The 122578-nt window shown below is 38.2% G+C and overlaps 2 protein-coding genes across 2 annotated transcripts; one reads left to right on the top strand and one right to left on the bottom strand.

The window, feature by feature from the left end:
- Positions 1-10694: 10694 nt before the first annotated feature.
- On the top strand, positions 10695-17931 carry LOC124856469 (parapinopsin-like). Its single transcript, XM_047346888.1, has 4 exons — positions 10695-11075; positions 11161-11489; positions 11785-12027; positions 17488-17931. The coding sequence occupies exons 1-4, from the start codon at positions 10745-10747 to the stop codon at positions 17605-17607; spliced, it is 1023 nt and encodes a 340-aa protein (XP_047202844.1). The 5' UTR covers positions 10695-10744; the 3' UTR covers positions 17608-17931.
- On the bottom strand, positions 17742-117943 carry cacna1da (calcium channel, voltage-dependent, L type, alpha 1D subunit, a). The gene is made up of 50 exons (XM_047346890.1): positions 117687-117943; positions 113591-114035; positions 111840-111945; positions 91270-91409; positions 87621-87793; positions 86935-87087; positions 84551-84747; positions 79738-79841; positions 77488-77657; positions 72941-73015; positions 70824-70911; positions 70655-70681; positions 70142-70302; positions 69124-69349; positions 68821-69028; positions 67981-68101; positions 67781-67868; positions 67655-67685; positions 67418-67575; positions 66899-67028; positions 63031-63090; positions 62893-62952; positions 61472-61578; positions 59876-59963; positions 59677-59784; positions 59534-59586; positions 59293-59439; positions 58998-59199; positions 57923-58081; positions 57621-57731; positions 55675-55758; positions 51663-51674; positions 43813-43845; positions 42838-42966; positions 42684-42749; positions 41554-41645; positions 41305-41464; positions 39492-39619; positions 39312-39408; positions 39104-39206; positions 38272-38373; positions 35818-35951; positions 33822-33938; positions 30843-31231; positions 27464-27490; positions 25004-25132; positions 24696-24835; positions 23558-23664; positions 23070-23387; positions 17742-22136 (listed from the first exon to the last, which is right to left on the bottom strand). Exons 2-50 carry the CDS (start codon positions 113887-113889, stop codon positions 21831-21833), a joined length of 6423 nt encoding a protein of 2140 aa, XP_047202846.1. The 5' UTR covers positions 113890-114035; positions 117687-117943; the 3' UTR covers positions 17742-21830.
- Between the last annotated feature and the right edge of the window lie 4635 nt (positions 117944-122578).

Genomic DNA, 122578 nt, shown 5'->3' with positions numbered 1-122578 from the left:
ACACAGACTTATGTATTCCAAGCATTCTTTTTTGTTACTTTTGATGATTATTTGGTTTACGGGAAGAGGAACGTTCGTTGTCCACAAAATCATCGGGAAGACTGACGGCTGTTCAGCAAACTGTCACTGACACCCTTTACAAAACATAACTGCTGAAGAAACTGGCTATTCTCAGTGTACCAGTTAGATGGAAGAAAAAGGTTTGGTTTAGAAATTGTGGACAAGCAACAACAATAACTGAAGCATTTGGTTAAGCTTCTGCTGAACCAGAGGCAATGTCAGAAGTGTCTTTCCTGGACACTAGAGAAACAGGTCTAGACTGTTGCTCTGTGGTCCAACCTCGGCTTTCTCAACACCTCAGCATTGCCTCAGGAAATGCCTCAATGCCATGCTGCATTGATGCTGAAGTTCATGCAAAAAGACCTTTAACCAAGTACTAATTGAATGTAGTATACAAAAAATATTTTTGAGTTTTTCAGTATTTTTCTTTTAAAACATTTTCATTACTGCTGTTTTGTAAAACATTTTTATGAGAAACTAAATTTGAGTTTTATGTAAACTATGGTCCAAATCAACAGAAATAAACATGTTAAAAAATGTGACACTGTGTTTAATCATTCTATATTATATATCGTTTCACATTTTTTAATAAATTACTGAAAGAAAGACATTTTTCAGTGATAATTTACTGAGACACAGCTGTAACTACAAAGAAGCAACTCGAATGGAATACAGATAAAGTCCCTTGTGAAAAAGGATGGAGATTTGCATTATCAATGTGCATTAGCCCATGATTGGTTGAAGTCCTAATTAATCACTTGGGCCCGCCTTGTCACCCAACAGCAACTTCTTCATGCAGATCTTGATGCTGCTGCTGCTGCTGGTGGACTGCAAAGTTATGGCTTCTCATGTATGAAAACAGTTTCAGCGCCCCATTATTCAATCATACCAGAAGATGTCCCAATTGTCCTGGACTGTAAACGTTGATTATAAGGCGATAATCACATTGTGACATCAGACGAGTTGATGCAGTGCCTCCTTTTCCTCCTTCCATATACAGAACACTGCCTTCACCCTCCACAGGAACCTTGTTTCCACTTGAGGCTTTTATTAGACTCGTAATTGCATCGTACATCAACGCTGTGAGGGGGCCCGTTGCTGCCTGGGACATGCCGATAAGGCACCTGCATGTTAGATGATGGACAATATCATCCAGTGTCTTCTCTGACAGGCGGCCTGGACACCACACTGAGTCCTAAAATGTTTTAATTAACCAAAACCGATCAAATAAAAACATCCGTCACAGAACTGAAGAGGGTGTACTGGTTTTATTGGACCTGCTGTAGATAAGACTGATTGGACAGTCATGCTGATGTGTCCTTGAGCAAACCAAGCCAATGACTTACTGGGGTTGCTGCTTTATTGTCTAGAGGCTTTTAATCGACACAAAATGGTGCAGACACACTTACTTTCTGAAATGTGCTTTTAGATTAGCTTTTTTTCAGAGCAGTTAAGTAAAAAGACATTTTTAAAATTACAGTTTAAATTCTAAACTCACTTTTCAAGGTAAACTAAACACATTCATTTGTTTAATTTGTGTTGCTGTCAGGTTTAACATCAACTGAGTTTAATGTGATCTGTATCGAGTTCAGGAAAAAGTAGGTACTGTCCATGGCACTGAACTTGGTTCCATTTCCCTGGCAATTCTCTATTAGCCCAAGCCTTTCCCACAGCTTTCAGTCACATAACCATGTCATTTCGGCATGGGGGCTATGTTAATTTTTAAGTAGTTCAGTGTGGGTTTTATAGTATGTTTGGATTTGGTCAAGTACCTCTATTTTCATCATCTGCTCTCTTTTTCCTAGCTGTAGAAAAAAACATATCTTGATTCATCCAACCCCATGCACAACAGTCAAAGAACAATGTTATTTTCCCTCATTTTTTGACCCTTTTTCCTCATAAATAAATTCATTTTATTTAACTCTAGCAAACGAGACTCCATCCATCCATCCATCCATCCATCCATCTTGTGTCTATATCCACTATATCCACCTGCAACCCTGCAAGATGGGCTGCTGGTGACTGTCTTTAGTGGGCATTGGGTGAGAAGTGGGGTACACCCTGGACAGATTGCCAGTCAGTTACAGGACACACCCATACAAACAGGACAAATGACTGTACTTACTCCTTAGGGAAATTTAGACACACCAAATAACTGAACAGTGGGAGAACTGTGGGAGGAGTACCAAGAGAGAACATGCAAACTCCATGCAGCAACACCCTTCACAGGTATCTACACTCACCGGCCACTTTATTAGGTACCCCTGTCCCACTGTTCGTTAACGCAAATTTCTAATCAGCCAATCACATAGCAACAACTTTAGGCATGTAGACATGGTCAAGACGATCTGCTGCAGTTCAAACCGAACATCAGAATGGGAAAGAAAGATGATTTAAGTGACTTTGAACGTGGCATGGTTGTTGGTGCCAGATGGGCTGGTCTGAGCATTTGAGAAACTGCTGATCTACTGGGATTTTCACTCACTACCACCTCTAGGGTATACAGAGAATAGTCTGAAAAAGAGAAAATATCCAGTGAGCAGCAGTTCTGTGGGCGCAAATGCCTTGTTGATGCCAGAGGTCAGAGGAGAATGGCCAGACTGGTTCGAGCTGATAGAAGAGCAACAGTAACTCAAACAACCACTTGTTACAACCAAGGCATGCAGAAGAGCATCTCTGAACGCACAACATGTCGAACCTTGAGGCAGATGGGCTACAGCAGCAGAAGACCACACCGGGTGCCAATCCCGTCAGCTAAGAACAGGAAACTGAGGCTACAATTCACACAGGCTCACCAAAATTGGACAATAGAAGATTGGAAAAACGTTGCTTGGTCTGATGAGTCTCGATTTCTGCTGCGACATTCGGATGGTAGGGTCAGAATTTGGTGTCAACAACATGAAAGCATGGATCCATCCTGCCTTGTATCAATGGTTCAGGCTGGTGGTGGTGTAATGGTGTGGGGGATATTTTCTTGGCACACTTTGGGTCCCTTAGAACCAATTGAGCATCGTGTCAACGCCATAGCCTACCTGAGTATTGTTGCTGACCATGTCCATCCCTATATGACCACAGTGTACCCATCTTCTGATGGTTTCTTCCAGCAGGAAAACGCGCCATGTCATAAAGCATGAATCATCTCAGACTGGTTTCTTGAACATGACAATGAGTTCACTGTACTCAAATGGCCTCCACAGTCACCAGGTCTCAATCCAATAGAGCACCTTTGGGATGTGGTAGAACGGGAGATTCACATCATGGATGTGCAGCCGACAAATCTGCAGCATCTGTGTGATGCTATCATGTCAATATGGACGAAACTCTCTGAGGAATGTTTCCAGTAGTCAAGTCAAGTCAAGTCAATTTTATTTATATAGCGCTTTTTAGCAACAAGGCACTCAAAGCGCTCTACATAAGGAAAAACATTACAATGATACAGAGAATCAAACACAGAAAAACAAACCAAGTGACACTAATAATACTTGGGAGTTTACTGGTAAGAGCTGGTTCTAATCCATTCTTTCTAATAGAAGTAATTAGCTCATTAAGTCCTCTGTGGTAAGGAATTCATCCGGTGCTAGAAGAAAAATGATATATTATTTCTTGAAGTTGCTGGTATGAGGCAGTTGTGGTCCCATCATTCAAATAAGCTGGGTCACTGATATAAAACAGTTTTAGTCCAAACGTTTTAAATACTTATAATGTTTGGCTGTCACTGGTATGATATAGTTGTAATACAATCCTTTTAAAAAATCTAAAATTCTCTGGTCCTTGGTGTAAAGACAGCTTTAGGCCAAATTTTCAAATGCTAATAATATTTGGCTTTCGCTGATAATCCTTCTGAGAAATCAAAAAATCTATGAAAAGCAATGAAATTACGCATTTAGGTAGATGAGAAAAGAGACAACATTAGGTAAGAAGAGGAAAAAAAAATCAGATTTCACACTTTATGCTTAGCAGGATACAGTTTGAGATTGCAAAAAAAACCTCAGCACAAAGAAGCAACATATATACAAAACATTATCATGCAGGGGATCCGGTGAAGGCGGTGTGAAGGGGTGCATATGTTTATCTTGAGCATGTGTGTGTGTGCAAACTAAGTCCATGAAGCACTGTCACAGAGGCTATTGTCCTTGATGGTACGTTGGAGTGTTCATCAACCGGCCACAAAGTTCTGAGCAGGTCCACAGATGTCCTCAGGGAAGGGAGGGGGCAGAGCGTCATGTTTACATAACTTCCAGGAGAAATTGAAGATAGCCGGCCATCAAGGCCGTGCAGGGGAGCCAAATAAAAAAAATATATATTATTTGGGTTAGGCGGACTCTGAATTTTCCATCAGCCTTGAGAGTCTCACTGGTGCTTCTCAATGGCGAACCCAAACAGCCAAATTCCAGGTCTTTTCCGCCAGATCTGGGCGAACAACGTTCTCCAAGATTTATCCCATTTCACCCCTGAGTCCAGGAACTGCAACCTGCCTGCAATCCTAAGGATCACATCCAGTCTGCGATTCAGCTCACGTAACATCTCAGTCTGAGTGTTGATCGCTCTGCAGATCCCATCGTACATGCCAGGCAGCCTCACAATGGCCAGAACAGCTGCTGAGGTTTTTCGAATTTCTCGATATGCCAGGTAACCGCCTACTCCAAAAAGCAGAAATCCTGTTATCAAGCATCCAATTGTGTACACATCTGCAACATCCTCTTCATAGTAATGGTAAACAGTTTATCAGAATACACAGAAATAAATTATTCCAAGTTTTAGGTAAGCATACAAGGCAACAAGAACTTGTTAGTTTTTTTCTATTTTGTGTTTAACCCAAGCTCAATTAAACAGTTCCTCAATCAAAGCCTGTCCTCTCTCCAAGTTGTTTCAAAGAACCATAATTGCAGCAATGTTCTGATCTTGTCCTGCCACAGAGCCGAGCAGAGGTTTTCTGTGGTGTGCTGATTTACTCCCGTAATTATCTCTCTCTCGTTCCTTCCCCTATAGGGTACGATAGGCAGGCATCATGGCTCATCAAGGGAGCATTCATAAGCTACCGGAGTCTCTAAAGGAAGCGTCAGATTGATATCTTGCCTGAGTGGTAATCAGACCTACTGACCTTGCCATGTAGCATTTGTTATTGTGATCTTGTTACTTACCCGAATTTCTCTGCTCTTCATCTCATTGTGATTACACCCTGAAGACCCAGATCCAGAGATATCCCGTCAGAAGCCTTGTACCCTAATCCGCAGTGAGTTAGAGCATTTAACTGTTTTTCCACTGAGAGCCTCCTCCAGCCTCCGGCAAACTTTTGCCTCGAGGAAGAAGCTCACCGTTCTTCCTGACCCCTGCCTTTCGCCTCCGTGCCTGTCCACCCTCCAACATTGCACACCATCACCTGGAACTGAGATCAAAGGAGAGCCGTCCTCTCAGCACAACCACCCCTCCTGTCCCCCTAAGACTCTGTGGCATTACTCACCTCCTCTGGACAAATCACACCTTCACCCGACAGAAAGCAACCATTGCATCAATTCAATTATCTCTTCCGCTCCTTTCTTTCCCTACTCACCAACTTCTCTTCCTCTGTGCCCCAACCTGTAGAAGCCAGATTCCTGGACCACATCTTTGAGTTAACCCTGTGTTTCAGTAAACCTTCATCCAGCCTCCGTAATTGTGGCTCGCTCTAGAGTCTCCTGTTCAGCTATCATGACAGATCTGTTCTTTCAGAAAAATTTGTTCATTTTTAAGGTCACAACTATAACTCCAGTGTCTCTGCTAACTATTTCCCACAAAGTAAAAGACCCTTTATGAAGGTGTTATCGATAGTATTGAATATTTAGAGTCTGAGAAGGGTGTTTCCAGAGGAACCATGTTGTTGCCTATCTAAGATGCCTTTTCTGTACTTAATTACTGCATGTTACTGTTAGTTAAAACAGAGGTTCTACATTTGCTGTTGCACAAAGGAGTCTTTTTTTGCACCTGTCCCAACTTTTTAAATTTGTTTTGAATCTATTTGTATGGTGGTAATCAACAAACTCATCTCGGGGGAGTTTACATGACAAATCCAATTTTTATCCTGTTAAATAGAATCCATTTCAATACCAGTGCATTTTTATTTAATCTAACTCATGTTACAATCAAACCAAACTGTCAAATTTCATGCAATTACATACAATTCGGTTAGAATAATCCAGTCAGTTGATAATTTAATGCCAATTGATAAAATATTATCTGTGAAGCTTAGCTGACTGCATCAAGTCCTTGACTTTCCTGCAGTTCTTCTCCCTAAGCAAGCATGTTGCGACAGTGGAGAGAAACCACTGTCTTTTATCAAGAAGAAACCTCCAGCAGAACCAGGACTGAGAGGACAGCAGGCAGACACAGAAAAACACACAAGCTCTAATCTCAATTACTTTACACTAAAAAGAAAAAAACAAGTCTATTGCTCAGTCAGTTGCTCTGTCCAGGAAGGACAATCACTTTCTATGGGATACAACTTTACTATGTTTATAATCAGATACAAACTGTACATTTTATTTAGGGTTTTTTAAATGATGATTAATTATTTGGGTTTAGTTTCAGTTTACATTAAACCATTTAGCAGTTTGGCTTCTTCAGGTGTATCCAACATAAAATTTGCAGGCTATCAATGTTTTTTGTTAAGATATTCCAGGTATCCAGATGAACCTTAATCCCCTTCCTTACTCTCTCTTCTGACAGTAGAATTACATCAGTCTAACTAAATTTGTCCTGTGATTAGGATGCACACTTTGACTCGGTTGGATCAGTAACTTAAACTATTAAACTAGTGATCTTCAATGTTTGAGACACACTTGTAGATAATTTTCACAAACAGAAAGTGAGGATGCCAATATTAATGACAGAAGGAATCACAGGAGGCATCTGAATTGATCATTTCCATAACTTGTGTGACAAAATAACTTTGTTTTGTATTTAAAGCTTTATAAATAGAAGCAGACAGGCTTCAGCCATTGGCCTGTTGAACCCTCAGTTATAATCTGCGTCTTGACTTAATTGAACATAAACCTCTTAGAAGGTGAAACTCCGAACACCTCTTGTCATGCTCTTTTTAAATCTGTGGGCTTAACTTCACCTCAATTCTTCAGTGGCTGTGGATTACTCCACCCAGACCACCTGCAGCATTCAGCCCACTGTGGATAACATGTTGGGCGCAAATGTGTCCCTTCCAATGTGCTGCAAATCCGGTACTAATGCACGGACGTGTAATGGCGACAGATCCTCAGAGATTTAAAATCTAAATATAATACAATGCAGCATCTTGTGAACTGTGTTTGGTAACTGGTTTGAGAAAGACTTATTTATAGAACAACCCTGTGGGCCTTAAGTAGCACATCACATTGTGTAAATAAACCCATAACCTGTTACTTCACCAGATCAGCATGTTTACTGGGGTCTCACAGCAGGAGCAGAAACATATGAGGATCTGCTTAAAAGAAAAACTTTAGGGTAAACACAAACAGTACAAGATAGATTCTGGATTACAGGTTTGATGTACATTTCAGGAATTTGATCATAGAAATTATTAATTGATGAAAACAATGTAGCTACTTCTGCATTGAAAAATACTTTCACTTTAATGCCATAAGATCACGTTCCACCCAGTTTCTTTCTTATCTACTTTATCTACTGTGATACTTCAAGTACAGTTCACTTTCTTCACCTGGTTTAATGTTGATCTACTGAAAGCATCTAAGAATGTATCCTTCAGCACTGCATGGAGAGCTGAATTTCAGGTGACAGGTGTGATTTACATCCATTTTGAGTTGTTAATCAATCTTTGACTCTAATGAAATCTTGTGTATACATAATAAACAGTATCACTTGTCGTAATAAGCATATGTAATGGCATTGTATAAAAGGATGTGCAGGAATTTTACTTTTAGAGGCGTTTTTGTTTTTGTCTTAAATTTTGACTTAAGTCAATGATCTGAGCGCTCATCCAGAAGATATAAATAAAACCCAAACTGTCGGGGTTTTGGGTTCAGTGTGTGTGTTTGTGTTTTGTCTGCACTTTTGTTTTCAGTTTCCAGATGGTGCTGGAGTTTCTCAGGTGTGCTGGGTGACAGGTGCAACTAATCTGCCTGCTGTGGTAACAAGCTCAGCCACTTCTAAGCTATGCTTCGTTCTTTGTCTCTAAGCTGATATTGTTTATGTTCTTTTGCAGGCAGAAACCTGAACCTTCTGATAATTCTTCGTTGAACTTTGACTTCGGTTCCAGAAGTTTCTGGACGATCAAGATTACCTATGTTTGGTGGATTTTGTTTAGATTTCGTTTCCAAGTACCAAGCTGGCAGCTTCCTGTTATCCTCCGTCTCCTGAACCAAGGCAGAAGCGTACCCTGTCCACCCTCCAACGCAAGTACCTGAACACTGAATTAACTCCTGAACTCACCAGAACTCACTCTACAGCTCAAGTAAAACCATCTGGATGCCTCCGCTTCGCACACCTGGGTCCCGACTCCCTCTACCGATGGCGACCTGACTACTCTCACTTAGTAAGCCGTTCAACTGTTAATCATAATTACTTCTCATTTATTCCGCAACATTATAGTTATTTTATTCACCAGTTCTCTTGCCCCTCTTTTCATATAGTTGGCGATTCTACCGTTCACGTTCCAGTTTCACGTCTTGTAAATAAAACACCTTTTACTGATTCAGTTGTTGTTCTGAGTGTTCTTCTGTATATGGGTCAGATCTATCTCGAAGAAAATTATACAAACCTATGAAAACATTCAATCTAGAGCTAATTTGGTGTCTTTCCAATTATACAGTTTTCAGCAATTTGGAATTTCTACAAAGTAAGATTTATAAGTTTTAACATTTAGTTAGAGTAGTGATTTACAAATGTTTCTGATTTCACCTGTTGCCATGTAAAAGGCTTTACAACATAATCTTTTATTGTAGTACTAATAAAAAAGCTAACTTTTAATTTCATAACATATATTCTGTAGGGGAAAAAATCCTCAATTCAAGTTTTGTTTTTTTTTTTTTTTTTTTTTACAAAATCACTGTTTCAACACCTGTTGGTATCTCTAGAAATTCCTATAAAATAAACATAACTAAAAAGAAAGCTTTACCTTTCTTTAAAAGTGTCCAGGATTTTGTAAATAGACGTGACTTTCTTCTCCCAGTGCTGTAAGTATGAGGTGACACATAAGTCAGTTTTTTGTGGCATCTCTTCCAGTTGGGAAGACAAGGTAACATGGCATTCAAGTAAAGCAGATGTGTGCTGATCATCATTGATCAAGAAATGGCTACAAGGAAACTGCTATTCACCTAAAACTACCCACATGTACAGTCAGAGTAATGAATACAATTTAAAACAAAACAGTGCATGATAAAACCAAAGTTTCTTACCACTAAGTACATTAAGGAGGATGGCTTGATGACAATCCAAGTCCCTTGATAAAATCCTCTCCAAAGCACTCTGTTAGAATTCTGGGACTAAGAGTGGCATCCTGGGGACGCCAGATCTCCAAAACTGTCATCAGACAAAACACGTCTTCTAATCACAAATATGCAGGGTTTGTTCAACTTTGCGATCTTAATCTGAAACTGTGTCCTTTGTTCTGATGAAACTAAGACTGAACTTGTTTCTCTTCTAAACGTTCTGGGAATCTTGTTAGACTTCATTACATTATGGAATCTGAAATACAAGCAAAATGTCATTAAATTAATGTTTCAAAGCACATGGCCAGATCAACACAAAACTGGTTTACTTGACAAAATGGGATCATCTAAATCACTTGATCTTAATCCAACACAGGTCATTCAAGAGAGACTGTGTAAGAGGAATGGTCAAACAGCCCTGTCCCTGTAGGCTCCAGTCTGGAACAATGGTATAGAAGTTGCCGAGCACCGTCCTATTACGTTGGAAACAATTTTATTACTAATAGTGCTAGTAAGTGTTGCAAAGGGAATTTTATGAAGTAACAAATGCCTCTGAATAAATTAACAGTTTTTGTGTGAAATTATGCTACTGCAATAAAAAAATTATTTTAAGGCTTTTTGTACATTAGGGATGCCACAAAGTGTGACGCTACACTGTAATATTAGTTTTTATAAATATATTTTGCTAACTTATTCAAATAGGCGTAGTTTAAGAGCAACTGCACAACAGCAACAACTAATAATCTTTCATACTTTGTTTTTACACTTCATTCCCAATGTAGTAATGTTAAGATTTTTAAGAAAGTCTATAAAGCATGTGATCCACAGACAAACTGACAAGATAGTATGCTTGATTAAACCTAAAACTGACTCTCAATGTGCATAAGTAGAGCAAACAGTGAAAGCTTTATATGGTGAGGAGGTACCAAACCTAACAAAAACAATCAGAAAAAGATGAAAATGATCAGACATCATATAGCTTGTAACAGGAGCAATAAGTGATATATTTCTGCAGCACAATGTGAGGGTTGAGTAGACTGCAGACTGTGTGACATTTCTATCCTGTTCTATCGTCTGCAATCAAGCAAAAGGTGAGGGATCAGGGATGATCATTTGGAGGATTTACTCTTCCTTAATTCCAGATCCTAAGGATTTATTCCCGGCATCTAATCTCAGTCGTCTCATTCAGGAAGAGAGTTATTGAAGATCTAGCAACTCCGACTTAAGAAGGAACCACATAACTGGATCCCCTTTATTCCTGATTTGCAGCAATGCAGCCCCCTGAGCTTTCAAAAAATGCTTCGTTCTACATGCGTCCACAGGAGGAGCCCCCTCTGTCACGAGCTGGCTTCATCACTCTCTCCATCATCATGGCTTTTTTTACCATTCCTGCCATCGTACTGAACGCTACGGTGATCATTGTGTCCCTCATGCACAAGCAGCTGAGGCAGCCGCTTAACTACGCTCTGATGAACATGGCTGTAGCCGACCTGGGCACAGCGATGACCGGGGGGGTGCTGTCGGTGGTGAACAATGCTCATGGGTACTTCTCCCTGGGCAGGACAGGCTGTGTGATGGAGGGCTTCGCAGTGTCCTTGTGTGGTGAGTCAAAAGAGTGGACTAGTTTAGGAACTGCTCAGTTTATTTGATTAGTTATTTCAACTTTTCTTTCTCTGCTTCTCTGCAGGCATCACATCCCTGTGCACAGTGGCTCTGATTGCAGTAGAGAGGATGTTTGTGGTGTGTAAGCCTTTGGGACAGATAACCTTCCAAAAGAAGCATGCTATTGGAGGTATAGCCTTGACCTGGCTGTGGTCTCTTGCCTGGAACATGCCCCCACTCTTTGGCTGGGGCAGGTACGAAATGGAGGGAGTCGGGACGAGCTGCGCACCAGACTGGCACAACACAGACCCAAACAATGTCTCCTACATCATTGCGTACTTTGCTGTGTGTTTTGCTTTTCCTTTCACTTTGATCCTGATCTCATATGGAAATCTTCTGAGGACGCTACACCAGGTGAGATGGTTTTAATTACCAAAGAACATTTTAAATATATTTGAGATTCAAAATGTGCCTCTTCTACTTCAGCACTTTGGAAGGAGTATACTGTGTCATATTTATATGAGAGGTGTAATAGAGAATAACTGCAGATAATCATCTTGCTCAGTAAAGTTTAATCTTTACTGAGCAAGTAACTGATTAAACTTATATGTGATATTATTAGAATAAAAACTGCAGTTCACAGTTCAGAGTTAGTGTTAGGTGGGCTTTCCTGTCAGTCACTGATCATTACTGGTATTCTTTGTTACAGGTTTCAAAGATGGCCTGTGTGGAAGGAGGAGCAGTAGCTAAAGGGGAGATGAAGGTGGCATTCATGGTGATTCTGATGGTGCTGTCATTCCTGGTCAGCTGGCTGCCATATGCAGGCCTGGCCATGTTTGTGGTCTGCAGACCTGATGCAAAGATTCCTCCATTGGTAGGCACAGTGCCGGTTTACCTGGCCAAGAGTAGCACTGCATACAATCCCATCATCTATATCTTCCTCAACAAACAGGTAATTTAAAAGCACACTTTACGTATTTTAAACAATTAGATTAGCGATTGTAAATCACTTTTAAAAAAAACCTGCTGTTTCTTGGGATGACATCAGCTCCATCTAGTGGTGATAGCCCACATCACAAAGACATCCTGTTAGATAAATTATGTTTCAGATCTACTACATGACTTCCGTAATTCTGAATAAATAAATAGCTTGCTTACTGTTACATCATAATCTCAACAGATAAATAGACCACTTTAACTGTTGGAAGCTTACCATACATTTAAAAGCAAAACTGTGTGATAATACACTGCTGTACAATTAGATAACAAGCAACTGTCTGATCATCTTAAATGTTAACTTATTTTGTACATTTGTTCTTCTACGGTGATAACTATTACATTTTTATCCACAATTAAACCTGCTACATATATTGAAAGTCAGAAGGCATGCACACACGCACACACACACACACAAACACACACACACACACACACACACACACACACACACACACGCACACACACACACACACTTACTTTTTATTGGTAAAGAAAAATAACAAGAAAAGACCAAGTTAATGGCAGCCTCACCATTAGTGGCTTTACCCAGGATAGAAAAATAGCTACTTATCGAATCACTGAGGCTTTTTAGAGGAACGAAAAACAAAGAATCTGCAAACAGTTAAAAGCAGCAACAGCTAGGGTAACGTCATTGTCCAAGAGAGAAACAAAGCTAAACGCAGAAGCCCTGAAAAGGACATGGGGTGCTGTTTGTGAAGTTGCACAGACAAAAACTGACAGCAGTAGTTATTTAGCCAATCATGAGGGGGAAAAAATTGAGTAAATTTAAAGTCAGATTTTCACAATGTCATTCATACATACTAAATATTTAATTAGCAATTTAAATATTTAGTTTACACAATAAATATTTAAATAGCAAGCTAAATATTTAACTAAATATTTAGCTCCAATTTAAATACTTAGTTAGCATCTAAAATATTTAGCTCCGAACTAAATATTTATTTAGCAAGCTAAATGTTTAGCTCCAAAGTGATTATTTAGTTAGCAAGCTAAATGTTTAACTCCAAATTAAGTATTTAGTTAGCCAATTCATTATTTAGTTTGTAAACAAAATATTTAACTTGCTAACTAAATATTTAGTTTTGAGCTTAATATTTAGCTTGCAACCTAAATATTTAAGTTGGAGCTAAATATTTAGTTTGGAACTGTGACATTTATAAATGTATGAATAACATGTAAAATGTTTAGCTCCAAAGTTAATATTTAGTTTACAAATTAAATATTTAGCTCTGATTTAAATATTTGGTTAGCAAGCTGAATGTTTACCTCCAAAGTAAATATTTAGTTAACAAACTAAATATTTAGTTAGCCAATTCATTATTTAGTTTGTAAACAAAATATTTAACTTGCTAACTAAATATTTAGTTTTGAGCTTAACATTTAGCTTGCAACGTAAATATTTAAGTTGGAGCTAAATATTTAGTTTGGAACTGTGACATTTATAAATGTATGAATAACATGTAAAATGTTTAGCTCCAAAGTTAATATTTAGTTTACAAATTAAATATTTAGCTCTGATTTAAATATTTGGTTAGCAAGCTGAATGTTTACCTCCAAAGTAAATATTTAGTTAACAAACTAAATATTTAGTTAGCAAATTCATTATTTAGTTTGTAAACAAAATATTTAACTTCTAACTAAATATTTATTTGTACTCGTACTCGTCGTCTTCTGCTTATCTGGGACCGGGTCGCAGGGGCAGCAGACTCAGCAGAGACACCCAGACACCTCCCCCAGCTCCTCGGGGGGAGCCCAAGGTGTTCCCAGGCCAGCTGAGAGACATAGTCCCTCCAGCGTGTCCCGGGCCGTCCCCTGGGCCTCCTCCAATGTTACTAAAGAGCAAAGAGGATAGCAAGGGGTTCAACCACCAGACTAAAAAGCAAAGAGGATAAAGGACATCCTTGCTATCTTAATCAAACAACTGGGAGGAGGCCCAGTGGGACGTGCCTTGGGAGGTGTTCCAGGCACGTCACCATGGGCCTCCTCCCAGTGGGACGTGCCTGGAACACCTCCTGAGGAAGGCGTCCAGGAGGCATCTGGTATAGATGCCCGAGCCACCTCAACTGGCTCCTCTCGATGTGGAGGAGCAGCGGCTCTACGCTCCTCACCCTATCTCTAAGGGAGTGCCCGGCCACCCTACGGAGGAAGTTCATTTCAGCCGCTTGTATCCAGGATCTCTTTCTTTCGGTCATGACCCAAAGTTCATGGCCATAGTTGAGGGTAGGAACGTAGACCGACCGGTAAATCGAGAGCTTCGCTTTTCGGCTCAGCTCTCGCTTCACCACAATGGACCGACACAGTGCCCCCATTACTGCGGCAGCCGCACCGATCCGTCTGTCGATCTCCCGCTCCATTCTTCCCTCACTCGTGAACAAGACCCCGAGATACTTGAACTCCTCCACTTGAGGAAGGAACTCGCCTCCAACCTGAAGAGGACAAGACAACCTTTTTCCGGTCGAGTACCATGGCCTCTGATGTGGAGGAGCTGATCCTCATCCCAGCCACTTCACACTCGGCTGCGAACGGCCACAGCGCATGCTGTAGGTCTTGGCTAGAGGGGACCAGCAGGACCACGTCATCTGCAAAAAGAAAAGACGAGATCCACTGGTCCCCAAACCAGACCCCCTCCGGCCCTTGGCTGCATCTAGAAATCCTATCCATAAAAGTTATGAACAGGACTGGTGACAAAGGGCAGCCCTGCCGGAGTCCAACATGCACTGGGAACAGGTCCGACTTAGTGCCGGCAATGTGGACCAAACTCCTGCTCCGTACAGGGACCTCGTACAGGGACCGGATGGCCCCTAATAAAGGGCCCCCGATTCCATACTCCTGGAGCAAACCCCACAAGGCATCACGAGGGACACAGTCGAATGCTTTCTCCAGGTCCACAAAACACATGTGGACCGGTTGGGCAAACTCCCATGAACCATCGAGTACCCTGTAGAGGGTATAGAGTTGGTCCAGTGTTCCACAGCCGGGACGAAAACCACACTGCTCCTCCTGAAGCCGAGGTTCGACTATCGGCCGGACTCTTCTCTCCAATACCCTGGCGTAGGCCTTACCAGGGAAGCTGAGTGTGATCCCCCTGTAGTTGGATTACACCCTCCGGTCACCCTCGTTATGAATGGGGACCACCACTCCAGTCTGCCAGTCCAGAGGCACTGTCCCCGACTACCACGCAATGTTGAAGAGGCGTGTCAACCAAGAAAGCCCCACAACATCCAGAGATTTGAGGTACTCAGGGCAAATCTCATCCAACCCCAAAGCCTTGCCACCGCTGAGCTTTTTAACCACCTCGGTGACTTGAGCCTGGGTGATGAAAGAGTCCAACCCCGAGTCCCCAGCCTCTGTTTCCACCAGGGAATCCTCGAAGTACTCCTTCCACCGCCCGATAATGTTCCCAGTTGAGGTCAGTAGCCTCCCAACCCCACTATAAACAGTGTTGGTGAAGCACTGCTTCCCCTTCCTGAGGCGCCGGAGGGTTTGCCAGAATCGCTTCGAGGCCAACCGGTAGTCCTTCTCCATGGACTCACCGAACCCCTCCCAGGCCCGAGTTTTTGCCTCTGCCTCTGCCACAGCCAGGGACGCGGCACGCTTGACCTCACCCGTCAGCCATCTCAGGAGTCCCACAAGCCAGCCACAGCTGATAGGACTTCTTCTTCAGCTTGACAGCATCCCTTACTGCCGGTGTCCACCACCGGGTTCTGGGATTGCCGCCGCGACAGGCACTGCAGACCTTACGGCCACAGCTATGGGCTGCAGCATCGACAATAGATGCGGAGCTCATGGTCCACTCGGACTCTATGTCTCCCCATCCCAGGAATCTGGTCAAAGTGCTCCCGGAGGTGGGAGTTGAATACATCTCTGGCCGAGGGCTCCGCCAGATGTTCCCAGCAGACCCTCACTATGCGCTTGGGCCTGCCAAGTCTGTCCGGCTTTCTCCTCCTCCAGCGGATCCAACTCACCACCAGGTGGTGATCAGTGGACAGCTCAGCCTCTCTCTTCACTCTCTTCAGTGTCCAAAACACGCCGCCGAAGGTTTGATGATATGACAACAAAGTCGATCATTTACCTCCTGCCTAGGGTGTCCTGGTGCCAAGTGCACTGATGGACACCCTTATGTTTGAACATGGTGTTCATTATGGACAATCCGTGACAAGCACAGAAGTCCAATAACAAAGCACCACTCAGATTCAGATCGGGGAGGCCATTCCTCCTGATCACGCCTCTCCAGGTGTCACTGTCGTTTCCCACATGGGCGTTGAAGTCCCCCAGCAGAATAATGGAGTCCCCAGGAGGGGCACTATCCAGCAACCCCGACAGGGACACCAAGAAAGCCGGGTACTCTGCATTACCACTCGGCCTTTAGGCCGAAATGACTGTCAGAGACCTGACCCCAACCAGAAGGCGCAGGGATGCGACCCTCTCATCCACTGGGGTAAACCCCAACACTAGACGGCTAAGCTGGGAGGAAACAAGCAAACCCACCTGCCGCCTCTCCCCGTGGACCACTCCAGAGTAGAAGAGAGTCCAGCCCCTCTCAAGGAGATGGGTTCTAGAGCCCACGTCCCTAGAGCCAGCCTAAGCATCCGGGGATTGGGCTGTTGAGGTCTCCACCTTCGTCCGCCACCCAATCCTCTTTGCACCGGTCCCTGATGGTTCCCCCTGCAGGTAGTGGGCCCACTGGGGGATGGCCTCGCGTCTCTCGTTCGGGCTTGGCCCGGCCGGGTCCTGTGAGGAGCAACCCAGCCGCCAGTTTAGTTTCGAGCTAAATATTGAGCTTCCTAACTATATATTTAAGTTGGAGCTAAATATTAAGTTTGGAACTGTGACATTTATAAATGCATGAATAACATGTAGGTATGAATAACATGGTGAGCAACAGCTCTCAGGAAACATATTTTTTCTCTGGATGAAGCCAGACAAGAAAAAACAGAAAAACATCTGAGCATAGAACGCTTAGACAGGATTGCTTCAATAAGAAAAATAAACTAAATTGTACTTAAAGGGAATAATATCTCCATTAATGTTTTGGTTTTTTAGGAAATAGACAAAGCTTTACACTGAAGCACTTAGAGTACATATAGTTAATAAGAGCAATAAACTTTGCCAGCAGAATTGTGTGGGAAAGAAACAGCTCAACATAGCTCTGAGCCACTAGCACTTTCTAAAAAGAAAAGATGAAGGCAATACACTTAATGTTAGCTCCATCAATGACTTTATCCAATTAAAATAATTAGGTAAATGTTTTGTATGCTTAAATAACTTACCTGGCAAGGTTTTACCAAACAACTATTATTTAGAGTCTGCATGTTAAATAGTTTTTATATGCTCACAGACTACAGTGACAGTTCTTGCATGTTTGATAAACTGTGAATGTTTGTTTTATTAGTTTCGTAAGTATGCCGTGCCCTTCCTGCTTTGTGGGAAGGAGCTGGTGGATGAAGATGAGGCATCAGAGGCAGTGACCACCGTGGAAACAATGTCTACAAATAAAGTGGCTCCCAGCTGACATCAACAATTCACTTATACCCAAATTTCTCTATGAAGCACGACAATAAATATATCAGTTTCTTGTGTCCTGCTATGCAAGTATGGGTGTTTTTCAAAATGTGCAATATGAAAACCAAACAATTTAGAGTTGAATGATTGAAAACATTAATTCAGCATAAATTTATTTAATGATGATAGAAAACAAAATATCAAATGAAGTCAAGGCCAAAATAAAATGAAAAAAGAAATACAAAAAAATGCATTGATACAAAATCTAGAGGATTTTCTATATGTATTAAAGCATGTGCTACTGAGATAAAGTATGTTTTAATGAATAAAAACATTTAAACAAATGTCAAGACTTTCAAGTAGAGAACATTACCATGGGTCATCCCATATGTTTGTACATATTTTACATTATCTTCTATTTTAATACAGATTTCTGAACATTAATAGTTGTTATAGTAAGAATAATAATCATAACAGGATAAAGAAAAACTAAGAAAAATGTTTAAATGAATATGTGTTTCTCTGTAAACTGGTATTTTGTCAATTTTTTTTTCATACCTGCCGAACAGAGGAACAGTGCACCTTGAAAATATTTTTCATACTCTTTCATTCCCAGCATTTAGAGGTGAAGTGTAAATGACAGATACAGATTCCACTAAACCATACATCACAAAAAGTACAAAAAATTGTCTCACTTTAATACACAAATCTGTTTAGAAAAAGGAGAAATGAAAAGCACTATACTTTTACTTGTGCAAAGACAAACAGTTATGTGCTAATATTTAAATACCGTTGGTATAGACTTAACCAAATAATTTTCTTTTCTCAGGAATTCCCTGACATGAGGTAAAAGTAAGTTCTCTTTATCTTTAGTTTCAAAACAATTTTTTAAAAGTCTTTAGAAAATAATGCATATCTTCAGTTCATTAGTTCTGTAATTGCTACAAATAGTACAATGTGCCTTTTCTGTGCATTGGTCCTTTTAGCCATCAACAAAAAGGACTAGAACACATTTTTATTTTCAACTCACAAACAATTCAAAAAGCCCTTTCATTGTGCACACAAAGTGGAAAACCTCAACCTTCAAGACAGCATTCAGATTGAGCGTACACCCACCTACAAATCATGTGCTCATGAGCAACAGATCATAGTACCCTTAAACATTATCTGTGGAAAGTTCATCTCTGTTTTGATACTTGAAAGAAACGCTATATTTTATTAAGTCCAGTATGTAATGGATTTGGAAATTATAACTCATGAAACACGGAAAAGGTTGAGCTTTTGAAAGGAGAAAACACACAGTTCAGGTTAAACCCCAGGATATCTCAATTAAAGTCTCCACACTGTGCAAACAGATATGCTGACGCAATGATATGTTGTCACAGTAGCCTAACGAGGTATAAACTGTATGCAGGAAACCAGGTGGGCAGACAGAGAAAGTTGTATGGACAAGTTTGTATTGCTTTGCACCTCCCAACCTTTCTGACACCAGGACGCCCCCTGCTGTTCCACCGTGAACACACGCTGCAGTGACCTTTGGATGAGTGGCTGCAGGAGGCAGCCGCACACTTCAAGCTCTCACAAAACCCAGTGTCTTGAAAAAGTATTCGTACCCACATTAATTTATCACATTTTGTCACAGTGCAACAACAAACTCCAATGTATTTTATTAGGATTGTATGTGATAGAGCAACATAAATATAACGTATAAATCAGAAAATCCTGAATAGTTACCTTTTTTTGATCTGATACCCCTATAAGAGATCTAGAGCAACCAAAAGCCTTTGTAAGTCACCTATTAGTAGTAAATAGAGCCCATCTGTGTGTAATTTAAACTCAGCATAATTCCAGCTGTTTCCTTAAAACCGTAAACAAACAACATCATGAAGCCCAAGGAGTACAGAAGACAGGTCAGGGATAAAACTGTGGAAATTTTTAAAACATGGTTAGGTTATAAAACAACAAGCTTAGGAAGTCTCACTGACATCTGACTATGAAACAATATGGCACAACTACAAACCTACCAGCACATGGCAGTCCACTTTAGCTGATAGGCAAGTAGAGCATTAATTAGAGAAGCAGCCTAGATCCCATGGTTAGTCTACTGGATCTGCAGAAATACACAGCTCATTAGTTTTGAACGGAGCAAATCTAACCTTTATGGAAGAATAAAAAGAATAAAGCCATTGTTGAAAGAAAGCCATAATAAGTCCTATTTGTTACGGTGTGAGGGGTGGTATACCAACACTGCAGATACCTTGGATACACCATCACCACAGAGACATGAGGTGGTGAGACCATCATGATGTGGGGAGGCTTTTCTTTTGCATCAACAGGGAAACTGGTTAAAGCTGATGGGAAGATAGGCAGCTAAATACAGGGCAATAGTTGTAAAACAGTAGTTAGAGACTAAAAAGACTTGGCACAAATTAACTTTCCAGCAGAACAGTGACCTTAAACATCCAGCCAGAACTACCAGGGAATTGTTGAACTCAAAGCATATTTTTGTGTTAGAATGGTCCAGTCAAAGTCCAGACTTAAATCCAATTGAGATTCTATGGCAAAACTAACATTAATGTTTAGATACACTGTAAATTGAATTTGACTGATCTATTTTGTAAAGAATAATAAGAATATTTGGCAAACATTTCAGTTTCTAGATGTGGAAAGCTGGTAAAGACTTGACACTAATTACAGTGAAAAGTTTTGCAACAAAGTATTGATTCTAAATATAAATGCATGCCATACATTTCAGATCTTTATGTGAAAAAAGAAAACAATGTATAATTTATCTTCCACTTCACAATTATCTGGTCTATCACATATAATCCCATTGAAAATATGGAGTATTTTGGTTGAAAAGTGTCCAAATGTAAAACATTCATAATATACTGTATTTAGATTTTTGCAAGACACTCTACATAAAGACAGAGGAGTCACTGAGTAGTATGGAGTTTTAAACCAGTGCCATTATCATTCAAGACCGTGTTATGGGAAAAATCCCAGCACGAGTCTCACAAATATCACTTTATCCCATTTCAGTTCTTTCAGCAGCAAAAAAAGGCAATTCATCTGGGCCTGACAAACTAAAGTTTCATTCAAAAACCAACCAAGGAAGCAGCAATGTTTATGCATGGAAGCATTTAAATTCGTGTACACACGTCACAAAATATCCAAATAAACATATTCCTCAGATAGCTGTATCACTCGCACACTAGAGGTTTGTCTGCAGAAAATGCCCCGCTTTGCAAAAACCAACATGTTACCCCATTTTAAGAAGTCATTTGTATATACTGTGCAGGTGTGTAACGATAGTAAAATGTCTAAAATTGTTTCATAGGCAAAATAAAGAGCCGTACTGGCAAAAAAACAAGAAAGGTGTTTAAATATCAAAGTACCTCATTAAAAATTATGCAAGTTTCCTTTTATAGAATAACAGGAGTCACAAGGGTTCATATTGCTGATCTTTTAAATGATACATAATTACAAAATATAGTTATCTCTTTACAAAGTTTCTCTTGTTATGTTATACAATTTACAGCATATCAACTAGGAAATATTAATCAGGCTATTCTTAAACGTTTAAAATAACCTGCCTGCTAGTGCATTTACCCCTAATGCTTTAGTTTCTTTAAACACACACAACTCAAGTTGAATGATGCTAAAAGAATGACAGTTAATTCCTGCATAATCTGTTACGACTAGACATTTTCGATTAGCTTCAGCGATCCTAAGACAGCCGCTCAAACAACAAACATATCAAGCTCTTCTTTCTCCTAAAGACTACATAACTAGATATGCCTCACTACGCTTGCATTGAAAACTTGCATGATATGCCAAACCTTAATAAAGTGACTGAGGTAATGACATCATACTGCTGATTGTCATCACCCTGAGACCTGCCCTGTAGAGTGTCTCACACCGTTGCCAGCTCTGGCTCTTCTCTCTCCCTGGCATCAGTGTCCTGGCCTCTAATTGGCTGCGGGCTGTTTTCCTCCAGGTGAAGATCTTAGACAGAGAGTTTCAGTCAGTGCTTTGCTCTTGTCTCCTCTGCTGGCAGAAGGAGTATTCAACGTTCAGGACTTCTGTGGAGCTTCTCCCTTCTGTGTGCCTGTTTCTGCTCTGTGTAAAAGGCACTTCTTTTGGTCGGGGCCAACAGATGCATTTCTTATTTAAAAATGTTTTACGTTCTCGATTATATCCTATCAGATCTGCAGATCTATCCGGCTGATGCTATAAAGTCGTAATGCAGATCATCTCATCTGCCAGGTCCTCCTCGTAAGGAGCTCTGGGTTCTGTCTCTGGCTCCTCGTCACTGTAACTGGCTACGTTGTCCGGCAGCTCGTAGTCTCTGTGGTTCAGAAGGGGAAACACGTTGACCCTATTAATGCCAGGGGCGATCCCTTCACTCAGCAGGTGGCTGGCTGCGCTCTCCATCTCGTCTATTGTCATCTCACATGCATCTGCTATCTCGTGCTTCGTGGCAGCAACAAATTTGGGATCCTTGGCGTATCTCCCGAGCCCCTCTGATATCAAAACCTGCAGTACAAAAGAGGAAAAATGGTTTTTTTAACATGTATTTTTTGTCTTAACAGCAAGATAATAATGTCTAGTTTTCACAATTGTCCTGAAACTAAAGTGTCTTGGAAACATATTTATTATCCTTCAACATTTTCACATTTTGTCAAAATGTGAGAATGCAGACTTTTATTTTATTGGGATTTTATGTCATGGACTCAAACAAAGCAGGGCATAATTGTCAAGAGGAAGGACAAAGATTCATGTTATTTAATTTCTTTTTAAGCTCAATCAGATCAGAAGGAGAGCGCCTGCAAACATCAATTTTAAAGTCTTGCCACAGATTCTCAGTAAAGTTTAGGTCTGGAGTTTGACTAGGCCAGTCAAATAAATACATCTGCTTTAATCTAAATCATTCTATAATAGATAGTTGATGTATGTTAAGGATGCTGTTTTTTTTTCCAGGATCGATGTGTACTTAGCTCCATCTAACTTTGCACAAGGGGAAGGCATATTTACTGAAAAGTGCTGTGTTTCTTTTAAGCTATTAGAAGAGTTATTTTAGAGTTATTAGAGTTATTAGAGTTTTGCATGTAGAAGAAACATACAATTTGGGTCTCATCTAATTAGAGCACCTTTTCCCACATTTGTTGTTTATCCTTCATAGCTATTGGCAGACTTCAAAGGGAACTTCCTAAAGCTGTCTGTCCAAGTTGCTTTTCTTCTTATCTCACTTTCATAAAGGTTAAATTTGTGGAGTGGACAACTTATAGTTGTCCTATCAACATTTTCTCCCACCTGAGCTGTTATTTTTATTTGTAAAAATAATTTAAAACCATGTATAGCTTTCCCTCTACTTCATATTTATGCTAAATTGTGTTCGCATAAAATCCCAATAAAATACTTTTAATTTTGTCTGCAACGTGACAAAAACTGAAACAGCTTGAAACTGACCGCTTCTACAAGGCTGGTTGCACTGCCTCTCTTCTGGTGGTACTGGTTGTGGTACTCCGGGGGCACCTGCAGGTGGATGGGTGAATATGTCCTTTGGGAAAAGTCTGGATCGTCTGTGTACCAGGAGCTCTTGCGCACAGACACATGGCTGCCAGAGATGCTCTCTCTGTGTGCACGGTCCACACGGATGAGAGGGGTGTAGTATGGCGACTGGTCTTTACTGGCTGGGGTGGCGGGAGGTGTGGCCCAGGAGCGAGTGGAGCGGGTAGGGGAAAGGCAGTGGGCTCTGCTGGAGTCCAGGCCTGCTACAGCCATAACCTGAAGAGATTAGACATTTTAGCTCTAGATGTACGCAGACAATAGAGAGGAAATACTGCTCAGGTCCAAGACAATCTAAACAGATCAGTTATTTCAAAAGATTTCTGTCAGAATTAAGATTGAAATGTAACATTTGTCTGAAACACATTATGAAAATAGAAATGAATTACCTGATGCTGCATAAGATGTAGTGGTAGAGCAGTACGTTGATGTGGAAGCTCATCCTGGCTACTTTGTCTGCGCAAACACTCAAAGTTAAAGGAAGGCCTTCTGTGCCCTGAATGACACAAATGTGGACCAGTCAGACATAAAAGTAAAATTACATAAATCATTCAAAGAAGAGCACCTCTTGATTGTCCAAGGAACTTTTTTTTTTTTTTTTTCCATTTTTAGTTAGGGAACGACCACCAGAAAAAAAAAGTTAAATGAAAAATATATTATATTTGTTAAGAGTTACATGGAAGCTTGTATCTTTGTCCATAATACATTAAATATGTTAATTATTGAATAATTAAATATTTTAACATAAAGAACAAACTATTATTTTACTGTTTGAGTTTATAATCATGGTCACTGTGCTGCGGCACATAATTAATTTTTGATTTTAGCAATCATCAAAGCAATTCATATTATTGCACAGTAGTACAAGAGCTTTTGAAATAATTAACAATGAACAATGAAATAAATAAAAACATTTATTTTTAAATTAAATCAAATAATGTTTTTAAATAATTATTCAAGTTTTTATTAAAGTACATTATGTATCTAAAGAATATATTTATGTAACTATTTCAGGTTAATAAAGCAAACATGCAATTAAATATTATTTCTACTTTATTTTAGACATGTTCTTGGAATTTTAATAAGTTTCTATGTTTTACATATAGATTTTTATTAATTAATGTCATATTTCCAAACGCATTTCTTGATTGGAAAATGTATATTTTTAAGTTAGTATTTATTGAAGCCCATTATTTTCTTATTCTTTAATTTTGATGATGATTATGACCATTTTTATTAATAATAATATTATTATTATTTTAGCATTAATATGACAACTCAAGTTATTGTAGCAGATGTTAATATGCCAAATGTAGACTTTGTGAAACATTTTGCTTACTATTGGACATACATGTGTTCGGAAATCCCAACCTGTGCTTTGGATTTGGAAGTATAAGCTATTTTACTTTCACAAAATTTCACACAAACAAAAATGTATATAACAAATTTTGTTTTGTGGTCAGATCCAGTTAAAAAAAGTCCTTCTTTGCACTGTTAGTTTTGTGTATAGATAAGCACATGAAGTACCTTGAGGTGTGGCAGGAAGCAGTCTTCTCTTTGGTGACCTCCGTGAGTCCCGGTAGAGAGGCTGCTCATCATCATCATAGTAACTGTCAGGGTGATGGTAGCCTTTAGGAGTTTCATACTCTGTGTCACTGGTCTGATACCTGCAAGTCAGATGAAAAATATAGCTCGTTAGAAAGCTGCACAAACAACAGCCAAAAACATTTTAGATGTGTCTTGGTTCTTGCAGTTAAATAGAATGTAAAACCTCAGTAAACACATAGTAGCCTTGTAATCGATACTGAGAATGAGAAATTAAGAGAGACTAATACCTGTCTCCTGATAGCATACTGTCCTCCTCATAAAACTCCTCCCCGCTGTAATATTCCCCAGAGAAGCGGTCCTCATCAATCTCCTCTTCCCTGCAGATGGTGGGGTGACGGCCATCTCCTCTCTGGGACCTGAGGGAAAATCAGGTTAATGCTTATTGTGTTCACCCTGCTGCATTTCCAAGGCGTTACAAGTGAACGGTCATGCATTGCCATGCAGATACAAGCCTCTTGGGGGGCAGCAATGCTAGAGACAACCCTTATTAATATTTACGACATAAAAACAAGACAAATATCTGTAAATATCTGTTGGCTAACATTAGATTCACCACTAGATCGATTAAAAGGTATTTTTATGGCAGTGTAGGACAGTGCAGTGATGACAATTTTAATATATAAAAGGTTTAATAAATTAATAAAATTCTGTTTAAAATTATATCGATGTGGTATGAAATCAAGCAGCCTGATGCTTGTTCAAAGCCAGTCCATGTTTTTTGCTTCATGCAGGTCAACCATCAGCATTAATGGGTAATTCGGACCAGTTTACAAAACTCTGATTGAAAAAAAATATATATTTACAAGAGAACGTATGCTAAGTCAAAAAAAGATATCTTGAATCCTTTTCATGATCTCTGCCTTATACTTTTTAGTAAGCAATAAACAAAAAGAGGAAAATGCAAGTACACCTTTTTTCAAATCCAAGGGTTTACCTATCAGGAAATAATAATATAATCTGTTCCAATAGGTTCTAATATTATTTAAATCTATTCCCATGTGGAAATATAACATGCCACAGATTACACACCACTGTCAGTATTTACAAAGATATGGCCATAATGTAAAAGTTGTGTGTAAACAAAACTAAGTACACCCCATGATTCAGTGGTTTGTAGAACCACCTTTAGCAGCAATAAGCTATAATAGTTGTTGTCTGTATGACCTTAATAGTCCCCTGCAGGGTAGTGGAGAACTTTTGGCACAATCTACCATAAAGCACTGCTTCAGAACATTGAGGATAGCAAACATTTGGTTCTCCACAGCTCCATGAAGGTCCCACCTCAGCTTTTCATGTTAAGTTTTGGTCTTGGACTGAAACACCTTGATTAGCTGCTATGCTTTAGATCAATGTCCTGTTGAGGACATAGTTTTAATCAAGCTTTAACCATCTTACAGATGGACATACATTTAACTCTACAAAACTTGGTATACAAAAGGTTTCATGGTCAGCTCAATCACTGTAAGGTTTCCAGGTCATATGTCTGCTAAACAAGTCCAAATCACCAACCTACCACCATCGTGAGTATCTTTTTTTCTTTACAAAACACACACTTGTTATATCTTTTTTAACTGTACTGGCATAAACTTTAAAATTTAACTTGCTAAATGTGCCATGTAAAGTCTGAGATGGACTTGATATTTTTGCAATTTTCCTGATTAGTCTGATCTAGAGTTATTTCAATTGCTTCAACTTGTTTGGAAATTGCATCACAACAACTCTTCCCTAGTTGTTGGGCAGCAAAAATGGCTTATCTTAAGTCAAAGCTGAAACCTATAAACCTGGGCACACACACCTGTATTCTCCAGGCAAGAAATTACTGAAACTCAGCAAGGAATCCGAAATAGTAGTATTCCATTTTTGTTTGGTATTTGTTTAATAATACGATATAATAATGACAGTGTGGAGATTAGATTTTAATCATTCCAGAATCAGGAAAATACCAGATAATTTCTACTATGTTTTGACCAGTAGGATTTGAAAAAGGTTGTGCTCTTCGACAGTAAACCGAATTTAATCCTGTTTTGTTATTCTGTATATGCTCACTAATAACCAACCAACCAATTTATGAATAATCTTCAAGAATTGTTTTTTTCTTTTTTTACTAAGCATTAACTAATCATATACAAAGTTATAAGGACACTCTGTTGTTAAACTGCAAACACAGAAATTTAAAGAAAGAAATTTGCCCTTCAAGAAATGCACACCTAAAATGACTTAAACAGCAATATTAAGCCAGGTATAAGATAGTACGGTTTTACTATATACAGATAAAATTAGCAATTCAAAATAACTATCCTGCTGTTTTTGTAAAAGTTCAATATGAATTTAAATAAATGTCAATTATAATGACACAATATTTCTGAGGGGATTGATCAGAATTAGAAAGTCATTGCAAATTGACTAATTTTAGTTCTAAGTGCAAAACCAAATAATTAAAACAAAAAAAAGAGCTTGTATTTTGCATACAACTTTGGTCTTCAGGAATGGCATGACCCATAATCCATAATTTACATCATTGAAAACTGCTTCATAACAGTAATGGGCTAAGACAAGAAACTAGCACCATTTACCATATTTTATGGATTTAGCAAGAATACCGCCATCCATGTCAAAATGAAACAAAAACAGCCCTTTGATTTCCGTTGAAACATAAAGCTGAAACCAAACCTAAGAAAACAACATACCTAACATACGTCTCATAGTAGCGCCTTCTGTCCAAGAGAGCAGAGGGATGATTGAGAAAAAGCATTTAGTTAGGAAGGAGAAAGGGAGAATACAGAGAAAAGGGTGGAGGAGAGACATATATATCTCATACAGTATATGAAACATATACAGCATTCTCATATATATGTATGTATGAGGAGGACAGAGCATGATGACACATCAAGTGTGCTCTTTTGTTGTAGTTTTTTCTGTCCTTGAAGTAAGACCTTTTGTTCATGCATAAAGACGAAGCAATAAAATGGCTCTTCAAACCTATTTAGGGCTGAAGAGAAAATCTTCCAATGCTGCAACAGCCAACAAAACACAATATATAAAGAATATCATGTTCTTCACTGATAAAAATAATAGTGAAAACAAAGGCTTGTGATTTATTATATTAACAGCCTGGTGAAAATCTGCTTATGCAAGAGGTACTTTATGCTCACAGTGTTTGAATTGACATTTTTTTTTTGTTATATACAGTTACCTTTAAAACCAGTGAAACAGCAAAATCAATTTTTATTTATGTTGTACAACAAAAACATAACTTTGTTTTAAAGACTTATATGAAAAAAGAGATCCGCATTTCTGCTTTTATTTCAGTGTGGTCACACAAAACTGTAGCAAGACCTGCCTTCCTTGGATGAGAACTTTGATCCACTTCATTCTGTGACCCAAAAGGTCTCAGAGTGACGCCAGGAAAAGCAGATTCCCAACCATCCTGAGGTCCCAAATTGTATTTGGCTAAGTTAGAAATGCAGAAAGCTTTGAAATAACTTATGATTAGTCATAGCTTTCAATATCGATTACTGATTGTGTCAAACTCTGAATGTGAATTCTGTATTAATTCAATGATGTGATTATATGTTTGAGATCACAGGAGAATAACTTAATACACTTTATTGCCGAATGTATTCACTCACCCGGCTCGACTCGCATATGAACTTAAGTGACATCCCATTCTTAATCCATAAGGTTTAATAAGACGTTGGTCCATGCTTTGCAGCTATAAGAGCTTAAACCCTTCAAGGAAGGCTGTCCATGTTTAGGAGCGTGTTCATGGACATTTTTGACCATTCTTCCAGAAGCACATTTGTGAGGTCATAGACTGATGTTTGATAAGAAGGCCTGGCTGTCAGTCTCCGCTGTAATTCATCCCGAAGGGGTTGTGTTGGGTTGAGGTCAGGACTTTGTGCAGGCCAGTCATACTTATCCACTCCAAACTCTCTTATCCATGTCTTTATGGACCTTGCTTTGTGCAGTGGTCCACAGTCATGTTGAAAGAGGAAGGAGTCATCTCCAAACCATTCCCACAAAGTTGGGAGCATGGAATTGTCCAAAATCTCTAGGTAAGCTGAAGCAATCATTAGTTAGGCTGTTCTTGGCTCTTTAGTTCCTTTCAATGGAACTAAGGGGCCAAGCCCAGCTCCTGAAAAACAACCCCCCAGCATAATCCTCCCTCCACCTAAATTCACACTTGGCACAACACAGTCAGACAAGTACAGTTCTCCTGGCAACTGCCAAACCCAGACTCGTCCAGAGTTTTGCCAGATGGAGAAATGCAATTTGTCACTCCCGAGAACGTGCCTTCACTGCTCTAGAGTCCAGTGGTGGCATGCTTTACACCACTGCATCTGACGCTTTGCACTGCACTTGGTGATGAATGGCTTGGATGCAGCTGCTCGGCCATTGAAACCCATTCCATTAAGTTCTCAATGCATTGTTCTTGAGCTAATCTGCAGACCACATGAAGTTTGGAGGTCTGCAGTGATTCAGTCTGCAAAAAGTCGGCGACCTCTGCACACTATGCATGTCAGCATTCGCTGCCCTTGTCAGTTTATGTGGCCTACTACTCCGTGGCTGAGTTGCTCTTGTTCCCAATCACTTCCACTTCCTTATATTACCACTGATAGATGATGGTGGAATATTTAGGAGTAAGGAAATTTTCAGACTGGACTTGTTGGACAGGTGGTATCCTATTACAGTACCACGCTGGAATTCACTGAGCTCATGAGAGCAATCCATTCTTTAACAAATATTTAAAGAAACAATCTGACTAGGTGGTTGATTTTATACACCTGTGGAAATGGAAGTGATTGGAACACCGGATTTCAATTATTTGGATGGTGAGATAATACTTTTGGCAATACAGTGTTTAAAGAAGTCTGATAGGAGACAGTTATTATTAATAATATGATCATTTGTGGAGCTTAGAAAGATTTTCAGATGCCTTTAGGAAACTAAACAGCATAATGTAAAGATCTGGTCCACATACCTGTTCGAGTGGCTCAGCGGTCGCACCTATGCTAGGAGTAAGACGCCCTCAATCAGTAGACCAGCCTCTGGCTGATTTTAACGGCTATGGTGAGACTCAGTCATTAGCCAAGGTAAAAGCCAAATGTCGGACAGACATGTCCATAGAGACACATCAGATTATGTGATGTAAAAGTCAGGCGTTCCGTTTCTTCTGCTGAAGCTGTTCTGGTGCTTGTAAAGTTGGATCATTCCATGTTTTGAAGGCTAAAAACATCCTTTTTCACATATCCATCCATTCAGTTCAAGGTTGAATATAAAAATCGGTATTAGGCCATTAAACCTTTCTAAGGCTACTAAGTATCCTATAGAAACATAAAAATTCTTAGGTGTAAACAACTTTATATATTAACATTCATTTCCTGGTTGTAACACTTTTTCTTAATAGTTAAGTGTGTAGATTAATTAATGTAGCAATAGGTTATTAGTTATTTCATGTTTGTTTGTTTCCTTCAAACAAACAGAAAACCTCCTGTTAGTTACAAGAGACAATTGTGCTATCTTCAAAAATAATATATCAGCTTCCACACAGAAGCTGATATCTACTGTTTTTACACAATATATTAACTGAAGCAACAGCTGAAATGCTGACCTCTTTTCTCGATGTCCAAATATCTTTAGGATGGCAAAAATAAGAAAGCCTGTCTTGTTTTTTCCAATAGTTTCAGGGCAGAATAGAGTAAGAAAATGTCCGAAGAAGAAAACAGAACAAGAGGAAATCCTGTCAAATTCTATGAGTTTTATTGTTCTTTTTACTGTAATAAAGGCCCAATTGTCCTTCTAAATTTTTGTAACTCTATCGTCGCTTTCATCATAAAATTTGTCATATCTGTTATAAACCATGAGTATCATAATCTAGTTGGAGTGAAAAGTTGACAAACATTTATGTCTATTGTAGTTTACAAAGTCCTACTTCAACCATTTATATAAAAAAATAATATAAATAGAGATTAAGAAAAACAAGGCACAATGGGAATCCAACACGGGATAAATTAATTGTACATGTCATGCTATAATTCAGCTCAGTGTTAAAACAAATGTTTCTACCTTTGACCCTGTGGCGTTCGGGGCTTGTTGTAGTCGTAATAGGAGGTGCGTAAACCTGGGTAACCATTAGGAGGGGCGCGTTCGTAATAGATATGGTGTCCTCCGTTGGGCAGACTGGACATGTTGGCGTTGTTCAAGTTGATGTTGGTGGATTTAGGAGATTTGCCGTAAGAGTTGTGGTGGCGGTGGTGATGGTGGTGATGGTGATGATGGTGGTTGGGGTGAGCCATTGCATTGGCTCGAGAAAGACGCCCCACTGGCTGCTCCATGTGAGCATAGTGAGGTGGAGGCTGCACCTGCAGGGGGCGCTGTGTGGTGTTGGTTGGATGTCCGTTGGCTCGCCGATGACCGCCGTTCATGAGGTGGTTACCAAAGAGGCCGCCATTACGCTGCAGAGAAACGTTCAAAGCAAAACCACAAGAGCTTCTTATTCTCATAAAACAGCTGAGAATACACACTGCTAATGTTTAGTCCGACAACTGGGATTATTTTAACAGTTATGTGCATAAAAGTAGGTTTAAAAGCTGGTTCATGGCATGATATGCGAGCAAAATGATAGCACTGTTCAGATTATTGTTGTATGGAGGCAAAAACTAGGCATGGGCCAGTATTTAATGCTGACATTATGACCTTTCTTATATCTTTAAGAAAATAGCATAGTTTTACCATTTTACTGTTTTATATCAAAATATTTAATACAATGTATAACATAATTTAGCCATGTTAAAACAAATACAAATATAATTTCTACTGCTTTTAAAATAAATCACATTTAGCTGTATTACATTAATGTTATATTGTTGTTCTTTTTTTTTAGGGTTATAACAAAATATATATTACTAATTTTTTAGGTATTTTGATTTCGATGCACAAATGCATATAGGACTACAATAACACTGGTGAGTATTTTGGCAATCACTGTTTAAAATCAGTGGGAGCTATTAATAAATAAAGATCAAGGCTAAAATCCAAATTTAATCTCAGGTTTAAAGACCACATAAACTAGACACAAACTACATTTACTAAAGGTTCTAGAGTAAATGTTCTTGGTAAGATCAATATTATGTATTTTCTGTTATTTTTGTTCCCAACATTTGTTTGAAACACTGTTGCGTTAAAGGGCGTATATTATGTGTTAGAGCCAGAAAATCTTAAATTAAATATAAACACATCATTGTTGGACTATCAAATGTTTTCCATTAGGGATAAAACGAGTAATTTGAGTCATATCCACTTAAACAGGAAGGCACTACCATATATGCATAATGGTGTAACATGTACAACTGCAGTCTGGAAATTTGTCACTCTGAATGGAGTAAACAGGTGAGGAGGAACGATTTCTCCTCAACCCAAAAACAGTCTGTTAGATACATATCACCAAGCTGACCACAGCTGTTATTTGTGTTCATAAGGTAAAGAAATGCTGTTTTTACATTTCAAGTGTCCTCTGTCAGTACAAAACATCTACTAATGTTTGCAGATTGCATTTAATCAACACAAACTCTTTCTTCAAAGATCCTTCTGCATGTTTATACATGACAGTTAGCTTCAGGTGCAACAGTTTTTCTCCATGACTGAGCCAAAGGAATGAATGGGAGTGTTTAAATGAACCTACAATCTGACTGTACATCATTATTGCCTTCCATTCACCACATGTGTACTATCATCTTGAATAACCTTTTTAGGGCCAAACATGTTCTAATTGTACATGGGGTGATACTCTGAATAGCATTTTGACAGCTATATTACAGTAGCATACTAATATAGTAACAAGGACTGATGATTGTGGACAGTTGTGATGCACAACCACTGTACTCACTAATATAAAGTAGGCTATTCTGGTAAGTTGTTGGAAGGGAAGTGCTGACACCTGCCTGTACACAACAGAGTTCCAAGGTTTCAAATTTCAGCTCTTAACACAAGCGATTTTTTTGCCACTGTTGTAAATTACGGGCTTGCAACAGAACTTGTTTTAAATTCCTCCCTAGGGTGCCAGTTTGTTAGGTCTCTTTATGCTACTGAGACAGATGTATTCCTCTACATAAACAGCCATAGGTCCTAGAGCCATAAGTCCTAGAGATTTAGAGAGTCTGTAGACTGGCATATTTACTTTTATCTTAGGTGGACATTGTTTTACTCATTAATAACTGAGGTTGGCATTATAAACTGACTTGTGTTTGCTTTTTTATATTTTTCTATACATTTCTCAAGTTTGGTCATTGAAATGAATATAACTATTATTAGCTATAAGTTCAAACACAACTAAACACAGCTGTATAAATTATAACATACACCCTCTAAAAAGAGTGTTTAATACCTAACATATTCACCAAGAAATTGACCTTTTGTTTTTAAACTCCAGAAAAAGTCCAAGGGAGTTCTCCTTTTTAGTCATAATGCACCAAATTTAAGTTCAACAAAAACAATTTATTTGGACTTTTTTAACAATTAATAACAGGCTAAACATCCATTCATTTAAGTATTGTAGGGGAATATGTACTACATTTCACCTGATTATTAAACAAGATATATGATTTCAGTCTCATTTGGAAGTTTATTTTAATCTCTTTTAAATGAAATATCTTATTGCCGCATAAAACCCTTGACAATGTTTCTAACATACATACTGTGGATACTAACAGGTAGGGAAGAGGTCAGAGACAGAAATACTGTTGAATGTTTCAACTGCAGAACATCATGATTTAGCATGAGTAGATTTAGCTTGTTAAAATTCTGATATAGCTCGATACTGAAAAACTGGCCCATGCCTAGAAAAAAATGGGAAAACATATCTGAAGAAAAGGTAGACAAAAATGTACACTTTGCAAAGGCTGGTAAACTTACATTTAAATATTTTGTATGTACATTTGCATCTACATGTGAACTGTGCATGTGCATTACCAAAGAAACATTTAATCCATATTTCCATAAAAATTGGCACCAAACATTGCCCCCCTCATGCAGGGTTAAATCATTTACCCTATAAATTTCCTCGTCTTCCTCTGGAATAAAGTCTACTAGCTCATCATCCTGCAGGTCACATGATATCGCTCGGCGAATTTCTGGCCCAATATCATGCAGCGTGCGAAGGCCAGCCTGTAATTATGACAACAACACGGCTAAGCGCTAAGACTGGGACTTTTATCTTACAACTCAACCTCACAGTCACAGCCACCAAACATACTAAGCATACACGCACCTTTGCTGTGCAACACCTGACAATTACAAATCTGACAGACTGAGGTGAATGAGAAAATAGAGACAGACACAAGTGCTTTTCAGGATACTCTGAGAAATATTTACCAAAAATGTCTCAAGTAGAAACCAACTTTTTAAAAATCACAAAGTTTTTTAAATGAAAAGTCCAGAATTTACACCATTAGCATTTAGTATGAAACACAGTCATTTCATTAGTCACTTGGTTTCTCACATCCACATTCAGTTTGTTGGGATCTCAGGGAAGCAAATTTTAGAACAAATTCAGGCATGTTTATTACTTTAAAGGAGTTTCCTAGTAGATGCACTCATTCACAGGAAAATCTGAGCAAGCAGCTGATCTCCCATCAAAGCCGCAGTCTGTACTTTATATACTGTAAAAGCTTATCAGCTGCTTTATGAGACCTGAGTCCCAGACCACGAGTCCAAGTCATGTCTCAACTCTTTCGCCAATGGGGGTAGATTCAGTCTGAAGTCTTTGCTTTGCAACTTAAGAGTGACTTAAATCTGTAACTCGAGTTATAATTTCTGTAACCATCTCCTAAAGTATGAGATGCTTATATAGGAGAATGCTATAGTTGCTTTTTTAAAGCTGTGTGTCTTCATATGTCACTGAAATGCAAAGGCTCATATATAATGATTTAACAGGTTACGCTTCACACAATCTGTGTTATATACGAAACTTTATGAGGGTGTGAAATAAATACCCTAAAACATCAATGTAAATTACCATCAAATGCAAAAGTGGCAGGAGTGCAAGGGAGATATTCATAAAACAAATGCTATGAAATTTTAAAGATTAGGGATTATTTTAAAATGCCAGAAACCGGCTTAGGAAGGGGCCTTAGTCTGACAAACTGTTAGCTTCATTGCACAGTCCAAATCTTCAGTTTTTCTGAAGATGATTCTGGCTGCTGACAGAAAGGTAAGAATTTGACAACAGACAGAACCCTAGTTTTAAAATTGCCACCAGAAGCTGGCTGCAAGGGTAAGCGGAAGCTGTGGGTTTCACTGATGGCATTCTAGCTTTATTTGCTCCATTAATTAATGCTGATAAGGAGGCAATGCTTGCAATTGAAGAGTCTTTGGATTTTCCCTTTTAAAGTTTGTTTATTGTTCAACTGCAGCATTGTTTGTTTTCAACTATTTGCTCTGTGGGATCGCATGTATTCCAACAGCCTTGTGCAGCATACTCCAACAAAAAAAGAGCTTTGGGTTAAGTGTCTTCAGGCCTCTCTGCTGTATGACTGCATGACAAATTAACTTTCCACCTGCCAAGACATGGTGATAAAGAAACTAGCTGCTGTGTCCTTTATGTCATATACTGTGCATTATAGGATGTATGGGAATACTTGAGCCATATATCAACATAGTGCAGTAATGAAAACATCAAAGCTTTGTGAACTACATGAGAAGTGAGTTGTGATGCCCAGAAAACAAATAAAGTGGTGCTGGAGACAATGACAAATGCTTAACATGAATGTGTATGATATTCAAAGATACAGGAAGACCAAAAGTACAAATTAGAAACATAAATCACAGTAACAAGTTCATACTGCACACCACGATCATGAAAGACCTGCTGGATCACAAATCATAGACATTAGCATACTTGATGATATCTGAGTGAAATGCACAAAAGGACATGTTACACACCTGACTTAACACTTCTATCACATTATTCTCACAGTTTTCACTAATGCCTTCATCCTCCACACACACGCACAGCAACCTCTCACAGAAACACCAGAGCACTCACCTGTAGGGCAATGGCTGTGTTGTTCTGGGAAGGGTGTGCAGCCACCAGGCCTTCCTCTTTACGTTTCTTGAATTTCCTAAAGTAGTCCTGTATCAGGAAGGTGGCATAGAACTTCCCCACGGTTACCTCATCATCTGAGTGAACAGACCACACAAATGCTTCCTGTGTCAGCAGGTTACTACACACAGCATCCTGGGAGGTAGAAGGAGAGCACCCCCCACCCCCGCCATGTCCACTGAGGTTTTAGCTAAGGATGGAAGAGGTGTTCTTAGCATGTCTATAACATTCATACTGATAGTGTATAAACTGTGGACCATCTGATGAAAAAACATTTTTAATGCGTTTTTGTATGTGAATAGCTTTTAAATGTTAATGTGTTGGTTTAAATTTGAAGGTACAGTATTGTGCGAAAATCTTAAACCACCTAGAATTTCGATGTTTTAACTGAATTTCAGCTCAATCCGGACCTAGACCGCACCTTCCACAGTACTGGATATACCTATAAAGCAGAATCCAATGTAAAATGGGAAATGTTATTGAATTTAGAAGTTATTCCGATTTTATCTTACAAATCTGGTTTTCAACCATCCCGTTCAGGTCATCGTTAATATTAGAGAAACGAAACATTTTCCATCACAGTTTTGCTTTCTCTTTCTCATGGGACAAGTCGATCTGCTGAGATCATGGTCGATAGTGATATATTAATATAATGTGTCTAAATAGTACATTTGTTTTTCTGCCCTGACAAACTTGTATTAAAACATCTTTCACATTCATAAGTCATAGGATTCAAAGGTGCTTTTCACTCTAAGTAATGTTTTTTTTTAGGCAGAGATAAAACGTTTTTTATCTCTGCCTAAGTTTTAATTAACATTAATCTGCAAATCCTTCAGTTTTTTTCTGACTCGCAGATAGAATATTGTTAAGTTACCTTCTAAAGAACCTAATACTAAAATTTCTTCAGAGAACCATTAAAGGCAGCCCAAGTGCCACCAGTGGCACATTTATCGCAGTTGGAGAACCATGGTACTAGAATTCAAAGAACAGTAGAAATGAGACCTTCATGTATTTGCTTAGTTTTAACTTGACCATAGATAATGTATTACCCTATTACATTATTGGTAAAATGCTATGTCACTGGGTAAAACACTTTATTACATTGCTGTCAAATTATAACATTATTGGTTTTATTATATTTAAAATGGTGAAAATTATTAAGTCATTGCCCATTGCGATGTTAATGTTTTCCCACAGTGCATTATCTTCCATCGACTTTACCTAATTTTAGACATAGCTTATCTTGTCAAAGGGTCGAACAGTTTACTTGCATTTTAGCAAAGAGAGAGGTCACATAGATGCGGCCCCAGCAGATAGTTTTTTGTACAAAGTTAATCTCCCTTCCTTCTAATTGGGCTGATCATTTGTGCAGGCTGCAGACATCACACATTTATTACACTATTGTTTGCCAACGGCCTGAAACGACTTATTTGGGTTGTTTTTTCACTTTCCTTATTTTTTAAGCAAAAGCAGCACAACATGCTGTCAAGGTCAGGTACAAGAAATCGATGGAAATTGAGTTAAAAAAGCCAAAGGCCCAAAACAAATACAATTAAAAGAGTCTCAGAAAATCTGAATAACTCTTGATCAAGACCACTTTAAAAATACAAGAAGGGCTTCACATTTGTAACATTTTTATAAATGAGTAGTTTTACAATTTCTTATTTTTAAAGATTGTATTTATTCTACACACCTTTACTTAATTTGTTTAATGGTCTGCTGTGTGTGTGTGTGTGTGTGTGTGTGTGTGTGTGTGTGTGAGAGAGAGAGAGTGTGAGAATCATTCTGAAGCAGGGGTCTGAGTCACTTTGAACAAGCACGCTGGGGACAGAGATTGGACAGAGAGGCAACACTAGTTCCATGCCACCACCCTAAAACAGAACTGCTTCAGAATATTCTGAAGTGCTTCAGAGTTTTTGGATACAGAGATATGTGAGAGGAGAATAAAGCTGTAAAAGCTCAAGCGGTGAATAAAAGACAAGAAATTCAGACAACAGACAGAGTCAGAGAGCTATAGTGACAGCAGTAAGAGGGGACAGCGAGTATTAGAGAGAGAGAGAGACAAAGCATGCACTTGCACAGTGGTCTACAAGGCCATGCAAGCCCAAAGCCCAGCAGAGAGTCAGTGGTCTCCATCAGCATCCAGGGCAGGAGGAAGGAGTGTGGACAAAGTACACACATATAAAAGACGAACTGCTGAGAGGACAACCAGGAGAACATGAGCAGAGCAGATACACATCGGTTTCTATTTAACAAACACATTTTCATACAGAACAGTTAGGAGATATTATATGTCAATATGTGAACAGCATGGCTGTAAATTGCGTTTATCTGCGTGTCCTCTACATGTCGTTTGGGTGTACGTGAGTTTGACAAATAAAAGTCAGTTCCACTAACCACCAGCAGGAGGCACTACTTGATCCAAGAGCTTCATGCTGGTTCTCTTCCAGATTTTTTTGATTACAGCCCGCAGCTCTTCATTGGCCTGCTCCAGGTTACCTAAATAACAGAATAACAAAGACGCCTGAGAAATCAGCAATCAGGGCAAAGAATTACAGCAATTCTCAAACAACAAACACAACAAGATGTCAAGACGAATTGATGGAATGGAAACTGCCTTGCAAAGTATATAACCTCTTAATCTTCTTCACATTTTTTGACGTAACAACCACAAATTTTATTGTAAATTATTTTTATGTGACAGACCAACACAAAGTAGTGGAAGGAGAATCATATTGTATATGCTTTTCTTGTTTGTTTGTTTTTTTGGGTTTTTTTAAATAAAAATTTAAAAACTGTAGCATATATCTATATTCAGTCGACCAAGTCAACATTTTGTAAAAAATACCTTTTACTTCAATTACAGTCTTTTGCACATTTGGAGACTGATGTTTTTTGCCCATATTTCTTGGAAAAATAGCTCACACTCAGTCAAACTGGATCAGCGGACAAGTTTCAAATCTCATTACACATTCTCAATTAGACTTTGGTCTGAACGTTGATTGAGACATTTCAAAGGGGACAGAAAAGTAATGCAAGCCACACTTTTCAGAGTTTGATTTGTAAAAATATCTGAAAACAATTTTTCCCTTTTCTTCCCCTTCACAGCTATGGCCACTTTGCGTTGCTCTGAAATTACATTTCATAAACACAGTTTAAAGTTTGTGGTAGTAATGTCAAAAGTTGTGAAAAAGTTCACCATATAAAATTATTCATTTTAAGTTTATACCTTCGGTTTTTATTTTCAGAGCTGTGCGCACCAGGGCAAATAATGTAGCATTAAACATGACAGTACCATCACTGTTGAGAGGCATGTTCATGGCTACCAGCCTCTGAAAAAGTCAAGCAGTTACAGATTTTTAACATAAAACACACATCATCATTGTTTATGAGTGACATTTATGAACAAGATAGTTTTGGAACAAAGAAAAGGAGACCTTGCAGGCCACTCTGTGAGGACACAGTTTACCAAAACCTAGAGGGGGCTGGATACGACGAAGCAGGGTCACCACATCTAGATGTTTGATTCTTCCTCTACACAAGAGGAAACAGCATGTTTAATACGTTAAACAGCCAAGGTTTGACAGAAAACTGATTATAGGGAACAAAACACTTACTTTGCCTCAGGATCGTACTCTGACCAAATCCTCTTAAATTCATCGAGGTGGTGAGGACCAAGAATGGACCAGTCACGTGTCAGATAGTCAAAGTTGTCCATAATGACGGCCACAAACAAATTAATGATCTGCATGAAATCGAAAGAATAGTTAGTAAACTGCATCACAAACCTTTTAAAGACCAGATGCATTACATGAGACACATTGTTATATTTTATGGTTAAAAATATGTCTAAACAACAGCAAAACTGTGAATATACAACTCTGTTTAAATCTGCCTAAATGTTAAAGTGTAAAGTAAGTTTAAATTAAGTTTCCATGCCTGTTAGGGGTATAAATTCAGACACTAATTAGGCAACACTGGGACAAAAACATAGAAGAACCAAATGAGCTGCCTCACAACCTCACAGGGCTTACAAGCTAAGGACTTCTTAACAGCAAACTTTAAAGATCCACATATGGATGTCCACAACCATGATATAGTGTAAGAGTGTATCGGTCATGTCTGTATATATACATCAGCGCTACTCTATCTCTGTATGCGACAGTTTTGGTTGGAAATTACAATTTATGTCAAGACACAACCACTTTCTCTTTTACAAACACAAAGTCAACTCTGGCTTTCAGGATGTCAGAGAGATGTCTTGTTATCGCTGTGCAATCATTACAATACAAATATGTACATACAGTGCCCCCTTACAGAGTTGCTACATTTAACTGTTTCAGATCATGAACCAAATTTTAACATCTGAAAATCCTGAATAAATACAAAAAGCAGTTTTTAAATGATGATTTCATTTATCAATGTAAAAGCTACCCAAGCCAGCACAGTGCTTTGAGAAAAAATAATTGCCTCCTTTGTAAAGCATGAATTAAATTTGATTAACCACAGTTTTGGTTAGATTTCACTAGCTACACCCAGGCCTGATTACCGCCTGACCTGACGAATCAAGAAAACTCTTACATAGAACCTGACTAAAAAAGATGAAGTAAGCTAAAAAGTATCTAAACGCAACACATCATGGCTCGATTTAAAACTAAAGAGCACATGAGAAACAAAGTTACTGACATTGGTCTGGAAAGAAACACAAAGCCATTTCTAATATGTGGGGAGTTAGAAATGTTTTCAACATTATCCATAAAAAAAAAAAAACATGGAACAGCGATGAACCTTTCCAGGAGTGGCCAGCCCACCAAAAATACTCCAACAACAACAACTCATCCAGTAGGTCACTGCAGGCCATTTTTCTCTTTTAAAGTCAGAGTTTATGTTTTAACAATAAGAAATAGACTGGACAAACATGGCATCCATCGGAGACTTGCAAGGCCAAAATCACTCCAAATTAAAAAGAACACAAACGTCCGGCTTATTTTTACCACAGTATGAGACGGGCCTCTCATTTACCAAAAAACATCTTAATTTTTGAAATATTATTGTAGAATATTGTGTGGACCGATTAGATAGAGATCAGATTTCCAAGATGTAAAAATTAACTGGAATACTCATTGAAGTTGAAATTCTAACTTGGAAAGTCAGACATCCCTGATCTATCCCAAGTTCAATATGGCTGCCGTGCATAAAAACATAAAAAACCTGAACTGTGCTCTGCTTACCTTGGTGTCATTAAACGCCCGATTTAAGAGTAAACACTTTGTAAACCGAGATGCTGTAAGGGCAAACAACTGCTATTTTATACAGAAAATATGCAAAACGTTTCCATTCAAGAACTTGGTGACTGCTGCTGGAAAGGATAATATAACTAATTGAAATTAAACCCACCTAAGTCATACAGAGTTGATTAAATATACATACCAAGAAAGCACAGAGCATGTAGAAGGTAATGAAATAAATTATTGCAAATCCACTGCCACACGTCATCTCCTCCCCGGGGTTGTAGTCAGACTCTGGGTCACACAGTTTCCCCGGCATACAGGCCAACATAATGTCTTGCCACGCCTCACCTGTGGCACACCTGTAGAGCAGAAAGACATTAGAGATGAAAATAATCACCCAGAAAGTTTAAAACTAAAGTTACTTTTCAAAAGGCTGCTGATAACACACCTAAAAAGGAGGAGCACAGCCTGGGGGAAGGTCTGGAAGTTGTTGTTTCTGTTAATTTGAGTGCCATCGACCATGGCAATCTTTCCAAAAACCTAAAAATAGGAATGTTATTGTAAATTAAACTAGATTAACACTGACTCTGTCACATTGAGCTACAGTGTTTTGCAAAAGTTTCTACACATGTTGAACTTTTCCACATATTCCAATGTTACAACCACAAAACCTTAACCTATTTAATTGGGATTTTATGTGACAGACAAAGCAAAGGGTAACATATATTTTATTTTATAAATAAAAATAGAAAGATTTGTGAAAACTCAGCATAGTACAACTGCAAACTGATCAAGACATGGCCATCTACCTAAACTGATGGGCTGGACAAAAGGCAGCCAAGAGGCTCACGGGAACAACTCTTGTCATTCACTTTATCAATCTGGCCTTTATGTAGTATGCATAGCAAACATCTGCAAGGTGATCTGACAGATGAGACTTCAATCTTTTAGCCAAGATGCAAAATACTATATGTGGTGCAAACCTAATACAGCCCATCATCCTGAACACAAAATCTCTTTGGTAAAATATGATGGTGCCAGCATTATGCTGTGGGGGTGCTTTTCTTCAGCAAGGACAGGGAAGCTGGACGATAGATTGAGCAAAATACATGGCAATGCTGGAAGAGAATTTGGTCGAGGCAGAATAAGACTTTAGACTTGGGTCAAAGCATATTCATGTACTAGTATGGCCCAGTCAAAGTCCTGTCTTAAATCCAATATAGAATCTGTGGCAATACCTAAGAATTGCCGCTCAAAAATAATCTCCATCCAATGTGCGATTTTGCCAGAAAAAATGGGCAAATATTTAATCTTCTAAATGTGCACAGCTGATAGACCTACAGCAAATGACTTACAGATGTAAGTAAAACATTATTCTAAAAAGTAGTCATTTAAGGGAAGGTAAAAACAAATGCACGTTACATTTTTCAGATTTTATTTTATAAAATGATCACACCATATTTATACACAATTTTGTGTTGGTCTGTCACAAAAAATCCCAATAAAACACAGTTTTTATGAGGAAAAACAAGGAAAAGATCTACCGAGTTCATTAATTCTGCGAGGCACCATACCAACCTGCATGCCGATAACAGCATAGATGAAAAACAACATCGCTATCAAAAGAGCGACATACGGCAAAGCCTGAAATACAGGGAAGAGGCAAAACAAATTAATGATAAACTTTTATTTCCCTGTTAGCTTGCAATGATTAAATATAACCCAACCTCACCTGGAAGGATTTAATGAAAGTCCACAGCAGTGTGCGAATACCCTCTCCTCTGCTGAGGAGTTTGACCAACCGCATGACTCGAAACAGGCGAAAGAAGGTGATGGAGATGCGAGCACTGTCCTCCGTGTTCTGTAGATTAAAAACTTATTTTAAAAAAATACGACATTAGCAGTGCATGGAGTGAAGACAAGAGTGCCTGACTGTGCTTTGCAGGATGAGCTGAGACCTTCAACCCAGTTACATATGGACTAATAAAGCAGCACTGCACTATTATATCTATTTCAATTTAACTTTGAAATTGGACCAAAGTCGTGGTAGGCAGTTTCTAAAACTGTAATGAAGCATGGAATGCAGTGTAGTGGTAGTCGATATGTCTCTGCAGGTCTGTGTTCAAAGCACGGTCATGTTCTCTGTTCCTGTATAGACCTAAAAGGGGGAGTAAGCAAGGAGGCAGGCATGCTGGAGAAAAACCTTGCCATACTTGACAGGACACATCTATTCAAGCATGGCACCCTCAATCCAGAGTCACTGCATGCGGAGTCACAGTGGGACCAACCCGAGCGGGTTGACCGGGAGGTTCACAGGTCATAGGTGGGTGACCTGATCCCAGAGGGTCATCCATGGGTCACTACCCACCGCCAGAACGGAGGCAGAGACCATGTAGCTGTGTCAACAGTACAAACGTGAAGAGCAGCTCAATGCTACTCCCACTCAACAAGTGTCACGTTTGAGTGACACACCCTTCTTCCAAATAACTCAAAACATTTAGGAATAATGAAAAGCAAATATTCTGAGGAGATATGTAAATGAACTAAGAAAACAGATGTGAGAAAATTATAGTAAAGAAGATGTAAATGACAAGTTAAGTAAAGCTGAAATCAGCAACCAATGAAAGGGGATGAAGAAGACAGAATAACAACAGAAATGTAAATCCAAACATGGCATGGCCCTGACATGGGGGGCAAAGCATCTTACCCCCATCTCATCCACCTGAGGAGTCTCCGTTGGCTTTAAAATCAAAGACCTGTATTAATGACTTAGACAGAGCCTGAAGGTCTCACATATATTTGGTCAAACATGTTACACATGCAGCCATTGTCACAAAACGCCAGCAAATGTCAGAAGACGGAGACACCACAAAGTCACTATTCTTCTCATCTGACAGGACAAACATGTCTCATATATTTTCTTGGACAAGGACAGACATGTATTTATCTATGACAACTCTGTTTACTGGCAGGCATTATCTCAACAACAAATTACAGATATACTGAAAACTCCACAACACAAGATGTCAGCTTAACATTATGCAGAACTTAACAACACATCAGCGACGAACAACAATAAAAGACTTATCAACATGTAAGACTCGCACACAACTTTATCACAACCCCCCTCCCAGTGAAGTGGTCACTTCTCATGAGTCTAAATGGATTTCATAGTGAGATATCTTCGGTGAGATTTAAACAATGGTAATGGAAAGTACACTAACTCACATAAATGCTGTGAAATGATGATGTGATAAAAGCTGCTCTTACACATCCTGGACTTGCGCTTTCTGTATTTATCATAAACCCTGTAGGTTTAAAATTCTGACAAGTGGACTTTAATAGATGTATCTTAGTGGACTCAAAAACCATAAAATATGAGCATATTGCATTAGTAAAGGCACAATTTAAAGAGATAAACATGCAAGACTCTGTTTAGTAACAGAATGAACACAATAAATCTAGAAACATATAAATACATAAAATAATCCATGGATAGTTTCCAAATGCTCATTAATTAATTTTTGGCTTCCAAGAAGTCAGAGTTTCTTGAAATATTTTAAATTGTATCATCATCAATATTTCTCCAGGCTTCAGCAAAGTATTTCAGTTTTTCTTTACTTTGGCTGCTTTTTCTCATTTTTCTATGACTGTAACTTGTGCAATGTGTACTTGTATAAGCAACGTGGACTAATATATGACAAAAATAAAAGGTTTCAGCAATAACACTACAACTCAACTCTGTGCAAAGGTGTAACTATTAAATGTTTTCAATGTATTTCAAGGAGATGGACTCCCATGTTGTTTAACCTTTGATCTCCTGTCAAGGGAGAGGAAGGGGAGCTCATAATTACAACCTGGTGACATACAGCAAAAACCTCAGATTTTTACACCAGTTGCATTCTGAAACAAAACTAAGTGGAAACTTGTAATACTGATAGATTGAAATGTTTTAATGACACATGTTCTGAGAGCGTTGTAATCGTTTTTCCTAAAAGATGGTGATGAGTTTTAGACTCCGATTTGAGTTCCACTTAAAGTAAAAAAAAACACACACTCCAGACTTGACTTTGCCTTGCAGTCCATGAGTTAATGCCTGGTAACAATCTTTATCCCAATGTGAAGTGAATGCAAGCGGTTTGTAAACTGCATCAGTCTGTCAACAGGTTCCGAATCCAAAGTGAGATACTCCCACAACATCCAACAAACTGAACCGTAGAACTGCTGTTCCCAGTAATTTGTACTGAGAAATGGAAATGTGGCAGTCGCATAAACTGTGAGTGAAATTGTAAGTGATCCAACTGCCGGATTCCAAACCACAAAGTATACATTAATATTAGGCTGCAAATCCCTTTCTTTAAATTTCAGAGACACTAACACATTCTTGAGTTCAGTTTATTTTTTAATAACGGGGCAATAAATAATAAGTGAGATTATAGACAGATGGCTAATTTCCATCTCTAATCCCACTGGCAGGTTGGTGTCAAAGGCATATTCAACTCAGGTAATACTGTGATCCAGCAGCAGGTAAGTGACCTGCTGCTGGATTTTTAAGTCTAGTTGGTCCATCCAAATTCCCTCATCTGCTTTTTTTTTCTCCAGCGAAAGCCTCATGAAATTATTATTTTGAAATGACCAAACTTTCTTTCACTGTTGCCATTGTTCCATGTGTGACCTTGAGTCACACCCTTTTGAGCTTAAGTAACCAATTAGAGACTACCATGATGTCATATGGAAGCCAGAAGTTCAACAACTTACATTCATACTCATTTGGTCAGTGCCCATTAGCACTGAAAGGTATGTATTTAGGCCTACACAAAAAAACTCAACTCAAAATGAAATGGGAATGCTGAAAAATCAAAACGCATTATATTATTGGACACATTTTATGAGTAAACTGATGTGATAATTACTTTTTATTTCATTATTTATGTTAACTGTATACTTTTCTACTGCAATTATGATGGGGGAGGCATCCAGCGACCTTTTTTAACACACCGTTGCTGCTAATAAGGAAATAGAGCATGGGGGTTGTAGACCTGTTGCTAGTTGAAGAGTATTGGTTATATAGCGCGGTGTTAGATACAGAAGTTTTGATTTTTACATCAGAGACCACTTTAAGGGACCTACAATTTCACGCAAAAAGTAGGAAGGGCACAGAAAGAGGGGGTCACTGTTGATGCCGTTAATGCAAGAACTGCTACTTATTCTGAATTATTCAGAATTATTATCTGAATTATTCAGCTTTCTGTCCATAGAATTTCCCCTCTAAGATGAAGAAGAAGTGTAGAGTGAAATTAGCTTAGAATCTCTGTTTTTATCTTTGTTTTTGAGTAGCTTTTTCCTTAATGGATGACATAGAAATACATCTGAGCGTGAATAACATAAGAATAATTTTTGACCTCTAATAATCTGTTCCAACTGATTTCTAATAAATTGTAATCTGCAAAATATGCAGAATCTCCTTGCCTTTTTAAATGTGTGATGGAATTTACTAAACATCAAAGTAAAAATGTATTATTTCAACAGATTTTTATTAACTTTCATAAAGATTAATAAGATTGATTGATTTATGTACATGAAAACTGTTTAAAATCAATCCTAAAATGTATTTTCAGATTATAGGTTAAATTGAAGAAATTGGAGTAAATGATTTCCTTGAGATAATCAGCAAGTAACAAGATGTCTACAGACAGACTTAAAAATGGTTCTTTGTTAAACTGTGATAGACACAACACTAGTTCATTCTTTGAGTTTAAAAGTCTTGTTATGCACGGATGAAGTGGTTAAACACATTTCTGAAAGTAGTCAGGTTCTGGACCGAAAACTATTTACAAAAGGAGCTAAAATAAAAAAAATAAAAACCTGAAAGACCTTTAGCAAGCCTGTAGAACTATTGATCAAAGCCATATAAAAAAATTACCAAAACATTTTAAGAAATTCAAGACATTTGCACAACACTGCATATCTTTTTCCAAAACAAAATTTACTATACACATTTTCACACATATTTGCACCCAAACACACATTTTGATACAGACTATAGAACTCATTACCAAACATTTGTGCAAGATTCAAGGTACAAAACAACACTGGTCAGTCACAGTGGTGTGGTTGGACTGAAATGAAAATTGTAAAACTGAAAGAAAGTTTATTAAACACTGAAAAGGTGATTTTATAATGCTCAGCACCGAAAACAAAACAAAAAAATACTCCAGACAGATATGGCTTCATTCCATTCCCTCAGCATAACAAACCCTCAGCATGAGTTGCATAAATAAGCCGACATGATTTAAATAAAAAATAAAAACAACTAGGAATTAGCTCTAGGAGGTTCTTTAGGTAATCCTGGCCACAGCGTTAATGGAGCATGCGTTCTGCATCACTACAATGATGGGATAGCACTGCACGCACACGCGCCAAAACATTCGAATGATTAAGAGCCAGTGGTGACCTCAAAGCAAAGCAGCAAACCATGCATACCAGTAGTGCCCTGCAATTATACTGCCACAGCAGGGTGCTCTCACAGTCCGGTGCAGAGAGATACGAATGAGCAACACAGAGGGAAGAGAGGTAACAAGAAAAGAGGAGGAGGAAGAAGCCAGCAACTGGGAAAAATGCTGGGGGAGAAGATAAAACAAGATACAGGTGCATCTCAGTAAAGAAAGAATATAACCGAAAAGTTATTTATTCCATTAAATCCATTCAAAAAGTGAAACTCATATAGTAAATAGATTCATTACACTCAATGTGATATATTTCAGCTGTTAATTTCGGTAAAATGGTAAAAATGATAAATGGCCTGAACTTATTTAGCACCTTATCAAGTCCCCAGAGAACCCAGAGCGCTTTACACTACAATCAGTCATTCACCCATTCATTCGCTGACAGTGGTGAGCTACATTGTAGCCACAGCTGACCTGGGGCACACTGACAGAAGTGACGCTGCCATACACAGGTGCCACCGAGCCCTCTGACCACCTTTAATTTTGATGATTATGGGTGACAGCTAATATAAATATAAATTTCAAATTCAGTTTCTCAGAAATTTGAATATTACCTGAAAGCATGTCCATGTACTATACAGTATATGGATGCAATACTTGGTAGGTATGGGGGTGATCAACCTATTGGACTGGTGAGGTTTGTAGGAAAAACAGGTTCCTTTAATTGCAAGCTTTAGCTTGTTTGCATTGTTGCCTCGGTATTTTTCATCTTCCTCTAGAAAATGCTCAATAGCTTCTTTGTGGCGGTTGCATCACCGACTGACCAAATCATCACTTATTGTGGAAACTACAGACTAAACCTAAAGCAATTTGGATTCTGTGCCTCTGCACTTTTCCTCCACACTCTGGGACCTTGACTACCAAATAAATGCAAGATTTAGTTTTATCTAAACAAGAGAACTGGAGCACTGAACAACAGTCCAGTCCTTGTTCTCCTTATCTCATGATACATGCTTCTCATGTTGCCTCTGGTTTAGAAGTGCTCTAACACCAGGAGTGCAACAGTTGTGGTTCATGTCCAGGATTTGATTATGTGTGGTGGCTTAGCCACAGTTCACACCTTGATAATCACACCCCCAAGTTCCTGAATGGATGTTGTTTTACAATCCTCTCAAGGCGTTGGTTATCCCTACTACTTATGCACCTTTTTCTACAACCAAACCTTTTCCTTCCACTCAACTTTCCATTAATATGCTTGGATACAGCACTCTGTGAACAGCCAACTTCTTCAGCAATGATCTTTTATGGCTTACCCTTCTTGTGGAGAGTATCAATGACAACTGTCATAACATAACATTTCCGTACATTAAATAAGTCCTTTGCTTTTCATATGTGAAAATATTGGTCGAATGTATCTATATAACATCGGAGTTCCACTGTTTGTACTGAATTGTTGTAATAAATTGACTTTTTTCAATGATTCTCTAATTTATAAAATGCACCTGTAAATAATGAAACAGGAGAGTGAAAAGGGAGAAAAGAGAAAAAAATAGAGACAGTTACTGTGAGAGAGTTCATGCACCTGACTGGAGTCTACACACCTGCGCTACACATGAGCTCCACCTGAGCTTTAAGAGCTCACTACAGGAGGACAGAACAAAACACAGAGACAATCACTCACAGAGACATAAACACAAGATCATCAAAGAACCTCAGACTCAGCTGGCTTCTACCACCTATAATGGGAAAGGGCAAAAACAATATGCTTCTAGTAAGCCAATCGTTTTCTTGTATTACACAATCTTACCTGATAATTGTACAGTGTTACAGCTCAAAATAAGTTAAGAGCCTTCATTAAACTGTATTTGAATACTAAGTTCCAATTACATTTCTTCCTGGTCACTACATGACTTGCAAAGCCAGTTTCCCACACAACTTTAATCTCAGTTTTAAATACCAGTTATTTTTTTTAATCACTTTGTTTATGTAATCTTTATTGTTGCATAGAATTTCTAAGCTTTAACTCCAGGGCCATTCTGTCTGGAGGAAAAAAAAATCTAAAGGGCACAGCAAGCAAAAAGAAAAATGGACAAACTCAACAAGGCTTTATGGAAAACACTGACCGGAAGGGTAGGGACTGGGTGGCCAACTGTCATCTGTGAGAGGCAGACATGGAAAAGATGGTAGGTTATGAGGTGACTGTCTGACCCACCAACATGCAATTGGTGAGTTCAGGCCAGAGTGTTAAAAGATTGAAAATATGGAAAATGTACAAGGCAAACGCATGACACACCAGCTGCAATGGTTAAATGGAACATTCAGTTAAAGACGTGCATGCAGGTTATACAGAAATAAATGTCATGAAAGGTGCGTCCCAAAAATGAAAGCCATCGTGAAATCAATCTCATGTTGCCAACATTCATGTCCACCCTCAACCCTGCACACACTCACAGCTGGATTAAACACTGCGAACATGTTAAACACACATGCATAACAAAGAGAAATCTAAAAACACACAATGATTTTATTGTTTAAAACAAAGTTAGTGTTCGTTAACACAATCATGCAACACTCAAAAACATTCTTTGTTACTCCAGAAAAACAGCACTGCAGCTCAGATATGAGAGCACTCGGTAAGGGAAAAATGGATTTAAGTCGTTTAAAGGGATTGTTTGGGACTGTTAAAGTGGAGGGGTTCTGAGGTGCAGTTATCAGCAGTCAGCGTCTTACCAGCAATCAACAGCTGTCTCATGGACTTTAGCGGAATAGTTAGAGATAATTTCTTAACCACCATTTCTTCTAGCTTTAGTGAATGTATTTTAATAGTTTTTACATTGCCCTACTTTTTATTCAGGTGAAATCTCTCCACTTTTGTGGTTAATGTGCTTGTTAATATGGACCTTGGAGCTGTGACATTTTTTTTTTCTTGCTGGTCTGCATGTTGGAGTGTGCGTGAGTGTAAAATTCAGTTTTGTGGAATGTTACTTTTACTGTGACTTTAATCACTCTTTTTTCCACCATATTTAAGGATCGGGTGACCATCTGGGGATTAAAGTTCAGTGCTCTATGCATTCCACCAAGTGGTCAGAATTTTATTTAGCTGAATTATTAAAAAAACTAGCAAAAGTTGCCGTCAGTTCAAGCATTCACTATCCAAATGCAAGTGAATTTTCTTTAGTCCAGACAGAGCTTCTGCATAGCGTAGCATGAAATTAAGCGACGTCATTAGTGGGATATATTAATAGATATCCCAGTAACCACTACAACTACAGCTATATAAATGAGCCTTTAAGTTGAGAAGGTACTGTGGAATTTTGTAGCACGTGAAAATCAAATTATGTTGGCTACACTGTCAAATGCAAAAGAAGGTGGTGTTGGAGTGTTATTATCTTAATGGTGTATATCTTCCAACACCATTTAAATACAAGTCAAATACATAGTAATGAAAGATGGACTTTATTGTGTACAGGTTGTAGAACAACATATCAAATAACTGTATAACCCAAAGTGATACCTAATAATAACCTAGCTAGTTTTTTAGTTCGGAGATGATGGTAGGTTTCATTTGTGAAACCAACCCCACTTCGGCAGGGTGTTATTTTGTTTTTAAGTTAAAAAATAATTCCCATTTATCCAAATTTAAATAATTCAGACTTTCTGTGTACTGCAGGTAAGGTACAGAGCGCTTATAACCAATCCGCTCACCCTGAATCTAAAAATATCTTAGCTATTTCAGATGTGTTGCACCTTATCAATAACAAGAGCTTTTATAATCATACATATTTCACTGAAATTATGTCTTTAAGGATTGTAAGAAACAGCTTGAGTTTCAAGTTTCTTAAACAGAATTCCCAAACCACTTCCAACTAGCCTTTGCAGAAAGAAACATATTTTTGTATCTCAGAAAGAAAGTCGTTTATAAACGTAATTACAATTTTGGATGTCACTGAAACATTTAGTGTTCTGTTAAAAAACCCTGATCAACTTTCTTTCTCCCTAATCGGTCAGTAATTTAGTTTTGAGGCAAGTGTAAAGGGGATCAAAAGATAAAGTTGTCATCAACAACCAGTAACACACAAGTGACATTCTTTTTGTTTATTTCCATACTTGCCTCTACAAGTTTCTATGGGGGGAAAAATGAATAAAAAATAAGAATTAGATTAGCACATTATAAAACATCAAATTCCGAACCAAAGACAGGCCTCAGATCACAGAGAAATGTGAATGACTCCTGTGACACTCTAAGGTAAACAATCATGTCCATTATAAGTGCTATCATGATATACAGCCACAATCATAACAAAATAAAACGTGTAGAGATAAACCACAGTCTATCAAGGTTGATTAATTCTGTGTTAATGCATCACACATTAAACACACTGCCTTGCATAAGTATTCATACCTCTTGAAGGTTTTTAGAAGTTGTAATACTCGAACCATGTGCTAGACTAATATGGAGCAGTGTATAATTGTGACTTAAATTGGACCTTTCTTACCAATAAATTTGCATTGTTCTAAACCCATTGATTGTTTTGATCCTGTGGAGCTTCCTGAGTTATCAGAAATATTAGCTTCATCTAAACCTTAGACTTGTATGTTAGACCCAATCCCAACCAAATTATTTAAGGAAGTGTTCCCTCTGATTACCAGCCCCATTTTAGATATGATTAATCTATCCTAGTAAATGGATATGTACCACAGGCTTTTAAGGTAGCTGTAATTAAACCTTTACTTAAGAAACCTTCGCTTGATCGAGATGACTTGAAAAATTACAGACCTATATCCATAGCATTTACATAACAATGACCTGTTTGAAGAGTTTCAGTCAGGCTTCAGAGCTCATCATAGCACTGAAACAGCTCTGCTGAAAGTCACTAATGATATTCTTATGGCCTCAGATAATGGACTTGTGTCTGTACTGGTCCTGTTAGATCTCAGTGCTGCATTTGATACAGTCGACCATAATATTCTTTTAGAAAGGCTGGAATATGCTGTAGGGATCAGGGGAACAGCGCTAGGCTGGTTTAAATCTTATCTGTCTGAAAGATTCCAGTTTGTTCGTGTAAATGATAAATCATCTTTAAACTCCAGGGTTAATTGTGGAGTACCACAGGGTTCAGTACTTGGGCCAATTCTCTTTACTATATATATGCTTCCAATAGGTCAAATTATCAGGCAGCATAGGATAAATTTTCACTGTTACGCTGATGATACTCAGCTTTACTTATCCATAAATCCTGAGGAACCCAAACCAGTTAGATAGACTACAAGCATGTCTTGAAGATATAAAAACTTGGATGACTTTAAATTTTTTGCTTCTAAATTCAGACAAGACAGAAGTTGTCGTCTTTGGACCGGAGTCTTTAAAAAAGAAACTGCTTAGTCAATCACTTAACCTGGATGGCATTAAATTGACCTCCGATAATAAAGTAAAAACCTTGGTGTTATTTTTGACCAGGACATGTCGTTTAAATCCCATATTAAACAGGTTTCTAGGATTTCCTTCTTTCACCTCCGGAACATTTCCAAAATTAGAAATATCCCATCCAGGAGCGATGCTGAAAAACTAGTCCATGCATTTGTTACTTCAAGGCTGGACTATTGTAATTCTTTACTATCAGGATGTCCACAAAATGCAGTTAAAAGCCTTCAGCTGATTCAAAATGCTGCAGCAGGAGTTCTGATGAAAATTAAAAAGAGAGATCATATCTCTCCTATTTTAGCTTCCCTTCATTGGCTCCCTGTTCAATTTAGAATATAATTTAAAATTCTCCTCCTCACATATAAAGCCCTTAATGATCTAGCTCCATCATACATCAGAGATCTGATGGTTCCATATGTTCCTAACAGAGCACTTTGTTTTCAGACTGCAGGTTTACTGGTGGTTCCTAGAGTCTCTAGAAGTAGAATGGGAGGCAGATCTTTTAGTTATCAGGCTCCTCTCCGGTGGAACCAGCTCCCAGTTTTAGTCCGTGAGGCAGACACCCTGTCTACTTTTAAGGCTAGGCTTAAAACTTTCCTTTTTGATAAAGCTTATAGTTAGAGTGGCTTAGGTGATCAGGGAGGGAGCCTTCCTCACTCCCTGTTGGTTGGAGTAAGGGGGAGTCAGGTTTAGCCTAAACCGGCTCAGTTATGGTTGAGGTGCAAACACACCCTCCATTTCTGCTACCTGTATGACTCTTTCTCTTTTCCAATGGTTATAATCAGTCTGACAGAGAGAGGTATCCCAATCCTTGTGGTTTTTAGTATAACAATGACCATCAGTGGGACCCTTTGTGGGGTTCCTTGAGACGACTTTGTTGTAAATAAGCGCCGTTTAACTAAATAATTTAAACTGAAACTATCTGTGTCGTTATGCTGCTATAGGCTTAGGCTGCTGGAGGACATAATGACCACTTTCACCCTCTTTGCTACATTCTCACACTACTCTCCAATTTTGCATTATTTGCTGTTAGTTAAGCTTTTAACTTTGTTCTCTTTTTTCTCTTCCTAGAAGCCACACCTGGCCTGACTCTGTGTCTACCTGTGACACCTTTCTGGAAAGGGAAATCGTCCAAGCTTCTGCTGGCAACAACTTAATGCTCACCCTCTACCGATGATCCACATAGCCCTGTCTTTCAGTGTTTAACCCTTTCTCTCTCCTAGACATGGCGATTGACTGAGCTTTTACTGTAACTAATTATATGTGCTCTCTTTCAGACTCTAACCTTGATAACTGGCTCAGAGTTTATCTGTTCTTTCTTTCTAGGTGAAACGACTAAAGGAGCTACATCCATTAACATTTACTTTTCCTTCTCATAGAAAGTACTACTGGATCAGTGCTTCTTTGTTCTCTTTGTGTCTCTGCTCTGTTCTCCCTAAACCCCAGTCGGTCGTGGCAGATGGCCGCTCACACTGAGCCTGGTTCTGCTGGAGGTTTCTTCCTGTTAAAAGGGAGTTTTTCCTCTCCGCTGTCGCTACATGCATGCTCTGTATGAGGTATTGCTGCAAAGTCAACGCCAGGGACTGTCCACTGTCTCTACATGCTCATCCAGGAGGAGTGAATGCTGCAAGTCACTGACTGGATGCAATCTGCTGGGTTTCCTTAGACAGAAAAACTTTTTATCCAATTTGAATAAATAACTAACTCTGACTGTACTGTTCAATTGTTAGGATTAATTGGACTGTATGTACCTGACTGTTGTGAAGTGCCTTGAGACGACATGTGTTGCGAATTGGCGCTATACAAATAGAACTGAATTGAATTGAATTGTAGCTCTGGCTGTATGCTTAGTGTTGCTGTCCTGCTGGAAGGTGAAAAATATTTTACACCCTGTGACATGTTTTCTTCTATTACTTTCCTACATTTAGCTCCTTACATCTTTATTTTTACCCTGACCAGTTTTACTGACTATGCTGAAGAAAAGTATTGCCATGTCATTGCCATTGTCCTGATTCTGCCAACGCCATGTTTCTCTGTGGAGATGGTGTGCTCAGTATGATGTGTGGTATCGGCACACCAGTCATTTGGTATGTAGATCAATCAGAAAGTTAAAATTTGTTCTGACCAGAGCATTGTCTTCCAAATGTTTGCTGCGTCCCGTTTGTCCCTTTGGATAAACTGTAATCTTATCTTTTCTGTGGATTTTTTTTTTTTACTAATTAGGGGACTTCTGAAAGTAATTGTTTGTACTGACACTTTATTTGAGTCTTTTAGATTAAAGGGGATGTAAATGACCACTTTTGAAACCCATGTATAATTTTTCTTTCACTTTACAATTTAGCACTACTTTGTTTTTGGTCTAACATACAAAATTAAAATAAAATACATTGAAGTATGTGGGTGTAATTGGACAAAATGTAACAAAATTGAAGTGGCACTAATACTTTTGCAAGGCATTGTAAAAGTTTATGTAAAAGTTAAACTGAAACTTACAGAACAGCCAATGGCGCCTTATGATAATCTAACACCTGTGCAATTTTTTAATCATTTGCACAATATGACTGACAATCACTTTATATTTATTATTTCACCTGAGAAGGTTACTGCAAGCATTTATTTAAATTCAAAACATTTACATTGGCCATCTGGCTTCCTGTAAGGGTTCAGTTTAACTTAAAGGTCAGAGAAAAGTAGTACTTACGTTGACTTCAGTGATAGCAATATCGACGACGCTACCAACAACAATTAAGGCATCAAATGTGTTCCAAGCATCAGCAAAATAGTGCTGTTGAAGGTAACATGTAATGGTAAAAAGGGCAATGAAAGACAGTGAACAGGAGAATATGGAGGAAATCAGGCCAATGACATCGGAGAGGAGTTTAAAATGAAAAAAAAAAAAAAAATTTTTAAAAGGCAGGATGAGGGCGGGAGAAAGAGAAACAGAGATAAAGTATTAGGAAGTATCAGACTGAATAAAAAGTGGTAGATCCACTGCAGAAACCTGCCAGAAACAAAGGTTAACAGGAGCAAGAAGAGGTTAAAAAGAGTTGAGGCAAACAGTAGCTAAACTTACTTACATCGATCTCACTGAGAACAATGTCTACTATGCTGCCGATCACTACCAGGGCGTCGAAGACGTTCCAGGCGTCCCCGAAATATCCCTGAATGACGTGTGGGTCAAGGGTAAAGTCAGCAAAAACAAAAACAAAAAATATTTTTCTTACACAGATATTTAAAGCTACTTTTATTTCTAATTTAAAACACACAGGATGCCCCCTGGTGTCATCCTCAGCTGAATGGCCCATAATTATACATCACTGATTAGAGAGCTGTTGTTGAGCTGAAGGGCACAAAATTTACACTAAAAGTCATGCTAACACTAAAATTTTAAACAAAACTGCTGCCAGGACACTGATAAAAAAATAAAGCTTTGCACTGCAAAACACACTTTTTTCTTACTAGCATCCTGTCTTTCTTTGGAACACAGAGCTGTAAGTAAAGCAGTAAAAACAGAAAAACAAACAAGCATTGAATAACTCATTGGCATTCAGGTTCATTTCAGGTATTATATGCAGAAAATGTTTTTTTAAAGTAAAATATTAAACTAAAAAAGTAATGTACTTTTCTAATGAGTCCTCTGCTGTTACCCTTTAATAATTCAAAGGCCAAATGACTCAGCGACACGAAACAAGCTGGACAGCAGCTGTGTTGTCAGGTTGTTTTGTTGCACTCATAGGCCCTGACTTTACACATATCTGCCAATTAAGAGGCGCAGCAGCTGTAGATCAACTATGACAGAGAATTCAATGTCTCAGTAGAAATGCTGATCTCTGACACTGAAGAGCAACAAAATGCTGCAGTAAACTATGCTGCTTATTTCCTCTCTTGCTGACTGAGCAGAGTAGAAGCAAAGGGACGTGTTTGGGCTCAAGATAAAGGATTGCTTGTTCAAAACATCACAGTCAGCACAATTGATTTAGATACAGTTAAGCCAAAAAGTATTCATTACCCTGTGAGATTATGGCTCTAAAATGATGTTTTAATTTTACTTTAAATTTTAACCAACATGCTCCTTTTGATTGGGTGTAATATTAATGCTTTCAGTAGGCCAAGCCAGAGTCCCGACTTGAAAATGTTACAGAATTTGTGAAGGGAGCTAAAGATTAGGGTGATGGCAAGGAGGCCTTCTGACCTCAAAGCCTTACAGCTCTTTACCAAGCATCAAATTACCAGTGGAAATATGCAAAAAGATAGTCAGCAATTGTAAGAAGGGCTTGATTGCTGTAATGCCAACACAGATTTTTAATAAATAATTTTTGGTTTAACTGCAGCAAAACATTCTGTCCATCAAAAAAGAGAATGGTGATTTCACATAAAACCGTACAATGAAGTTGCACCTCCTGGGTTGCGTTTTATTTCAAGAGAAGCATGATAACGTTTTTTATTTGTTTACATGAGACACAAAATATATATTTTTTTATACTTAGTTTCTCCTTTTCAGCTTAACATTGCAGTTGCAGGAATTTCCTTTATCAATGAAAGAAACCATTTCAAAGAATTTTAATAAATTACCTAAATAGTCAGAACTTTAAAACATGTAAGTATTAATTCGGAGTTTTACTGTTTGTTTTGTTTATGAGGACTCACCCTTGGTTTGAATGCGATGAGCTTGAGAACCATTTCCACAGTGAATACAGCAGTGAAGACCATATTGAGAATGTCCATTACATAATTAAAAAGTGCTGACTGGCCATAGTGCTGAAAATGAAAATAAATAGGAAGAGTAAAGAAAAAATAATTTACATAATTTACAGCAGTATGTAAAGCAAATGTGAAAATCATAATTTGTTAATCTGACAGATGTAATTATCACACAGAGGTATCATGTGCACTTCACTGACAATAATTTAAACAGACAGGCTCTGCTATGTGTTTTGTCGATTTCTTACCTGCACAGCCAAGCAAAGTGTGTTGAGCATGATGAGCACAAACATCATGTACTCAAAGCCAGTGGAGTTCACCACATACCAGAACTTGTATTGGTATGGGTTCTTGGGAATATATCTCCTCAGGGGATGGGCCTTTAGAGCATACTCCACACACTGACGCTACACAGAGACATAGACATAAAGTCTGTTTGCCATTTATAACCAATAATGGCATGTTTAAATCCCTTAAAACTCTTTGTGACTTATATTAGTCATGTCAAAAGTGTAATGCTGGAAACCTAATAGCCTTTTGATTGCTAAAGTCAAAATCTCTGCATACAATCAAACTAATCCTTTGAATTTCCAGGGAATTTAGAAATACTTTGAAAGACCAATGCTGTTTGTGACATGCACTAAATGTGAATTACAACAGTCTGTGCACTGCTGGCATTGCACATGAATGGGAGGAATGTTGCAGTAGGAATGCTTCATCCTTTATCCCAGAGTGTATGTGATACTGATTTGCATAACCTCTTTAATCTACAAATGAATTGTTAATCCAGTGTGTTACATCCTGTCATTTTTGTTTTATATTCTGAAAACCCGGTTAGAAAAACCTTTCGACAAATCTTTGTCTGTTGATACAATGTATGTTTTAAATTTAAATGATCAACTTGCAAAAGACTGTAGACAGAAATTTGCCTTGGCACATTTACATGGTCTAACTATGTTCATTAATGTGGATCGTCTCTTTATAGATAAATAACAAAATAATTTACTGAAAACAATTAAAATAAGTAAAGTTTGTAAAGAAGTCCTGTTCTCATAGCCTTAGAAAGCATTTCATTTGTCACTTTTCTGCTGTTTTGTGAGAGATAGTGAAGCAAAAAAAACTGACCAGATATACAAACGAAAGGAAAACGCCTACACTCATGCAACTTGATGGTCATGTTTGCAGCAATATTTAATTAGTTGCTTTGTGTGAATGAGATGCTGAGATACAGCACACAGCTTGGACAAAAGATATAAGATACAAATAGAGTTGGTGAATTGGGACCAGAATATATCGGCAAACAGAATTTGTAATAGTTTTTACCTGGTTCTTGTCAAGTTCACAGTTTTTATACTCCTTCTCTCCTTGTTCTTGAAATGTGACGATAACAAAACCCACAAAGATGTTCATCATAAAGAAAGCAATGATAATGATGTAGATGATGAAGAAGATAGAAATTTCCACACGGTAGTTGTAAATGGGTCCCAGATTCTCCCTGTTGGAGTCAATGGCTTTGTACAGCAACCTAAGGACATACATGTAGAAGGACAGTATGTCATTCGTTTTACTAAAAACTTCAGACTCCTTGCACTTCAAGAATAAAATATTTAAGTCTTACGCTGGCCAGCCTTCAAACGTGGACACAGTAAATAGGGCCATCATGGCCATGAGGACATTATCAAAGTTGAAGTCACTGTTGTGCCACACCCGCCTGTGGATCGTCGGCTGGTTAACATCCCCATCTTTATACAGAATGTATGTCCCTCTAGAAGAAAATGATCAATTACACGGACGGTTACAATCAACAGTGATAAATGATGGTCATTTTGCTATGCAGAAACAAGAAAATTAAAACATACTTGCATTCTTCTGGACTGGACTTGGCCTCATCTGTGCAACGGTAAAATTTTCCCTATGAAGAAAAAACTAGTTAGGTTCTATACTTACTACAATTAATTTCAAAAAGATCTGTCTTCATGGGTAAAAAGTGTTTGCTGCTCACCTTAAATAGCTGCACACCGATACAAGCGAACATAAACTGAAGCAGAGTGGTGACGATCATGATGTTGCCAATGGTTCTGATTGCCACAAAGACACACTGAACAACATGCTGTAAAACAAGGAGACCACAATTTTAACAGACTGAACCAAAAACAGCAGTAGTTTTAGTGTGGAAGCTTAAATATGTTTTAAGATCCTACTTTAAGGCCCTTGGCTCTATTGATGGCCCTCAGGGGTCGAAGCACACGAAGAACTCGAAGAATCTTCACCACAGAGATGGCCGAAGACCTGAGAAAACCAAAAAAATATCCATTTAGCAGTGACATAAAAGGAGGGTGCTCAATGTTTGGAGTTATGTTTTTAACGTTTTTTATAAGATATATATAAGATATATATGGAAAAACGTGCAACAAATGTGAGCCAAATGTGACGTATTAGGAGTTAAAGCCCAAAGAGGCAAAACAACACAGCTGCCACTCTACTAGATTTAAGATATTGGAAAAGAAAACTTTAAAACATCGTAAGAATCGGTGGCTCTATTAGCACACTGCTGATCAAGGGTTAGGAATAAAAATTGTGTTAACTGAACATTTTCCATTTTTGAGCGTTTTTTGTTATTTTAACAGTGACGGAAAAATCTGTCATTTTGACAGATTGCAATTCACACACCTGACCGCTTGATGGCCGGTTAGCATATTAATAAGCTGTTTTCTCACTTGATGTATGACTTTGTTGGCTTCACTCAGAAAAATGTCATGGTTCTGAGTGTCTGAAGTTTCTTCAAAAAGCCCAATAACATTTGGTTAGAAAAATGTGGTCAGGTTTTTTTTATCACACACTTCAAAAAAGACATGAAAGCATTGGAAACTTATATTGGAGACTCTGCGGCACTTCAGGGGCCAACCATTTCTATCTTTTATGGGATTGCTCTGTTCTAAGGCCTTACTGGTCACAAATATGTGAGCATATTAATAACATATTTGGGTGTGAAATACCCTGCAATTGTGATATTGTTTACCTGGGTAATATTGATCGAAAGAATTGGAGAAAAGAAGAGAAGCGATAGCTCAGAATACTCTTTGTGGCAAGTAGGAAAGCCATAACCAGGAAGTGGCTTAAATCAGATCAACCAACCATGGAAAAATGGATCAACATCATTCAAGAAATCTACATGATGGAAAGACTCATTTTGCCTTAAAGTCAACCTGGACAATTTCTACAAAATATGATTGAAATGGGCTGAGTATGTCAAGCCCACAAGGTCTGACTTTATATAGATTTCTCTTTGATTTTCGCCCTTGAAGTGAATGTGAAATATTATTACTAGAGGCTCTTTTCCTTGTTTTGTTCCTGGTTTTTTGTTTGCCTTGTTTAAAATCAAAAAATATAAAAAAAAAAAAAAAAAGCCAAATAACGACGATGGTATTAATAAAGCAGCTGAAAAAAGAGGAATTGATGCTGAGAAAAATGAAGAACAAACAAGTAATCAGCGACCAAGCAGCAGCAAGGAGGTTAGGCAGGAATACAGAGTTCAGTGGGAGCAATCCCACTTGAGACATTTGATTACGCACAAGCAGGTGCACAATTCAGGTCTATGCGCACAAGGAGGAAGTTGTCACATTGTGCGTTCAGGTCACAGCAGGTTATCTGTTCATATTTTAAATGCAATTGTTTAATTTAATTGTTTATATGTAGTTACGAATGTTTAATTATTATCATTTAAAAAAAAATTGACAGGTAAAAATAGAATATGAGCTAATAACTGCTTGCAGACTAAATGTTCTCTTTTTACTCACTGAATGCCAAAGGAGACAAGAGAAACCCCGACCACCAAGAGATCCAGGAGGTTGAAGTAATTCCTGCAGAATGCTCCTTTATGGAGAAAAGCTCCATATGTTGTCATCTGAGGAAAGGACCAAAGGTATTAAAGGGGCAAAAAAAAAGTACAGTTTTGTCATGCACAGAAACATTGTTACATTTCATACTTCTGAGGACTCAAACACAGCTGGTACAAACATCTTAAGCAGGAATATTGTCAACACTCAGAGTCCTGCAGTCAAACACACACACACACTTTTTTCACACTCTTTTTGATCACTCTGATTTGGGGTGGCGAGCTCACAGCCATAAAGCAGGAAAGCTAAATCTACCTTCGCCACCCCCACGGTCCTTACATTCATGAATGTAGTAGTAAGTCATTTATTTCACAATTCACTATGGGATGAGGCAATCAAACATGCATTTTGTTGCCATGAAGTCAAACCCTGCAATAGCTCTCTCTCTCTCTATATATATATATATAGTGATTTGAAACCAGAAATGACCTTACTGTCACATTCATGTTGACCGTCCTCTTAAAGCACATTCTGACATGTTCTTTAAATGCTCAGAATAAACTGGAGGCAGCTCCCAGTTGAAACTTTGCAGTTTGGCAGGCAGAGAAGAAAAACTAACCAAAATAACTCTTCTTCAAATAATAAAAGTAAAATACTTGTTTTCCAAGCACATATAAATGTGAAGCCCTGTAGAGAGGCCAAGACAGAAGACTGTCAACTAAGAGCGCTGAAGATTATAAAGGTCAAAAGCAGTGACGTTTTCAATTTGTTATTATTTTTTCACCAGAACTGCTGCAGAGGTGACTTCACATTAATATGCAATCAGTCAGGGAAAGCAGGCTGAACCATGTTCGTCAGGAACATGATTGGTTGTGCCCCCTCTTTTATGGATATTTTCAAGAGCAGTCAGCATGATGAGCATGGAGCTTTGTAGCTTTGACTGGAGCTGGCTTTATGCTGTTACAACACAAATCCTGACCTCAACTACAGCCAATGCCTTTAAAAATGTCAGAGCACCCCATTAAATTTTGTTGCATGGCAAACAGAGGTTGCATCATGTTTTCCACAATTCCACCAAAAATCATTTCAGCGATGACTGCCCTGATGATGTGACACCCAAGTGAATATAATGTCATGTTCATGTGATGTTTCCTTCCCCCATAAGAAACTCTTTGATTAGAGTAATTTAACAAATCTCGTGTTAATGTTAGTGTGTGCAACCAAAAAGTCTATAATAATAATTGTTTGCTTTTTAAAAGAGGTGCCATGAAGAATAAAAGCAAATAAGAGAAAGGAAACAAACAAGCTAGGTTGCACTGAGTGGCAGGTGACACACAAGGAGAGAATGCAGCAAGGCTCTCTTTGTCACTTTATGGGGTTACCTTTAATACGATCTCAAATGTAAACATACTAGTGAAGACATAATCTGCATAGCCTAGGACCTGGAAGGCAACGAGACGTTTGGAGTGTTATTGGAATGAGGTTAGTGACAGCACAGACAGGGGACACAGGGCATTTACCTTCAACACGATCTCAACAGTAAAGATAGCGGTGAAAGCATAGTCAAAGTAACCAAGTATCTGCAAAAAGCAATGTAGATGTTTAACAAAGACAGGTCATCATGCAGCTTTATACATCATAAACAAGATGAAAGAAAGGAGAATACTTAAGCATTTACAAAGGAGAATTACCAAGAGTTAAGTCACGCAGTTTATGAAGTCAAACATCGAGATTCTATTGCATTTAAAAGCGTTGCGATGTAGGGAAAATAGAAGATCTTAACAGAGAATTTACAAACAGGACCGCACTGGTGTTTTTTGCTGGATTTAGCTCGTAAGAGATCTGTTTACAGCAGGTTTGTTTTCCTGTTTGTGTTTGTTTTATAAAGCTTCTGAGACACCGTTCCCTACCTTGTCAGGTATCATGTTGCATGTAAAAACACTTTTTACATGCATCTCAAGAAAAGGAAATGAAATGTATTTTGTAAAACATCAGGTCCTGCCAATAAAATGTGTGTTTTGCTAATGAGACACCTCTGTTTTATATAGTCTGTGTTTACTGGGATGAATGGTGTAAAATTTACTGTGCTACTTTGTAAGGAAAAAGTTACTTTATGCCTTGGTGCCATATTTTTATCTAATTATTTCCCAATATTTTATAATCTCCAGACCAAAGCATTTGGCATGCTGCGGTGAGTGAATCTTCATCCACACAGACAGAGCGTCTGCACAGCATAGTATGAGATTCAGTAATGTTATGACTGGGTCAAAGGTAAGACATTTACATAGTCCTTGTGTATATTTTGCAGCTGCTGTGTATATTAAATCTTAAAGTGGTTGCAGTCAAGCTACAAAATATTTGAATATTCTCAAACAATTCTTGGCTTTGCTGGACCAGGTCACTGTTTCTAGAGTATGAGATGCATTAAAAGGCAGTGCTGGACTGAGTTTACTGCCTAGGACAGAGTTTTCAGAAAACTGTATTTACTTTGACAATAAGAGGAGCTCTGTTACCTGTTCTCACATTTTGTAAACTTTTTTCTAAGAATCCTCCTCAATTGTGGACTCTCAAACACTTAGAGTGTGTGAGTTTGCTATGAAAACCAGTGCATTTATAGAAAAACCTTTTTCAAGTAATTAAAGCTAAATGTGTAGAAGTTAATTATTATTGGGTCTGAAACTTTACTGAAAAGAAACTGAGCAGTAAATCATCAATGTTAGAGCTGAAGAGTAAGAACAATGGAAGCACATTTTATTTATATGCTTAGTCATCTATCCTATATTTTTCCAGATTAATTCCACTAGTCAGAGTGGGTCCTCCTGTTTATACAGTACAGACCAAAAGTTTGGACACACCTTCTCATTCAAAGAGTTTTCTTTATTTTCATGACTATGAATATTGTAGCTTCACACTGAAGGCATCAAAACTATGAATTAACACATGTGGAATTATATACTGAACAAAAAAGTGTGAAACAACTGAAAATATGTCTTATGTCCTTCAAGACTGTTGGAAAACCATTTCAGGTGACTACATCTTGAAGCTCATCAACAGAATGCCAAGAGTGTGCGGAGCAGTAATCAAAGCAAAAGGTGGCTACTTTGAAGAACCTAGAATATAAGACATATTTTCAGTTGTTTCACACTTTTTTGTTCACTATATAATTCCACATGTGTTAATTCATAGTTTTGATGCCTTCAGTGTGAAGCTACAATATTCATAGTCATGAAAATAAAGAAAACTCTTTGAATGAGAAGGTGTGTCCAAACTTTTGGTCTGTAGTGTATGTGATGCACAGTGGGGCAGTTTGTCTACATTAAATGAGGCATTCTGCATTAATTTCTGCAACCTTTACATTCCTAAGAGCCATTTCTTTCCACAGTCCAACCTATTCAAATCTTTTTAGAGCTGCAAATGTTACATGACCTTTTGAAAAAAGACAACTTACAGTTTTTGCTAATTAGCTTTGATTAGAAAGTTTTTGTCATTTTATATTAGTTTTATGTTTTTAAAGAAAAACATAAAGCTTTTGCAAATAGAGGATGGGTAAGTTTTCTTCTATGGTGATGTTGAGATTTGTGAAAAGTTCAAAAACACTATTAGTTGGTTCTTTCTCATTTCTAGCCATAGCTATTAGGAGCCATTGTGGAAGGTCCAAAGAGCCACTTGCTACTCCATAGTCAAAGGTCAAAAGTCAAAGACCCCTGATTAAAGGGAAAATCTGTCCATATTTATGTACAGTATATTTAAGAAAATTTCAGTGTTCTCAAAGACTAAGTTGTTTGTTTAACAAAGAAGCAACCTGCTGTGCTGCGGGACTTACAAAAAAACTGGTCAGAGATGTCATAAATGTCAGATGTCTTCTAGTGATTTCTGCTGAATATTTCTGCAAAAAGCTTGTGTATTTAAATAATGTACATAAAAACATCGAGTTTTTAATCTCAGTCAATGTTTTTATGTCTCCAAGTGATGCATCATTTCTCTGTTTTTTACAATCTGCACTAACTGATTTGGAAACACCATTGTAACATTGTCCTGGCTGTAAGATGATGTGGTAAAGATTAAAGGAAGGCCTCAACAGGTCAGAACCAGGAGTTCTAAATCACATCCGCATTATTTGTCACTGAACAAAGAACAACTGTGGACTGATACAGAAAGTGGTGCAAAATGCACCCATCTGCTGGACCTTATGCTCCCGCATATATTTAGTGCAATCTGCTTTGTGAATCCAATAAAAACTATACTAACCTAGGGAACAAAACAGCTACAAACATTGGAAGAGATTGCACTGCTTTGCAAAGTCCCCTCAGCGTGTATTTAGAAACTGAACTGGATGGTAACTTAATCTAACGCTGAAGATCTGAAACAGAAATATGCAGATTTGGTGCTTAAAAACTTGCTTTCAAAAAACATCTACTCATTAGATGCATTAGCTTGGGTTGTGGAAGAAGTTACAATGTTTTCTCCCCTTTCAATGTGTCATGAGCTACATGAACACACATTAATCAGCATCATTTTGGCCCTTAAAAAACAACAATCACATTTACTCTAAAAGAAAGTTAGTTTTTGTGAAGATTATACAAAAATGTCATTTATCCACCTATCTTGTTTTTTATGAGTTTATCAGTTCTTCGGTAATTATTACTTATTTAAAATGTTTATTTTGCTATAAACTTTTATGTAGCATACATATGCAAGCATTTCTTTAACATATGTTTTGCCATTTTTACGCATATACTTCTTCTAATACAGTGCTTTTTGTCTTTTTAAAGCACTTTGTCCTTGTTATGAATGTTGCTACAAAAATAGAACTTGCCTTGGCTTCCTGGGTCCATCCTCAGGGAGACGACACCAGATAAATGCCAAATTCACATTCACAAATTACAGTTTTCAAACCAATAGATGATTTCAAGTTGACTACACCAAGTTGTTATAAATTATTCTCAGTTGTTTGTGAGAGTAAACTGTATAGAAACTAGACTTTTTGCCTCTCACAGTATTAATACAAACATTTCCTAAATTCCACTGTATATTCTTTCAGCTATTCTGACATTTTTTTTCAAAAATCAAAACTTGCATGCCAGTATGTTTAAGATAATCAATTCATCATACGTTAAAAACAATTCAAGAATTTGAAGGTTATAAAATATTGTCAGGTAAAAATACAAGGTCTTTGCAATCAAGGGGAAACTAGTATCTTTTTATTTGCACTCAAAGAGCTAAAACATGCAAAAATCAAGAGTTGGGTCATTTAAGGAGACTAAAGAGTGCCAAACAAAATTAATTACCTGAAAAGTGATTTATCCATAGTGCTACTTCTTCTTCTGGTCTGTACTAAATGTGTTTAAGTTGTGGCAAGAGTTTTTTGTCGAAACTTTGCAGACTTACAATGTTGCGGGCAGAGAAGTTTCTGATCGGGTCTTCGGCAGCGAGCGACACCGAGCTGAGCATGATGAACACCAGGATGAGGTTGGTGAATATGTGGTGATTGATGAGTCGGTGACAAAACACCCGCACCCTGGAAGAAAAAAGAAAAACTAATAATATGTCAGCAAGATACTGGATGCAACCTGTTGGCATTATTCCCCCTCTTGCTGTCTAGGAACAGATACAGGAGTAAGAGATCAAGGACTACATGGTTGTTCATCAGCTTTTTCCCCACCACAATCAGGCCGTGGAAACAAATATTTAATGTTTGGCTATGTAACCTTTTAGCCCAGTTTTAAACTCATTTATTCATATTTTTTTCTCAGCTTTGTCTTTATGGTTTCATTGTGTAATGAATCCTATGTGCTGTATGCACTTAAAATTCAACCCATAAATCCAAATACAATTAGTATTTATGGGTTGTATAAAAATATTTTACATGTCTTGCATTCATTCACGTATGATCTAAATGTATCTTACGGATTTGTGTTACTGAAGATGAAGAAGGCACTTCCCTCTGGGATGGGAATGATCTTTTCCTTCTTTACCAGGTCAGCGATGGCCGGCCGAGGACCCGATGGAACTTCTGGGTCTTCTTCATCTGCTCCATTGTCATCATTGTCCTCATCCTCATCATCCTAATAAAAAAAACCATAATATTTGAAATATGTCTAACAGATATATCATTTTTGGTGTATGAGCAAAATATATTAATACCTTTTCATCTTTGTCATCATCCTTTTTGTCCCTGGAAGTTACAGGTGCATTTTGTAAGTATTTATCTGCGCACATGGCAATAATAAAAAAGTATGCTTGCCAAAAATAGGGACATTAAGTCATCACCCTTTTTTGTCTCCTTCATCTGTGTTGAGAGACTCTGCATCTGCCAGATTGTCCACAGCAATAGCCAAGAAGACATTCAGGAGGATATCTGAGCAAAGTGGTGAGTAAAGAAAAACCCTCCACAGACTACGTTTTTGCAGGGTTTATATCTACATAGTATTAGGTAGTAGCAGCAGGAGTGTCTGAATGAGTCAGGATACAGTTTCCACATATGAAGAGAATGATGAAGTAAAAACACACGATCATCCCAGAGGAGGAGGGACCTCCATACGCCATGATCCCATCATACATGACAGCATTCCAGTCTTCTCCGGTCAGGATCTAAATGAATCAGTACTTTGTGAGATTTCCAATAATAGAAAAATCAAGCCAAAAAAGAAAATGAAAGACAGAAAGAGTTTCATTTATAATTTCATTCTTGGAATTATTTGAATTGTAGTTTTCAAATTTTACAAAGGTCTGAAGCAAGATTTGCTCAAAACAAGTTCTGTTCCTTCATTCTGACTGAAGTAAAAGCTTCCAGGTGTGCAAAGCTCCTGTTATAAGTGAATCAAAGGTTGGTTCAAAATGTCACACCATCACACAATAGACACAACCAACAATAATGATTTAAACAATTGGTTTTGGAAATATTTCTGGACCCTGCGGGACTTAAATGTATATTCCCTCCTGTTTTCCACTGCCGGAAGCCCACAGTTAATACTTGTTGTCGGTACCTAAGGTCTATATAAAATTCAAAAAAAGAAGGCTTTTAAATGCGCTGTGCCTAATGTCTGGAACCGCAAAAGGAACAGAAAATTAAAGCTGTCGTCTGGATTGTGAAACATTTTTGAAGATCTCAGTAACTTGGAGGCTAAAACATCTGATTGTAAATGTTTTGTCTAATTTCAGTTGAATCAAAATGCTGATATTGTGTATTCTGATTGTTGAAACTTCTGTCTTATTTATATTGTTTGTTTTGTCCAGGGTTTTCCAAAAAAATAATAATCTCAGTGAGGTTTTACCTGGTTAGATTAAGGCTAAATAAAAAAAGAAAATACCTGAAACACAGTGAGAAGGGCTTGGGGAAAGTTGTCAAAAGTGCTCCTCTTTGTCTGAGTTTCGTCAAAGTTGAACTTTCCACCAAACACCTGCATCCCCAGCAGGGAGAAGATGATGATGAAGAGGAAGAGGAGCAGCAGCAGAGAAGCAATGGACTTCATAGAGTTGAGCAGGGATGCCACCAGGTTACTCAAAGACTGCCAGTGCCTATGAAGGCCAATTGAAACAAGAGATTAGCTGAATAAATAAACTGCACAGTGACGAGATGCACTAACAAACATGGAGAAAGAAAATAAACTCACCGTGTGACCTTAAAGATCCTCAGCAGACGGACGCAGCGGAACACAGAAATCCCAAGAGGAGACATGATTTCCAGCTCGACCAGAATGGTTTCAGTGATTCCTCCACACACCACAAAGCAGTCAAAGCGGTTGAACAAGGACACAAAGTAGGCTTGTAGTCCCAGACTGTACATCTTCACTAACATTTCACACGTAAAAAGGGCCAGCAGCACCTTGTTCGCCACATCTGAAAGGCACAGATGAAGAAATTACAAATAGACAAAAGACACACAAGGAGCAATACAACATTCAGAAACTCTGTGCTACTACAATGCTAGAGTGTGATTTTTTTTAAACATATTTGATAAAAATGAACACAATAAACAAGCAAATTGAATATTTTTTACATAAATTAAGCTTTCAGTGTTTTCTTTGTACATTGTTTTTACTTTGTTCTGCTAATCTAAGATAATTTAATTTGTTTCTGATCCTAGATGCCTCTTGAACACACAAATCACACTTTTTGGTGAAATAAAGCATAGTGAGTACAGGTAACCAAACAAAAACAGCAAGACAAAAATGTGTGTAAACAGTTTACTGATGTGAGTTCAGTGTAGTCCGGTTTGATCTCACTCTTCTTTTCACCCAACGTTTTATTCTTTTATCCCTCATCCTTAGTTATGTAATCCCTGATTCCTACCATCCTTTATCCCTCTCATTCCTGCTTCTTTAACCCCCTCATCCATATCTTCGTCATCCCTTTCATGTCTCCTCCATTCCTTTAATCCCTTTCTTCCTTTCATGTTTCTCATTCTCTTATATCTATTTTTTTGTCATCCCTAATTTGTATTATTTATTCCACTTTGGCCTAGGAAACATTTAGTGTGGTAGGAGAAGGGGTAACATACTTCACTAAGAGAAAGCCCAACCATCTGAGTCTCCATCACAAGAATTTCTATTAAAAAAAAGTTATCTTAATGTTCTTGTTGTCACGTTTTCCTAGTTAGTTAACTGATGTATCTGTGTATTTAGATCATACCCTGCACTTTTGTTAACCACAGAGGCTGGTTGTAATGCTCTGATGAAATGGTGAGCGTGTTGAGGAACACCAAGATGATGACCAGCCAATAAAAAGGCACCGACTTCACAGCCAAACGGCATTTCCTGCGGCAGCACCGGTTCCAGCGGCGCCAGCGCCGACTGCAAGATGAGAGAGTACGATAAATAAAACTTAAGTTGAGAAAATACACACAATGCAGTCTTGATACTACTTGATACTACAGTTCCAAGCCTCAAGGGAACTGTGTGAGTGTAATTTTGCAAGTCATACTGAGCAGCAAATGAGCTAAAAAGACTGAGTAAGGCTTTTCTATAATTATACTTTATGGTACATGCTGACCTTTTCAAAGTTGCTAATTTATCATCCTTAGAAAAAACTCATTATGTATAGCATAAAATAAAAGCTAAGAATGGATCTATAGTGAAATACAATCATGCAAATTATACTAGAAGCTTTTTGCACAAGAAGATGCATCCTAACAAATATACTGACCTGAACTTTGACTTCGAGATTTTTTGACTGAAAGAAGAAGAAAATGAGTTTACAAGTCTGTTAGGAGTACTGAGATATAAACTATATGAAATCACATTATGTGTTAAAGGTTTAAAAGCAATGTGGACTAGCTTTAAGTTATAAGAAAGGTTTGTTGTTCTGTACTGACCACAAGGGTCCACAGCAGGGTGTCTTTTCTTCCTCCCCGTTTTGATTCTCTGTGTTCACAGATTCTGTTTCACTGGCAGGAACACTCGCTGCAGCGGCACACAGAACAACCATTAGCACCTTTAAAAATCATGCCTATTGTTATCAATATCTTTTTCATGAAAACAATATGAACTATTTAAAAAAGTTTTAAAAGAAATAAAATCCTTAATCTACATTATACCTAAAGTCTGTGCTGAAGAAAATTAGGACAGGTTTAGATCACAGCCGAGCAGTAAATTCAAGACAGTCAGACCTTTCTGATTGTATCAGTGCAATATGAAAGCACCCATTGAGAAAAAAGAAGCAGCTGTGTTTCTGTTATGATCAGTATCATCCTGAAGATGCTGCAAGGCAAATACACAGCTGCCATATCAGGGATGACCAATGCTAAAAGAAAAATTATGGAAAACATTGGTGAGAGTACATCAGAGCTCCTACAACTTGCCTTTGAAATGCTCCACTTGCTGCCCTATGACATAAAGACTGACTGTGGCAACACTTGTGTGAAATGTCTCAGCTCTTAAATTCAGGTAAGGGAGTGTGCTTCTGCTGAGCTTATGTGGACAAGTTGTCTTTGATTCCTGAGCCTCAGATAGCTTTCAGTTCTGAAAACAGTCCTGACTGCTGGAGTTGTGATCTGGGTTTAGCCCCGTTTCCCATGTTCAGACTTCTGCTTTTTAACTAGGGCATAGGAAGTTAAGTATTTTAAGTGGCTGCTACCATGCACAGCTGTATTTGCACAGCACATTGGTCTCATTTATTGGTTAACATGTAAGGTTTTTATTTCAACAGACATGGTTTTAGACCAAGAGAGACGTGCAGGTTTGCAGGTAAAGGAGTGAGGGTTATTCTTTAGGCAGACCAACAATAAAACATGCAGAGTCGTTCTAAGTAATATAACATCATTATCAGTGAATGTGCAACAAGAAATTGGCTGACTGAAATCTGTTAATTTTCATATTGAAAAGTCTTGACCACATTGCTAAACACTCAAAAATACAATAATTTTCCCAATCAGTGAATGCATCAGGCAAAGGCTTCACTATCTGTCTGTTATGGAACATGCTGGATTTGGAAAAGTTGTCAGCCTTTTAAAAATCTCAGTCAAGGTAAGGGTCAAAATTCCTCAGAATAAACACACAAAGAATGCAGTTTTAGTGATTTTTATATTGAGAAGATGTGCTTGAGAATACAAGTGTCTGTACAGCTGACTTCACAGAAACACAACTGCAATCAGTAAGAAAAGTCAGTTACACTATATTACAGAGCAGTACAGTGTTCAGTTTTATCTATCTCAAAGACATCTGGCCAGAACGTTTCCCCTCACGGTAAAATGAACAAAGTAGTCTAATTTAATCTGAATGCTTTACTTATTAGGAAATCCAGGATATGGTTCAATGTAATATAGGCCACTCATGTTCTTAAAGCTTTTAGGTTTTTACCGTAGGCGCCGTCATTTAAGTAAAGTAATTCCAGTTTGCTCCGTCTGGCTATGAGATTGGATTTTAGCAGCTTGTGTTACAACATGTATCTGCACATAAAAATCCCATTTATGAAAGTTAATTTTAATGGGAAAAAACACATAAGTGTCCTATTCAAAGGGTAAACCATTTCTCTCCCTTTAAAAAAAAGCAATAGGGTGCAGGTCTCCCATTCCTGTATAGGATGTATCAAGGATATAAAACTGGAGTTTTTAAGCATTTTATTTCACTTCAGTCTACACTGAACTCTCTTTTTTAAGAAACCACAGAGAGTTTATTTCACCAACAGATACAAGGAAACAAAGGAAGCAATTTAGACATTTTATATATTCTCATAAGAATATTTTCACCTGTTTTAAAGATTAACAAAAGGACTTAGTGAAATCACGAGAGATAACGTTTCTTTATTTGTCTTTTACGGCTAACATAGTATTTCCAGTGATTTAATACATTCCAAGGACAATCCATACCTAAAAAATTTACTAAATATGTAAATAATTTACAGAATGTGATCAAAACAACACACACATACAGTATGTGCACACAAAGACACAATAAAGCTTAAGCACACTGGAGGGAAAACCACAGGATTTACCATGAGTGTCGGACGACTGGCTGAACCACCCAAACCTTCCTTTCTTCTTCTCAGTGAGGTCAGCCAGAGTCACCCCTTCATGTGCAATGCATGCAAGCCCCCATGCATTCAGACACAACGGCACAGCAGAAGGACATGGGGGGAGGGGGCATGGGGAGAGGGCGAGAATGGGCTGCTATCAAAATGGGTCAGAGCAAACAAGCACCACAGGACAACAACAGTATTCAAAATATCAATATCCAACAACGACAAAAACAGCAGGAGTCACACTGGATTGCATACACTGAGCAGGGCAGAAGAACAACAATGGAGAGCAGTTAGTCACAGGAAGCATTTGAAAGTTACAAGGACCTGGACTAACATGCGAACATGTTAGCTGCTGGGACGCATGGATTCCCGACTGACACCTGAAGCTGGATGAAGATGGATTTGAGAAACGGTGAGAGAGAAACAGTGTGGACCATTGGCCTTTTGGGAAAATATTCAGAGTAATGCTACATATGAAAATTGAAAAATAAATACATGTAATGAGAAACTAACAAATGGGTGTGGCAAAAGCAGGTGGGGAACATGTATGAATATGCAGATGATGCAATAAGTGAAAAATATTCAACATTATCAAATACAGGTTGTCTCTTCTGCATCCTGTTTTGCAGCCTAAAGAAAGAGGATTTGCATGGAGAGTTTTTTCATCTGCTAGAGGCATTTGTTAAGATTTTTCCTCTGATGAATTCAAAACAATACAGCATGTTCCACTTTCATCACTGACAGACTGAAAGACAGGATAATATCAGTTTGTGCACTTAGGTTCAGAAACATCTCATTGGTCTGTTTTGAGAACGTCAAACAGATGGTTTAGATGAAGTTTTCATACTTAAGGAATGTGGAGAAAAATGTTCTAGAGGTTCAAGTGACGACTGTTTTATTTATTTTACTTTGTGTCGCAATGTATTTCAGTGAATTTTATGTGATAGATCAACACAAGCCAGTAAATAACTGTGAGTGGAAAGTAATTTCAAACGTATTTATAAATAAAAATTTGAAAAGTAAGGTGTGCATTTGTATTCAGTCCCCCTGAGTTAACATTTTGAGAACCATCCAGTCTTTTAGGGCTTTAACTCTACCAACTTTGTACCTTAGCTCAAGCTCAGTCAGAATAGATGGAGTGCATGTTCCCAAACATTGTCAATTGAATTCAGGTGTATACTTCAATTGTTCCAGTCTCAACTCTTTTGGAGCTTCTAATAGGCTTTCTGTCAGAACTGTCCTGAATTTAGCTCCATCCATCTTTACATTAAATCTGACTAACTTTAGGGTCTCTGCTGAAGAAAAGCATTTTCCGAGCATGGTGCTGCAAGCACCATGGTTTGTTCAGCATTTTGCAGGTAGGCCCAATAGTTCAGTTCTGGTCTCCTCTGACAGAATACCTTCTTGCACATGTTTGCTTTATTTCGTATACGACCTTTGACAAACTGCAAACAGAACTTATTTTGGCCTTCTTCTTCCACTCTTCCATAAAGGTCAGATTGGTGGAGTGTATGACTCATTAATTGTGAATCTTTGCATCTCCTCCAGAGTTACTGTGAGCCTCTTGGCTGCTTCTCAGGGGACTTTTCCACCAACTGGTTTCAGTTCTAAATTGGTGCTAGTGTTTACATGGCACCAGTTCTTTGCTTTTCATAATTTCACTGCTGGACCAGAGGAAAGAAACAATTTCACCAGCAGGTAGAGGCAGGCTCATGAGGAGTAGCAGCCAATCAAAAAATGGTAAATGCCATGTTTAAAACTCCAGAGTTTAGCTTTGTTTTTTGATCTGTCAAATTCAAAACAAAAAACAGTAAAAACACTGAACTTAAACAATGATAAAACATTGGATTAGCATCAGAAAAACACAAGCTGATTGTCTTCTATCTTCCTTTAAGTAGGTCAATGCACAGAGCTGCACTCACAGCTGATTTTACTTTCACTAAATCCACAAACGTTATTTCTGACTCAGTTCTTTACCAATGTTGGTCTTTCAATAAAGCCATGTAGTGTCAGTATATCTTGCTCTAAAACCTGTTTAGCTCCTGTTTTCCAGCTGCTGGTAAGACTGAAAGATCAGCTGATCCAGATAGTGTAGCGTTTAGAAACACTGCTATTTGTTTCAAACAATGTTAATACATTTAGGAGCTGATATTAGGGCATTTGTTTGCAAGGATGCTGGGATATATAATACAATCTGTGTGATAAAACTGCCTCCATGTATTATGACCCCTAAAAAATAAAAACAGTTGGAGGATCAAACTTTAACCGAATGAGACATTGATAATGACCTAATTACATGCCTCTGACTTGACTCACAGATTGCGGAAAAGCTAACCGGTCCTTTTACAGAAACGTTTAAGAACTGGCTCCAGCACCAATTCTGGTAAAGCACTGAAACCACTTTGGTGGAAAGCCTTATCTGCTTGCCCAGTCTGTTAGTTTAGGTAGACAACCAATGTCTTGGAAGCCTTTCAGTTGTGTCACACATTTCCGTTTTCAGGGAATGGATTAAATAGCAATCCATCAGATGTTTTAAAGGTTTGGATATTGTTTTTATAACCTAAAATCCCCTTTAAAATAAAAAAGAGTCATCTGTGACCTGTCTGCTGTGTTCCTTGGTCTTCATCCCAGTGAGCAATAGACTTGATTTCAATGTTAAAGCTATAAATTGACCTCATACAGAGTCAATGATACGTATTGACAGCCGTGATATTGAATTATATACAGTACTTTCTCAAAGTTTAGACCAATTCCTAAAATTTAAAGAAGACCATTGTTAAAATGGTCTTTTTTGTTGTCTCAAGGCACTTCACTTTTGTTAAGTGCCTTGAGACAACATGTGTTGTGAATTAAAACTGAAAATTTGGTAGGTTCATAAAAAGCCTGTAAGCTATGCAAAATCTAAAAAAAGAATACGCTGAGACTCAAAGACAGCATATTTTGATTTTGTATGACAAACTAATTTTATTCATTTTTTTAGTTGTGATAACGAGCTAATTACATCAACGTGTGGGAAATTTTCTGTAAACAGTATTTTTTTTTGTGGGAGAGCAATTGAGAGAATAGTGCTAAATAGAGACATTTACATATTTCCACTGTACTGATGGATGAAAACACGAATTTTAATCCAAAGTTTTGTTAAACAATCTAGCGACAGGCAAGAGGTTCTCTGGATCTCAAGACAAAGTTCAGTGACGCCATAAGAAAAATGTCTGTTGTGCAAGACTTGTAATTTCTAAGCAGAAGTAAACAGTTTGGGCTCAGCGCTGACAGAATGGTGCAGAGGCAGAGTCTAATTTGGATTATAAAAAGCACAGGCCTGGTTATAAATTCAATGCTTTCTACTATTGAGGTGTTTTTTCAATTAATCTAAATAAGTAGAAAAATTGAATAGGTTTAAGACAGAAGAATTCTACTTTGTGACCCTACTTTGACTAGCCTTTAACTCAGTTCTCCGGTCAGGTCCTCTTTCTGTTTGTCCAATCTATTTTTTTTTTATATCTCCATTAATACATGTTGCATTTCCTGTATCAGGGGGTTGGAATGTAATTCGTTGTGTTTACTGAAATGTGCCATGGTTGAACTGCAGTGTTTAGAACAGGAAAACAGTTATTTCCTGTCATTACTGAACTTTTACATAAGGTTTAATTTAGACACAGGTATTGCAAGGTTCAAACAAACCAGCATAACGTTGGTTCTGTTAAACTTTGTCCAAAATAAAAAATTGTTTAGGGTGGAAACAAGCAATTTGATTAGCTTGATGAACTCTCTATCTGTGCAAGGTGTGTAAAAACTGTTGACAGATTATCTGGAACAATAAGGAAACAGGAATACAAAGTCAAGTTCTGATTTGGGCAGAGTTGAGGAGTAAATATATTTCTTCTGAGTGATAACTTAGTTTGAATAGTTTACTGTATGCCTAAATTTTAAATGGCAGGTGAAATAGTTTAATAAACCACAGGGAATGCAAATAAGCACATTCCAAGCAACTTAGGTATTAAAATAATCCTGAATAAGATCACATATGCAGTACAAATTTACAAAATGTCTGCATTTAGTTGACTGCTCTGTAAACCATAACAACGTTTCAAAGTGTGTGTTTTTGAGAACCTTTTTTAGTCACTTTTCTTCAACAACTGTTATGATTATGAAACTGAGCCTGTTTTGTTTTTAGGACCAACAACTAGGTATTACTACAAAAATGTATAACCTTTATTATAGCTGTGTATTATTGGCAAATACAATTCAAACATTGTCTTTTATTTCTATTCTAATTTTATTAATTGACAGTCATTTTTAAAATACTTTTTTTTGCACATGTTGTATTTTAAGTGCCTAACCTGCCTGTAGGCTGTAGTGCATCAAATTCATTTGGTCACCAGGAAATGTGCCAATCACCAAGTGAAGCGCAAAGCATCCAACCAACAAAAAGTTGCCACTGCTGAATATCTTTCTTAATAATCCAGGACCAGCACTGTGGGCTTCATGTGAGAGAGAGAAAGTGGAGGATGGTTGCTTACGGTTGCGCTTGCTCTCCTCGTCCGCCTCGTCCTCGTTGTCAGGGTCGATGTCTTCGGCCTGCGTGATCCAGTCCAGGTAGCCCTTCAGGTCCTCCTCCAGCTGCTGCTTCTCACGCAGCTTCTGGAAGTCTCCTCGAGCTTTAGCTTTCTCTCTTTCCTTGGAGAACTCTCTGCAATTGAAACAGCAATCATAGACAGAACAGACACATGCAAATACAAAGATGTGCATGAGATAGTGCAAACACAAACAAAAGGAAATATTCACAGCAAACAAGAGGGCCTCTTTTACACACAAAAGAATATCTCTGTCATCCAGAATTAAATTATCTGCTTTGTTTTCCTGCTTTTAGTGTATTCTGTGGCATGGCCCAATATTTCAGTGTGTGTGTGTTTTCTTTCTGAACTCTTGCCACTGGAGGGAGATGTGCACCTTACAGAGATTGCACAGTGCTATAAATAGAGTCCATCATTACAGTAGCATATCCTTGAGGCGAGCATCTTAATCATAGAGAAAAGGTCATTTCTGCAGACAGATGCTTTAATGAAGACATGCAACATTTGCATTAAACCCCATTTTATACAAAGTATTGTATAATGAAACTATAAAAGAGGAAAAATGTTTACACTAAGACACAAACACATTCAGTCTGCTATTATGACAAAATTAAATACATGATAATTATGCGACAGTCAGGTGAGACGAAACAGGAAATGTGCTCAGTGGTGAGTAAGTCGCACAGCAGGTTTGAAAACCTTAGATAGAAGATAGAAAACCGCTAGAAAACTGAAGCAAACAGATAACGTCAATTTAAAATCACCAGCAGGAACTACTTCTGCACCTGATGTGACAGCTCTGTGAACCTTAATGGATTTCTAAAAAAAGAAAAATAAACTCTCCTTCCTAACAGTCAACCAGCCAGAGTTAAATCTACCGTAATACCCCACCCCGCTCTGCAGGATTGGGAAAGCAAACTGGGGTTTGAGAAAGCTTAGGATCACAGAGGGAGTGAAGGGCGCAGAACAAGATTAATTTTTCTACTAGAAGGTTGTCTAGGTAGGGGATAGGCTGAAGGGAGAAATGCTAAATTACTTAGGTGAACTTATTTCGATTTAATACACAAATAGGGCTATATTTAAAGCATTTATTTATGTTAACTGTGATGATTCTGGCTTACAGCTAGAGAAAAACCAAAACCGAGTTTCTTAGAAAAGACAAAACAAAATTTAACACAGAAATATCTGCCTCCTGAAAATATGTCCAATGTACTGTACAGTATCATGGACAAGATTCCTGGCTTGACAGTTCTCACTTGACAGTCATTGACACACTCCATAAGCAGGGTTAGCCATAAAGTAAAATGTTGCTGCTAAAGAAGATCACAGAGTGCTGCAACGAAGTATATGAATGGAAAATGAATGGAAAATTCTGTGGAAGGAAAAAGTGTGTTAGAAAAAGTTGCACAAGCAACAGTGATGACAACACTGCCAAAACTGTGAAGCAAAGCCCCTCCAACAGTTTTGGGTAGATTCATAAGGTGTGGACTGTAGCTAGACTCAGTCCTTCAAGACTCATGATGCCGGACACCTGGCTGCAACTGTCATATTCCTTGTGTGCTTTATCCAAATATATTGAATGAAAGTTCGATGGAATAAGAAAAGGTGATAGCAAAGGTGGTAGAAAAACAATACTTGGTTTAATGTTGACTACCTGTGCTTGATTGGCCAGCGAACTGGCCTGAACTAAACAACAGAGAGAATCTATAGGATATTGTAAAGAGTAAGATGAGGGCCACCAGAACCAACAATGTAGACAAGCTGAAGGCTGCTATTAAAGTAACCTGGACTCCCTTAACACTAAAGCAGTGCCACAGGCTGAACCCCTCCAGACAGTGTCTGTATTCTGCAGACCAGTTAGTCGCTAGTTTATCATAATGTCAGGATAAGAATGGCCTACAATGATTTATTATCTTCTAAAAACAGAAAAAACATGCTTTCCACACTGCAGACCAAATCCACTCAACAAGTTGCCTCTTACCCACTCAGCACACCCAACACAAGGTTTAACACGAAAAAGGAGCCCAGTATAATCAGGCTGACAAAATAAATCCAAGGCGTTTCCCATCCGATGGCATCATTGACCTACAGGAGCCGAGAGCAGCGAGTTAACACAGACACAAACAAAAAACAGAGAACCTCCAGCCCACTAAAAGAGCAGAAAGCCTCTGTCTTTAAAGAGAAAAAAGTTCTTACCCGCTCAACACACCCAGAACCAGATTGAGAACGAAAAAGGAGCCGAAGATCACAAGACTGACAAAGTACACCCATGGAAGCTCAAAGCCCATAGCATCGTTCATCTGGAGAAGCAAACATGGAAGGAGAAGAAAAGAGAAAAGAGGAAAAACAGTAAAGTGAGCAGACCAGACAGAAACAAGCTGGGAAAATGAGCAGAACACAAGTCATCTGTCTTAAAGGACACATAATATGAAACTGATTTTATTTATTCTAGGTTCTAGAAAATGCAAATAACACAAAGTGCTCCTTTGCTTGGAGCTGATTAAAAATTACTCAGAGATCTATTTCAGATTAGCAGAGTACTGTTCTGAAGCTCAAAGTGGAAATATTCAACCTCTCATCATTTCTCCATCCAACTTCAACTTCAGATCATGGTGCAATCCCTATGGGAGGTCATATTAGTTTGCTCCTGCTTTTTGTTATTGCAATGCTTCTAACAATAAAATCAACTTGGCTGTAATGCACTTTACTTAACGTAGTAAAGCATTTAGTAAAAATGTTTGTCTCAGAACAATTTTTATATCTCAACTACAAAATAAACCCTCTTTTCAATTCAATTCAATTCAGTTTTATTTATATAGTGCCAATTCACAAAACATGTAATCTCAAGGCACTTCACAAAGTGTGGTGTAGGGTTGTTGGGGAGACTAGTATAAACTACTGAGTGTTAGAGTTTGGCCATTTTAGAATGGGCTATATGTAGGGCTACTAAATAAAAAATAAACTGATAAAGTTTGTCCATCTAGAGCCCACTGGTGGCCATTGTTATACTAAAAACCACAAGGATTGGGGATACCTCTCTCTGTCAGACTGATTATAACCATTGGAAAAGAGAAGGGGTCATACAGGTAGCAGAAATGGAGGGTGTGTTTGCACCTCAACCATAACTGAGCCAGTTTAGGCTAAACCTGACTCCCCCTTACTCCATCCAACAGGGTGGGAGGAAGGCAGAGGTAAAAATAATTGGTGAGTGTTGTTTCCTGTTGTGTTGTATGAAAGGTGGGTAACTTTAAAATGGGCTAAGTCACTTCAGTCGAATCATCCAGATTTCCAGTCAGGTACATATATTCCAATTAATCCTAACTATTGAACAGTGCAGTCAGATTCAGTTATTTATTCAAATTGGTTAAAAACGTTTTCTATCTAAGGAAACCCAGCAGATTGCATCCAGTCAGTGACTTGTAGCATTCACTCCTCCTGGATGAGCATGTAGAGACAGTGGACAGTCACTGGCGTTGACTTTGCAGCAATCCCTCATACTGAGAATGGAGACTGCATGTAGCGACAGTGGAGTCACTACATGCAGTCCCAGTCAGAAGCTGGATTTTAATGTAACTTTTTTTTTTACATTGATTGCAGAAACACCAGTATAGTACCAGTCTATGAAAAGATGTGCCTTGTTGTTTTAATCTAGTTTTTTATTGATTGGTGGTCTTGGTATTCCTAAATTCTGATCAATTTTTTATTTTTTTTCCTCCTGTTATTATTTATGAGTGGTGTTTTGGTCAGTTATATTGTAAAAACCCTACAAGAGCAAACTGAATACAGGGGTCTCCCATCTTGCTAAAGACAAGGGGATTAAAAAGCACATCAGGTACTTCTAATGTGTTCTTCTTTGTTTCCTTTAGGGGGTTCGACTACATTAGATTTGTCACTGTTTTGTCACACCTGATAGAATAAGCGGGTAATTGACAGAAATTACATGGTGAAGATATATTTAAACTACTTAAATCAAGTGTGTTAAAGCAAAGAAACATCTAAAGTTTCCTTCACTGTGTTTCCTGGAGACTTAATCTTGACATCCCTGATTATCAGCTAAAACCAGATATTAATATGCATTATGAAAAAAGACAGTGTATGACATTAAATCAGACCAAGCTTTTCCTATTTTAGACAAGTTAGGGTCACCAAAGTACTTTGTATATGCTATATGACAGAATAAGGAACAAGATCATTTTTTAAAAGTTTACATGCATTTTCTTTCCATTATTTGATGGAATAAACTGTGTGAGATGGGTGAAACATTTTTGGTATTCTTCCACAGACATCTCACAATAGATTGCAGACATTTTGACCCAGTTAAAACTGATGTAACTGGGTCAGAGTCAGGTTTGTACACTGCCTTTCTCACAAGCACCTTTCAGTTATGCCCACAAATTTTATTTTGGACTAAGTTTAGGGGGGGGGGGGGAGGGCTGCACGGTGGCACAGTTGGTAGCACTGTTGCCTTGCAGCAAGAAGGTCCTGGGTTCGATTCCCGGCCGGGGGTCTTTCTGCATGGAGTTTGCATGTTTTCCCCGTGCATGCGTGGGTTTTCACCAGGTACTCCGGCTTCCTCCCACAGTCCAAAGACATGCCAGTTAGGTTAATTGGTAACTCTAAATTGCCCTTAGGTGTATGAATGAGTGTGTGCATGGTTGTTTGTGTGTTGCCCTGCGATGGACTGGCGACCTGTCCAGGGTGTACCCTACCTCTCGCCCATAGACTGCTGGAGATAGGCACCAGCTTCCCCGTGACCCACTATGGAATAAGCGGTAGAAAATGACTGACTGACTGACTACGTTTAGGGCTTTGTTATGGCCAGACTAAAACATTTACTTTCTTGTTTTTGAGCCACTTTGTATGATTAGGGTTATTGCCCCTTTGGAAGATTCATTTGTGTTGGCTGATGTCCTGAGATGTTACTTCCATGTTTCCACATAATGTGGAAATATGCCAGCTTCACCTTTTTCTCCAACTATAAAACCATGTTCATTATGACCGATAAATTCAAGACATTCCTCAAAAATATTGTCTTTGTCCCTGTGTGCATTTGCAAACTGTTATCTTGCTTTTTATGTTGCCTTTCGAGTCGCAGCTTCTTCCACTCCTCATGGGCGTTCAGCTCATGCTCTTACCAGCTTCAGCCAGCATCTCTAAAGGTATATTGCTTTGTTTCGGGCTTGATTTGTACGTTTCGCACCACAACACATTCATCCCTTACATAGAACTGAATGGTATGATAGATGGACATTTATGTGGTGTTTATACTTGCATATACTAAAAAGATGATTGTGGCACCTTTAGATATTTGTAAATTGTACCCAAGGATGAAACAGACTTGTGGAGAACCACATTTCTCTTATTTCAGTTTGTCTATAATGTCACACAATGTAGCAGTGTGTTTGAGGTGTTTCCTTACAATACTTCCACAGGGGTTGTTCTTTCATTTCAATGCCATGACATTCACCAATCATATAGGCTTTTTCAAAGTTTTAAAAGGCATAGCAATCTTAGTTTATGCTACCTAATGTGTTTAAAGAAAGTCATAGAAGAATAATCTCTCGTTATTCTGGCATTTAACAAATAGAAATATTTTTGGCAATACTAACTGAGTTTAGTTTAATTTAATATTAGACACAGTGATGACCACTGTCCTCCTGTTCTTGGTTTATTGTTTTTTTTTGTTTTTTTTTTGCTTAAACTTAAGCTGATTTAATTTAAAAAAGACTTTAGTTGGCTGTTGTAACCGGTGTGCCCCCTCTTTTTGTCGGGTTGTGGCAACACTAAAACAAAAAACTATTGGGCCTTTTTATATACTGTAGGTAAACATCTGGTTTCAACTGCATATTAGCCAGGGTGATCTTCTTTTCGTTTATGAATGATGAAAACAAAGTAAGCACAGAAACGTCTTTCTTTAACATCATTTTGTCATGGAATATACTAGCATACTTCTGTGTATTTTCCCCATCACAAATGTAAATCAGAATATCAAAGTAAACTCCGGGGCGCAGGTTTTAAGAAAACCATTGTATTGTAACAGTATTAGGCATATACGGTGCCTCAGAGAAGTTTTCAGCCCTTTAAATTTCAGTGTATTTTGGAGGATTTTATGTGACGGACCAACACAGAGTAGCACATAATTGTAAGGTGGAACACAAAGGACGCACAGTTCCAAAAGTTTTATTTTTTCAATTACAAATCTTAAAATTGTGGTGTATCTTTGAATTCAGATGCTACTTTATTAATTTTCCTCTTTTGTATAATTCAGCCTCAATATAAAGGACAAGGAACACAGTGAAGAGATCAGCGAAACATTAAGATGGCCTGCATACAAATATATGCCACACTTTTCAGATTTTCATTGTAAAAAAAATATAACAAAAAGTTATGTTTTACTCCATGCTGTCTCATAATATTATGATGAAATATGTTGTATTTCTTAGATGTAATGTGAAAAAATGCAAACTTTTAACAACCTGGGAAAAGTCTAAACCAACAGTGAAGTCCAGGATTTATGGAGATTATATAGAAGAGACAAATTATGATATTCCTTTAACTGCTGGATAGCCATTAGGTAACTCAAATTAGTGTATCTACGTGAGATATTTTGACACATCTCCCTGTGAGATTCTCTGTAAAATTACTGTCTATGGATACATGGAGGACAAGTGAATTTAAATAATTTATGATAAAATGAATAAAAATTCGATAATTAAAATACATTTAGGAAATTGTGCTAGCATGTAAAAACTGGCCATAATATGCCTCCTTTAAAACAGATCTTGTAAGAATATTGATAGTGCCAGACCAGTAGTAATCTTCAAAGTTGATGAATGTGTTGAGTCATTTAGCCAATCAATCATATGTGAGTGATAAAAGCTGCCTCAGGAAATAATCAGCAGCTTCATCATCACATTGTCAGTAACATTATTGTTGTTGAGGATGCATTGAAGCTGAAGGAACGTGTCAGTCACAGGTTGCTAAAATGTGAGGCCAGAGCGGTACTCACCCAGTACAGCACGTCTGTCCAGCCCTCCATGGTGATGCACTGGAACACCGTCAGCATGGCGAACAAAAAGTTGTCGAAGTTGGTGATGCCCCCGTTGGGGCCGTGCCAGCCTTCTCTGCACTGTGTGCCATTGATGGGGCATTGGCGCCCGTGCCCTGAGATCGCACAGGGAGCTTGTTCCTCCTCTGCTATCAAATCTACAGAAAGATACCGTTAATCATCTGACTAAGCTCAGTTTGCATTTAGCTTCAAAGATGTAAATCCTACATGCAGACACGTACATACAAGCATCATTCGGATTTACAGAATGATGTTTAATCATTCTGTTATTGAACAATGTTATTTTAGTTGTAGATGAATATTCTTGTTTTTCTGTCTTATATTCCTGTTAATAGCTCCTCATGAGAACAGACATAGCAATCATAATAACAGTCAAGAAACAGTGCATTGAAAACATTTTCCCTCTTACAGATTTTTTCTGTTTATGCTTTTTTATTACATTTAACAAGTGTCATATAATTATTAAACACATTCTAAGTTATCAAAGATAACCTGAGTTAATGCAAAAGGTAGTTTTCAAATGATGACTGAAGGGAAATAATACATGTAATCAGCAATCCAAACCAACCTGGCCCTATGTGAAAATCTATTTGTTCCCCTTTTTAAAACATGGATTACTGCAGGTAACCACTTTTTTTTTATTACTGCCTAAACTGTAAAATCAAGAAACCCTTTAAATGGTACCTGTCTAACATCTAGAAATAGGCTCGAACATTTCAAAACCCATTATACCTCAATTTACAGAAGTTCAAGAATAGATAAGAAACTAACTTATTGAGATCAGTGTGGAAAAGGTTCAAAAGTCCAGGTTTGAGACAAAAAACTGTGGGAGACATTACTCAAAAAAGGGCAAAATATTAAACAGTGCTGAACCTTTGATGCGTTCATGGAGTAATTTTAGTAAACTGGACGATCAAAATGACTCTAGGTGTGATTTGACGGCTCTTCCAGGAGTTTACAAAAGATCCAAGAAAAACATCAGAAACCAAAGATATCCATGATTCAACAATAAGAAACAGACAGGCTAAATTTGCCTCCATGGAAGAGGTCCAAGGTCAACACTACAGCAGAACAAAAAGAACACAAAGGTCCATCTCAGATTTTCTAAAAAACATATTGATCACCGCTAAGATCTTTGACGAGACAAAAGTGCAAGTTTTGGAATATGTGCCTCCAGTTTCATCTGGTATAAAAGTAAAACAGCATGGCAGACAAAAGAACACCATATCAACACCAAAAAATGTCAGCGTTGCTGGGTTGGACTGGACCTTCTTTGCTGCTTCAGGACCAGGACAACCATGACTTCTCTACCAGATAACTCTGAAGAATGTCCGGCCATCAATTTGTGATCTTAAGCTCAGTGGCAGAGCAATAATCTAAAAGACACCAGTAAGTCCACCTCTAAACAGCTGGAAAAAAAAAACTAAAGTTTTGGAGAAGTCTAGTCAAAGTACAGACAAAACTCTGATTCAGATGTTGTTGTGTGACCCTAAATATGTTGTTTTTATCACATGTGCTGTCTTGGCAATTCAGGCATCCCACATGAGGAAGCTAGTTTTCAACGTGTGCAAAGGCAGCTTTGCTCCACAAAAAGGATATCCGGACGATACCCTAATTGTGTAATTTACTTTTTAAATCAGGGTTACATTATCGTCATAGTAGACTTAAAACTTAAACATGTTCTTTATGTTCAAAAACCCTCGCATGTGGCTAAGTTGCAACATTTCTGCAAAGAGTGGGCCAGACATTCTCAAAAGATCGCTTGCCTGTTATCACAAATACTTGATGGCAGCTGTTGCTAAGGGTGGCACAGCCATTTCTTAGCTTTATGGAACAATTACATTTACACATAAGGCCAGGTTGGTTTAGCTAGCTTTCCCCTTAATAAAGGAAATCATCATTTAGAACCTGCTTTTCATATTTACACAGGCTAACTTTGTCTGATAATAAGACTTGTTAATAGATCTGAAACTGAAATTGAAGAGTGACAAATTAGCAAAAACACGGGGCAAACACTTTTTTCACTGTCTATTTCCACTTCCTTATGAAGAAGGATTTCTTAGAATTTTAGTAAAGTAAGCTGAACTAGCAAAACTGCAATTATTTGATTACTATAGAATAAAACTTGTGACAGCCTAGGGCATTTCACATATATTTAACAAAACATTTAAGTTTGACACTGACTTGATGAATTGCTGAAATAAATGTAGAAAAAGCCCAGTACAAATATTTTTAGGTAAGGAAAACCAAAACAAAAGTGTTCATAAATGCTACACTGACTGAAAATGAACTGTTATGAGTAAAAGAAAACCAAGAGGTCTCACCTGTGCCACCTATATAGCAGGTTGCATGCATTTTACCGATGAAAAGCTCCAGGCCGATAATGGCATAGATGATGATGACAAACAAGACAAGGAGGGCAATGTGCAGCAGAGGAACCATGGCTTTAATGATGGAGTTCAACACCACCTGTAAACCTAAGCAAAATAAAAACAAACACATGATAGGAATATGGCCATAAAAGATGAGCTTATCAAAAAAATATTAACACACGTCGCACCAGATGGTAAATAGTTTAACTCTGGAGGGCATGTAAGGAGATCATTTATGTGAATCTTTATTGTTTGCATCCTGCAAGTGAACTTACACAACACTGTTATGTTTATTAGGTACAACACTTAAACTTTTAAACCCATTTTTAGTCTAAACTGTATTTAGGCGTATTTAACACAACCTATGCCCCTTTATTTAAAACTGTGTGCTGTTAGTCTGGTTTTGATTTAACATCATAAGCACCTGTCCCTGAAGTGTTGATGAAGATACTGAATAGATGTTTTTCGTAAACAGTCCTCAGGGTTTAAATATAGACCATCTGGACTTGCCATCTGGATTTCTTCAGCTCATGCTTTGTTCTAAATAAGGGAATTAGACTGTTCTACAAAATAAATAAATGAATAATGCAGAAAATCAGTGGAAAACTCTTTGCATGGTGTTACATCAATCCACTCACTGGGTACTCCTGAGACCAGCCGCAGAGGTCGCAGCACACGGAAGGCTCGAAGGGCTTTAACGTCAAATCCACCGGGCTTACCCCCGTGGCCATGCACCGGCGGATGGCTACTGGCTCCGTCACCTTCATCCTTCTCATCTTTGGTCAAAAATTCCAAGACAACACTGAAGAGTCTGCAACCAAAAACAAGTGGACTCCATCATTTCTCAAGGACAACAAATGTAGCATGTTTGTGTTTGATCAGGACTGAAAAAGCTAATACTAGATGTTATCCTCCATCTGTTATTCAGGTAAATTCTAATCTTTTGTTCCTCTCAAACTATAATGGAAATTATCTATTTATGGTTACAATAAACAGAAGTTACAGTTGTTTTCAAACAATCTGTTTTGCATTACAGCCAGGCAATACAATAACAAACCATAATAATAATAATAATAAGATAGGAACATTTTACAAGATGGAGAAGAGATTGCAACCTGTAAACTTTTTGCCATATTTTATGCTTTTACTGAAACATAAATGTGCTTTTATACAGAATGGCTAATGGGATTTGTATATCCATGTTTTCCTAGTTGACAAAGTTGTAATTGTCTGCTTTGCATCTTTACTTGTAATCCATAATGTGCCATGTTGCTAAAAGGAACTGTGTTTACTTTATGGCAAAATTTCAAAATAAATGTATTTTGTTCTCTTTAGACCAAAACAGATGTTATCTTAGACACTGGATTGTTAATTTCAAACTGTATTGGTCGGATATAGTTGCTGCATATAGCAGCTACACAGCAGACGCATTCAATATAAAACTGCTTCCTTCTGCGGTCTCAGAGTAGAATCAGATTTCACTATGAAGGACAACGCTTTATTAAACTTGCTAAGACATTTCTCACCTAGCCAAGAGAGGGAAACCATTCTGACTTATCACTTCAAAGCTGTGGTGCAGAAGCAGTGAATGAAGCTGCTGATAGGAGCTGAAGAAGTTCCGGTGGCCTTTAAACACAGTTTGCTCCAACTTATGCTCCAGTGAGTCACAGCTGCTGGACTAAATGACCGCCACTGGGGGTTTCAAGACATCAGCTCAAGCTCACATATTGACAACTTCCTTTTATTGATGAAACACCAGAAAAACCGAGTATTCAGCAGTTAAAGCATATTGTATGAAGATTTTCTCACTTGTTATTCAAGGACCTGTTAGAATCTACTTGAAAAACACATTTGAGCCATTCTAGTAAGATACATAGCAGTTTCTACAAACATGTTGTTTAATAAATATGCTTTCATTATGTTTGAGAAAATTAAATGAAAAAAATTTAAATATTTTTTTAAAACACTACTATACATAAGGTGTTGAAGGTGGTTATTGTCAATTTAAACTGGAGGTTTTAGAGGCAAAAAACATGTAGGCAAATTTCAAACAAGATGGTTCCTTAAGTTACACCTATTACCTTTGGCATTATGCCTCTAAAACAGGTCTGACCAGTCATGACATTAGCAAGTCTAATTAGATGGTGTTCTGAAACACACCAAACAAATCAGGCGTAACAGTGAAACCTGAAAGGTTTAAAGCGGTGTTAGGTTATAGAAGAACATCCCACGAATGGCAAAAAGAAACCCAATGTAGAAAAAGAAAGTCACAAGAAGTCCAGTTTGCAGTTTGACCTAAGTCAAGTAGGGGACACAGAAAACATGGAGGAAGGTGCTCTTCTCAGATGAGACACTATGTTTGGTGGAAAATACTAACACTATACATCACCCTGGACACATCAACCCTATGATGAAACATGGTGGTGCGGGCATCATGCTGTGGGTAAACTTTTAATAAGCAGTGACAGGGAAGCTAGTCAGACAAAATAGGATGGACAGAGATACAAATGGTGCATTTCTGTTAACCAAAACTGAAATTATACAGACTGAAATTAACGTTTACAGACATGACTGAGGTTGGGCTTTTTTGCAAAGAGGAATGGGCAAAAACGTCAGTCTCTACATACTGTAGATTTGTAAATTTGGTAGTGGTGTACCCCAACAAATGTGCAGCAGAATGAGGTAGTTCCACTCATGGAGGCCGAATACAAATGCAGAACTATGTTTCATTTTCTTTTTAGTTCCCAATTATACACCACTGTGGCTTGGCCTATAATATAAAACATTACTTTAAATGGACTGAGGAATTTTGTTTCAAAGTGACAAAATGTAAAAAGGTTCAAGGGGTATGAATAATTTTGCAAGTACTTTGTCCATCAGAGGACTTTGTAGAAAACATGTATTATTTTTAATACAATCTTCTGCATTTTTTCTTCTTTTTCTCACATCTTGTCTTGACATTTATTATTTCATCATTGACATTTCTGCATAAAACATCTCTTGTTTCTGTAGAAGGTTGTGCTCATGTCATTCGAAAAAAAATCATTTTCATTAATTAAATAATAATATAAAAATTGTTCTGTTATTAAACCATAAAAGACCAAATTTTAAAGATGCTGTCTTATTTCTACATATATGTGCTGAACTCTCTCTGGAAATGGACTGCACCTCTGACATCAGATACAAGCTGGATTATCTTGGTTTGCCATTTAGGTGGTTTATAGCAGCAACAGTCACTCTTTATAGCAGGGCCAGCCTTCGTTGCATGTGACTGGATGGCAGATCAACACCGCATGCAGCACACAGACAGAGATCTGACCCAGCTACCCATCGGACTGTGCGTATTAGAGGAGAGATACAGGCAGCAGGAAAAGAAAGAAAGAGGAGGGTGAGGGAAAAAAAACATGATAAAGATGAAGATGATAAGAAGAGAGTGTGCAGGAGATAGGAATGAGGATGGAGTGAGGTGGGGAGCTAAATAGCATGAACCATGAAAACTATGGAATTAACAGAGGAAGCTGTATTGGTTGCATTCATATTTTTAAGTAATTTATGGATATTGTTCACTTGCTCTGGAAGCGATGTAATAATTAAGGGTCAAGGTTGCATCCTACTGGGCTGCACCAATAGATGAATAAAGATGCAAGCAATAAAAGCACAAATCTGATGTTTCCATAAAGTGTGGCTGACTATTATTTGAGGTGAATGGTTACATCTTAGTATGCATCCAACCAGTTTGGTAAACTTAATTTTAAATGTTGTGCATGTTATTGATGTGTCTTTACTGTCTTTCAAATCTTTTTTCATTAGGACACTTTAAGAAAGAAACCCATTTGTGTTTCCCTGTCCTTTAAGGAAGTATTTAGGATGGTAATAATACCAACAAGCCGAAGAGACAAAACACAGCAGGATGGCAGAGAATGAGTGAAGGAGAGGGAAAGATGGAAGGGAGAGTTGGAGAGGAGAATAAAAATGGAGAGATGGTGACTCATTCCAGTGGTGGTAAAGCTCTGATTTATTCCCTCTGTCTTTTCTGGGTCATATACTGTGGGTGTTTGAGGGGCTCTATTAGCAGTTGGCCAGTCAGAGCAGAGGCTTAAGCAACTTTAACTTCTCCTCCCGCAAATACTGTAAACTGTCAAACTGTAGCAAGGCAAAACATCGGACTAAAAATGACGAAACCCTTGAGACCTGATATATAAAAAAAAGGGACAAAATGTTAAAAGCAGCTGTTTAAATACCCTCTAATGCAGCGCAACCGAAATAATCAGAGACATAAGGACTTACCCAATAACCACAATGACAAAATCCAGCATGTTCCAGCCGTTTCTCACATATGCATTCTGGTGCATCACCAAACCATAAGCAATAATCTTCAGAAAGGTCTCAATAGTGAAAATGATGAGGAAGGCATATTCAACTGTTTCCTGCAAACATAAAGAAAGAAAGGAAATCAGCTTGCAGCAGCAACTTTAGGTAATATTCATGAAAACGTGTGCACAGTTTTTGGTCAGGACAGAACCAAAGACGAACTCATCTGATCGCAAACAAATGTATCCTTACTATCACAACTACAACACAGTAATAAACAGTAACATAGATCTATAAAAATAATCCAAAGAATTGCCTCTAGACTAGACATGGGTTAGATCTGACTGTATGAAAACACAAAAGAAACTGTTTCCTGGCAGGTGATAAAACAATAGTTCCTTGTTTAAAGAGATGCAATTAATGATGAAAGATGATAAGAAAAATATAGGATAAACACCAGCTATGCTAATTTGTACCTTTAAAATCTAAATTTTCTTTGATATTGCATAGAACATTAATCATTTTGTCGTTCTGGTCTTTGTAAAAGAGTACACCTGTCACACGTTTGCAGGGATTTGGTCTAACAAAGTTTTGAAATTTCTTTCAAAATTGTCTGCTCCCATCCTGGTTTGTATGATCATAGAATGGAAAATAGGAAAAACATTGAAGAAAAAATGCTATTTGTTGGTTTATGAATCGTAAAATAAAAACATTGCTTTAAAACTTGTTTACATGGAAAATGAATGCTGTTGATACTTATAAATGAGTCATGAAGCTCCAAGTTGCTTATAATCAAACTAATAATTTTGAGTCTCCACAGTGAAATAAATGGTTGAAACCTCAGAAGAATTCATTTTTCTACCAGACTCTTTTCAAGCATAAGTCAGGATAATTTAAAACTGCTTCGACTTCCTCCTAGCCTCTATCCAAGTTGAAAGCACCGAGTTTGTTGCACCTTGGTTAAATAAAGACCTAAGCTCGGTCTAAGAACCAGAACCGAGCTGGTGGACCGGCACCCTGCTGTCCTTCATCGACGAAACCAAAGGACGATGACTTATTGGGCTTGCTGTGATGGTACTATTTTGAATACATCCGCAGTCCTGCAGAAGGAACAACCAAGGTCTTCTTATCCTCACATGGTCAGGGTTTGAGCCCAGGTCACCGATACCCTCACAGCCAAACCGGACCCTGCCAGGTGTCTGCCCAGTAAGTCTCATTACATGGTTATATGATGCCAAAAAAAAAAAAAAAAACAGGGTCTAAATTAAACCCTGCCTATTTTAAATGTTTATAAAAATGTTATAACTTTTTTGTCAAAATGCCCTTGCAACTTAGGGCATAAATCTGTCTAATTAATTACCTAAGATGCTGATGCAGGTGTTAAAGTAACCAGAAACCAGCATTAAGTTTTTAATTACTGTCGTGCGTCAAATAATGTTCCATTCATTGATCTGAAGCTTCTTTGGCACCTTTGTTTTTGTTTTTTATGCTTCAAATATCTTAACTGGATTTGAACTTTTTGTACATTCTGAATATAGCATATGTTCCTTTAAATCTGATTTTCTTTAGACATTTACCCATCCAAATCTATCACCCCCCCATGATATTCATCATTTATTCATATCAATTCTCTGTGATTTTTATTTGTGTAAGTCTCATGATAAAATGCTGCCAAGAACCTATGTTAAAAAAGTTTTATTAGCCCTGGGAATTACCATAAAAGAGTCAATCCAAGCCATTGTGTACCCACAGTCATCGTTATGAATCTCAACCTGAAAACAACTAGACTAGTGTGGTTTCTCATTTAAAGGTTGTATGTGGTTTTAAAACTGTAAAATTTTAAAACTTTTGTTATACCTTAAAACTGGAAATGGCCTATATTCTCCACCACCAGAAAGGGTTCCCTCAGTGTAGCTCTGATAAGAATGCAGCAGGTACATACTGTAGGATGGATGGATGCGTTGTCCTTTGCCCATCAAATAATATTTCTCATATTGCATTTAAATTATAAAATTCAATCGTATGCCATGAATTGGCATTAAAAATATTCCATGTTTGATGGTGCAACATTTTTATTCTTTTTATATGATCAATTAATATTTCATACAGTGGCTACACATAAACAGCCTATGAAAATTATTGTACCAGTATAACATGATGATTTTCCCCTCTTTTAGAGGCTACAGAAAGAAAAGAAACCTCAATAATACAAAGCCATTTAGAAGTATTCAACTAAGAAAATATCTTTGCTCTGACTTCAATGTGATCTGACGCCTACTTCTCCTTCTTTCCAACAAGTGGTCATAGTCTCTACCCATCTTCAAACACTACACTGAGATAACCATGGCAACAAGAGTAAAGAAATGAAAGAACATAATAAACTTCATCTGGATGAAAAGGGGGCTGCACGGTGGTGCAGTTGGTAGCACTGTTGCCTTGCAGCAAGAAGGTCCTGGGTTCAATTCCCAGCCTGGGGTCTTTCTGCATGGAGTTTGCATGTTCTCCCTGTGCATGCGTGGGTTCTCACCAGGTACTCCAGCTTCCTCCCACAATCCAAAGACATGCCTGTTAGGTTAATTGGTCACTCTAAATTGCCCTTAGGTGTATGAATGTGTGTGGTTGTTTGTGTGTTGCCCTGCAATGGACTGGCAACCTGTCCAGGGTGTACCCTGCCTCTCGCCCATAGACTGCTGGAGATAGGCACCAGCTTCCCTGCGACCTACTATGGAATAAGCGGTAGAAAATGACTGACTGACTGGATGAAAAGGTAGAAGAAGATTCAGTGATTCTTTTATGTTTTATGTGAAAAATGTTAAAAGATTTGACTGAGGTGATTTTTCTATGCGACATCATTAGTGTCTGACAAGATAATGTCATTTTCCTATGCATGAAGTTAATGCATGAAGTTAACACAGAATCTGTAAGCGTATTTAAGGAGTGCAGGTTATCCACATGCTGGAGTCTTTGGACAGGATGACTTTCCACCAGCATATAAGGAACACGTGCATCTGAACATGGACCATGTTGGAGCGGTACCTCAGAGGTACTAAAGGGAAGCAGGAACTGAACGCTGTGCCTTTTATCAGCTGGAGGAACTCTGATGTGCATGACCCGAAAACATGTATGACATCCTTTTGGTCTGTGCAGTTGCACAAGGTTGTACTGAACAATCATTTCGAATTTGATGCTCTGCAGTAGGATAAACTGGTGTTTCTATGAGAGCTGTAAGAGACTGCAGATATTTTAATTGCGGAAAACACACTTTCAGATTTTGTAATCAGTGTTTCATTAATCCTCTAATGTAATGTTGTTGTTTTAAAATGTGACAGTAATCTGCATTTTTACCATCAATGTCACAAATTCTGTGGGCAAGGCCTTTAATAGTGATGATTGTTTCCAGCTGCTAGGTGGATAAAAACCCATTTATTTATATGCGGGGATTGACCAGTATGCTTACTGTATACACAAGTAGAACGTTCTATGCTAATTTCTTTGCCCAAATTAGTTTTTAATGAATGAAGCCCAATGAAACTGAAAATAATAGGTAAAAATGCCAAAATAACAAAATTATAAAAGGATGAAGTTAGCTACTTAGGTAGAGCACTTAAAAGGGGTAAGAAAATTTACTGAAAATCACACTGAATGAACTGGCAGGATAATCAGCGCTTTGTAGAGGATGCTGTTAGTAGAGAAACATGATGTAACTCTGCTGTGCTCTTTTCTCTGGTTGTTTCAAAGGCAGAAAGCACAGGAACATTAAGCCATCAGGTTGAGGACAACTGGATGTGAAGCTGAAAGCACACACACACACACACACACACACACACACACACACACATACACATTCACATATATCCAGACTAAGGTGGCTTGAGCGTTTGACTTTGGTAGACACGTGGACGTATACACCAAAGGGGCTCAGCTTGTTTAGAAGAGTCCTGCAACTTCCCGTAAGAACCGAGAGGTGGTCCTCATTATTAATTCATGAGTCAGGTCACTCTATAAACAGTTGGTATTCAGTACATGCAGTGGCCTGAAAAACTTTACCCACTCCTTTAACTTTTTCACATTTGATCCCATTAAAACCACAAACTTTAATGGAGATTTTGCCAATCAATCAAACTTTATTTGTTGAGCACTTTACACACAAAAATGTTCTGTACATATCCATAAAACAAAACAAAAAACATAAAAAAGACCAACAAGACACAAACACCTACAATAGAATAAATGACAGCTAAGAACAGTAGAAACAGTAAGTAAAAGGAAATAAAAGTAATAAATAAAACAGCCTGATATTTTTGCTCAACTGGAATTAAAAGCCAATTTAAAAGATGCATCTTTAAAAGGGACTTAAAATCATTCAAGGTATTGGTCATCTTACAGTAAGAGGAAGATTGTTCCAGAGTTTGGGAACAACAGCAGAAAATGTTCTGTCTCCCCGGGTCACCAGACAAGTCCTAGGAACATCTAAAAGCAACAGGAGTTCTGACCTCAGACTTCTCCTTGGAAAGTGCTTATGTAAAAGTTCTGTTAAATAAGGAGGCACCTGACAACATGCATTTAGCCTACAGTGAACTATAAACATTTATTTCTACAGCTTCATGTCCTGAGCATTGAATTTTCTTTTTTTCTATGTAGAAAAGACTGCTGAGGAGTCTCAGCAGTGTTTTTAATTTTGATTGACTCGGGGCAAGATTTTGACAACATAGTTCAGTTTTGAGCACAGATTGAACTGTTTTGAGATGAGAGTTTGGTTTTGCAAGAAGAGTTTGAGGTTTTGTGAATGTAGCTTGAAAATAGGGTTTTGTGTTCACAGTGTGGAGAAAAGGAGAGCAGCTTTTGAGAAATGTGTCTTAGCAACTGAAACAAACTGTTTTACATACAGCACCCTGCCTGCGTGTAATTCAGAAAGCTGATGTGTCCTTTTTCTTTTCTTTTAGCGTTCAGGCATGGTTTATTATCTGTGAATAGTAAAACTATATTTCAGTTTGAGCCGTTCCAGCTATTGTGGTCCTTAATATTATTGTAATCGTTTTGAGTTTTATTAACTTTTCCTTGCACTTACTCAGCGAAAACCTTCTCATTTCTCCTGGTCCCCTGGTCAATCAGTGAACAGCAGTCTGTTCACATCAGATGTAGTCCTGACTCTGCATCGGTCAGACCTGCTCTGACCGGTGGGTATGGGTACAAAAAGAACTGTAATGGAAACGCTCGCAAAGCGAGCCGAGTGGAGTCGAGTAGAGTCAAATCAAGCCTTTGGAAAACTCCTTTGTGAAACTCCTTCCACTTTGCAATTACTTACTACTTTGTGTTTGTTTATAAAATAAAATCCCAATAAAATACATTGAAGTTTGTGAATGTAATGTGAGATATGTGGAAAAATGTAAGGGTTACAAAATCATTTGCAAGGCACTGTACGTCCATCAGCAGGAAATTATACTAAATACAACCAAAGAGAAATTTAACCTTCAAACCAGTGAATAAAAAGGAGGTAAATGCTTACATATGTATCACGATATAGATAATTACCTCTTTTCCCAGAGGGAGTCCTTAACTTTGTGATCTTTGCGGACACTATAAATGCAGGAGCACTGCAGGCCATCGGGCTCGTTTTCTCAACACTTAATAGCAGATTGTGAGAAGCACTTACCCCAGAATAACCGACACGGGCCTCTTTGTTACTGCAGTAAAAGGCTGAGTTAAGCTCAGGGCTGCTGCCTCTGTGATAGAACATTCTTAAGCCGCTGGGAGCAGAGAGAACACAGAGATTCATGTGGGGACGGAGGCAAAGTGACAGAGAGCCGAGTGAACAGTTTTAGAGGCAACTACGAGCACAAAGAACGGACAGTAACCTGCTGCTGCGGTTTTCTGCTGGTGGTAAACAAGAAAACACACAAAAGAAAAATGTTACTCGTCTTTTCATAGCAGCCTAAACAATGCAATAAGAAGGGCACGCAAGTACGGAAATTTCAAATGATGTTGCAGTAAATAGTTTCCTTTTTTTTCTGCAGCTCTAATGAAGGAGCAGGTGTTAAAATTTAATGCACTGTCAGGACAAATTTTGCTTTTATAGCTCAAGTTAATTTATGCACATTGCCAGCTAATGGATCAGGAAGGCATGTAAAATATAATTGCAAACGATAACCATTTCCATTCCAATTAAACAGTAATCTACTCATTAATCAGCAAGTTAGGCTGTCTGCAGCAATAGAAAATGAGGAGCAACAAGACAGAGCAAAGGAGATGACCATAAATATCTCTGATTACCTATATATATATAACGAGACCCACTTTAACACAGTATCAGCAGTAAATATGTTCACTTCACTTGCTGCTATCCTCTCATGTTGGCTAAAAAAAAGAACTTTCATCAGACATAAGCACATTCGCAAGACCCAAAAGCAGCCAAATATTAATCTAAACAAGAAACCTAGGACTCACAAGTCCCTCCACCAACCCCCACAGCCACAGCCCCTTCCTTCGCCACAGGGTGAGTACTCACATCTACAGGCGCCGCTCAGTTCATCTCACAGCTGATCAGTTCACCACATGACATATGATGCTGCTCTTCCACTGAACCGTGCACACTCCAACATAGCTTGCCATATGACTTAGCCAAACGGACAGCAGCAATGTGAGTCGATAAGCAGTTTTAAGTAGTGTGTCTGCAGAGCTTATGAACTGCAGTTTATCGCCTCCTCACATCAGACAAGGAGCCACAACAAAAATACATTACCTATACTATATAAGTTACAAGACGATGGAGTGACAAAACTGGCAATAGCTATGGTCCTCCAATATATTAAATTATCTTTATAAGAAGGAAATCTAAACAACCCCATTCAGCTCAGATTCAAATCTTGGTCAAACAGTAAAGAGTTTAAAGAAGAAAAAGCACTGAAGCACCACCTTTGCTTTATTATTAGTCAAACTCTTTTTTTCTTTTCAGTTACATAAACATATTTTGCTTATTGCAAGGTAGATAAATATAATTGTCCCAGGCAAATTTTACTAAAAAGATTTTTATTCAACTAAATAGTGTTTCAAGAAATTCAATTCTTTATTTGGCTTTATATTTATTTCAGATGTGTCGTAAAATCCTATTAAGCAACACTGACATGAAATTACAATTCAATAATTGCATTAACATAGAAATTGCAAGCAAAACGTCTAAAATAGATAGATATGTGTTGTTATGTTTATATGTGAAAATGCTGCTCAGTTTTGTATAATTTTTGACTATAGTTTTCTTAAGAGCCACATGTGGCCTTGGAGCCACAGGTTGAAGGCCCCAGGATAGGCCATTATAACACATGAATATACCTTAATCTAATTAATTTGATTGTAGCCTTGGCTGTATGTTTGGCTGGATTTATGCTGAGATTAAATTATACACAGCTGGACTCTATTTCCTAATAAGGTGATTTCTGGAGGCAGCTGATTACACTGAATTTAATTTAGGGTTAAAATAGGAATAGGGTCAAAATCGAATTGCTTTATATGACATTTTTGAAAATCAAGTAGTGAAAAAAAATAGTATGACCTGAGTTAATTTGCTTCACTTGACATCACACATCCTGCAGTGTTCCTTTATTTCACATTTAAACACATCAGGATGTAGAGGTTGAAGCTACATATTGTGCAGCCCTGGTTTCTACCCCCACAGACTCATAATTAATGTCACTGTCACTGGAACCTGCCTCAGATGTTGTTTTTCAAGACTTTCTGGCTCAAAAATGGCTTAGGCAGCTGAAGATGTAAGTTCTTTGAGTTTACTGGAAAACACACTCCTCAAAGTGGGAGAGCATGAAAGGAACCTGCAGCAACCTTCAAATGACTCAGTTAAACCAAAATAGTTATTTAATTTGGTCTAAATTCTGCTACATTATCAGAGTAATGACATTTTAAATTAAGGCATCGAAGACAAACAAATAAAAAATACAAATAATAAATTACAAATAAGTAAATAATCAAATAAATTAATAATAATATATTATACCCACAGTAAGTGAACTTCAGTTTTTATCAGTTTAAAGTTTGAATGAGACATTTCGTAATTACATTAGACAGAACTGTGCAAATAAAAGTAATTAGACTTTATTTAAATACAATACTACAATAAACAAAAGGAGTACATACATGACTCACAAAAACATAGAAAGTTTAATGAAAATATTTCATAGAGAACACAGTTGTCATTACTAACTAGTTATGCATGAACATTTTTAATGGGGTTTTAAGTTGTGCTACCACCTGATCGCTACTATACTATGTTTGCATGTCTGAACATCTGAGCAATGTGGCGACGAGCCCAGAGTAGCATGAGTCAAGGTGACATCATGCATGCATGATGTCTGTGTGTGACCAGAAGCCTCCATGAAACAAAAACACAGCAAACTAGAAGCTAGAAAATAACAAATAGTGCAGGCCATATGTAGTCCAGTGTGAGGTCCACACAAACAGTGTGTAGATTACATAAATAAACCCTACTGCTATCAGCTATTTCAGCAGCAGAGATGTCTTCACATATCTTGTTTTTTTTTTACCTGATGCACTCAAAGACATGACAGATATTTGCCATCTCCTATCTCTGTCCGCACTCCATCTCTACTTCGCTCCTCTGTCGGTAAAGATAAATCAGGGCCGTGCAGCCAAGCCAGCAGGGTGAGGGCAGCCAGCATTTAGTGCTTCCCACTGCTTCCTCTGGCTGCCTGAGTGTACATACTATGTTAGGAGGACTAAGAGTGGGGATTCCATGAGGTCTGTCTTCATTTTTAAATAAAGATTCAGCATTACCAGATGGTCAAATGTCTCAAATACTTCTTATTATATGTAACATATTTTCTAAAATTACGTATATCTATTTGTGCAAATATGTTGTGTACTATCTACAGTGCCTTGCAAAAGTATTCTGACCACTTGGTTTTTTTTCCCACATTTTGTCAGATTACAACTAGAAACCTCAATGCATTTTATAGGAATTTTATGTATAGGAAAGGAAAAGGAATATGGGGTTTTTCTTTTTTTTTTACAAATTAAAATCTGAAGTCTGAAATGCATTTAGCTTCAATTTCCTAGATTACTACTTTATAGAACTACCTTTCTCTGCAGTTACGACTGCAATTTCATTGAGGTATGTGTCTACCACCTTTGCACATCTAGAGACTGGCATTTTTGCCAACTCTTCTTTGCAAAATAACTTGATCCCAGTCAGATTGGAAGTGCGTCAATTTTCAAGTATTGGATTAAAGTCTAGACTTTAACTGGATCATTCTTACAAATGAAACTGCTTTGATCTAAACCACTGCTAACATTGTAGAACTGGCAGTATGTTTAGGGTCATTGTTCTACTGGAAGGCGAACCTCCAACACAGACTTGAGTCTTTTGCAGTCTCTAGCATGTTTTATTACAAGATTATTGCTTGTAGTTATTGTTTGCCACTTTACTTAGTTCCACTTATTGTTTACGCTTTGGTTTTCATTTATTCTAGTCTTCGCTTTCTCTGCTCCCTTCCCAGTTAGTTTAAGTCAGTGTTTGTTTGGGTTTGTTTAATTTTTAGTCAGGGTTTCCTTTATGGTTTCTTTTGTTAATTCTTATTTGCCAGGTTTTTATATCTTAGGTTGTTGTAGTTTTCTTAGATTTGTTTCTCTGTGTTTGTTTCCCATGGTTTAGTTTTGTATTAGTTTCACCTGTCCTTCAACCTCTCTGCTTGCCATGTTACACCTGTCCCTAGTTCTATTGATTATCTGCCATTTATTTCCCTCTGTGTATTAGTTGGTCTGTTTTCCTTATTCCTGGCTGGTTTGTTTCGTCAACTTCTTCATTTGTTTCTCGTACTCTGTCAGACCTGGGTTCCTGTAAATTTTTCTGTTACACCCTGCCTGCCTGCCTTCTGTTTAACCGGAGTTACTTAATAAATCATCGTTCTGCTTGCCATGCCGTCTCCTCACCTGCCTCTGAATTTTGGTCCACAAAAACCCTCGAATATGACAGTATCAGAGTAAAGAAGGCTGAATACATATCCACAAAATACTTTTCAGACTTTTTGTTGTCAAAAACAAGAAAAGTATACAGGTCCTTCTAAAAATATTAGCATATTGTGATAAAGTTCATTATTTTCCATAATGTCATGATGAAAATTTAACATTCATATATTTTAGATTCATTGCACACTAACTGAAATATTTCAGGTCTTTTATTGTCTTAATACGGATGATTTTGGCATACAGCTCATGAAAACCCAAAATTCCTATCTCACAAAATTAGCATATCATTAAAAGGGTCTCTAAACGAGCTATGAACCTAATCATCTGAATCAACGAGTTAACTCTAAACACCTGCAAAAGATTCCTGAGGCCTTTAAAACTCCCAGCCTGGTTCATCACTCAAAACCCCAATCATGGGTAAGACTGCCGACCTGACTGCTGTCCAGAAGGCCACTATTGACACCCTCAAGCAAGAGGGTAAGACACAGAAAGAAATTTCTGAACGAATAGGCTGTTCCCAGAGTGCTGTATCAAGGCACCTCAGTAGGAAGTCTGTGGGAAAGAAAAAGTGTGGCAGAAAACGCTGCACAACGAGAAGAGGTGACCGGACCCTGAGGAAGATTGTGGAGAAGGGCCAATTCCAGACCTTGGGGGACCTGCGGAAGCAGTGGACTGAGTCTGGAGTAGAAACATCCAGAGCCACCGTGCACAGGCGTGTGCAGGAAATGGGCTACAGGTGCTGCATTCCCCAGACCTGGGCTACAGAGAAGCAGCACTGGACTGTTGCTCAGTGGTCCAAAGTACTTTTTTCGGATGAAAGCAAATTCTGCATGTCATTCGGAAATCAAGGTGCCAGAGTCTGGTTGGAAGACTGGGGAGAAGGAAATGCCAAAATGCCAGAAGTCCCGTGTCAAGTAACCAAAGTCAGTGATGGTCTGGGGTGCCGTGTCAGCTGCTGGTGTTGGTCCACTGTGTTTTATCAAGGGCAGGGTCAATGCAGCTAGCTATCAGGAGATTTTGGAGCACTTCATGCTTCCATCTGCTGAAAAGCTTTATGGAGATGAAGATTTCATTTTTCAGCACGACTTGGCACCTGCTCACAGTGCCAAAACCACTGGTAAATGGTTTACTGACCATGGTATCACTGTGCTCAATTGGCCTGCCAACTCTCCTGACCTGAACACCATAGAGAATCTGTGGGATATTGTGAAGAGAACGTTGAGAGACTCAAGACCCAACACTCTGGATGAGCTAAAGGCCGCTATCGAAGCATCCTGGGCCTCCATAAGACCTCAGCAGTGCCACAGGCTGATTGCCTCCATGCCACGCCGCATTGAAGCAGTCATTTCTGCAAAAGGATTCCCGACCAAGTATTGAGTGCATAACTGTACATGATTATTTGAAGGTTGACGGTTTTGTATTAAAAACTCTTTTCTTTTATTGGTCGGATGAAATATGCTAATTTTGTGAGATAGGAATTTTGGGTTTTCATGAGCTGTATGCCAAAATCATCCGTATTAAGACAATAAAAGACCTGAAATATTTCAGTTAGTGTGCAATGAATCTAAAATATATGAATGTTAAATTTTCATCATGACATTATGGAAAATAATGAACTTCATCACAATATGCTAATATTTTGAGAAGGACCTGTATATCATGTTTCTTTCACTTCACAATTCTGAGCTACAGTTTTAGCAAATAAAGTTGAAACAAGAGAAAATTTGGTAAACTTCAAGGTATATGAATATTTTTGCAGAGCTCTGTAAGAAGGCTCGGCTGTTCACAGTATTATGGTTGTACATTAACAAATTATCCACACAAAATTAATACAGCGCTCACCCTGTCTTTACTCTGCTGTTCCACCTGTCACATGCTTGCATGCGGATACACTCTTACTGTTGCACACATGCAGAAATACACATTCAAGATAACAAGCAGGGACAGTGCTAGTGTGATCCGCAAATGAGCAGTTACGTTAAGTGACTAAACACATTCTTCTATCATCATCTCCACGGGAGTCCCCTATCCAGACATAGCTGCTTGTGCCAGCAACTACACACACACACACACACACACACACACACACACACAAACATAGGCAGAGCCAACTGTTTCATTTGCCCCACACATGTACATATTTTCACTCTTAAGCAGCATGAATTGCAGCCAAAATACTTACACATAAACCATAAAGCACCACTCATATGATATATTTATTTGATTTGCTCCCTCACAACTGACTTTCAGCCATTTTGTGCAAACAAATATGACCAGCAGGACCAATTCTAGTTTCCTTAAACTGTTTTTTCCATCATTGTAAACAAGTCATGGTAAAAAAGGATACAAAGCTTGCTTTTGCTTCACTTACAAATAGCTTAAATAAAACTGAAAATACACCATTGGAGTGGAAGGTACACATGCGGGAGGTTTACACTTATTATAGCCATGAATTCATTATTAATTTAATGTTTTCCAGCAGGGAATGATTACCCAGCATACAACTACAATACTCCTGAAAGAATTTCATCTCTGAGCAGGTAGAGGTGAAGTAACAATTAATTGTTATAGCTAACAACAAAAGCCAATGTATTTTATTGCATTTTCAGTAGAGTAGACCAATGCTAAGAAAGGTATGATAGTAAGTTGTATACAAAATGATATTATTAATATCTTCACATAAGTTTGTTAGAGAACGTTTTTAAACAAACAGCATCATCAAGACCGAGAAACACAACAGACAGGCCAGAGAGGCTTATTAAAGCAGGGTTAGAATATAAAACAATACTCAAAAAACACTGTTAAATTCATCATCTGAAAATGGAAGGAGTATAGCGCAACTGCAAATCTACCAAGACATGGTCATCCACCTAACCTGGCCGGCCTGCCAAGAAAAGCTTTTGTTTGTAGAAATCCACAGGACAGCTAACTTGCATGTAAAACACTATGTGTGGTGAACATATTATCCCCAGGGTGAAGCATGTCAGTGGCAGCATTATGGACAAAGGTTCACCTTTCAGCAGGACAATGATCCTAAACAAGCAGCCACGGTGTGTAACAGTTTAGAGTTTTAAATAGTGTTTGTGACGATATAGTCAAAGACCAGAACTACATTCAATTAAAAATCGTTGGCAAGACTTAGAAATTACAGTTCACCGACTCTCCTTCCAGTCTGACTGAGCTTGAACTATTTTGCATGAATGCAATGAATGGGGGCTGCACGGTGGCGCAGTTGGTAGCACTGTTGCCTTGCAGCAAGAAGGTCCTAGGTTTGATTCCTGGCTGGGGGTCTTTCTGCATGGAGTTTGCATGTTCTCCCCGTGCATGCGTGGGTTCTCACCGGGTACTCTGGCTTCCTCCCACAGTCCAAAGACATGCCTGTTAGGTTAATTGGTAACTCTAAATTGCCCTTAGGTGTATGAATGAGTGTATGCATGGTTGTTTGTGTGTTGCCCTGCGATGGACTGGCGACCTGTCCAGGGTGTACCCTGCCTCTCGCCCATAGACTGCTGGAAATAGGCACCAGCTCCCCCGTGACCCACTATGGAATAAGCGGTAGAAAATGACTGACTGACTGCAATGAATGGAGAAAATTTCTATCTTTAGATACGCAAAGCTGGTTGAGACATAGCCCAAAAGACCTGCAACTGCTCAAGTAATTGCAACGAAAGGTGATTATACAAAGGTATATTGACTCAGGGGGGAAGAAAATAAATGTCTGCCCTCTGTTTAGAATTTTATTTGTAAAACTAGAAAAGCACTCATAGAGCCCAGAGCTCCGGAAAAGCAATAGGGTTATTGACACAAGCTTTTTTCCATACTGATGAGCTATACTCTGGATGACCTGTAGCCACTCTATGTCAGCTGCTGACAGGGTGAGGAACCATGTGGAATTCCAAGTAGTTTATTTTAATTGACTATTGTCTTACATGTGTTTTTAAAACAGGTCATTCTTAAAAATGAGACCGTGTGCCTTAATGGATTTAAACATATAAATAAATAAATAAACATTGAGGTTTTTGGGTGTATTGTGACATGATGTGGAAAGGTTTGCCATACATTAAAATGACCTATTTAAACAGCAGCATTTTTAGCCAAAAAAAGTGACATGATTAATGTCTACAAAGTCAGATTTGTTTAAATCTGCTCTGAAATAAAACAAAACTGTGCTGTTGTGTTTTGGTTCTTGTCTGGCCGCAGCTAGAGGATGGCCTCCAATGGCTTGTTGCTCAGTGCTTTATGACAGCGATCTATCAACAGCCATTACAAGCAAAGAGTCACAATAGGTGTTCACATGTAATTAATTTGGAAATGACTTCTTCTGGATTGATCAATATAATAACACAATAGACTACACATATTTTTCTGAGTGTACTCTACTATTTATTCTTTTGCTGTTTTGTTGTGTTAAGGGTTGGATAAAACTGATGTTAAACCATGTACGCTTTAACTGGTGATAAATTAGCATGACATATTTAAACTTTTATTAGAATATCTGCCATAAGCAAACATTCATTTGCTGCACAATAACTGGTCACACTAGGCATTGTTTGTGCAGACTCTATTCAACAAGACCTGGTTAGGGTTAGGTTAGGGCAGCAGCCTTGCTTTCATTCATTTGACAGGCCGTGCAAAGCAATAGGTGAAGGAGGGGGGAGTGTGACTCATGGCTCCAAACAGCAGCCGAAAACTCCAATCATCCCAGTGATTTCTCTGGCACCTTATTAAAATGACTTTAACCCATAGGAATGGCACAAAATAATATTTTGGCTTTTAAACTGTAACGTTTTAAAACCTTCGTTATGGTAACCGACCCCTTCCTAGCTAGTCCTATAAATGGGCTCCTGAGCTTTTTTTCTCCATAATTTAATACCCACAACCTTTTTATCTTCTATTTTGTTGTGTGCATTTCCTTTCTACTAGTCCATTTATGTAGTATATTATGTCCCCTGATCCTAAGTGGCTCCTCCTCATACTGAACAGATACTTTGATCTGAGGGCAAAGAGTGGCCTGTGGTTTAAAAGCCATGGACTGCAACTCCAACCTTTTAAAATGTGTAGGTAGAAAGGATTTCAAATTAACTGCCGATCCTGACTCCTGACTCCCAACTCCGAGTGAAAGGAGAGGTCAGATCAGAAATCTGATCAGCTATGGAAACATACATAATTTCTGACAATGGCATAGCTGTTAAGAACTGACAGTAAATTAAAATCACTTCCAGCTCAGAAGAAGTCCTTAATATTCTACAGACATTTAATAATTGAAGTCTGTGAGATGAGTATGGTAGGAAAAAGAACAACATAAAAACAACACCTGCTGCAGTCTCCCTTAAAATGAACAATCAATGATCCTGGGCAGTCGCTTTAATCTGTATCTCAGACTGAGTCATCTTCTGAACTCAGCAGTGGACTAGTGTACTAATATGTTCATAATTCTCTGTACATGTCCTTTTGTTGCCACCCATAAAACAAAAGGTATGCAACAACAATGATATGGACGCAGACAATACCTGTTTTCAGACACAGCTGTCTGCATGTTAACATACGCGGAATGAGATGAATGAATCACATCCCCTATGAAAAGGTCATTGTTCTGCCCGGCCACCTTCAGCAAGAGACTCCCGCCTGCGGAGTTGATTCCCAGATAGATAAGACAGAAATGACCTTAAAGCAATGCCAGTAGTGTTACAGATTATCCACCTGTCCCTTTAAAAATCTTAGCGGAGACAGTCACATGCAACATGGCTTCTTACTATCCAATGAAATGCCTTAAACAAAGAAAGAGCAGCAACAGAACAAGCTGACCTTGACTGGATAGAAAATATGACTTTCTGACAGTTTTTCTTTGTCTCACTGCACATGTACATGTGATTTCTTGTGCTTGCTGCATCCTGTTACTCACTTGTGCCTCCTGGTGGTAGTAAGACCCCAATCTTTTGCCCTCTGTTCTGCCTGAGGAGGAAATTGCTTTCTATTTATAATGAGCTGCTTCATTTAACCAAGCCTGACTAACAAGACGGGCAGACTCATACTATTAAAGCCTCCATGACTATGCAGCAGTATAACACTAAGGCAGCTCTGCAGCACCTCAGCACTATGCACATTGTGTACAATAAGTCCATACATCCAGATCTCTGGACATCAGTTCAATACAGGGTTTTAGAGTCTGCTGTTAAAAGCTACATGACATTTTAATGTATTACTTGGTAAAACTCTGCATGCTTTATTAGCATTGTAATATATATTGATCCTCGCATTACATAATAGGCCATTCAAATCCATAACTCAGATTCCATATCAGTCTTGAATTCACCTATATAGCTGCAAAGTAGTGAGTAATATAATCTTCGCTACAGCCTTATATGCTGCTTATAATGTAAAACAAACTCAGCACTTTCCTATCTAGAGCTCCTCTTGTAGATCCTATAGTTTTTCAAAAGAACTGCGGCCAAACTGGTACACCTGCGCAATAAATAATTACATTGTTCGGACTCTTCTGGAGGGAAACAATTTTGTATTTTTCATCCTCTGGAAGGTGATTTAGATCTGACATGACTGAACTAGATCTAACCTTTCAAAGCAAGGTAAAACTGTCTGAAGAAATTGGTGTAACTGTAAGAAAAAACATGTATCTTGCAAGGTAGTTACACATTTCGAAAGCAAAGCTTTGTCCCCAAAGATGTCCTTTCATCTTCACTCAATGCCCTTGTTTATGAAGCATGCACGCTGCATCGATGATCAGCTTCGGACCCAGTCATGCACGTAGTCTTTCAGTTAATTCATAATGGATGCATCCATGAATTAAATCTGACACTCTTATTTAGAGTAGACCAATACCTGCTTCATTAGAACAGAGTAACAAATACAACAAATAAAAACTTTAACAGCCTCAGAAGACAGGCGTAACAACAGAATGATTAATAGGTGACCAACTATGTTTTCAGTTGCAGCCCTTTGCATAACAAATGCTTGGATGAAATTAAAAAGTCAGCTTGTTTACTAACACATCCAAGATTGTTGGCAAGATATGTTAAACTAGCCTTAATAAATTGTAGCAATGGGGATTTGGTGACCTTAAGATGCCACTATTTAACCTTTTTTAACATCCGCTTTTCTTGACTGACATATTCTTTTCTATCTCCCCATTTAGATGAGTGAACAATGAGAGAAATTAGCCTCCCTGTCACATCCCTATTATCAAATAAAGGTTTCTAACCAATCAGATCAGCTTATACATGACAAACACAAAAGATGGTTTAATTGCATTTCCTATATGTTATATTGTCATACTTTCACCCACTTGAGGTACTGGAATGTTTGTTACAATTATTACTGAACATGAATTATTTACCCCACTAAATAATTGCACTTAAATAAAAGGTTGGATATTTAGATTTTTTTGCGAAATTATGCTACTATAATAAAAATGTGTTTTATAATACGACTTTTTTTAAACAAGTTAATATTAAATACATTCCCAAATCTTCTCTTTGACATGACTGCATGAAAAGAAAAATATCAAAGATACGGTGCGGTTTTCTTTGCTGGTTCTGATTTTTGTAAAGCTGTTATCTACTAATTCCAGTTTGGGAACTTTTTAAGTTTATTGACATTAGAAAAAGTTATTGTGTGATAGCTTTGAAGCTCCATTAGATAGCATTGTCTGAATCGGGCATAAAATAATATGAGTTGTGAAAGTGCGATGTGGTCTCACTAAATAGAAATTTTATAATTACCAGCAACTTTGACAGTTTAATGGAATAAAGCAGCCATCACAAGCCAAGATTTCCAAACCAAACATGCTTTTGAAAGCATAAATTAGGCACATGGGTAACAAGAACTGAAAACCATTTTTTACAGAGTCAAATTGATCAGTGATCAAGATAAATTAGCCGATTAGGTTGCTGCCTCATCAATTGGTGCATAAATAAAAATAATTATGAAAGCTAAAAACGCAAGATAGCATATATATAAGGGGAAAATCTGTCAAACAAATCTAATGTTTTCAAACTATTAAAAGAGTTCACTGCAATAATAATAAATTTTCACTATCTGTCAGTAATAATAACACACCTGCAATGAAAATCAGCTAAAAGTAGGTCCCTAATAGAGACACACCATACTGCACTGAAATAAGAAAAATAATAACTAAGCAGTGGTTTACTGAATTCAACAGAAGTACACCTGCATTACATAAATATATAGAATTTAGTTTTGCTAAATGACATGGGCTGCACGGGAGCGCAGTTGGTAGCACTATTGCCTTGCACCAAGAAGGTCCTGGGTCTCCTGGCCAGGGGTCTTTCTGCATGAAGTTTTAGCCACCGACCCCCAACAAAAAGGAGCCAGCCAGAAGCGCCCAAGCAGTCAAGAATACGGCCCCACTCCAAACAAAGGAGCAGACCAGCAGACCCAGGCAACCAAAATACGCCACACAAAGGAGGGCACATGACCAGCACGCCCTGCCACCCCCGAACCCAAGGGGCAGAGCCAACAGAGCGGTCTCTCTAAGGGAATGGACATTTTGAGTCCACATTATCTTGAATATACACACAGAGACAACTGTTTTAGCAATGCTCACCACACTAACTGTACTAGTTGCTAGTATAAGAAAATAAACACAGCTTAAAATGTGAACTTTGTAATCATTTTGTCTTAGTTTTAAAGACTTGTCTTGGTATTGGTAGGTCAAAAAGGCCTATTTTTATGTTTTGTATTTAAGAAAAACTGAATTCACAACTAAACTTGACAGAAGACTGAATATAAATCTGTAACAGCCAATGTCCCAGATGGACCAGTTTTCCCTGATGAACCAGTGATGTGTAAACAGACACCCAGATGTCACCTTCCTGGAGGTCACAGCGACAAGCAATGCTCCTTACTTCACTAATGTACACCAGGCACAATTTCAACCAGAGTTGTGCCTTTTTCAACACATCACATGCAGGTGTACATCCTCCACTCGGTCATTTACACCAAACTGGTAATCTTTTTTAAGATTGATCTGGCCTAAAATGTAGCGACCAAAAACAATCAACAGTCTTCAGACATTCATTCATTGAACACTAAGCTTAGTTTTGCTCTTGTAAGCACTGCAGTCTGTGCGTCTGTCTGCCTTCTGGAGAGTGCACTTATCCTCAGCAGTGGAAGAATGCTTACAACACTACATCACCCACAATTCATCATACAGACATAAATGCAAAGGGTGCACAGAGTGGTGCAATGGAGAAAATGCTAAAAATACAAAGCCAAAAAAAATCATTTAAAAAAATTCCACAGGCAGACAGTGACATGATAAAGCACCGGTTCAAAGTGTTTCTCTGGGTAGGCAAAACAAATCTGCATATTAAAGCTACACGCTGAAACCACAGAAAAGTCCTGGTTTTGCTTTTAAAGCTTCAGCAGAGGACTGCAATCACCCAAAATTACATTGAGGAATACAGTGCTTTGCATATGTATTCACACCCCTTCAACTTTTTCACATTTTAACGGTTTACAACCAAAAACCTGACTGTTCTTATCTTATTGTTCTTATTGTTATCTTATTGTTCTGATGAGGTACATCGACACAAAGTAGCACATTGTTGTGAAGTGGAAAGGAATGGATAATTGTTTTATAGGCATCCAGCCCTATTACTCTGATGCCTATAAATAAAACGTAGGACAATTAATTGTCTTTAGAAGTCAACTACTTAGCATATTGTGCCTACCTGTGTGTAATGTAAGATTAGAAAAAAGTTTAACTGTTCTGTGAGGGCCTCAGAGGTTTATTTGAAAACATTGGTAAACAAAGAGCATTATAAAGACCAAGGAACACAGCAGATGGGTCAGGGATAAAGTTGTGGAGAAGTTTAAAGCAGGATTAGGTCATAAAGCTAAATTAGGCTTTGAACATTGCACAGAGAGCTGTTTAATTTTTCATTTAAAATGTAAACAGTGTGACTGAACTGCAAACCTACCAAAAATGAGCTGATACTACACATCACCCTGAACACAACATCCCCACAGTGACACATGATGGCAGCAGCATCATGCTGTGGGGATGTGTTCCTCTTAGCGGTGACAGGGAAGCATGTTAGAGTTGATAGAAAGATGAATGTAACTTTATTGCAGGACAATAATGAATGAAAACCTGTTTGAGGCTGCTAAATTATTATGACTCCCAGAGCTACAATGGAACAGTTTCAATCAAACAATATTCCTGTGTTAAAATGGCTGATCTAAATCCACATGTAAATCTGTGGCACAACTTCAAAGTTAATGTTCACAAACACTCTCCATCCAATCTGACTGAACTTGAGCTGTTTTGCAAAAAATAATGGTTGGGAATATGTTAACATGCCTTGCAACAGCCAGGACATCTGGGGATGAAGGATTTCCTTTCTCCTCATCATGTCACAAAAGTATTGACTAGTCATATAACCCCAACAAATACTGTATAGGCAATGTATAGGCAGCAGGCATTTAATCTAAACCAAGATGAAGTTTTTTATAACTAAAGAGCAGCTCTGTAACATCAAGCACTTCATAAATAAAGACAGATACAAACTACTCACCAGATCGTGGTTTGTAGAGTTGGAATCATCTTCAGGAAAAGGGACGTAGACAGCTAAGGCCATACAGTTGGCAAAAATAGCAATTAATATAAAGATATCAAATGGCCTGAGATCAAAGGTTAAGGAAATCACTGAAGAAAAACAATATTTTAACATATTATTAAAAAAACTCGTCTGTGACTTATATGTAGATAATGATGTGGTTTCAGTCTTGAATTACAATGACTACGTTTACTCACGTAACTCAGCACCTTAATAAATTGTTTCATTTGGGTCAGCAAATTAAACTGAAATTAGTCTTGTGATGACTCAATGTGCACTATAGGAACAACAGTGTATATTTAGAAATATACGTCGTGTCATCATTTTGTAATGTCCCCCAAAATCAAATGATTAACGACTCAATGATTAACTGTAAACAGAATGTGTGTTTAAAGCTGGTGCTACATTATTTTCATCCTGAGCTGAAAACATTGACTGTAATTTATCAAAAGGTGAAATATTTACCTCAACTAAAACTCATCTTTGTATGTCAATGTACCATCACATTTTCAGCATAAAATCAAACAGCAGATAAATGTATCATAATAAAACATAAAACAAGTGATGAACGAGCACATGTGCTTCCCTGATGTATGCTTTCCATGCGGGACAAATGGGGACAAAAGACACAGCTACAGCTGTATCTGTGCTGGTTTTAAATCCCCAGGAGACGTCTATGTGCTCAACACCAAACAAAACATAAAACTGTAGCTGGATATGTACCTACGCCATTTTACACATCTCCTTTTGTAACATTTTAGGCCATTTCCTGATGGCACCATCTGTTTACTCACAAACTCTCCACGATTGTGTTGAGACGCTTTAATCTACAGGACATTACTGCAGCAGCATTTCTAGATTTAGGACACAGTGACTTTCACTTTGTCTTTATGATGATACTCTTCTTCTTGAACCAAAACAGTTTCCTCACCAAAAGGAAATAAAACTGAACATGCACAGCAACTTTAAAGGAAGTCTAAAAATATTTTTCCTAAGGTGACTTTGTGACCTCAAGATGCAAAACTTGAGCAGAGAGTGAGTTTGGGGGGACTTTTTTTAACCTTCTCAGGGGGCATGGTGATAAGAAAGACTTGGTTCTTCATCCAGGCTTGGTTGTTTCAGCTCTATTAGTTTTAAACATTTGTTTTTTTATGTTTTTTGCAGCACTAGCACCCTGTGCCACTGCCATGCCTCTGTTTTAAACATTTAATTACTGCTCTCAATGCAGGTTTGAGGTTTAGGTAAAGGGTCATTTCTTACAGCCATTTCCTGACTTAAAAGGACCAACTTAACATTTGCTGGACTCTATTTGAATGTTCACTTGTATTTCCATTTTGGAGAGTGGCAAAGACAAGTGCGCCTCTGTGTCACGCCATATTTATATCAAAAAGGAATTATAAAACAATAATTAAAATAACTTGACACTCTGTTAAAAGAAAGGTCACAGTAGTTTAATGATCACAGTATTACATAATTCTACAATAGAGAAGTGCGTTAAAGTTAACAACTGTCCACCAGGGAGACTTCTGTAGATCTTAATTTCTTACCTAATCACTGGAGAATTTCTGTTTGAAAAACTGATTACCAAAGTAGTTTAAGTGTTAGATTAGTCTTTTCATCCTTGCAGCTCACTAATTAAGCAGGGAATATTTTTTAAATATCTGTGCTTCAACCTTCACCAATCATCACAAGACCAGAGTAAAGGATACTTCCACTCCACCACACTGATGCAGGCCCTGCGTATGGGGTTGTTGAGGTTGAGGCAGAACAGAGCCCTTTGTGGCCTGGTGTTGGCGTTACTACCCTGCTTCTTGCTTTTGGCATACTGCTGCCGCTTCTTCTGCGCTAACGCGCCTACCGGTATGGTAGAGGATGTTGGGGCAGGCGGCGCGGGCGCGGGCGGGGGTGGGGCCGGGGCAGGGGCCTGAGTAGGGGCCGGTGCTGGGGCGGGGGTTGAGAGGGGAGGTACTTCTGGGGCTGGTTCTGGGGCAGGCCCGTTGGTGCTCATGATGTGGGCGTGGCTCTTTGAGGAGCATCCAGCAGCATGGATCTGCCAGGGCAGACGAGGAGGCAAGTGAAGGGCAGAGTAGTCTGACCAGTGAGCTGGCACAGCACCAGGGTGAGCGACTCTGATGCTGCTGGCATAATTTGCCTCTGAAAGAAAACAGGTGAGAGAAAATGGGGGTATTTTTTATAACAATTAAAGAAAACATGGGAAAACCCACTTGTTCAAATGTATTAGCTTGTGTGCGAGTGTGTGATCCAGTCAAAATACACAACATACGGTCATTGGCAAAAAGGAAATTTCCGCGACTTTTAATGCATCGATTAGTAAAACTAAGTACACTCGGTGATTCGACTGTTTGTAGAACCACCTGGAGCAGCAATAACTTATACACAGTATTTATACACAACTCTATACACAACTCTCCCACCACAGCATTTCAGTCAGGATTACTGGGTCAATACAATACACTGAATCCTTTAATTTATTCTGCAGCTTTGCTGCTGTATTTGTGATCAGTATCTTGCTGCACGAGCCAGTTTCAATAAAGCTTTAGCTACTGGACACTTGGTCTTACTTTTTAAACTAAAATACATTAGTACAGAGGGGTGTTACTGCAAGGTAACTGCAAGGTGTCGAGATCCTGTGTCTGCAGAAAACAACCTAAACCATAAGCCTTTCACCACCATGCTTGACAGCTGCTCAGAGATTTTGTGGTAGTATGCTGTGACTGGTTTTCTCCAAACATGGTCTTGTGATTCATTTAGATGCAGCAATGCAAACTTAAGCTGCCATATTGTTCTTAGAGGAAGAGGCCTTCTTCTGGCAACCCTTCCAAACAAGCCATACTTCTTCAATCGTTTTCATTTCATTTGCCCTGACATTTAACATGCTAACTGAGACCTAACTGAGTTTAAAATGGAGCTGCTGCTGTTTTGTTTGTTGTTTCTCTAATGATTGCTAAATAATAATCTACTCCTGGAAGGATTGGCAACTATCTTAAATGTTTTCCACCTGTAAATAATCTTTTTTACTATAAGAAGATGGACTATAAATTGTTAACACACACCTCTATCGTACCCACTTGCAAACTTACAAAACGTCTGCTTTTCCAGGCACTCAGCTGCACTTAATTTTTTTTCTACATGACTATTTAAATCTGAAACGACTCACAAAGAGCAGGATGGCAATTAGAAAAGTTTCAATGATGAGAAATTACATGGTTATTTCTTTGGCGCTTGGACCCGGGAGGAAGACGTGAATGCTGAGAATGACATGAGCTAAGATGATCATTCGTAAAGTTTAGATTTAGAGATGTCTTCCCCCCGATCCGACACTGGTGGTGGATTGGCGGCCAGGGAGCAAGGAAGCCAGGAGTAGATGTGAAGGAAGATGGTGGAGGTGGGGTGGAGGAGGGATGAGCTCAGCTGACAAGCGAAGATGAACAAAATAGAACCTCCTTTAAAAGGAAGGCGTCCGAAGGTGATTGGATGGAGAATCAGACGGACAGGATGCTGATTGGAAGGCCGGGAGACACACCGAAGAGTCACTGGAAGGTGGAGGCGGTGAAGGTGAGTGAGTCTTTCATTCTGAATTCTCATCAAAACTCCATTACAAAGATGGTCTTTTACACTTAGTATGTCTTTTCATCATATTTGTCAATCTATCCACCTCTCTTTTCATAATTGATGGATAATACTATAGCTGCTCAAGAAACAAACAAAATACATTCTAGTTGAGATAAAAATAAAGGAAATTTTTCATGTTATAAACTTATTTTTGTAAGAGTTTACAATATTTTTCTACTTTAACTAACAAGTTTTCTTATTTATTGTATTGACAACTAACATTGTGGAAGTTAAACATAATCATTAAACTCAGCTGTGTTTCTTCTCTTGTTATTTCATTCTAATGTGATCTAAACTTGATCTTGTTTTAAGTCAGAGCAAATCATATTCTGCCAGGCCTAAATTAACACCAAATAACATATTTTCAGGTGCTTTATTTTATAAATTAATGCTTCACCACATCTAACAACTACCAAAAGATAACTCTATAACAGTTAAATCAGACAACATGGAACGTATCTTTGAAAGGCATTAACCGTTTGGCCATATCACAACTAAACTGTTCGGTCCTTGACCCAACCCCTGAGCACTTCCTGATTGTGTTCTGATCATTCTTTGGAAGCAAAGAAGCCTCCACACATTTGTTATTCACGGAAATCTATATAGCTATTTCAGGTTGGGTCCAACAGCTACTGTAGCTCAAACTGCTCAAGAGGTTACCTGCCTGGTTCTGATGGAAAGGTGTCAGAATGCACATTGCATAGCAGTTTGTTGCATCTGGGGCAGCATGGTTGTCGAGGTGGCAGTCAGGGTTCTGACATGTTTCACTATGCTACGTCTGATTAGTGCATGCTTGTTTGGAATGGCTGTCAGTCCAAAGATCATTGATTACTCCTAATGATATCTAACTTCATATTTTCTTCTATTGAACAAAAGGATCAAGGTTTAATTAAAGCAGTTTCTTTGTTTAGGTTTGGTCCAAACAATATAATGTAATTCTTTAATTATTTTAGCACAGCTGAAGGTAATAAATCTACTCAACTAGTCAGAAAAACTGGTCCAAGTTCGCTCAAAGACAAAATGAGCTGCCCCTATCACCACACCATATTGGCTTCAGTTTATAATGACCAACAATTAATCAGATATATCTGATGTAATGAAAGGAGGATATATTACATTGGACACAAATGCCTAAGCAGATTAAAGGAAGGTCGTGGATTGCTGATTCAAACTGTGATGTTAAACTGTAAGATTTAAAAAAAAAAACATCATATGTTTCGAGAAAAATGCAAATAGGAATGATTGCATAATCTCACCACATGTGAAATGCATGCCTCTGCTGTATCTTATCTAATTTAAGCGACCAAACAGAGGTGCATCTTTCAGAACTACAACCAATATGGCAGATTGGTTTTGGCTTTTCTCTCCGAGTCTGGCAGTAGTGTGGGGGGAGAAAAAAAAAATCCGAAGCAGATGCTTTAATGCAGCGACAACACAAACAAATAAACAAAGCATGTAAAAATTGAGAGCTGCCACCCTCAGGCGTCACTCGGTCTCGTCAGTTGTGTAAGTCCTTGAACTGCGAGCAGGCCCCGCAGAGGAAGAACCCGAAAAGGTCACATTGATGCTCGGAGAAGAATTAATCTTCTTATTGCCAACAAAAATGCAATATGAGTGTCGGACGACTACAGAGCATGGCTGCAGCATCTCTGCTAAAGCACTTACATCTCCTTTGTGCTGCGTTTCGCACGCACATAACTGCAGCGAGATACCAGCATGAACAATGCGTTTTTAATGCTTTTTATACGAGGATTTTCATTTTCAATGCTGCACCGAGAAATTATCGCTGACATTTCCATGAGCGATTCGTGACAAACTAACCCTTCACAGGGCGTCCTTATGTTTCTCCTTGGACCCCCACCAAGGTGTGACATGGTACAAATACCTCCCTCCTTTAAGGACCGATGTGAAATGACAGGTTGACTTCAGGGCGCCCACAGTGAAAAACTGAGCAACGCAGCCGTCAGATGGTCGGCACAAACAGCTGGCAACCTTGTTACAACTAGCCTCAATCCGATCCTATGACAGTGCAGCCAGACACACATATTGTTTCTGATAAAGCAACCGATCCGCTCCTGTGAGCTGAAACTGTCCTCTGACTGTAAGCAACATATTCAACCTGCAGATACACGCAGCCATGCTAAAGAGGCTAACTTCAGTTCAGAGCCGTACCTTTTTAATTGAAGACTTCACAAATCCGCTGCGGTCCTCTCCGCTCGGGCTTCAAACAGGGCGAGAAACGCTTGCAAATCCTAAAAAATAAAAATAAAAATCATCGGCTCGCCCCATCCGGAGCAGCAGCGACACACACACTGAGTCTGTGCATTTAATTAGGCTCCTCCATGGTGACTGTGGAGAGCTGGGGACAGAAATGTGCGCACCAGACTACAGAGCATCCTTCTCCGCTGACTGCTTATCGTCACGGCGCCAGTGAACAGCCAAAGCGACCGTTCATCAGAGAAGGAGCTCTCCTCCTCTTCCTCTTCCTCCTCCTCCTCCTCCTCCTCCTCCTCCTCCTCCTACACCTCCTTACTCTCCTGGATAGGTCAGATAGCTACCTGCTGGCCACTCATCAGGATAAGCATTCAGACTAAATTTATTTCAACGTTGTTCCTTATCTGGAACTTTTTTTGTGCAGTATAGAGAGAGTTGAAAGCAATCAAGGCTTTTGTTTTAGGACTGCTCTTTATTTAGGTCCATCCATCCACTAACAGCAACTTTGACCAGCATGTGTTGGTGTTGGTGTTGGTTTTCCTCCACACCAATCTTTTGCATATATGCCAAAACATTTCATTTTGGTCCATTACATTCTTCCACATGTTCTCTGTGTCCACTACATAGCTTGTGGTGAACTGGAAACAGGACATCTTATGTATATCTGTCAACAATGACTTTCTTCTTGCCACTCTTACATAATCCTAGGAGGTTGAAAAGCACCACGAGCATCTAAAGCCCTACAGACCTCACTTGCCTCAATTAAAGTCTGTGGTCAATATTCAACAATTGGAAAGAAAGTGCAAACATTGAATCCATGGGAGAGTTCCCATAGGTAAAATAAACTGCTGAGCAAAAGAAACAAGGCCAGTCTTACTGGTCTTATTATTTGGGTCATAATAGAATAGAATAGAATAGAATTATTAGAGGTCTGTTGTAATTGTTTACAGCATGTTTGTTTGAATCTTTGAATCCTTTTATCATTCACCATGGGAAACCAGTACCATTAACGTATTTCACCATTGAATTATTAATGACAAAGTCAATGAACATGTGGCCTATTCACTGCCTGTATGTCACATGTGTACATAATGAGAAAGTAAGTCTACACCACCTCGTGCTGGCGACTCTCCTCTCTCTCCTATTACAGCTGCTGTCTTTAGCTGCATAAAGTCTGACTGAAGACTTTTTTAGCATTATTTTATTGTAGATACCCAAAACATTTTGTAGATTTCGTTCTCTGACGTGTGAATAGAAACAGTGATTTATTGAATGTTTCCTGTGACACAGTGACCTCAGCAACATCTGTAACAGTAAAACTGGATCATTTCAACCAACACTGATTTAAGATTTCAAACAATTTTTCCTTTTGTGTTGTTAAAGAAACGAATAAATATTGTGTGTGATACTGTGAGCATCATAAAAACCTTTTACACCTGTCTTACGTAAGGGTTCAAGCATAAATACCATCCTTATGAAAAAGTAATGACCAAGTGATAGCCTCAACCCACAGAGGACACTTTAACAACCATATGAAGACTGTAATTACTGTGCTGTTGCCAAAACTGCAACATAGAAGTAGCAATTGCCTAAGCAAGTCTAACTTTAACCATTATAATTTTTATTTGAATCATCCATAGTACAACAGATATCAGAGTCTGATGTAATGATGTGTCTGAGCCACCGCTGTCAGTTGCGGAGATCTTACCTGTTTAATTAGAGCAGCTCTGTGGGGTTTCTTCTCCAGCTACATGTCCTCCTGACAGCAAGCTGAAAACACTCCTCTTCTGATCAGACCAGTGAATGAGATGAGCCACAGCAGGTGAAGAGAGGCTGGACGATGAGGCTGGGATGAGGTCCTCTGTATCAGCTTACCTGTCAGCCCTGGATAATGGTTTCTTCTAGAATAATCTTGCATTATTCACCAGGATGTCCTGCTCTGTACACGTATAGGTGTGGATTTATTGACGGTAACTGCAGTTTAAGTTTGTATTTTTCACAGACTTTTATACTCATGTGAATTTTTATCATATCATTGTGAAGTTCATTTACCTCAATATCTAAAATTAGAAAATGAAAGAAGTTTACTTTAGTTGATTTTGATGATTGAGGCCAAAACTATAAAGAAACAAAACAGTTTCTCAGAAAATTAGAATAAGACCAATAAAAGTTTTATTTTTAACACAGGAATATCGGTCAACTAAGAAATATTTATAAGCACTTCGTACATGCACTTTGCATGACTTACTGCTTCAGGGAATGGCGGCATGGATGTGATCAGCCTGAGGTTCTGCTGAGGTGTCAAGTAAGCCCAGGTTGCTTTAATAGCAGCCTTAAGCTCGTCTGCATGGTCTAGTCTGGTGTCTCTCACCTTTTTCTTGACAATGTCCCATAGATCCTTTACAGCATTATAATCTCCAAATCATCACTGGCTTTGGAAACTTCGCTCTGGACCCCAAGTTTGGATTCTGTGCCTCCAGACTCTGAGACCTTGATTTCCAAATTAAATGCACCTTCATCTGATAAGAGAACTTTGGATCATTCAGCAAAGGTTTTGCCTTGTTAATCCTTTGCCCACAAAGTGATCTTGATATTGTCTGATTGGGAGAGACTTCACACAGGGAGTGCCATACCTAATTCCTATGTCCTGGATAGGCCTGCATGTGGTGTCTCTTTAAGCTCCAACTCCAGCTTCAGTCCACGTCTTTTGAAACTCCTGTGTACTAATGAATTTGCTTTGTTAGCGGATATCCTTGTTACTTGTGGACCTTCTTCTACCTCAAATTTCCCTCGATTCAACTTTCCATTAGCATTGCCATAAAAAAATTTAGTTTTTAAATAATTGATGCTCTCCTTCTGTCACCTGGACTTATGATTCTCACACCACACATAAATAAATGCAGGATCTGACTGCCAAGTCAACACAAAAAGCTTCCAATTTTGAATTAGACAGTGGTTTATTTTTAGGGTAAGGCTTAAAATTTTGTCAATCATAATTTCTTTTTTAAAGGATATAGTGGGATTGTGGGTATTTATTTGACACCAGTTTGACAGAAGGGAGACCGGTATTAAATGGCGTAAGCTGGGAGTCAAACCTGACACAGCAAGACTCAGCCTCAGGTCACGATCCACAAACTCTCTCTCGTGGAGCGATGTGGTACCCCACTAATTACTTTTTAATGCTTAACAAAATCAAAAGTTGGATGATTGAGGTGCACAAACCTGACCATTTACATGGAGGAAAAATGAAACCAAAAAGAAGTCAGGACGTGACTCCCATGGCTCTCTTCAACTTGCCAAGCTTGCCGTTTTTGGCCTAAGTGTTTATTTCCAGGAAGATACATAAAATGCAGTGACAACATTCTCTCAAAGTCTGCGTTCATGTCTCAACACAGGTGTAGGTCATTCAGTGTTGGTCTCATCTGATCCATGTCTCAGTGCTCACCCCTCCCACCACACACATTTAAATACTCCTTTGTTCAGTCAGTTCCTTTCCAGATCCTGCCACTGGTTTCCCATTTATATGTCCATCCTGTTGCTCCTCTTTTGTTCCTTTTTTAAGGTCTCCCTTGTGTTTCCACTCCTGCTTTTCTTTTAATAAAACAATCCCCTCAAAATAAGACTGCCATCCTCTAGTCTCCACCAGGAGAAACCATGTTAGCAGTAACTTGCAAATGTATTCATACCTTTTGAACCTTTCCATCGTTTACGCTGTACAAACACAAACTCCATAGTTTTACACACAATGTAGTAAAATTGTGAGGTGGAATGAAAGTAACATGGCTTTCAAAATATTTATCAAAAACTGCTACCTATACATAAAATCTAGTTTAACCAACTACCTTCAGAAGACTCCTATATAGAGTCACTAAAATAGTTGCACTGAGTGTAATTTAACATTAGTAAAAACTTTGTTAGAGAACATCAGTGAACAAAGAGCACCATGAAGTTCAAAATCCAAGCTTTGGACACCTTTAGTCCATCATCTGAAAATATAAAAACTATAACATGACTGGAAAACATCAGAAGGAATGGCTGTCTACCTAAGTTGGCAGGAAAGAAATTCAACAATACACAAAAGTTTGTGGTTTTAAAGTGACAAAATGTAATGCAAGGTAGTCTAAATTCATTCATTTATTGATTTGTAAAGTGCTTTAAAACAGCCAAATAAGGAGACCAAATTGCATAAAAATAAAACCATAAAAACAAAATAAAAAACAATATTATTCAGTTTAAAAGAAATGTGCAAAGGAACATTAAAAGGCTTTCTGAACAAATATGTATTCATTTTGCCTTCAAAAAGACCTAGTTTATTGATGGCATGAAGATCCAAATGAAGCATGTTCCAAAGCATGGGTGCCACCACTGAAAAGGCTTGATCACTCCAATGTTTAAGCTTAGTACTTGAAGATGTTTTTTAGGTTGTGTTTTAAGAATATAGGTCCTCTATTAAGAGACTGCCATCCATGCATGAGAGAAACAGAGTGATTTAGTCAAGCACCAAGTAGATCTTCAGTTTTTATCTCTCCTGTAAAAGACCAGCGTAGTCCTTGTCTAATGGGATTGTGAAAAAGTGTTTGTTTTTTTGATATATGTAGTTCACACTGAATATCCGTATATTTTGCACTTAGCTACAGTATTTCTCCACATCCTTCACCCCTGAGTTTCACCATAACCCCTTTAAAATCAGATTGCAATGAATCTACAAGCACTTCAGCCTTCCTCCTGCAAAAGTATCTGCAACAGTCCTATCAATCAATCAATCAATCAATCAATCAATCAATCAATCAATCAATCAATCAATCAATCAATCAATCAATCAATCAATCAATCAATCCTTTTGTAGAGTT

The sequence above is a fragment of the Girardinichthys multiradiatus genome, chromosome 20 (genome assembly GCF_021462225.1).
Source record: "Girardinichthys multiradiatus isolate DD_20200921_A chromosome 20, DD_fGirMul_XY1, whole genome shotgun sequence".
Classification (NCBI taxonomy): Eukaryota; Metazoa; Chordata; class Actinopteri; order Cyprinodontiformes; family Goodeidae; genus Girardinichthys; species Girardinichthys multiradiatus.
This window is presented reverse-complemented; position numbering and strand designations above follow the sequence as displayed.

Excerpts from the sequence above, each read along its gene's own strand:
- LOC124856469 (XM_047346888.1), top strand. The coding sequence starts at position 10,745 with ATGCAGCCCCCTGAGCTTTCAAAAAATGCTTCGTTCTACATGCGTCCA. Across the intron at positions 11,076-11,160 it reads CTTCGCAGTGTCCTTGTGTG|GCATCACATCCCTGTGCACA; the intron begins GTGAGTCAAAAG and ends GCTTCTCTGCAG. Across the intron at positions 11,490-11,784 it reads TTCTGAGGACGCTACACCAG|GTTTCAAAGATGGCCTGTGT; the intron begins GTGAGATGGTTT and ends TCTTTGTTACAG.
- cacna1da (XM_047346890.1), bottom strand. The coding sequence starts at position 113,889 with ATGAGCACCAACGGGCCTGCCCCAGAACCAGCCCCAGAAGTACCTCCC. Across the intron at positions 87,794-91,269 it reads TTTGTCATTGTGGTTATTGG|ACTCTTCAGTGTTGTCTTGG; the intron begins GTAAGTCCTTAT and ends TTTTGGTTGCAG. Across the intron at positions 77,658-79,737 it reads GTTCTGGGTGTGTTGAGCGG|AGAGTTCTCCAAGGAAAGAG; the intron begins GTAAGAACTTTT and ends TTTCAATTGCAG.